Raw genomic sequence first — 118,979 nt, 5'->3', positions numbered from 1 at the left:
CTCAAAGGTATAAAAATACACACTGTCAACAAAATACTGCTAACAGTGTAATTGGGAAACGTATCTATATTTTATATAGTACATTGAATAATTGCAGCTTAAGCTACTGGGAAATTAGATGTTTTAGATGCTCCGTGATGCTTCAGACTTGGAAAAAAAAACGTCCAACAATTTCAATCACTAAAAAGGTGTAGTGAGCAGTTAAGTGCTCCCTGATCAGTTCACCAAGTGAATCATTTGTATGGATGAGGGACGTCTGATTTGTTCGAAGCTCATAATACATCTCACCATGTGTTGGTTTATGGATTGTCAGCCAGCAGGTAACTTGCTAACTCTGCATCTGGCAGTTTAAGAAGTTACCACAGGTGTGTTTGTGCCATGCTCTGGACTGGCCAACTCTGATTTGCACACAGTGGTAAAAACACAGCTGTATATATGTGTCTCTACCTCTGGCTGGCCGGGCTAACCTGGAGGAGGTATTTGTGGGTAATGAGAGGGAGGGTGACGGCTGTTTCACAAGCATGCCCAGTGTCTCTATTCAGGAAGTTCAACACCTGTTCTGTGCAGTTCATTGCCACAGTGAGAGCATGCAGACGACCTCCCTAAATGAACATGTCTTCAGAGACGTCACCTCACTGATCCGACCTACCTCCACATTAAGTCAATAAGGTCTTAACCTCTCCCATGCAGGTTATTAATAGACATAATTTGGACTTAATTACATGTTTATAATTCAGCAGTAATGATAGGAAGGGCTGAGCCTCTCTTTGAAGTCAGATCCCAGTTTTCTAGAAGATGGATCCGCAGCAGCCCTCCAGATCAAGCTGATAGCTTCATGTCAGCAGCCGCAGCCATCATCAAGAGAAACGTCTGTTAATTTGTTCTCTGCTCCTTCACTTTGTAAGATCATAGAGCAGCAAATATAGAAGAAACAAATATATTGCAAATAGCACTTTTATGTTCCTGTCTTTAGATTGTTGTTGCTCTTGGCATGCAGAGCGTTAAACTTACAAACCATGTTTGAACAATGCCTAGTATAGATAATTCTCATTTTTTGATTTTAGTTTTGCTGCATGTTTGGGAGGCTAAAATCCTCTCTATGTGTAAGACTGAGTAGTTTCATACACTTCAGGGAAGCTCAGAAGCTGTATTTCCACTGTCACCAGTTCATTTATAAACACAGATATACAATATGAGTGGCTGATTCGGAGGAACAATGTTCCCTTTATGTGTCCCCTCCTGTGATCATCTGTCAGCGCCCCCCCTCCCTCCCTCTCGTGTGGGTTTCCCAGCACTCAGACAGCTCCAGGTCAGTCTGTCAGGTACGTTTTACCTGCAGCTGAACTCTGCACCACCTCCACCTGTAGCCAGCAGCACCGGCAGTGCTCTCTTATCCACTAAACAAATGGTGAATTCCAGGTTCATGTCCTCAGGCTGTAATATTTCCACCACACATACACTTAATATGTTTTTACACGAAGCTCCTAATAGTGACAAGGGAGGATTTGCTGCCGTGCTGCAGCTCCTATCTAGGAAAGGATCAGGCTGCTGGTTGATTGTTTTTTTGCTTAAAAAGGACATTTACATTCTTTTACGAGTGATAAATTCACTCTGATGAAATTATTCTTCACTGTTTCACACAACTGAAAATCACTGGTCATAGAATTCAATGTAATTTAAGACAACTAAGCAAATTCATATTTCTGTAAAAATATATAAATTTCATTTTATAGTTTATATTTTTAACACTTAGTTTAGAAAAAAGTTAAATAATACTGTAAAGTTCTGTGAAACTTTTTTAACTCTTCTTTTAGCTGTCCATACATGGTGAATAATATGTAGTGATATAGAAATCTAATGCTAATTAAAAGAAGATCTCTGTTTAAAGGCCCTAAAATGTTTATGTTTTTTAAATGTAAATTTACAATGATTAAATTGTCTTGAGTAAATAAGTGTGAGGATACTCAAATAAGTTTATTTATAATATTTTTATTCATTTGGGATTGTCTGACAAGTGTTCACCAAATCAAATACTTTTGCACCTAAAAGTTTTTGAAGGCATTTTCCGTACATTAACATATCACAGACACCACAAGGTTGACACCACAGTAATCTAAGGGAACAATTTCTGCTTGGCTGGCTTTCAGAAATGTATAATCAGAAGAACAATACATCAAATCATTGGCAGACATTCCTTTGACTGGGATTCATGAATGCTCCTCATCTTCACCCAAACATCTTAACATGTCTGTTTACACAGTTTACAAGAGGGTCTGTACACGCCTGAACATTTTAGCTGCAGATCGTTTCAGTCTAGAATATATCTCACAGTATATATCTCAGAACTAGGTCATGTATATTTAAAGTTCAGACATGCATTCAGTACATTATCTGCATTATGCAAGAGTCAGATGACTGCTTCACATGATAGTAAATTAAAGTGCTCACTGATGGATTTTATACATTGATCTTCGAGGCCCTTCATTTCACATCTGGAATTAAGTGATGCAAGGGATAATAGAGCTGTTATCCTGGAAACTACACCAACCAGCGAGCTCATGTTCAATGCCTCTCAAACACAAGTCTGACCTTGAACTGTAACAAAAACTGCCTTTTTGTTACAACCAAGATGGCTGCCTCGGATGAGGGGATATCTGTTTGATCAGCGATGAAGACCGTAAACCTATTAAACAAAGTAGATGATATATTTTTTCTACAAGATGAGTAAAAAACTGCTCGCAGAAGTAGTTCAAGACATTTTTTTGTCACTGTAAGTTAATGCATGACACGTAATTCGTTCGTAGATTGATGAGTTTGAACAATTGACGTTGCTCCGCTGGTCGGTGGAGCCTCCTCCTCTGTTGCAAACAGGTGAACCCACATATTTGTGAGTAAAGTAGATATATGGTACAAAGACAAAGCTTGCTAGTGTCCACCATTTTCATAGCAAAACAACTGAACATTACTGACTTTCTTTACTGGTCAAGAAGAAATGGACTGGGTCAAGCTGACAATAAGGGCCCATCACAATGGATCACAAAACAAACTGCATCAGATGGTCTGATCCATTTCTAGACTGTGTAGCTTTCGAACTGGTCATTACAGTTTCATCATGAACTTTTCAACCCATGTTTAAATGAATGTTCAAATTTCAAATAACAAGTGACAGCCCAACTGTAAGTTTTCATTACACACTTTGTTGCTCTGATAGGTTGTAGGTCTGTTCCGTGACTCTTTGTTTCTTACCTCGGAAACCCGAAACCTGAATTGAGTATGACGTGGCAACCCACCGTGAGCTGCTGTTTTGAAGCCTTGAATTTGGCATTTTGTCCATCGCTATCTTGTTTGTGACCATATTTGGAAGAGCTGGGGGTGCAGCCTGACAGAAAACTCTTGGACACGGCACACCCGCCAACACTTGTGACCTGCATTCCATCGATGGTACTAGCTCTCACAGCTAGCTATCACACGGTATCGATGCCCCAATCTATACGGTGCTTTATCCACTATTTGACTGTAAATGGAACCGTAATTTACAAAATAGACATCATGCTGTATTGAAGAAGACTTCAAACTAGAGATTGAGACTATAAACTCAAATAACAGCAACCAGTAGTGCTGCTTTCTGCAGGTCATTCGAGAGAACAGGCACTTCCAATTTGGCTTCACTTTTCAGATACACAGTTTACGTCCATTTGTATGTAGCTAAAGTCTATGCTCTGGAGAGGCCTTTGACCTCAACCGTTTTATGCTTTTTTTATGACATCCAGAAACAAGAAGATTCCTTGGTTTTAATATCAAATAAATGGGCTGCATTTATGTATCATTTTCTCGTTTTGTGACCACTTAAAGGGTTTTACCATATAAGTTACATTCATCCATTCATACACCGCCTCTATACACAGCTCTTTCTCTATCACACACTAACAGTACAGGGATCAGTTCAGGGTTCAGTGTCTTGTGGTTTTGAACCATCGACCTTCCTGTTGGTGTACAACCTGCCCTACTTCCTGAACCACAGCCACCCATACAGAATAGTGCCCACCTCTGTACACAGAGTTTAACCGAACAGTCTTGGCACACACATAGGGACTCTTTCACGTGGAACCATTGTTACACACTGTAGGATTAAATTGCTCAGAACTGGCTGAGACCATAAAGTGTAGAGTTACAGTTGTGACACAGTTACCCAGTATGCCACACACAATGACAGGGTTCATTATATTTACTCAGACAGGGTGGCATGACAATGAAAGGAGACCAAGAGCAATTTTTGAACCCTCACAAATGATCAGCAGGGAGTTATCCATATTTAAAATGTAACACAAGGTGTAGAGATGGATACCATTTTTTACAAACTGTCCTTCCACAAACTCTGACCTTTAAAAGCAACATTTCACTATCATGTGATGAATCATCAGCATGGAATCCTGTAACTGTCTGCAAAGCCTCTAGATTTCTACCAACTACTCCTGCAGTTGCATGTTGCTTTTTCTAATTGACTCAGCCGGGGGAAGAACACCTAGATCATGTGACAGTTGGAGAAAAAGAAGATGCTCGTGCTTTGTAGGCTCCTTCCACAGACAATTAAACACATGGCTGTTTGGAGCAGAGCACACAAGCAGGTTTTACTAGTGAAGACAGGACCGCACTGGAATTCCTGAGGTGTGCACTAAGTAGGCAGTAAAAACACTCCATGTATCTATCCAGGACTCCCACACACAGTCGGCCTAGTGTAAAGTGGTCATGCATCCCGACTGATCTGTCACCAGATGCTTAGTGTGCCCCACAGCCGCTGACGGCCATGGCCCGGCTCTTTGTCTGTTTGACTGCTCCACAACAGAGCGAGTTCACATTCCCCACATCCACAGGCAGCACTCTGCACCGCTCTGTGGGAGAAGACTTTATGACGACCTGACACACATTTTGTCTCCTCAATTTGTCATCCAGTGAAAGGATGTTCATTAGCTGTGGATGGGAGCCATTTCCAGTCTGAAAAAGCAGAGGCAAGGAGCATTTGGCCTTTGTGGTGTGGTCAAGTGCAGCCAGAAACCGCACCGCTCAGCGCCAGGTCAGGCTACATTTAGCCGCACTACCTGTTCATTTAGAGGGTTTTGTCTGCCGCACTCTGGCAGTGGAGGTGTAAATCACAGGAAGACAGAGCCATCAGCACAGCCTGGAACTCCAGAAGAAAAACACTGTGTCTCTCAAGGTGAGACCCAATTCTTCATCACCATGAAGATTGTCCATTACTTGGTTTTGGGAAACTTATTGTTCCTAAAACCATTTGCATTCCAGAGCTGATTTGTTACTTGAGGCAATAACTCAAAAAAAGTCATCAAAAAGATGACAGACTGAGAGGAAAACAGTTAGATACACAGATAGAGAGGGAGAGAGAAGGATGTGTATGATGCTCAAAATGCAACTGTGGAATTCATAGAAGTGAAGGAGGAAAAAGGATCCTTCTGGTTTTCAACTTGAATCTTATTTTCACATATTCACATTCCAATTGTCTCCTTTAATACAAACGAGCTGCACCAAATTGCACAACATCAGAGGTATGAGTCACCTAAATGTGCCAGATTTTTTTCATTGAGTTTATTCCCTGGAACATCAGTGATAATGAGTTGTCTCAATGTCAAAGGGACAGAATATTCCTGGATCTGTACCCTCGTTTGGATCCGCCCAGAGACTTAATGGGTTCTTTCTTGGCCCATGTCCCATCCCACTACCAAGTTATGTGGGAATCTTCTTAGTAGTTTTTTTGCGTAATCCCACTGACAAAGAAAAAAACTAACCAACCAACAAACCTACTGACAGGGATGAACATGTAGCCTCCTTGGCAGAGGTAAAGACGGGAGAAGAAAAGTAAGATGATCAGCAAAAGTTTAAAACAAACCTTCACACTGAGTGAAAGAAAAATCTAGAGCAAACAGTTCATTTCTTAATCCCTGGTCACACTAGACAATGACTGATCAGTTCATCATTTATGTTAGACGATTGGTAAAGCTTGCAGAGCTAGTCACATTGGCTATTTGATCATGAGCAATCGAGTTTTGTCTCAACTGTCCACACCTCTTTTGAACAGGGCTTTACTACAGTGGACATGGTGTTTGTGTGAAAAATACAGATCTGTAGGATTCTTTCAAAGTTCAGCTGGTTTGTGACAGGTCCATTCAGACGTTCACCAAACATGACTCCAAACATTTGTGAGGCTTCAAAAAGTCTATCTGTTTTAAATGGGGGTGTGGTCGTAAACATCCATTACAATTAAGATTATACTCATTGAAGCAGTGCACACAATACTCACTTGTTGTTTTACCTCCAAACTAAGTGTTTTAGTTCAAAGGTTCACAAACGTTTCAGCCCCAACCTCCAAAACATTATCCCATATTATAATATTTGAGCCACAATTCAAGAAATTCAAAACAAAGACTAAAAGATTTTATTTTTAGTCAAGCCTTTGCTGAGCCACAAAGCTGAGTTTATGTTAACCATCTATATAATTAATTTTACTTGGACTAATACTTGAATGTGGGAGAAAATGTAAGAGTAATGTGTACCTACAGTAAAGCAAGTGCAGATGGATGTGTTGTCAGGATATATTGATACTGATAGGCATCAGAAATTTATTGTAAGAGCCACTGACAAAATGTGAAGCCATGAGAAACATCTGATACTCAAAGTAAACATGGGGTGAACATTGTGAACACATACGTTTTTAATGTTTTGTCTGTCTGAAACATGGAGGAGCCTCAGTGCTGATCTGCAAAATCTGACACGTTACACAGAAATTTCCGTATTATGATTCAAATGCACAAAAATGCATTCTGCGACTATGAGTAACCGTGCCTGCCATTGCTTGCTGGTTTTTGTTGTGCATGTACGCACTTGGGCAAAACCCAAGCAAGTGTGATTCACTTGTTATCCATTGGAGTCTGATGGAAGTCTTTTCACAGCCTAAATAAATCACCTTGAAACTGAGCTGATCTTGGCAGAGCCCAACAAGTAGCTTTGATTGAGGCCTTAAAGAAATGTTTGTGTGTCTGTGTGTGTGTGTGTGTGTGTGTGTGTGTGTGTGTGTGTGTGTGTGTGTGTGTGTGTGTGTGTGTGTGTGTGTGTGTGTGTGTGTGTGTGTGTGTGTGTGTGTGGTGTCACAGAAGCAGCACAGGAGCAGACTGCATGCCACACAGTGAGACAGCACTGGGATCAGTCATCGGAACCATTATCCTTTGTTGTAGCCAGACCCACCTACGTCAGGCGATGAAAGTTCAGGTTAAAGTGCACTCGGTGGAGAAAGGCTCCCTGCTCTCTGCCTTCTCAAATCCCCACGTTGATGTGGCTTGATAGGACGGAGATGTTTGCATCCATTCCATGACTGTGTGACTCACTGTGCAGGGATCCTAATGAAGAGCTTTTTAAAGTAATTACACAAGAGCTCAGGTTCATTCCCAGTTGCCGATTCCACTGCTTACACATTATTTGAAAGTAAATGAAAAGGTTGCATTGGTCTTTAAATACGTATGTTTCAATTCTATGTCTCAGAGAAAATGTATTGTGGATCATCATTTTTAAAGAAAAAAAGAATCGTGCCGCTCTATGTCCAAGAAGGAAGCAACATGGTTAACAGGAATGTTAACTATTAGCTACAGACATGTGGGCAGAGCCATGGATCGAATACACTCAATTTACACTCTCTCTCTCTCCATATATATATTCTCAGATCAAATTAACTGCTTTAGATTCAGCAGCTGGCGAGATAATTTATTTCATGATTTTAGAGAACTGTGGGATTGGTAACAAGGTCAATGACCTACTGATCTTATGTCTTCTAACCGTCTGGATTATACGACCCAGCTAATAAACTACACTTACTTCCTTGGTTTGCACTCTGCAGATCTGTTCCCTGAAATTATAGTCAATGTCATTTCATGCCTTTATCATTGTTCATTCACCCAAAGCTATTTATCGTTCTTATTTCCTGATTGTCAGTGTGGTTTTTGCTAAGTGCAATATTGTGTTAAGTCTCTACATTTCTTTAGGTGTAGCTTTTTAAAGTAATATTTCATTGCAGGGACAAAAAGCGGACGAGAACCTTGCACTTTCAAACACAATCTCTACGTCTATTTTATTTATGGACTATATTATTTATTCCCTTACAACAACAGGATCTAGATTCACAGGAGGCTTCAGATAATTCCCTCCAAGCCTCGCAGCCCAACCACAAACACAGGAGAGGCCACCCACAAAAATGTTTCTAATAACAGCTCCAATCTGCACTGATAAGCCCAACGCCAAGATAAATAAGAACACGCTCCTCTGCCAGCCTCCTAGTTTACACTGCAAATACTGCAGGAGTGTGCAAGGCAGTTGGTCAACACTTCCTCTTTTGAATCTGCACCACCGCAAATACAGGTTACAGGTTCTGATCTGCAGGGCTCGTCGAAGCGGCAGGTAAATATCCTGCCCTTGGAGTGTTTCATAAACCTGGTCCAGTGATTAGTTCAAACATCTCCTCTGAATAATGCTGTTCTTTACACTGATGAAGTATTTATTCAGTTTGAGAAAAGGGTTTCTTTTTTTAAAATTGCAGTCATCTATCAACACTCCAAAAGGAAAACTGATCCAGTAATGGCCGATTCAACTTTAAAATCGAAGTATTTCCAATTCTAAAACACCTGCCTGTTAGATCTCCTAAAACCGCTTTCTTCTTGAATTTTGAAGTGTTTGAACTGACTGTGCACGTGCTAACCTCCTAAATTCATTATCACCTATGATTTGTACTTGTTGAACGGATGAAACAGATCCTTGAACCCGTTTTGTTTATCAAACACAGAGCTTGGTAAAATATCTGCCACATCAGAGGGGGGAAAAAAACGTCTGGCCAGTCTGAGAGGGGAATTAACAGGAAACACAAAGTCGCGTGTCGAAAGACAACTGATGGAACGGAAGCAGAGCTGTGCTTTGTTGGCCGGTCAGGTGTCATCTCTCCCCTGACCCCTGGTTAAGCTTTAAGACAGCACACACCTTAACGTGGCCGATTAGAGAACATGTTCACACACACAGACACACACACACACCTGTTTCATTTGTTTGAAACATTGTTTGTTAAGACAGACAGCATTGGAAAAATAAAAAATAAATTTGTGTCATCATAAATTTAAAATAATAACATGTCTCTGTGAAGCTGAAAGACTCTTTGGATCATTTGGATGAAGTGTGTAGCCACACTGATGCAGTAGGTCCCCTGGTTTTGGCTTGATAAACAATAAATGTTTTCCAGACATTTATTGTGTCCTGAGGTTGAATCCGACAGACTTTAGAGAAAAGTGTCATCCATCAACAGGTCAAAATGTCTAATTGTCCACTTTTACTTACAAAGCATGTTAACATGCTAACATGTAGATCCTAACCAGATCAAGTGTAGCGTAAAATGTTTCAGAAGGTTTAGAGTTCTCTACAAGCAGAAGTTGTCATCTGAATATATTAAATCAATTTACTTCTTCATTGTTTCAGGTCCCATTATTGTCACTTTATATAACCTTATAGCTATGACCTTTAACAGAGAGAAGGATTTTAGACATCAGATGTATGATTAAATTTTTTTCCATTATTTTTAAGTTGGAAATATTTATCAAGCCTTTTTACCAGGTCCATTTTTTTGGAGAGGAGTTGTCTGCACATTCAGTCGCCCCAACGATGAAAACTGAAGGAATCCTAACTCAAAAACGAGCTTGGCCCCCTAGAAACAAGCTGAGCTACTCTCATAGGGTTGTGTATAGTTTTGTTTTTTTCAGATACCGAACTGATATGTTTTTCTTAAAAAAAAAGCACAAAAGGACAGTTGACGATAAAAAGCACTTTTTTTAATGCCAAGGCAAATTGGAAGTTGAACATATTAACCATTAACAGTTTAAAATATACTTAGATATATAAATAAGTGCAAACCTCTGGATAAATTTAAATAACAAAATCACATACAAAATAAAACCTAACCCAACTACAATAGTTTAGCACTAAATAACAGTTTCAGTGCGGAACACAGTAAAATACTCCAGCTCCAAACCCCCCATCGATTGTCTCCCCCAGCCGGGACCAGGGACGCCCACACTGCGTCGATGTGCTCGACATGGGGTCATGCAATCAGTCAAACACGGAGCGTCTCTCTGCTTTCAAATGTTTACCGTGTGTCGGAAAATGCTTCATCAAATTTCTCGTGTTTCTCTCTTCACAGGGTATTGTTTTCAAACATTTACTTCACATCTCAGTGACAGAATTCTTTCCCAGCCACACATTCAACTGTGTAGCTTTGGCATTTTGTTGTCGTGTCGACTGCAGTTTGAGGTAGCTACTGGCTGTAGGCTAATTGTACATGCTGCCAGAGCCATACAGAGAGTATCATGCTACCAGAGTTGAGTGTTTCCTTAACTAGGCATGTGCATTTATGTTGCCTGTACGCAGGAGCTATTTCAGCAAAGAGCTCAGACACCGAGATCTGTGCTGTTATTGAGTCCAGCACGTACCAGCCTTGGAGGAACCTGTGCCTGATTGGCATTGGATTTCCATACCCAGCCTTATTTCTGGTGTCTGCTGAAGAGAGTAGCCCCACTTGAATGTGAAATGCTACATAAAAAGTTAGAAAAAATGTAAATGGAATAAGAAAAAAAAACGTCCTCTAAAGTGAGCAATGATAGACAACTCTGCGTGGCAGCACTTCAATCGGATTTGTTGAGTGATAACCTAAAGAATAAATTGAATCAAACTGTTTATTTCAAACATAAGGCAGACGTGTTACACCATGATAAGTAGTTCCAAACCCTAGAGACGTAATATCAAGTAAGCACAAGCAGGAGCACAAGCTCCCAAGAAGAAGCCCTTCATCTTTTCTGTATGTAGAGATAATGATCTATAGAGTCTTCGCATCAACGCAACCATGAGTCCCGGGAATGCCCAGACTCTTCAACACAGCATCGGATGTAAGAATCAATATGAAGTTTCTCTACGGTCTGTAGCTCACTACCTGTTTATCCCCCATCACACAGCACAGTCACTTTCATGATGGGACCCCTACCTTTGTGTCACACAGCAACTCAAGCATACACCTGACTGGAGAACGCCGAATGAAAACAACTCCGCTGGACAGAATCACACATTTGATGAATTACATTTTGCTTTGCTCAAAGTATTTCATAGGAAAACAAATCCATCCATCTAGTTTCCTGACTTAAAGAAACAATCAACCGCTATAACAAAACACATCGACTGGGCTCTTTTAAATGTTAAATGGCAGTTACTAACATGGGGGGAAATGCAGAAATTTACTAGGTCTACCTGTTGAAATGAATGTCTGACACGCAGTTAAGCTGCAGATAAGTGTAAGAGAAAAAATAGGCTCACCCCATTGTGATCTCAATGAGCACACAACAAAATGAAGAGCTACAATATGATGATGTAATGTGTGAATTCTTTGTATTCATTAAGGTGTAAGGGCAGAAATCAGGATTATCAGTGTTAGGATGTCTTGTCTTGTGCTTTTTGTCGCTGACTACGATTACATGGACACCAATATTCCTACAGTCGACTTTATTCCACCAGTTTTAAAACCCCAACCCTGAATAGTTTAAAGTAGGATGTTACTATATATATATATATATATATATATATATATATATATATTGCAATAGCTGCAACTCTATATTTTTCCATTTTATTAACACCCAGGGGATGTGTGATAAAGCAGTTGGTAACTTTTGTATGTCGATGTTGCAAAATGCCGTGAAAACTCCAATAGGACATTATTATATGATTAAGATGTGTACATAATGTGACTTCAGTCATCTTAATTCATTATTGTTTACTAGGAGTATTACCTTAGTAAGTCCAGGTAATCAGTAGATGCTGTTTACATGGCAGCTTCCAATTCAGACTATTGGCTTAATCATGTTAATATCAGGATATCGGTATGCATGTGAACACAGTCACTGTTTTTTTTATATATGCTAAAAGGTTTTGCTTATTGTGACAAACCCACAGGATTCTCTCAGCTCTACACTGCTTTGTAGCCTCTTTTTACTCTGGTCTTCTGGCCAATACACCCACGACAACACTGTTTCCACCAGCAGCAGGCCACTGTTTTCAGTCAAATAACTCTGATAAACCCATCATCCACTTTGTTCTTACAATCAAAGAACTGGACTTATATTGGCTTATTGACTCCAAAATGAACAAGTGTTCGTCCTGTTCTGCCGGATAGCAAACATGTGAGTGCATTCACTGTACTAACTCTATAAATAAAGGAAAAATATGTCAACATTGCATTTATGTGGCCAATAGTTAATACTCCTTTAACTACAAGCTGCCACAAGTGGATATTGTAGCAAGACAACCAGGTGTAAACTGCATCACTTAACTGTAATAAAAAATGTTTATGAATTCAGTTTGCAGCATGTGTTTTCAAACCTGTTTAAGTACAAAGTAGTTTACAACATTATTGAGACAAAGTTCTAGCCTATCATGCAAGTTTGGATCCTATGCTGTAGGTTGGCTTTGGCCTCGTTCTGCTGTACCTGGGTCACAATAAAGCAACCCAACACATTTTCTACACTTTATACCAAAGTGAAGGAAGGTCTGTAGTCGCTAAAAGGTGGTAGACTTCCCAGACTCTGCTGACTGAGGGCGTGACAGAAACATATTTGTCTGAAAACTCAAAGTAGGAAAACTGTCACTCCGCGGCAGGGGAGGTCTGGGACAATAATTCAGGTCGGGAATTCGACTCATTTCCAGGCCACACTTCACGGAAAGGACCAGAACCATTTGGGTTATATCACTGCCCTCTGCCATCTTTTCACTGATGTCATCTTTGCCAAGTGCCATAAGAATCTCCATTTCTGTTGCTAAAACCACAACAGTGAAAATATGATATTTCCAAGCGCTTTTACTTTCAAAATGTAGATTGTCCTGATATTGTCTGGGTGAAAATCTGAGATGGTGAACCGTCATTGTGAAGTGAAATTAGTCTGTGGAAACACGTCGCTTCTTAATGATAGTCTGTTGTTTTGTTGCTCGAATTAAGTTTTTCTTCAATATAAAGTTATTCAGACAGTGGTAATGAGAAATCAAAATAGTTTTGTGTGACTAGAAAAATATCACTATGCATCAAGAACATTAAAGTCTAACAACTGGAAAACACACAAGACATTGTCTTTGTACTCCAAAGGCTCATGGGTCAGGTGCCACGGAGGAGACTCAGCAGTGCTCACAGAGAGAGGAGGAAGAGGAGGCACAGGAGGAAGAGGCCAGAAACGATCAGTGTTTCTGACGGAGAGGAAGACGTCGCACTTCTCCCCTTCTCTCGGTCTCTCTGCCCCCACATTCATTTATTCATTTTACTACATGTTACTAACTATGTGGCTTTTTCCTCCCATAGTCTCTCTATGGGTTGTTGCTGCTATCATTAATAATCGATAACATCTTTACACTCTTATTGTTTTCATTATAACTGGTCAGAGCTGATACCTGATGGTGCTCCTGGTCTCTCTCTCCTTTTTTTGTTTTATTTTCAATAAAAATATATCAATTATTTGAGGGATATAATTGTTGGTTCTAACTTTAATAAATCAAGTCATCAAAATGAACAGGATTCTATTTATTCTTTGACGGAAATCGACGGTCAGGCTCTGCTGCTTCTCATCGAGGACCACCTGGTCAGCACCATGAACCTGAAACTGGGACCTGCACTCAAACTTTGTACCCACAGCAACTCTCTGAAAGATGCATGAGCCTTTAACATTCCTACTCGGGACCAGGAAGAAGAAAACTGTTTTTCTGGCTGATTTCTGATTTCACCTGTGATCTGAAATCCTGGACCCTGAATACTGTTGCTGTGTTGTGTTGTTGTGATAGTAGCACACTAAACCATTCACACTGATGTATTTAACTCCAACACTGTGTTAATTGATCTGAGCCACGAATCCTGTATCTATATTCAGAAAGACATACACAGGTAGATGTTACTTTACTTGTTATATTTATTTACAGGATTGACCATATTTATAATATTTACGTCATTCAAATATTTCTGATATTTACATGTGTCCAAAGGGGGAACGGGTGAGGGGTTTGTTTTGAGGAGGAGGAAAAGGGTGAGGGAGGGGTGGGAGTGGGAGGCAGGGGCAAGGAGGGGAGGAGTGGGTGAGGTAAGAATGGGTGAAGGGAAAAGGTTGAGAGGTTTCAGGACAAACTACTATCTCCTCATCCCTCTCTTCTTTGTGCAATGATTGTCTGCTGGTTCAGGAGTGTGTCTTTGTTCTAGACCTTCACTGTCGCCAGCTGCTGCTCCTCTCTCCTCCACATCCTCTCTACACTCTCCAGCTCGTTCTCTGTCTCACTCAGCTTTTCAAAGAAGGCCAGGTAGGATTTGGTGGAAGCTTGTCTCTTCTTTGTTTCAGTCTTTATCAGCTCGTCCTTCTGTCTCACTACTTCCTCGAGCTTCGTCCGTTCACTTTTCAGTTGGTGAACTTGTTCTTTTAGAGACCTGTTTTCTTTGTTGACGGCCTCCACCTTTCTGCAGCTCAGTCCCTCAGTTGGAGTCATCTCCTGCTGCAGCTTCACCTCCAGCGTCTCTGCCCAACTCTTTATCAGATTCTTTTCTTTGGCAGTGAGCACGGCCAGGCAGTCGATGTAGGCGTTGATACGAGTTCTCCTTTTATTAGTTTCACTCATTATGAGCTGGTTCTTGTTTGTGAGCTCATCCTCCAGCCTCCTCTGTCCGACCTTCAGCAGGTTGACCTTCTCCTTCAGAGCCTGGTTCTCCTTCTCCACCTCCACCTCTCTGCTCCAGCTTGTCTCGGGCTGAGGTGGCTCCTGGTGCAGACTTGCATTCAGACTCTGACACTTGGCCTGACACTCAGTGAGCTCGACCAGGCAGTCGATGTAGGCTTTGCAGCGAGCACGCCGTTTCTTGGTCTCTTTTTTTATGAGACCATCTTTGTCTTTCAGCTGGTCCTGCAGCTGCCCCACCTGCTCCTTCAGAGACGAGTTTCCATCTTTAAGAGCCTTAATCTCACTCATGGCTCGGAGGAGTTCGGCTTTGAGGGTTGTCACAAGGTCTTGTTGCTGCATGGTTCACAATGGAGACAAGATCTACTTCTTGATGAAGCTAACTCAAGTTCAAACAGCTGATGCAGAGTTTTCTCTCGTCTGCTCAGTTGTTTGTTGTCTTCTTGTCGGTTGGTGGTTGTCGAGGATTCGTTCTCTCAAGAAGCGTCTGCTCTCGTCTGGATCTTGGAGGCAAATGACGTTTGTCTGCAGGCGACAACATGAAATAGTGTGTAAGATTTAGGTGAAATTGATCTATTGACAAACATTCAATATAAAACAATTGATACAGAGAGAGAGAGAGAGAGAGAGAGAGAGAGAGAGAGAGAGAGAGAGAGAGAGAGAGATTTACTAAAGAAACACAAGAACACTAGACGAGCCGTCAACAATATTCCCACATTTGTCTCGAAAACAAGTTGGTGCAACTCAAGGGGTTTTTCCCATTTGAATTAATACATTTCACAACAACCAGCACAGAAACCAGCACATTATCAACATTTAACAGCAGCAGGTAACAGCAGCAGCTTCAAACTTTACAGTAGCTTCATTTCAAACTTAAATTATGAGCCTGAATTGTATAGGTTAGCATGCTGGATAAATACAGACTTCAAGAGAGTGAGACATCACTTACCTCACACACGGTCAGAGTGGAATAACAAACTTTAACAGTATTTAAGGCAAAGTCAAAAAGACAACCGCCAATCAGAGGTCTCCTGTTGAAGATGTCCAATCAGATTCGTCCTGTTGTCACAGCCACAGTGGAGTTATTGATGGAATGTCACTGTCAATCAAAATCAACTTCAAATTCAAATCTCAGCATCTGGTTGCTATGGTGATGGAAACACCTACTCATTCATTTCAGTAAATACTTTCTTTTACACTAACTCATGAAGATATTTTGATGACTACATTTGATTAACATTTGAACTAATAATAATAATGTTATGAATACTGTTATTTAATACACTTTAATATGTTTAAAACTCTTGCTTCTGTCTTTGTGTGTGTAAATAATCCTTTATTAGCCCTTAGTCCCACAATTTGCCAGTTGCCATGAGGACGGTGTAACTTACTGTTCAGAAACCTAACGGCTGGGTAGATGTGGCTGGTCTTCTACAGCTGTATCCAAGCATACCAACAGGACTTTCAGCTGTGTTTACCAGAGAGATCGTCACTGTGCCAGAATGAGACCGATGATAGGCCTGGTCGCTTGTCACTCAAAGTGCAGTCAGCCAATCATAAATAATTAATGTGGTAGGCGAAAACAGGCTGTTCTGTCTGGAGGGCCAGAGAGAGGCAGAAGAGAGGACATGAAAATACACATTGCAGCAGTTTTTGGGACTTTAAACCACTGTTATCATCTCGGGGTACCAATACCTCAAATTAAGTCCCAGAAAGGTGTAAAATATGGGCCCTTTAATGTCATTCATCAGAAACACTAATTAATCTGCTGACTTGATTGACTGAAACAGTCAATAAACCAATTTACCATGCCCACTGAGTACTGAAAGCACCGGAGACTGACCAATACCCTGAGTAGCATTTTAAGTGTCAACACTCATAAAGCCTAAGGCATAGCTCAGAGTAAACAAGTTTTTTAGTGGGGAGATCATCCATCATAGCAACTGGAAAACTGGGTCAGGACAACCACTCCTGGTCGATCAAATGACACATCTGCACAGAATATTGAGAATAACATTTACATTTATGTTGCACATAAGTCCTCAGCCATTAAGTCAGATATGAGAGACTAAAACCATACCTGGTCAATACACTCTCATTTTTGAGTGGATCTGCTACAGGTCTTTTGACCTTTTAGATGAAATGATAAATCTTGGGCAGTTTGAAGGTGTTCAGAGAAATCAAACAACGATGTTGTTGCCATCACTCTAAAGTCATCTTTCGTACGTCCTGTAAACTAAGAGCTTTTGAAAAAGGAGCAGAGGGAATTACCACAGTGCCCCGGGGGCTAAGACAGAGCTGATAATAGCTGCACTGCACTCATCATGGCATGCAGTGAGTAATTAAAAAGCTACCTGTAGTTTCTTGCTGCCGTACAAAAGGAATGAACCACTCTGACGGTCAAGGTGAGGAGCTGTTAACCACTTACAGTTTTTTCTTTTTAAGAGATTAATACATTAAAATCTCCACTTTCATGAGTTGCAAAACATGTTAGGATATGACACTGGGCATATTAGTTGTGTTGATCACTAGTTAAACGTTTACATAAGTAAACAGATAAACAGTCTGATGTGTGTGTTTCTCAGCGCGTTTCAGATTTATTATGTCCTCAAGAGGTCAACCAAAATCAATTAGTATCCCTTTAAAGTTTGAATGATTTTAAAATGTATGGCTCCATCAGAAATGTCAACAAGTGGAGGATTTAAGGTTTAATGCTGAGATTTGACATAATCCAGTGAATGAGTGAAGGAAAGCAAGCATGACAGGGGTGCTGGCGGGAAGCAGGTGTGAACTGACTGGTGAATTGACCGTCTGATGCTGAGGTGAGATCTACTCTCCTGCATGGAGTATAGTGGCACACATCATGTGTTACTTGTATCGTTCACTAAGTGGCGCTGGACAACATACATCAAACAATAATTATGACTCTGCACATCAAGTGTAGACCACAACATGAAAACTTAATGCACATCAAATGATGATTGTCACACAAAGTCTACTTCCTGTTCCCAGAGGGTGGCAGTATAACTATGACTGAATATTTGTATGCAAATGTCTTCTGGTTTGGGGCACAATGTTATCAAACATCACAGTATTTAGTTGTATTGCTGTAATTTCCTGTTTCATGATGGAACATGAAATTCCTCCACGCTGCCTGGGCTGCACTGGGCAATGAAAACTCATTATTTTCAAAATAACGCATCATCAAGGTCTTGTGACCAAGTTAGAGGTGGAGCGGGTCAACCCACTACATCAAAGTATCATATGAAAATACGACATTTCCTGTTTTCACCAGGTTGAGTTATAGCTGTAACCGAATCTTAGCATGTTGATGTCTTTAGGCCGGAAATCTTAATAAAAATATATGTTGGGGGCAACAACTACCTGTGTCAAGGCAAAATCCTTGAAATTTGCCATATCACCACAGACTGTGGTCAGCTAGTCAACAATAACTCAGAAACATCACAGTTTAGCACTGCAGAGGTCATATGATTAGAATTTGCCAATTTGCTTTAATTGTCTAGGGGGAGTTTGTTAAAGTACAGCACCTGTAAATGGCAAAAACTGCATCAGCATTGCATAGATAATTCAAAATAGCTGACTTCCTGTTCGAGTCAGGGCCCGAGCACCGAACAGTAAGAGACAGTGGGAGGCCCTATTGAAATTGTAAGGATTATTAGGGCCCGAGCACCTCCGGGGGGAGGCCCTATTGTATTTCGAAGGATTTGTATTTCCCTTTTGGGGCTTTTTCACGGCCTAGACATGCTCAAATTGTTACCAAAGTTTGCAGGGAATTCAAAACCCCAAAAAGTTATTGTATTCTGGAGTAATTTGAAATGGGCGTGGAAAAATGGCTCAACAGCGCCATCTAAGGAAAAGCCCCTCAGTTAGCTTTCACCGATCTTCACAAAAATCGTAGCCCAGGTGTATCATGACCAGACAAACAAAAAAGGTCAGAGGTGCAATTGGAAAAAAGCAACAGGAAGCCCGCCATTTTGACTTTAGTGGCCATATTGCCCATTTTCCACATTTTTACTTTGATGTACTTGTCCCAGGGCTTTCATCTGATCAACTTCATATGGAGATGAGTGTCATCACAGCAAGATGGAGATGAAAACTACCTCAAAGATCGATTTTTCGTCACACGGTGTGACCGTGGCGTGGCCTCAAAGTTTGATTACATGCCATCAAAACACGAGGTTCTGTATCTTGGACATACGTGGTCCAATCGAGTCCAAACTAGACATGTAAGACAAGATACCCGGCCTGATGACATCTACACAGAAATTATGAATTGAAATCACAGCGCCCCCTGGTGGCAACAGGAAATGTCTTGTTTTTGGAACGTCTTACACTTGGAAGTATTCCTCCTCATCCACTGACCACAACCATGTCAAACTGTATCAAATGGGTTTCAAGACATTGATAATGTAGGCATAAGATTACTGTGACTTTTCTTCAAACGCCATAATAGTGGCGTGGCGTCAAAATTCATCAACTCGCCGTGACACACGAAATTGCTGTAACTTCCGTGTTCATGGGTCAGCCCCGGCACTACGATTGGCCGACATCTACAAAAATCGATAGGGACATGTGTCTTTTCATAACAAACAAATAAGTCTCTTGGATAGATATGCTAGACCAAACAGGAAGCCCGCCATTTTGACTTTAATGGCCATTTTGGCAGTGATCATGAAACTTCTGTCTCATGATCAGAGTCCAAGCCTGAACAGCTCTATGTGTCAATATTTCCTCAGTGTCATAGCGCCACCTACTGATTCGCCATGAAACAGGAAGTACTTTGTAAATCCACTCTGCATATCCAACCGGCTCCGAACTACTGACCTATGATCACAATCCTGACCTGAACACATCCATATATTAATATTCGTTCAGGGTCATAGCGCCACCTACTGATCAGTGTGAAAATTAAGTTGTTGTAACATTGTCCAATTGACACAAAATTGCTCATGCTACATCAGAGCCCCTACTTGAACAGATATATTAGTCTGTAGGTAATAATAGAGATGGTGCCACCTACTGGCAACAGGAAGTAAGCTTTGTTTTACAACTATCATTCGATTTACAAAAAACTTTCACCGTGTGATCTGCAATTGATAGCGTGGACCGTAATGAGCAATTAGCAGGCAAGGATCGACATCGCGTGACGGACGCAGGAAGTGAAGCGTTTATCCTTGCCGCAGTGCGCAAAATGCATGCAACGCAGAGACGTGCGCTTGGTCATTGATCACTCTCTCCACTAACCGCAACAGGCTTCGAAATGCGTGTGCTCGGGCCCGTCAGTGCTACAACGTAGCCCTAGTTATTAAAAAAAAATTTCAGGCAAATGAATTGGCTTTTTGAGGGCTTTAACATGCTCAACTTCCTACCAAACTTTGCAGAAAATTTGAAAGTGGTGAAAATGTACGTATTCTGGAGTAATTTTAAATGGGCGTGGCAAAATGGCTCATAATTTACATTTATTTTATTATTCTTTGTGCAGGTTCCAGTTTCAGTGTTGTTTGGTAACGCACAATGCACAAAGTTGTTGTCGTGCTCATGTTTCATGCATGAGATTCGGTGCAACTTTAGACCAACATTACAACAGTGATCTGCAAAGTTTCCAGAACATTGTTATGTTAGGGAGGAGGAGGAGGTTATAAGGTTAAATTTCAGGTTTCCCCAAAACCAAGTCACAAATGTACAAAAATGTCCCAGTTTCTTCTTCTGCTGTCTGTTGAAGGCAACGGTAAAAGTACAAAATCCACGTTACCACAACATTTACTCGCATGTGAAAGACGTGGCCACAATTCAATGTATTTGAAGTCGGCAAAATTAAATCCTCTATCACTGAAACATGCAATGTATTCTAGTCCACCAGCAGCACCACTGTAATGCATGATAATGATGAGATTTCATTGGGTTCAGTGTCTGAGACCTCGGGTTCAGGGTCACCGGCGTCCACTTCAGGGTCTGGGAGGTGGTGGTTGCATTCGTACATCTGACCTCCGTGCTCCTTGCTCTTTCTTTGCTCGATCGTCTTGAACTCGTCCTCAGAGAATCCAAAACCGACAAAAATCTTTGGCCACTCTTTGCAGAAGGCAGCTCCCACAAAAACCACGGGCTCCGTTTGAGTGAGTCCACTCGTCTTCTTCCTCAGGTTTGATGGAGCCCTTTGTTGTGTCTTCCTTGCAGAGCTTGAAGGCTCCACCAACACAACACGCTCACTTTCATCCAGCTTCTCCTGGATCGTTGTCTCTTCTTGTGCAGTTTGGTCCAATTCTATCTGTGGTTTCTTATCCACAGTGAACTTGGACGACACAGCTGAGCCTGGAGCTTCATCCTTGGCCTGAGGAACATCAGACTGTTTCAGTCCTAAGAATGACTTACTTCTTGATTCAATTGTGCTCTTCAACATGAGGGAAATCCTGGGGGACATCTTCTCTTCTTTTGCTATGACCTCCATCTGGTTATAATATGAATTCATGACCCGCAAGGCTGTTACCACCTCAAGATCCTGGCCGATAACCTTGAGGAGCTCACACAGGCTCTCCAGAGACTCAGCATCTTGCTTATTTATAAGTCCCTTGATGCAGCTGTGCATGACAGCCTAGCTCAGAATATATGTCTTATAGAGCTCCCCCATGAACTGAATGGTGCTCACTGAGCAACTGAGTGTTGTCTCCCTCTTCCCATTGAGGTCATTACTGCCAAAGATGCTGTTAAACTCTACATGGCAGTGCTCAACAAGCAGAGCTTGGAAGCTGACAACAACTGTTGGATCAGCTGTGGATGGGACTCGGACCTGAAAAGTAGAAAACCACAAAGAAATATTGTTTAGACAATTTCAACTCACATTCCTTGGGAAACATAGTGATATTTATATGATTATATATGTACAGTGTAAAAGGATTGCATGACTTACCACTGAGAGGCAGCAGCAAATTTTGGCAAAGAGTCCAGAGCAGTTAGGTCTGACCATCGCCTTCTCATAGGTGAGGTTCACCACCTCCTTCAGACTCTCCTCAGTGAACAGGTGCAGTGTCTTCAACTGTGTGATCGAATCCTGAAGAGTTTCAGGAGACAGCTCACTGAGGATACTTTCAACAAAGCTCAGCCTCTTGTGCTTGAGCTGCTCCTCACTCTCAGCTTCCTTAACCCTCTTGGTGGATGAAGATGCACACTGCATGAAAAGAAGAATTTGGGTAAGTTAGTGTCGCTGCAAATTTTGGTGGAATTTCAGGTTAACGGCTGTTCACAGGAATCTGCAGGCAGCACAGAAAACTGCCAGGTACTGCCGGGAATTGACGCGGGGTTCCAGTTTCTGGCAGTTTTACAAGCCTGAGAATGTTGGGAGGTGACCCCCCTGCTCCTAGGCCTAGGGGAGGCTTTCACGTGTAAATGACATTGCTGTGAGCTTTACAAATGCAAATCAGGATAGTTTCACTCAGTGGTGCAGAGGTAACACCTTTTTCTAAAAGGTACTAACTAAGGTACCAACTAAAATTTCTGGCATAAGTACACCAGGCTTAAAATAAATATAAAATCAGAAATTGTAGCTTATATAGATTTCCCTTATGTAAGTAAGTCTGCTATAATGAATTACATTGTATACCATGAGCAAAGGTCAATGCTATGAAACAAATTTGAAACAGTGCAATTTATTTCAACATTTGCCTGTCAAGCTCATCCAAGATAATATGTTGTAATGGAGAGAGTGGCACCACTGTACAGTTTTCTAAGAGAAGTCTTTCTGCTGACACCAAAACCCTGTGCTTCACGTAAAGCATATCAGCTGTGTCATCGCGTGTCAAAGTTCCAACCATTTGTCCTCCCAAAATACTGGCAAACTCAGCACCATATTCACATGTCCATGGCACACTAAGCTGTTGACTCTGCTGAAACCGTAATGAGCAATTAGCAGGTAAGGATTGACATCGCGTGACAGACGCAGGAAGTGAAGCGTTTGTCCTTGCCGCAGTGCGCAGTAGAGCAGCAGCCAATGAATAAACATTCAAGATAAAACACCTTGTAGGTTATAGCTTGAATTATGCACATTTTTATATTTACTTTGCAAAGACGGGGATGTAGAAGAAAATGACTATTGATGAATTCATGTTCCAGTGTTGTAAAGTCCTGTCTGACATGAGAACAAACCTACGTGTGTGTGCAGCATGTTTGTGTCTTTTTAAGTCTTTTAACTGGATTTTCTGGTGCATTATATTTTCTCACCAGTGACCAGACGAAACACTTGTGGTGTTTTGTCGTTCTAATGTGACAGGATGGGGTCCGAAAGATTTTTCCATTCTGTACTTCTAGGTAGCTTGTTTGGTTATGAAAATTATGAATACGGTTATTTCAACCAGTACTGTATATAAACCACAAATATTCTCCTGGGTTGACTGGACTTTAACAACATATTTTGTCACTGCACTATGATGTCTGAGAGAGAGGCAAAAGGGAATGGGAAAAATTTGTTGGCTGTGCAGCTTAACGAATCTGTGTATTTTACTAAACTAAAAATGAATCCAAAATGGCACCAGTCACCAACTGTGACTCAAGGTGAGGCCACTGAACTGCTTAATGTCTTTGTCGTGTTACTTCCACACAACCAGGACTAAATGAGTAAATTGATAAACTTTTATTTTTTGACAAACACTTCCCGTCCCTGTTCATTCTGCATAAAAACAAAACTATTGAAACTTCTCTTTACAAAAACAAGAAGGTGCAAACATGTGTCTGTACTCCAACCCAGCCTGCCCCTCCCCTTTGGATTAATATTACAAAATTAAAGGATTTTCAGGAGTTATATACAAGTGGAGGCACAGAGCCCATCCTTACCCAGGATGTCATAGGAGTGCGAGTTGGGGCACTGGAGGGGCATATAGGTTTGTTAAATCCAGATCTTTGAACTTCTTCCCAATCAATGACAGGGCTTTGTCCACCTGCTGCTATGTACCTGCAGAGAGAGACCACTCCGTTAGTTTAGGTGCAGTCCAAAACAAGTTTCTGTGACATGATCTGCTGTTTTTCTCCCACTGACAATCTGGTTTCCTGCCATCCCAACCCCTTCACATCAGACGACATGAGTTGAAGTGAAGACGTGGTCAGCCTCATTCACCCTCTATGTGACAGATCTGGAAGTCCTGGGTGTAAGGCAGGGTGGAGATGTAGATCTTTGCACCAGAGTTTTGCTTGATGAAACTCACGACTCTTCCCTGCTTGCCGATTAACCGCCCGACAAGTTGCTGGTGCAGGAAGACACGCAGATGAGATGTGACACATCAAAAGGACCATTCATTAATACAAAACAACAAGAACATAACAAACACCAAGAGCCAAGCCACAATACAGACTCTTCATAACCCTTGTGTTGTCCCTGCTTCCCCCGGCTGTTGGCCCCCTCACATAGCCCACCCCATATTAGGACGCACACGTAGGACAATAGACAAGTGAGCAGCCCTTGCAGATGTATTTGTTACACCCGCGGCACACGGTGTGAGTTTTACAGTCCTTTTTCCTGGGGCATATCTGACACCTCTTACTCGCCCCGAGCGGGGCTGCTGCTAGGGCTATGGAGGAGGCCTGACACTCGGGTCGAGCGTCGTAGTCAAGAGCTCTCTGTGCGGCGGCGGTGGCGGCTTTTACAGACTTCACAACCGCGCGGACGCGTCCGCTTGCCCGGCAATTGTCGCACGTGACGTTACGACCGTGCAGTCCCTCCGTTACATCGAGCACTACCCGCAACCCCTGGTTCCGTTCTGGGCGTCCGCCGCTCGGCTTTCTGGTGTACACTTGCATCTTCCAAGCGTAGCTGGATTTCGCATCGCAGGCCACCCACGACTTGATCCCGTATTTCGCCGGCTTGCTGGGCATGTACTGACGGAACGGACACCGGCCTAGGGAGAAAAACAGGAGGAGATGAGAGGAGATGAGATGAGGACGAGGACTAGCAGCCGCTATCTACATAACATAACATAACATAACATAACATAACATAACATAATAATAATATAAAAATAAAAAAAGACTAACCTCTGAACGGAACCAGTTGCTCGTCCACGGTCACTTCGGGCCCCGGGTTGTAGAGGAGCGGTAGCCGCGACACCCACGTGTCCCAGATCTCTCGCACGGCTGCCAATTTGTCCGTGGCTCGTCTCGTGCGTCTCGTCTTGCGGTCGTCGAAGCGCAGCAGTCTGGAGTACGTGTGGAAGAGTTTTAGGGGCATTGTGGCACGAAATACCGCCCGGCCACTCTCGGCGTCCCACAGGCTGGCGGCGGCCTCGCCCCGGGACCTGTACACGCCCGCTAAGATCAGCAGCCCTACGTAGGGGCGCAGGTCGGTCTCGTCCATCCCTTTCCATTCGTCGCCGTATTTTCGACGACCCTCCCGATTCGTCATCTCCAGGATGATGTTCTCTACCTTCAGCGTGATGAACAGGTGGAACGTCGAGGCTAGGTCACCGGTGCGGGACGTCGCGTGGATCGTGGGGCCCTGGGGGACCCGCTTTGAGCCGCAGCAGAGGAGGAGGAGGAGGAGGAGGAGGAGGAGGAGGAGCAGTGGCCCTCCTCTCGGCCGTACGCCCTCGAGGACCATGTTATTTCCCCGTTTCTTGACGGGAAGGTCTCTCTTTCCACGAGTCCGGTGGTGGTGGTGGTGGTGTCGCCGTGGTCGTGTCCTTCTTCTTCTTCTTCTTCTTCCAAGGATGAAGAATCTGCAGAAGCATCACCCACTGGGTCGTAGTCTTCGTCACCGTCGTCGTCTTCGTAGTCACCGGCGTCGTCTTCGTCGCCTTCGTCTCCGTCCTCTCTGTCTTCTTCTCGGTCTGCTTTTCTGTCTGCTTCTTGGTCTGCTTCTCCATCTCCGTCTCCGTCCTCTCTGTCTTCTTCTCGGTCTGCTTTTCTGTCTGCTTCTCGGTCTGCTTCTCCATCTCCTTGTCCGTCCGCTTCTCGGTCTGGCTCTTTCGCATCCTCTTCGGGTTCAGAGGACGGTTGCTGGGAGAATAGCTGTTGGAGAACCTGTTCTCTGGTGAAACGCTCCTGACGCGACATCGTGCCATGGTCCGTGAGAGAGTGGCACACTGAGACTTATATGTGGGTCTAATGTACCCCCCTTGATTTCAATTGGAATCAGGTGTGGGTCTAAATGACCCCACAGAGCACCACAGCGCCCTCTCTGGGGGTCTAAATGACCCCTCCCATGACAATCAAGAATGACAATCCATTGGTCTCAATTACCCCAGGAGAATTGGATAATGACACTCACGCACGCACACACACACACACACAGACACACACACACACTCTGGGTCAATCCGACCCAGGAACAACACAAGGGTTAAGAGAAAACAAATTCCCTATAAATTATTAGCATCTAGTAAGTTTAGTCTTGAGACAATATATTTCTTAAAAATAGCCTGATCTTTTCAGTGAATTCTCAGTCTGCAATTATATTATTATTATTATATTCAAAAATATGGGAAAGCTTTTTCTTCCAAGTCAATTTTATTAAGTGTCAGCATATATGGTTCAACCGTTGCACAATCGCTGGGAAAGAGGAAGTGAGCTTGTGTGTTTGGTGTAAAGGGATCATGTCACAATGAAGAGGTATGTTTTTTTTAATCCTGTCAGTTGTCCTGACTCACCTTTGGCACCTCGATCTCCCAGATGATGAGCTCAGAGCTCGAGGAGGCAGCGTGGTTGCTCTGGCTTTCCCCAGTACCCATAGTGCAGTCACTGTCAATTGAGTCCATACTATTCACATCAGAGCCTGGACACACACACATACATACACAGACAATAATCAGTAACCATCACCTTTACCAGCAATATTCTAATTCACAACAATGTTAATAGTTCAGGTTCAGGTGCACATTACATCCTACACTATTTGTTGCCGACACCCAGCCTTCCGACAAAAGTGGGTAACCGTTTTCCTACTAAGCGCCAAGTGAAACATTCTTGGAGGACCATAGGCCTCATGCATTTCGGGATACATAGAGTACATCATTCTAGCCTCTTTTATGTGATGGCTGGAACTGGTTCTATGGTCAGGCTGGTTTTATAAGTTAACATCAGTGATTTTTAAGTGTTTTTGCAACAGTCAGTTTTGTGTAGAATGGAGTCAAAGCAGTGGGTTGTCTAAAACACTTGCAAACTTAAGAGCACATGTCAGAATGGGGAAATCCTTGGGACATAAAAACAGTTTATAGAACTTCAAAAGAGTTGTCCTGAGCTTTGAACTTGTCGTTGCTTTTCAGCTCAGGGATTTTGTGTTGTAGGTTTTCAGGCACATCAACATTAAACAGCTCAACAAATATATTCAGTTCCTTTTGTTTACTTTTCAAAGTAAAACATCTCGCCAAATGCCTGAAGGGCTTTCACAAAGTCACCAGCATATTCAGATGTCATAGCAGACTTTTGTTTTTGAACAGGAGGAAAATACAGTGTTTTCCCACAACACACAATTTGACTCAGTGGAAACAAGGCCCCTTCAAAAATCCTCAGGTTTGAGGTTTCAGCTGAGGTTTCAGCTTCTTAGCTTTAAGCTCGTACACTGCAAAACTTGCCTGCACAACCTTGTCTCTTGTGTGGTCTTGAGAACACTCAAACTCTGATGTAGAGTATTTACTTTGTTCAAGTGACTTGTAACTCATCCAGTTTAGCTGTATGTTTCAAGCTGGAACGACATTTAAAATCAGTCTTTTTCATCACAGCGAGCACGTTGCTGCAAACTAGGCACACTGGCTTGTTTTTTTACTTCAACAAAATAAATGTTTTGTCCATTTCTTTGGGAAAGTCTGTACCTTGTTTTATTTTCTCGAGTCACCATGATTCCAGCAATGACACAAAACAGCTGCATAGGTTTCTTTCACCCTGACTGTGACCTTACAGACATGAAGCCTGAAGGCACGACCTTGGAGCGCATGTTACTCTACTATTTTACAATTATTATGGGTGCCAAGTGGCCGGCACCCCTTGGTAATGCATTGCAGGGCTTTGCCCTGCAATGCATTGACCTAGTGGTGGTGCCACTTAGCGCAATGCATTACATATTACTATTGCGTGGTGCTTATTATTATTATTGTCTATCATCACTATCAGGAGACAATTTTTGTATATCTGAGAGGCTTTTTGTACTTTTTGCCTAACAGGCTGTATATATAGCTCGAGGATGAATATTCTTCAACCCTGCTTTGGGGATATGTTAAGCATTTAAATAAAATTTTTGAGAGGCATTAGTGTGCTGGTGGAAAGATGAGTATTTACGTTGGATTTTACATCACTAGCAGCCTGGTTGCATTTAATAGGTAATCTGTTTTTTCCTCTCAGATCTCCAGTCAAAGTGCTCACTCATGTCCTTCTACAAAAAGACAAAGACACAAACATCACTAAGGCTACGTTGTAGCACTAATGGGGCTGAGCACAGGCATTTTGAAGCCTGTTGCGGTTAGTGGAGAGAGCGATCACTGACCAAGCGCACGTCTCCGCGTTGCATGCGTTTTGCGCACTGCGGCAGGGAGTAACGCTTCACTACCTGCGTCCGTCACGCGATGTCGATCCTTGCCTGATAATTGCTCATTACGGTCCACGCTATCAATTGCACATCACACTGTGAAAATTTTATGTAAATCGAATAATAGTTGTAAAACAAAGCTTACTTCCTGTTGCCAGTAGGTGGCGCCATCACTATTATTACATACAGACTAATAGATCTGTTCAAGTAGGGGCTCTGATGTAGCGTGAGCAATTTTGTGTCAATTGGACAATGTTACAACAACTTCATTTTCACACTGATCAGTAGGTGGCGCTATGACCCTGAACTAATATTAATATATGGAGCTGTTCAGGTCAGGATTGTGATCATAGGTCAGTAGTTCGGAGCCGGTTGGATATGCAGAGTGGATTTACAAAGTACTTCCTGTTTCATGGCGAATCAGTAGGTGGCGCTATGACACTGAGGAAATATTGACACATAGAGCTGTTCAGGCTTGGTCTCTGATCATGGGACAGAAGTTTGGTAGTGATAGGACAATGCACACTGGAGTTATGACAACATCGTCTCCTTTGGCGAAGGATGATCCTTCCTAACCCCTAACCGCAATGTTTACATGGTTTGAGGAAATGTCACAATTCTGACCATGGTCCAATGACTTGTCTCAGCTCATTTGAGCTGTATATTGTTAAGCAGCCAGGAGCAGTTCATCAAAGTATAAAACATGTCACTTCCTGTAGCCAGCAGGTGGCACTGTGATTTTAAGCCATGATTTCTGTGTAGATGTCATCAGGCCGGGATTCTTGTCTTACATGTCTAGTTTGGACTCGATTGGACAAAATATGTCCGAGATACAGAACCTCATGTTTTGATGGCGTGTCATCAAAATGCTGCGCCACGCCACGGTCACACCATGTGATGAAATCAAATATACTGAGGTGGTTCATATCTCCATCTTGTTGAGATGACATTCCCAGAAGTTGAAGTTGATCTGATGAAAGCCCTGGGACAAGTACTTCAAAGTAAAAATGTGGAATATGGCCAAAATGGCCACTAAAGCCAAAATGGCGGGCTTCCTGTTTGGTCTAGCATATCTATCCAAGAGACTTATTTGTTTGTTATGAAAAGACACATGTCCCTATAGATTTTTGTACATGTCGGCCAATCGTGGTGCCGGGGCTGCCCTTTAGGGGGCGCTAGTCAGTTATTTTGCCACGCCCATTCCTTAAAACCATCTGAATGTCTGCAGGGGAGGGGGGGGCTGTTGTTACACAAATGTAGTTTGAGGGAGATAGACCCATGAACACGGAAGTTACAGCAATTTCGTGTGTCACAGCGAGTCGATGAACTTTAACGCCACGCCACTATTATGGCGTTCGACGAAAAGTCCCAGTAATCTTATGCCTACATTATCAATGTCTTGAGACCCATTTGATACAGTTTGACATGGCTGCGGGCAGTGGGTGAGAAGGGAATACATCCAAGTGTAAGACATGCAAAAAACAAGACATTTCCTGTTTCCACCAGGGGGTGCTGTGATTTCAAGTCATAATTTCTGTGTAGATGTCATCAGGCCAGGACTCTTGTCTTACATGTCTAGTTTGGACTCGATTGGACCACGTATGTCCGAGATACAGAACCTCGTGTTTTGATGGCGTGTAATCAAACTTTGACGCCACGCCACGGTCACACCGTGTGACGAAAAATCGATCTTTGAGGTAGTTTTCATCTCCATCTTGCTGTGATGACACTCATCTCCATATGAAGTTGATCAGATGAAAGCCCTGGGACAAGTACATCAAAGTAAAAATGTGGAAAATGGCCTATATGGCCACTAAAGTAAAAATGGCGGGCTTCCTGTTGCTTTTTTCCAATTGCACCTCCGACCTTTTTTGTTTGTCTGGTCATGATACACCTGGGCTATGATTTTTGTGAAGATCGGTGAAAGCTAACTGAGGGGCTTTTCCTTAGATGGCGCTGTTGAGCCATTTTTCCACGCCCATTTCAAATTACTCCAGAATACAATTACTTTTTGGGGTTTTGAATTCCCTGCAGACTTTGGTAACAATTTGAGCATGTCTAGGCCCTGAAAAAGCCCCAAAAGGGAAATACAAATCCTTCGAAATACAAACTCCCACCGGAGGTGCTCGGGCCCTAATGATGCAAACTCCATAATGCAATACAAAGAATCCAAAAGTCAACTTCTTGGCAGATGTAGACGCTTTGTTCCTGAAGACTGAAACATATCATGGTGAGTCCAGCTTTGAGCTTTATAATCGCAGCTCTGGAGTGACCTGTGGCTGATTCCGCTGACCTGAGGATCAAAGCAGCTCAGTGTACCTGTGTGAGCATCACTTGTTGAGTACAAAGGCCCACGCTGTCAGCCCGACCCTCGGTGTGGCTGACCTGAGGCATCCGAGCCGACTCAGACGTGAACCCACCCAGCCTCAACAAACACACTGTTGGGTAACTTCAAACACAGCACTCATGAACTTCATTACCTCACATGAAAGACAAAGATTCATCTTCCCTTTGAGCCAGACACTCCGTTTGATGCAATGCACTGAACTATAACAGTGCAGGTTTGATTCTTGACAATCAGACCCAGGTCTGTCACATTACATTATGTTATGTGTTTGTACAGTATGACACAATTTCAGTAAGCTCACTATATTAATGACATATCATGGTCTTTCTGACGAGATTTCTTTGGCTCCTGCAGGGATGTTGCTTTTATAAAGCCATCTGATAAAGGTAATGTCCTCATTACACACCGCTGTGGATATAAATGGGGGAGCCCACTTCCTAATGTTTCTGTTACAGCAGCTCTTACGAAGCAGTTACTCTTCAGTGAACGTGGGAAGCAAAACATTTCAGAGTTGGGCGGGAGATCATTTTTCTCACTTAGCCAGAGGAGCAGTGCAGATCTGTGTGGAGCAGAATGGGAGTTTGAAAATGACCTGTCAAGCCACTAAAATCCAAAATAACACTTTTTGTTTGGACGTCATTGGAATGCACCTTTCCAAGTCTTTTAGCTTCAGGACGTGGCTCTCACAAACACATTAACATGACTGTATTCTGATAAAACAGAAGAAGGTTCCAAAGGCAATTGGCTCACAGTTTGATTTGCCAGCTTTCCCTCGATCCCTGTCTAATAGAACCTAAAGAAGAAAGATTTAGGCTATAGCAAAGCATAAAACATTAGCATAACATCAGTGAAAAGTATTTTTTGCTACTTCGGGTTGGTGGAACAAGCTGCAATTTACACACACAAATGACATATAAAGTTGTTGTGCAGCAAATATGTTAGTTTCAAGCAGAAACAGAGCAATGTGAGAAAGATGTCGGTGGAAATATCTTTAGTAGCTGAATGCTTCACTGTGTTTAGTGGCTGGTCACCAAAGCTGCCAGTCAGTCCGTCTGCTGCTGGAAACAAGTTTTGATTAGAGCTGCAAGACTGAATCAAAACAAATGGTTGCAGGATGCAAAAATTTAAACAATGAGCTGAATTCCACTGTTCTGCAGACCTCAGGGCAACTGCAGGTTCATTCACAGCAAGCAACTGACTTTCACATTACATTTAGTCATTTAAAGCTAGGGTTGGTAATCCTGGAAAGGTTAGGAAGAGCACGCTACACTTTTGAAAACATGCAACTGATAGATCCCAGCATCAAAGCTACGCCCCAAAAACACATGACTAAAAACTGCGAGGAGACAACTTTTCTGTGACTCACTCGCTGGTGTATCTCTGGCTGAACACTCTAGTCACGCGCAGTGGGAGCATGGGTCGTTTAGTGTTAGACAGGTACAGCGACCAATCATTTCAATTGGTACGAATAAATGATTGGTCATGTTTATTAAAGTCCTGGGAGGGCAAAAGACGTGAATATGATTTCAACAAATAAAATAAAATAAACAGTGTTTCAAAAACAATTTACCAAACCTGCATTAAATCCCTTCTGACATGAAGTGATTAGTGCAGCTTTAAAGAAAAATGAAAGGTAGCCACACGCATTCCACTGAAACAGTTCACTTCAGGATAATTTCTCTTGTTTATGTCTGTAAGAGTTCTGTAAGTAAAGTATCAGAATTAATTCTTCATATTTTTCTTCATCTTAATTTTTTCTCTGAGTTTTTTCTCTCCACAGTCGCCAAAATGCTGCTCATTGTGGGAACTGTTGGGTTTCTGTATACATTTTAAGGTCTTGACCTTATTATGTTATAATTTGGACCTTTTATTTTAGTTAGCACTTTGTATCCTTGTTTAGATACTTGCTATACAAATAAAGTTATTATTATTATTAATATCATTATTATTATTATTATTATTATTATTATTATTCATTCTAACTAGCAAAATAGTTTTTTATTTGTATTTATCTGAGTTGTGATTCATACTCTTTTGGCATACTTTACCAATGTATATGGGAGGTTTTTGTGGTACATACAGTTCATTTGAACAGCCCCGTTCATGTTGAAAACATGAAACTGAACCTAACAGTGATAAGCTACATGTCAGCCACATTCCCTGAAGGCCGGAAACAAGTATGTTAAGGAATGATGAAGTGAGCTTTCAAGTCTCTCGCCCTCTCTTTACTGTCAGTGCCGCAGGGAAAGTTAGTGCTTGGTATGTCAGGGAAAGTCTCTCCCTTCCTCTGGTCATATATCCATGTACATAATGTGTTGGCACTCATTCCTCTTGGTTACCAAAGCAGTTAACAGACAGGGATTTACATGTTTGACTCTTTTCAGCACGAACCACAAAGCCTCCACAATGTTTCATAGTTAAAGGTGCACTCAGTAATATTTTATTAGTTCCCTGCACATGATGACCATAATCATCAGCGAGATTTTGCAAGTGTTGCCGATTGTAATCACTCCTCTATTTCCTCAAATTATGGTCATTATAAAAGAATAAATTTAATTTTTTTTCAAATTGACCGCCAGTGTGTTGTAACTGGGAATGTTCCAGTCGCCCATGCCCACTCAGTTCACTTAATACTCTCGAACCAAAAGAAACATTTGTGTTACAAAGTGGAGGGTTTTGAAAAATATCTGTACCATTGTAGAGTTGGACTACAGAGTTGGATACAGTGCAGCCGTGCCTCCACTTTGTCCCAGTAGTGAAGCACGGGACTGCAAAAACAAAAAATCATCCCTGGTTCTCCCAAATATTCCAAAATGAGCTACACAAGGCTTTCTCTCTGTTATGAACCCAGTAGAATAGACACTGTAATGGTGTACAGCTTTCTCTGAACATCAATTAGGTGGATATGTAAGCAATACATGATGCAGCTGATGTTACCTGAGACAGACAGACAGACAGCTATGTCAGAACTTTTGCAGTTCTGACAAAAACCTCAAGCAGCTGCATGGATTGTTAGTCATGTTTGTCAGGATAAAAGGTGCAAGCTTCTGCAACTGTCTACACAGGAGGTCATAATGTGAGCAGCAGCAGTAGCTTCAGTGTCTGTCAGTGTTTACACATGCGTTCAGACAGCAGTGTTGCCAGATGTATGATTATTTTTTATGAAAATGATGTACATTATAATGTACATCATTATCCTGGCCCCTCTCTCCCCCTTCCCCGTACCTTCCCTCTCTTCCTCTGCCAGAGGTTTCTTCCACATTCACCAAAGTGCTTGCTCATTGTGGGAACTGTTGGGTTTCTCTATCATTTTTTCTTTCTCGACCTTACTATGTAAAGTGCCTTGAGATGGTGAATGCTGTGATTTAGTGCTCTACAAATAAAATTTTATTTGCCAAAATGTTGATATGTCAGCATTTTATTAAAAAAAGTGTATTGATTTGTTGGTGGTGTCAAAAACACGTCATAAAGATGGACAATGTGTCTCTACTTCCCCCCACTATGCAAATATGAAGGCAAAATATCCTTGATTTATCGATGACATTATCGGAGCATTTCTGAGCACTAGTGATCAGGGGGGGGGGGTGGTGTCAATATTCCAGAGAAACATCCGTCTGACCAACTGCAAATTAATCTTAGCTATCATCCTATCATCTGACCTTCATTTTAAAGCATCAAATAACAAATTGAAGCCAAACTTACCGGAAACATAAAACAATTTCATCCACTAACATGGAGCCACCAGGGGGCCATCCAGATGTTTTAACTTCACTCCTGGGGAGCTGTCCATCTTAATGTACTCTGAGATTACACATTGAAACCTTATTGTGATCTCTTTTATAACTTGCGTATGATGTTAAATTTCTCAAAATACAACAATTTTAGGCCTCTGGTGTGATATTTTGAACGTTTCCCATCTGGCAATGCTGTCAAGTTACCTGCAAGTTGGCACATCTCAGAAGTCACAAAGTTGCAAGCACTTAAAATGGAAGAAAATAGACCTGGCTTGATTTTCATCATGTTAAAGTGAGAACATGATATATATATATATGAGTGATTACGGGGCATGTGTAGACAACTGGATTAATGAAAATAAGTGCATATCTGATCCATCAGATTCATGTGGATGTTTTTCAATCTGTGCACCTTTCCACGTACACTGTATAATTAAGGAGAGCAGTGAGGAGTAATTATTATAAAAAAGGAGGATAGGAACAGGCCTATCCAAGAAAAATACACTGGCACTTCAAATAGTATTTCATCATGATTGCAGTTATGACAGAGAGGAGTTAATCAAAATGAAGCGCTGCTTGTCACATCAAGGAATATTCCAAAGCACATATTAACCTGGGAAGACTCAGATAAGTATGACTAATCGTGAGTGTGCTGACAATTACGAGGTATGCGGCGCAGTAAACAAAACCGGGATCTTGTGCAAACAGAAGCCGTTTGATTTCTGAGTTTGGTTTTATAGACAAACACGGGCCTCACACACTGGCACGGTGCGATAAAAGAGGTCTTGTGTGGCTCTATGATTAGACAGAGGTAGAACATCATATAATCAGCCAATGAGAGGCTTCATTAAACTTCAGACAAGCCCTGGTGTCACAGAGGATGTTCTCTGCTTTGGAAGAAACACATCACACCTATCCATGGAAAAGCTGACTCATGATTTCTGCATGATAACCATCAACTCATAACTTGGACTGACACCACTACAGTGTGTATGCGATTAAAGCGGGCATGGAATCAGTGGCGTGGCTGTGTGGTGAGGACGCCCCTGTGAGAAGATGGGGAATGTGTTTGCTCTCACGTGCTGGAATGGAAAAAGTGGACATGTATTTGATGTGCTGACGCTCAGACAGGTTACGCAAGTGTGTTGAGCAAGTGAACATTCTTTCAGCAGCACACCGTGGCTGCAGGATTAGTGCAGTGTGCTGCCCCCTGTTGTCAACCTGCAGCTCAATGGCGTTACCACAGAGAGTTAGTTAACCTGAGGGGGCCAGTTGCATTGAGGGGCCAAACTGGGGCAAACAAATGCAAAATGAAAAACAAGTATTAAAGGATATCAGTATATATCTGCAATTTGTAACTCCAGATAATCCACAGCCATCGACATATTGTGACATATTAAACCACTGGACACTAAAACCTCCACCCCTCCTATTTTGGAGCGAGAGCCCCCACCTGAAAGAAACTCTGTTTATTTTGCATTTCATCCAGTCAACTTTTTTGTAGTTTTAGTTTGTTTGCGTATCTTTGTCATTGTTTTGCACCTATTTACTTGCACCTATATCATTTCAAATCTAATTGAAGTCATTTTGGATCCTTATTTAGTTGTTTTGCAGCACTTTATGGCCACAGTGCATACCAGTGGTCGTTTTGTGTGTTTTAGTGGTTGTTTTGTTTCTCTTAATGCTCAGTTTGCATCAGATTTCTTGTCACATATCATCCTTTTGTAGATATTTTGCTTCTTTTTATGTTCATCATGCATCTCTGTTGTCATTTTGTGTCTCATTTTGGTCACTAAGGTTTACTACAGTTACCTGTCACCCTTACCTGACTTTGGACTTACATCCATGACTCAAGTGTTTCTGCTTTGTTACAATACAATCAGTGTCACAATACAAATACAAAGTGATGAATCATATTCATAAAGAGACACCATAATATTCATAATGAGATCATTTATTTTCAGGCTAAATGATTGTTTATCTGAGTTTCTTTTACCAGAAGTGAACAAACAAACTCCATCCACACAGACTTGACTTACTGAGAATAGAGAGCTAGTTTCAGCTGCAGTTGTTGGTGTGACATATGCAGTAAAGCAGGTTGTGATGTCACAGCACGGTACACCAGAGTTACGTAGTGCAGCACCAGGCGTCCAGAGTTTGTGTGACATCACAATGATTTCAAAGCTGTTACCCCTATTTTAAGATATAACTCTGGGTCTGGTTCTCGTGGTTTCTTCCAGTTGATGAGGGAGTTTTGTGGCAACCATACCCTTTTTCTCTCACTCTTGAACCAACAGCAGTCAGCACTGCACAATGGAAGCACCAGGAAATGAGCAAGAATAACAACATACTCCATCGAGCTCATGACTACCCACCGCACTGCACCTCCCAGCCACAGCAGGTGCTGTCAGCATGCAGCTATGATGCTGAGAAGTGTGGAGTTTTGAGCCTGAAGCAGATTGAAGTTTCTCCACAGCACAGTGCTGCTGCTCCGAGCCACGTCTCCATCTACGAGTCAGAGCTGAGCTCCACTGTCTTCACGTCTCCATTTACAATCAAAGCACAGGCCTGAATGCTCAACGTCAAGGTCACTTATCACTTTGTGTAATGCACTGCTTTCATTTCATTGCCTAAGATAAGTTTCTTTTCTCATTGGAGTTTTACTGATGTGGCTTTTGATAGCCATCATGATATCTTTGTAATAGAGCTGCCATGATTCTACAAGGAATCTGTCTTTTGCTTTGTCTTTTGCACCTTAAGGCGAGAAAAATCTTTCAGTTGACATTTATATTTCACGTATACATTCATGGTCACCTTGCGATTCTGCACTGAAACCCTCCAGTGAAATCAGACCAGATCAACTCTTTTTCAAAGGTTGGCAGCTCTATAAAGAGGGATAACCTCCTTGTACATTACATATTTGTTGTCAGATTTTACCACCTTTTTATTCTTGTTGTCATTGTGGAACCAACAACACAGGGTGGTATAGCTGAGGCAGTACCAGTTAACTTATACTGTGTATCAATGTAACCTCTGGATTGTCTGTCTGTCTGTGATACATCAGAAAATGCCTGGAGACATTTTCTGAAAATATCTTATAAGAAAACACATGTTTGCCCATAAGTTACAACTCACACACTCAGTATGACACAATGTTAAATAAATGTCTAGTAGGATAAAATGTCGGCACTTTTGTCAAAGGTCAACTTCACCGTGACATCACAGTGTTCTGCAGTCAGACGTTTCTAGCCACGATTCAACACCATATCTCAGAAACAGAAGAGGAGAGTGTGACCATGATTATAATAATGATTATTAACCTGAGGAGGGGTAATATTGTTTGTAATATTGTGAGAAATAATTTAGCATCTGGACATTTCTGGACATTCTCCTGCCGAGATTATAAAATCTGAAATTGTAAAGACAAAAGTCAGCAATTCAAAGACGCTGCATTTTAGTTAGAACAAAACCTGAAGACAGCAAATACTCCTCTGTGGTGTGAGAGAAAAACGACACTCATATGATTTAAGTATTCGTGGCTCTTCTGGTTTGAAACCTACCGTCCAAATACTGTGAAGTTGCCGCTGTTTGGTGGATGTGGTGAAGTGAACCCAGGGCGTTAGCAGAATAATGTTACTGGAGGCCTGCTTGTTCTCCTGTTACAGTGACGAGGTGGGACCCCCTCACATATATTTAGTCGTCTTGATAACCTTTGAAAGCTAAGACACCTAATCAGAGATCACACCCCAACATGCGTGGGATGCCCCCTCAATCACCGGATGTGTTTGGGCTTCAGCAGAGAGGGAGGGGGCCACCCAGTGCAGACCAGTGTCACCACTGTGCTGGCTGAGCAGTTTCCTGGGCAAGCTCTGTATCATAAAACACAGCAGGCCACACCATCCACTGACTCCTGTGATAAATACCCCTCACAATGCTTCTGTACTGTCTGTTGAGGTAAACTGGTAATGATCATTTAAATATGTTCAGTTTCATGATTTGGTTCCAGTCTGACTGGGACTGGGAATCTGGTAGATCACACAGGAAGGGCTGTGTTTGTTTGTAATAAAACAGAAAAACCTTGCATCAGCAGCAGAAGCTCAGAGCTGAGCAACACTGACACATGATCCTAAAAGGAGCTGCCATTGGCTCTGAGAAGTAAATGTCTTTTTTTTTTCTTATTAGTTTAGTTATGTTAAAGTTTTCTTTTTCTTTTTTTGAATTTTGGATTTTCATCATCCCAGCCCAGTATAACTCTAATGAGGAGGCAGTGCATGGAGACAAAACCAGAGCTAAAAGAAGAGTGAAAGTATCGCAGTGTTGCAAAAAAGACAAGGAAACACCAGGTATGATAGTATATAGGCTAAATATTTAGTTTGGTCCACTGATTACAGATGGACATAACAATAAAAGTAGCTTAAAAGTGGAGGCATTTTTTTGTTATTATTTTTCCATTTCAGTGATTTTCTGTCTTTTAGGGGCTTTCTCCATTAACCCCTAACCCTCACAGTTAATGTTGAACACCAAATAATGGATGACAAACCTAAAACATCAGTTTGAAGAAAATAACAAGAGGGGGCGGGGGCTCATTAAAAGGTGTAATGAATTGTCGCCAAATCTGAACCTAAGTGAAAACCATTGACATTTTGGAGCAGCCTTTCAGACAGCACTCTCCATCCTCAAAATCAAATACCGGAATGTTTTTTGAATCATGGCGTCCATCCCTCCACTAGAGGAATGTGTCCCGTAAGCTGCTGGTGGTGGAGCAGTAATTTATTAAGAAACTTCATTTACCCATTCATTTGTCACCCAGTAGCTTCTGCCCAAATATATCTGCGCTGATAGTGTCTCATCAAACCTCGTATCACTCCGACTGTGGTGTTTATTTACACGGTGACCTGGGAGTGATTCAATCGGCCTATACTTTCCATCTGTTGGGATGTATTAATAGGCTGAGGCGGTGAAGCGCACACACTTTCCGGGTGGGAATGTTGGAGGGTGTAACGCACACTAAATGTTCCTTGTGGAGCAGTGGAATCTGTGATAAATTAGGGTAAACACAATAAAGATAAGAGGTGCTCAGACTTACTGTGAGCAGGTTATTTTCAAAATAACATCTAAATTTAATTTGTTGCAACACTGAGGGGAAAAATAGTGAGTATTGTTTTTTTTACAGTGTGGTGTATTAAAGGGATAGTTCACGGAAAAATAAAATTCACACATTATCTACTTACCACTATGCCGATGGAGGAGTGAAGTGTTTGAGTCCACAAAACACTGACCTCTTCTTCAGACATAATAAAACAACAGAAAAAACCTAACATGCCTCCAAACTGCTCATGTGTTGTCATCCAAGTGTCCGCAAGCCCCGACATTTATATTCCACTGGAAACATGTTTTTTCTGTTGTTTTATTATGTCTGAAAAAGCGGTCGCAATTGACTTAAATTGTATTGGATTCTGCTGCAACACTGTTTACCCCTGAAACTCCAGAAGTGTTTGGTGGACTCAAACACTTCACCCACCCCTCCATCGGCCTAGTGGTGAGTAGATAATGAGTGAATTTTCATTTTTCGGTGAGCTATCCCTTTAGGTAATGACGCCCTGGTCTGCTGACACTCTGACACTCTGACCACTAGATGGAGATGTTTCCTTATTGTTCAGAACAGAGATGATAAGAACAGAACACCAGCAAGCAGCATTGATGTACATATGTACTTTTACTGAGCCAGTGGCAACAGTTTGATCATGATTTATTGATTGGTTTATGGATATACATGTCATGTTACAGCTGAAACAGTACGTGTTGTGTGAGGCCAGTCTGGAGTTACAACAGCTGACTGAGTTTATTGCTGCACACGACACAGGAATAAGATCGCATGATTTTCACCCTGAGATAATTACAACACAGAAACATAGAAAGATATGATATGTTCAGTAATACAGTAAGGAATATGACAGGTAACACTACAATGATCATCAGTAACACTACGGTGCTACTCTCAGTGCTGAAGAGCACTTACAACACTTACATTTCATCAGGTCACATATCAAAAATAATATTTTATTACTATTAAACTGATCGTCTACATTCTTCTAACCACATGAAAAGTGGGTGTTGATTGCTGAGGCTCAGCATTAACGAAAGTGAATCACAAGTATTACATCAATAATGACTGAAATCATGTAAATGGAGATCTCTAATGTTCCTTTAATCGCTGATCATTTGGTAATATTACTTTAAATTATATATATTTCATTTAAAGTAAATGGAACTTATTTTACTCCCATATTTAGCACCCACCTGCCCGCACAAACGCACGCAAACACACACACACACACACACACACACACACACACACACACACACACACACACACACACACACACACACACACACACACACACACACACACACACACACACACACACACACACACCTTTCCTTAGATAGATGAAAGTCAGAGACATCCAGTTTTGGGGCTACACTGTGACAAGTGCCCTTAACTTCTAGTGCTGCAGAGGGTTCCAGGAATCATTGTAATGAAAACTGAGATTTACAAAGGGAGGTCAAAGAGTGGGGGTTTATAGACACTAGAGCAGAGCACAAACCACCAACCCAGACATGCCAACAAACAACTCCAGCAGACCATAACAACACTGGTGCATTGTGGCATGAGCAAGAGTTGAGCTGAAAATGACTTTGGTTTATCAGGAAACATGATTGTCAGAGAATTTCTGCAGAAAAGCTGTTTTACAAGATACTTGAACAAGTTTGAATATGGGGAGGCATTATAAAAAGAGTGTGCACATACATTTTTTTTAGCACCATACGAAATTGTCTCTGTCATGTTGGTGTTACATAGTGCTGGTTGTGATGAACACGTATATCCTGGCTAGGAAGGAGGTGTGCGTCCCCTGCCTCAGCAGCTTCATCTCCACATCTATTAGAAAGTCTTTGGGCTCGCGCACCTTTCTCTGCAGGTAGACGGCGCCCATGAAGCTGTTTAGCTTCCTGGTGCTGAAATAGCCCTCCCCGTTGCCCTTGGTGACGCTGATGACAATTTGGTCGCCGGAGTAGGCGGGTGAGGGTCCAATTCGAAAGATCTGGGCTGGGATGATGATGTTGGTCTGGAAGCTGAGCTGGTAGTATGTGATCCGCACAGGAGTTTTCTGACAATCCAAGGAGTTGCTGGCACAGCTGGTCCGCTCGCAGCGTCTGAAAATGTGAGAGAAAGAGAGAGAGGAAGTGGGAAGAATGAAACAATAATTAGAGGCTTGGTATTGCCGGAACATTAAGACACGTGTTTGTAAGTGCATTTTATTGACAACTAGAGTTACCACCATGTGGTTCTATGCCTCCGTCAACCAGTGCATTTTCAGTGTACATACATTTTATTTCTAGGCTCATATGAGGTCACCATGGCCTTTGACCTTTGACCACTAAAATCTTATCAGTTCATCCTTGAGTCCAAGTGAAAACTGGTCTAAATTGGATCAAGATGTTCAAGAGGCCCAAAAATATATTTTGTGAGGCCACCCTGACTTTGACCTTCGACCTCTGACCTCTGACCATCCAAATCTAATCAGTTAATCTTCAAGGCATTTCTTAAAATAACACCAATTCCAATCAGATCTTTCTTGAGTCAGAGTGAATGTTTGTAGCAGATATAATGAAATTCCCTATTGGTTTTCCTGATGTATCACATAAACAAGAACATGAGGTTACCGTGACCTTGATCTTTGACCACCAAAATATAATCAGTTGGTCTCAGTTCAAAAGCTTCTATCTCCTCTTTGTGAGCCCTGCTACCTACTGACCCACATGTGCTGTTTGTTTTCTCATGATGCTGGGCTGATGTATATATATGAGGCTTTGTTTGAAATATGAAGCTAAATAACAAACTACAAAGCAAAACTCACTCAATGCATCTATTTGAAATCTACTAGTATATATGATACCATATCAGAGACTTCAGTCTGCAGTGTCGATCCATTCACTTCACTACAGTGTGAGTGATGATGATGTGTGTTTGGTTGAGATACCATGTTTCATAGTGGAAAAAAAAACACACACAACTAGAAACATATGTATGAAATATAATTAAATGGGCTTAAACAATTTGCATCATGACACGACAACTCCCATAACTGCAGCCAAATCATCTTGATCGCCCCCTGGTGTAAGGTACAGGCCATAAACACGCCTCATACATGTTAGCAGATGGGACATGGACTAAAAAGTCAGTAACCTACACATTGAAAAAAGTTTTTCCAAAGATTTTTTCCTGTCAGTTACGGTAGTTCTATCACACTGATGTTTTAATGGTTTTATTAGTTATTCTGTGTTATAAAACCAGGGTCAAGTGGGCATATTGACAGGACCTCTGCACAGTGTCTCCATACCATGACCACTACTATGCAGACTCTGGGATATTTTCACTTCATTTTCATACAGTGGGAGGAAGTGGAGCTGCGTCGTCCATCTTTACACACAGTCATTGATCACTGCTGCCTGCTGTGAGGACTCAGTGAAAACTTTGCTGATGCAGACAGGGAGCATCCTGCTGCGTGCAGGACTTTTCCAATCTGTCTTCCAATGCTCTGTGACTGCTTGTCCATTGCAGATCAGAATTTACAGCCTGGACTCCAACTTGATGCAGTGCACTTTGAAATCTGCAAAACTCACGCCAACATGTTTGGAAGCTGCTCTGATGAATTACATGAGTGGCAACTAAGGGCAGAGCAGGAGACGTTCTAATTCAGCCCCATGTCTCCATGGCTGCCAGGTCCACTTACTTCACGAGTGAAAGATGTCTCTCTGAACTTGGCCAGGCCACGTCACACCGAGGTTAATAAGGTGTCTCTTGATAACCCGGTGTGTGTGTGTGTGTGTGTGTGTGTGTGTGTGTGTGTGTGTGTGTGAGCGTACTGTTCCTGTCCACTGGAGCGCAGAGCGGGCAGCGCTGCAGACACAGCCCGAGGAAGCACCAGGCAGATCAAAGCCACCTGACTTCATCGCACCGCTCGATGGGAGTCATGTTCATTTACCAGCCAGCGTCTAAAGCTGCAACAGGTTCCCAGCTAACAAGCCCTTCTGCAGTATGCTGCACTGTAACCACGTGGATGTACAGTATTTCTAATTGGAAGTGAGTGGAAACCCAACGAAATAAAACACTCCACAGATTCACGATGGTGCTTGAAGTGGAGGAATGTCAAGTTTTTCAATGCACAGGATACTTAACAATAATAATAATAATAATAATACACCACGAACACAGACTATTCCTCCTCATGAAAATATTTAACTTAATCTTACTTCAGGGTCTGATCATAGACTGTGAATAAAGATGATTGACGTGTCTCCACTTCCTCCACAAATGAAGCCAAAACATCCCGTATAGGAATGCTGCCATCTTGGGCAGATGATGTCATTTGGAGCCAGAGTCTGGGCAGTAGCAAGGTCCCACTGATACAAACTCTCACCACTTCCTAGTCAGTCTTAAATGTCAATCATAACGTTTCGCCTTAATCAAAATCTTAAACTGCAGCCACCCACTAGGTGGCGATCAAGATGCTTTGGCTTCACATTTGTGGAGCCATCATGTCGTCAATATCTATATATGGTCTATGGCAGGGGTCTTCAATGTTTTTCAGGCCAAGGACCCCCAAGCTGATGGAGAGATGGAGCAGGGACCCCCTACTATATATATTGTATAAAATTGTGTTTTATATTAAACTGGGCCTAGTGCCATGTATAAACATAGCTACCCTGTTATTGTGCATTCAATACTAAGCTATTCGAATAATACACAGGTTCATATATTCATGTTTTTATTTTAAACATGTGCAAGGTATAGGAGCTGCAGTGTGTGCATTGCTGACTGAAAGATAATTTCTTCTGCCTCCATTTATCCGTTCGCTACAATATGTTGGATTCATGTTAATGTGTATTTAAAGACATTTAAATTTGTGGAAAAAAAATTGTTTGGGAAAAAAATAAAAAATAAAAAATATAAAAAATATAAAAAATTGACTTATCAACCAAAAATTTCGCGACCCCCTATTGAAGACCTCTGGTCTATGGGTCTGACTCGTTTCTGCAGTGACAACATAACTCAGATAGGAAACAGGCAACATTGATGCTTTTGAAGATGCTTAAAAGAGAAATGAGACTCACGTGTCTGAAACCTTCTTGTAATTCTGAGGACAGTTGAAGGAGAGACATCTGAAGCCTCCCTGCAGGTTGTAGCAGGTCTGTGCATGTGAACAGTTGTGGGTTCCAGTTGTACATTCATCAATGTCTGGAAATAAAGAAAGAGGATAAATAAAAACTACATCAGTTCTGTTTTTTTTAATTTATTTTTTTTATTCTGAAAGCCCCCCCCTTTTAAAAAAAAAAATTAAATCATATAATTGAGTGTAGCTCATGATGCACGTCATTTGTGCAAACAGGGAACTTTGTGTTTCACTTATGTGAGAAGAGGGGTGTTCAGTAACCTACAATCTTACCACCAGATGCCACTAAATCCTACACACAGTTGTTAAACAGTTCAGGTAAGTCGATATGTTTTTAATTGGGTCAGACCGAGGGGAGCTTTCCCCCTCCCTCCGGTGTCTGTGTTGAACTAAGCTAAGATAATAACCTCGTATCTGGCCTGTAGTATCACTTAAAGCCTACAGATATAGAGGGGCATCAATATCCTCATTTTACGGTAAGTATGAAACTTCTACTGGTAGCTGCTCTTCTCAAAATGTCAAACTTTTCCTCCAGAGCGTTAATGTTAATTGCTTGGATGAAATTATGGAACTTGAACTTTGCTTGAATATGAACAGATGCATCTCGTTTCCATTGAGACATCTGCTAATCGAGACTGTGTGATATGACTCTGTCGAACCAAAATTTTTGTTCTGACTCGACTTCCATCATTTTCAACCCAGAGTTGACAGATATAAAGTGCGGTTTCTTTACTTAATCCTCTGTTTCGTTTCACAAGCTTCAGGGCCATTTTTAAATGATTTTTCACAGACACAGGAAACATGAAAGGGCCTGAATACGGTCGGACTTCCTCTGGCAGCTACAATAATCAGCTACTTACTGCATTTTTACCAGAGTTCTATTTAGTTTTTATTCCCTATAGAAAAAGTTTGAAAGCTTCTACTAAAGAGAAAACACAAAATAGAGCAGGAATGACATATTGCAGGAGTTCATGAAATCACAAATGAATGCACTGCTGAGTTCAGCTGTACACATTGACATCAAGTTTACACTTTACATTTTTAATTTGATCAATTACGAGTTGCTTTTAAACCTAACTCTCCAGTTTCCAAGTTGTGGCAAAATACAACAAGTGTTTTATTACTGTTACCTCACAGCAAGAGGGTTCCCAGTTTGAATCCCAGTTTGGCTGGGCTCTTTCTCCAGGCCCACAGTCCAAAGAGATGCAGATTGGGATGAGGGTTAAATGGAGACTCTGAATTGACCGTAGATGTGAATGTGAGAGAGAATGGTTGTTTGTCTCTGTAAGTTGGCTCTACGATACTAATGCGACCTGTACTGGGTGTACCCGCCTCGCACCTTCAGTCAACTGGGATTGGATCCAGCAGCCCCCCCCCCCCCATGACCCTCAAAGGATAATGGATGGATGGTGCCATGGACATTGAATTATGGGAATTCAAACCTCTCAAGAAAGAGGTTCAGTTTTCTCAGTTTTATTCACTTATGTATATAAATGTTCATTGAAGCCTCACCTTTGCAGGTGCGTCCATTGGCCAACATGGTGTATCCATGAGGAGGACAGGAACACTGATAACTGCCAGCAACATTAACACACTGGAAGGAGCAGAGGTTCCCAATGCTCTGAGAGCACTCATCAATGTCTGTTAAAAAACACACACACACACACACACACACAGGTCAGATAGGTTCCCTGTGTGGAATCAAAGCCATGTTCAAATTAGCACTTTATGTGGGGTCTCTACACTTGTGTCCAGTCTGGGGGAAGAATGAAACAAGTGAGGCCCTGGTACCCCAGACTGAATAAAACTTGTGAATTCAATTCAATTTTATTTTATTTGTAAAGTGCCAAATCATAACATACATTATCTCAAAGCACTTTACATAGAAGGTCAAGACCTTAAAAACTAAAGAGAAACCCAACAATTCCCACAATGAGAAGCAGTTTGTCGACTGTGGAGAGAAAAACTCCCTCATTAACTGGAAGAAACCTCTAGAAGCAGACTCAATGTGGGTGGCCATCTGTCTCGACAGGTTGGGGTGAGAAGAGAAAAATGGGGAGGAGAGGAGAGGTGGGTGGAAAAGAGGAGAAAAGAGAGATAGAGGGAGGGGAGAGGAGAGGGGGAGAGAGAGGAGATAGAGACCAGGAACACTTGTGCAGCATCAGGTTTCAGCTCTGACAGACTAGTTGTTATAATGAAAACAATAAGACTGATAATTATGGATCTAAAGATGTTATTAATGATAGCAGCAACAATTCATATAATAATGATAATATAACAATAATGTTAGAACATTCATTAAAATAATGTGACAAGTGTTTTTAATATAAAAACTTGAAGCTGAACTTCATACAAGATGTCCTGTTTTCTCTAAATCTGAAGTGTACACAGTTATGGATGACACCAGACTACCAGCATATTTAGTTCACCCATAAATGAGCCAAAAGTACTTGCACATTGTTCCTCAATTTCTGATGCAGATTTTGCATCAATACTGGCCCACAGACTTCAGGGTGCCACAACTACATGATAATGCATTTTGAGTCATGGGCCAGTAGTGTCTTTCATAAACTGTCACTTAGATCAGTTGATTTGCAACACACAGTGTAGGCCAGAGGGGTCCCCCATTATAACATGATCATGATTTGTTATGGGGCAGTTTGCAAATATTAGTGTATACATATTTATATATTATATACAATTTTCAAATATCACAAATATTACTATATAAATAACTACACTACATGTTATCAACATTATAAGCTTCTGCCATTACAAAGTGCTCTCCGAGGTTATACAAGAATCAGAATCAGAATCCCTGTCACCATCAGCATCCTCTCTGAGGGGGGTGGGGGACGTGGGGGGACGGAGCACGTACTGGTTCTGGGGCTGAACTACCATCACTAACTGAGCTGCTGGCGAGCAGCACCGAGGAAGCAGCACAAGGTCGTTTCTGATGAAGTTTTTGTTTGGGGGGTTCGCTTCATGTTTGATAGGTGATATTTCTTCCCAGGGAGACAAACACGGACATGCCACGTCCTACTCTGCTTCTGATTGGCTTACTCAGATAGTGTTATCCTAACTAACCAATCACCACTCCTCATACCTAAACCAACCAAACCACCCAACAGCTTTCGCTGTCCTAGGAAAAAAAGGCTTGCAGGACACTACTGAATGATGCACACAATTTCCAACTGGCCACTGTAAGGCCGGTATTTAATAGATCCCACTTCAATCTGTTCTGGTCTGCACCAGCTGTGCCGTGTAACCTTGGCAGGAAATACCTTCACAGGTGTGTCCGTCCTCTTTCAGGTGGTAGCCTTGGCGACAGTAGCACTGATAAGAGCCGTAGATGTTGGTGCACTCCTGGCTACAGGGACTTTTGACGCATTCATTCACATCTAAGCACAGAAGAGAAAAGACATGATTAGAATTCTCCCTGAGAAGACAGATCTCTGATATCCCACAGACAAGGGTAGAGATGTCAGATAGTTTAGAGAACTCCCAGCCACAGGTTTCTATTGGTTTCTAATAAAGATTATGTACAGTACCTCATTTGATGGCAATTTTCTTAAACAGCAGGGCACTGCAGTTCTTTGCAAACATGAATCAAAAAGGAAGAAATTGTGCATTTGACTCTTAAGGAGTGGATTAGTGTACATTAGTTGAAATAGTATTTCCTTGCAGCAATGTGTGTGCGTTTGTGTGTGTGTGTGTTACTCTACGTATATCTTTGTGAGGACCATTTTAAGCATAGACCCTACAGAGTGAGCACAGTTTTGGAAAGTGAGGACATTTTGACCGGTCCTCACTTTGTTTTAGGGTTAGAATTAGGTTTAGACTTAGGGTTAGGCATTTAGTTTGGATGGTTATGGTTAGGGTAAGGGGCTAGGGAATGAATTATGTAAATGAGTGTCCTCACTAGAAGTACAAACTTAAAAATATAATATAAAAGATTGTCACGCATGAACATCTGAGTCATTTTGACATTGCAAAGATGATTGCCTGATGCCATCTGTTAATAAACTGCTTCAAGTGTCCGGAACAAATTAATCTGAAAAGCACTAATCAGCACCTAATCATGCTGCTCGAACAAACTTTCATAATAAACCGTGGGAAATGCAAAGCTTCACCTTTGGATCGTGAATAGACACATTCACACCTTGATTAAGATCCCTGGATTATAGCTGTGACAAGCGTAACCTAATGTGAATCATGCTCCTTGGTCAGCTGGGCTCCTTTAAGCCAGATGACTGACAGCACCTGCACCTGGACACCATTATGCACGCACTGTCCGACAAAATGACATTCCACCAGAAACCAGGTTTTACTGATAACAAAGACTTTCAAACGACTCATAAACACTTTCCATCATTATATGATCCCATAAAAGTCTATGCCAAGCCTGCTTTAGTTCGCCCCATGAGGAAACCTCCTCACCTAAGGTCAAGGAAAATACAACAGTCCATCTGAACAAGGTGGCATTTAAATCAATGTAAAACAAAAAAAGGAAGAAGAGAAAAACCAGCTTACCTTCACAGTTCTTGCCATCGAATGCTAGCGAGAAGCCAGCCGTGCATGAGCAGTGGTAGGAGCCTGGGGTGTTTTCACAGGTCTGGGCACACAGCCTGCCGTGATAGCGCCAGCATTCATTCACGTCTGTCAGTGCAGGAGTAAGAGCTATTAGACAGCAGGCAGACACCTCCAGGCCACTGAGGACTCTAAGCCACTTCTCATTCACACACAAACACAGTGATGTGCGTGGAGACTTTTTCACCTGGTAGCCAATTTTTCATATTCCTGGTGTAATTGTGTGGGGAATCCTTTACTTTGACACACAACTGAAACCTCCTCAAGGTTTGAATGGCCAAGCCCTTCTATTTTTTAATAATTCATAGAAAATTAAATTGTTTATTAATAAAATTATCTGCACATTCATCAATAATCAAAAAAATAATACCGGCGTATTAATGTGGTGCATTTTTCATGCAGTGTTGTAAAGCCATGAGTCTGCCACGTCCTCTCCACCCCTGTCAGCGCACTATATAATGGATGCTTCCTCTTCACGAATTTCTGCGCATCACTACCCACTTCCTTATGAAATGACCAGATCTGTTTGTACTAATGATGCCCCCTGAGCTAACAGGAGTGTTTCTTATGTTGGATCATGAACATTTTTCAACTTAACATTTGCCATTAGTGTGGTTAATGGAACAAAAACGACTTTGTATGTTGACCTAATTTATAATGTCATCATTCCAGTTTGTTTTTTCCTCGTGCACTATCTTGATGGACTTTCTTTTCCTCCTCCATGGTGATGGAGACCCACCCACAACTGAGTTTATAGCAATAGGAAATGTCAGTGAAGATTTTAGTATTAGGTAATTATTAATGAGTGAAGGCGGGGCAGACAAACCAGCTGTAAACACAACACTGACCTAATGTCACCGGCAACATTATCATTCATTCGGAGTCGATTTTCTTTCCACATGATGAATGTAACTCCATTACTCACTCTGCTTTTAGCTCCGTTTTGGTCATCACCAACTCAATTTGACAGGTTGCTGCTAAATGCACCACTTAGTTTACCAGTTCGTTGCTAATCTGATCTGTGTGCTGTTGTGAACAGGGAGTGTGAAGTGGGTTTATCAGAGCTTTTAGCAGTGCTGTCCAACGTGACTAGTAATTGTGTTGATGAGAGCAGAGACACTGACCCAAACAACAAAGCTGTGGTCCTTAAAACCAAAAACAATAATCTGAAAGCACCGAGGTGAGGAAAATGATTTCTCCAGTTAAATCATGAAGACTGTCTTTATGACTCATCTATTAACAATTCTATCACTTACTCCTCCTCGCTTTTTTGCTATTCAACTCACTGTGGGTGTAACACAATCAGATTTTGGCACGATATCAATAAGATAATCATGTTGTTGCTGTCGAACTTTAAATCTGTTCTCTCATTCACTGTCAGCTGTCATTAAAGTCATTAGCTACAACCCCCCCCCCCGACCACTTCCACACCTCATATCCAGAGCCCAGCTGAGTCCACTCATCATCATATTCAAATCACATATTGTATAAAAAGATGGACAATGCATTTCCACGGCCTCTAGTCACATAAATATTAAGCTAAAATATCCTGGATACGTGTGCCACCATCTAGTACTCTTGAAGTCATTTGGAGCCAGAGCTTGTGTAGTAGTGATCGTGGGCTTTAGCTATGGTACTGAAGTCTCGCCAATACACAGGCTTAACCAATCACGAGTTGGTCTTAGCTGTCAATCATTACATTTCACCTTGTTTATATAGCATCAACTAACTATGGTTGTGTACTAAATTACTTCTGCCTCACCCCCCTCAATCAAGGGGGGGTCTAATCACCTACGAGTCTTTAATATCTCATCACTTTGTCCTCTTGCTGTGCCTGGCAATAACAATTTGTTTAATTGTCAGCTGAAGTCTTTCCTGATTGAACTGCACATTTGGGTGATAATTCCTTTTGGGTCCGTCACTACAACTGTCTTCTGTCACAAAAGACAAACTGAAGTTATTTTATTGATTGTTAATGTAACAAATTTGGTCAGGCAGCTTTCATTTGGCCTGATGGTATTTTTCACTTACTTACAATTGTAGGACAATTGCTTTTTTGCAGGGCTGTAGTTCACCCGCTGCTCGGCTTATTACCAAGACAAAGAGGCATGGCCACCTCATCCCTGTGCTTGCCTCCCTACATTAACTCCCTGTTAGATTACACTTTTAGGCCTTAGATGGTCTCACTCCTAAATAGCTCTCAGATTGATTGACCTGCTATGTGCCCTCTTGCTCGCTGAGATCAATGGGGGAGCTCTGCTGGTTACTCCCAGGTCACAGCTTGTGACAAAGGGTGACCAGGATATTGCCATTAGAGCCCCAACACTATGGAGCTCTCTGCCTGCTAAATTTAGACACACTAAGTCCCAAGTTGTTAAAATGTTTGACATTAGCTTTTATTCACTCTAATTATTTCTATTGATTTCATCTTCTTCTCATTTTCTTCTGTTCGTTTAGATTTAGATTAACATTGTTACAGTGCTGTATGATAAAGTTTTTTATGATTATAATACTAATCATTATACCTATTCTAAATAATATTCTAAAGTCCTTATTCTCTTTTGTTTTTTGGGGGATCATTCTTTGTGAATGGAGTTTGCTCAGGTGACAAAAGGTGAAATAGTGAGACCTGTATGACAAATAGCTCCAGAAAAGCTAGGTTCAAAAGTGAACCTGGATTTTATATTTATTAATGGATACAATTCTAAAATACTTTCTTTATACATAATATTAAATATATTTTACCAATACTTGGAATGAAAGAGCACAGGATCAATAACACCCATTTTAACTGATATGATTTTCACGGCTAAATCTTACATTGTTATTACTCTGTTTACTGAAGTTTAACTGAGGAATTTGTTTTTTGCATCCAGAGCACTTTGGCTTCAAAAACTGTTTAGACGATTGAACCTCCAATCTGTTTTTCATCATTTCCCAGACATGACATTGGGATACGTACCAGTGCAGACTTTGTGGAGCGCATCATACTGGTAGCCCGTCTGACAGTCACAGCGGTAGCTGCCAGGGAGGTTGTGACAGATCTGGCCCACTCCACAGCGGTGCGTCCCCATCTGACACTCATCAGTGTCTAGACAGGCAGAGAAAGAGAGAAAGCACTTCAGCAATGGCCCACTCTGCAGCCATCTGGGTCTGTAGCCCAGGTAAACTCCCCTGCTCACTGCTCACCCTCTCTCTCTCTCTCTCACACACACTCCCTCTCTCAGAGCCATCTCAGTTTTTTACCTGACCTGTAAGTCTCTGCAACAGTTCACCAAAAACAAAAGATGTGTCAGACACGTTGCTTTAATTCTACCACTATTAAAAAACACATGTATAATTAAAGGTTCAGTGTGTAGAATTTAGTGACATCTATTGGATAATTTTTATGTTGCAGCTGAATACCCCTATCCTCACCCTCCCCTTCAGTTCTCATAAAAACTCAAAAGGTTTTTCTTTCTTAGTTCTATATCTATGATAATTGAATATCTTTGGTTTTAGAGGTCAGCTTTAGATGCCACCTTGGGACCTGGGAAATTGTAATGGGTTATTTGTTTGTAGTTTGTAATAATCAAGATCAATTATGTACTAAATGTGTTTGACTTGGTTAAAGAGATCTAAATCTAACCTATTAAATACCTTAGGACAGACCTTCTTTTTGTATTTGGTGTTGTGAGAAGTTATGCCAAGCAATATTAGGCTTTTCTTCATTACTGAGTCTCTAGGAAGAAATAACATAAAAATGATCGCTAAGGGCTCCAAAACACGAGCCCTAGCCAAGTAAACCTATGTGACACATTGTTCCAACTTAGCCTTGTCTGAGGAGAGGCCCAGTCTCTGACACTAAAAACCTCTGGACTAAACAAGTGGTTGATCAGTCTAAAAAAGACAAGAGTCTACAGTCACATGTTACCAGCTCTTTGAAGGCTGTACCCAGGCAGGGCAGTGTTTTGTGCTAAAAACTAACATCAGCATTCTAGTGGTATGGTCTGACCCAACTGAAAGAAACTTTTTTCCTGCGGTGTGATCGCATATAAAACCATCGACACACATATCCACAGCAGATGATGCAAACAGAGCAAATGTATACATGTCTAAGCAAGTTGACAATGTTCAGCAAAAAAGTTGCGTGATGCTGTGTTCAGTCTATCAGGGTTGAGAATCAGAAATGGAGGACAAACTTACAGTCTACATATGTACATGTGGTCACCTGGAGTCGGACAATACAACTTCTGAAGCCAACTTTATATAAACAGAACAAACTAGGAAAGGGCTTGGAGCAAAATCTGTGGAACCAGTTAGCCAGTTAGCTAAACTTAACTACTCAGTTTCCAAATAAATCAAAAAACAGTCCAGCATCTGAAATCGGACCAGTAACAAATGGCGAAATTTCACTGTTAAAGGAAAGCAAACATACATATATTTTTTAAATCTGTTTATCCTTTACCCTTAAGTTTAGCCCTTAGTTTCCCTCTTGTGGCATTTTGTTATTAAGTTATTTGATTATGTATATATTGAGCACTTCATAGCTAACACCAGGATGATATCAGGGTATTCACATCTTTTCCACAGTTGCCAGCATTGTGCGTTTATGAGAGTTTATGCAGAATCTCACCGACACACTTGGCTCCATCGGGGCTGGCGTGGTATCCGTGGCTGCACATGATGATCTTCTGCTGGCACGTGAAGGAGCCCACAGTGTTGATACAGTTAAAGCCGGAGCTGCACGGCTCACTCAGGCTCTTACACTCATTTATGTCTGCAGGAACAGAGAGAGAGTTAAACCTTACGACTGCTCAACATTATTACAGTTCCACAGGAGAGTGACTGAGGAGGTCTAATCCTGACTGACAGGTCTGAGTCTATTTCCTCAGAGTTACTTCAACAGGACGACTATGGAGTTGTGTATTTACTTGTTGGTGGCAATCATGCCTTCTCAGTGTGTAGTGGTTCCAATACTCTAGAAGGAGATTAAGAACGGTAGAAGTGTGGGTGAGAGTAGTCATGGGGATGATGGATAAAGAAACTAATCTCACTAAAAAAGCATTTGGACTTTTAAAGGCCCCATAAATTAAAAATTCATATTCTCGGATTTAATCCGGTGTAAAAATAAATAAAACAAACAAAAACAGAATTTCTGTCGCTTCTCTTCCTTTGACTCATTCTGCCCTTAGGGGCATTAAATCATTTTGCGTCTAACGGTAATGCTTTCTGGAATTTTGAACTCCCTCCATGTGACCACAAATTCTGCCAGTTAGCGACCGGAGCACACTTTCTGAGTCCTCTGTTAAATCTGCAGGAGTAAGCGAGCGCAGACTGTCATGGCCGTCATGACTTTACATGTTGAGCTGTTAGTTACCTGTCAACTCTGCCAGCGCTATCTACTACTGTAAACGTCAATCAATTTCCACTACAGTTCCCTCCACAGCGTTGTGTTCTTACAGGACACATGTAGATCAAGTAGAGCTCTGACGTCTGTTTCACAAGGTCATTAAATAACTAAAGAAGAACCACAAAGACAGGGAGGTTGAATTACAGTTAGTGATGTCCTTCAGCCTTTAAGCAGCACTAAGAGTCTCAGATACATCAAACTTTGATCTGGAAAAACAAGATGATTTACAGAACCTTTGTAGAAAGACTGATCAGTGCAATCTCCAGAGCAATACATGCAGGGAGTCATTCAGACTGATTCTATCTATACGTCAGACACATTATTTCCCCATTCCCAGATCATGTTTCTACAAACACTGCATGTCTTTTTAAGAACAGTGAGGTCTGAGTCTTTTGATATTTCTGTATAAAAAAGGATGAAAAAAGTGGGGGAAAAAAAGTTACTTCCTGGAGTCTGGTGACCAGGCAACTACTGAAATAATCCATCACATCCATCTGTTATTTTCACGTCCAAAATGTATAACATTAAAAAGGAAATCACAAAAGGCTGTAACAATTAATTTAATACAATTCAAATAACCTATTGTCTTTGCTGATAACGTGTCACTGAACTATTAAAGCATATAGAATCATTTTTTTAAATAATAACAATATATCAAGTCAATTTGACAACATGTACAAAGATAAAGAGAGTAAATCCTGGACCTAGACACATGGCTCCAGTCATGCTGCTCCATGTCTGCAGGCTGTTTCTGAAAAACAACCTCACAATAGAATGGAGGTGTTCAAAGAGGCGAAGCAGGACAAGGTGCACTGAATCTCCTCTGAAGATAATTTATTTTACTCCACTCTCTATTAGCTCTTTAATGGTCAAGTGTAATGAGTTTCTTTTAGCCAGAGGAGAGCAGCTCTGACAGTCTCTTACCAATGCAGTTTCCATGAGAGTCCTGTGTGAAGCCGCTGATGCACTTGTGTTTGGCATTACACAGGAAGGAGCCCACTGTGTTGTCACACACGAAGCCCGTACCACAGTTATGGGTCCGCAGCACACATTCATCAATGTCTAAAAGAAAGAATAAACATGGCTGAAAACACAGGAACCAAAACAATCCACATTCTCTTCCACTGTAAGAGTTTCACAGGAGCCCTCAGCTCACCAAGCTGCAGCCTCAGCTCCTGACTGTAGGTGGCACTGTGGCTCAAGCACAGAATGAACACACGCAGCATCCCAGAAATTCAAACTTTCACTCTGTCAGTGTTTAACTCCAGGAAAAATTCCCCTCCCATAAAAAGTATCACTTGTTCCAACTCTGCAAATAACAGAAGTTGAAGCAAACTTCTTAAGTGACAGTTATTGGATCTTATGAGCGATGGATATAGTTTAAATGGAAGATTCTTGCTTTTGTGCCGGGAGCCTATTTCTCTGGAGTTCATGTTATATTAGGTCCTGTGAGATTTGTCCCGAGGTGCAAAGGCAGAGGGGCATTAATTAGGAATCTCCTTTACCAATCATCATCAGAGAGACACATCGCAGCAGAGATCTCTCCTTTCTTTCGTGCAGCTAATTAGGTTCCTTTGCATGTTGGATGGTCGACTACATATTACCTTCATTATCCAGCTACATTGATTAGTCCTCCCTGGTGCCGAGAACTGAAGACACAAGTCAGAGAGTTGGAACGTACTTTCCTGCCTCTCTGAGAGATTATCTTGTCATGTGCTGAACCTGGAGCATCTGCTGAAACACTAACAGCGCCAGAAAAATATTGATCTTAATGAAGCTGAGGTTGTCATGGCTGCAGACATACAAGCGACACAGTATGGCAGGAATCGCAAAATTAAAACGAATGGAAATAGTGCGTATGATTCTCCATTTTCCTTCATTTCTACAGGCTATTTCACAGGTTTTTGTAGTTTTCTGTAACTCATGTTGATTATATTCATCTGAAAAATGGACTGAGAGTGAAATTGAGCCTCTTTGAAATCAACTCTGTTATCAATGATGCCACAGCTATTCATGATGTACTACACAGTGGTCATGTCCTCAGGGTTTGGTGAGTCATCAAGGGGCCTGTTCGGGACAAATTATTTGGGGTTTGCAGCGATACAATTAGAAAGAGCGACAGAGGGGACGTGATGATAAACGACCAGAACAGCCTGTGTCTGCGTACGTGAACATTTATTAAACACAGCCTCAGTGACTTGTGTACTGTTCGCTGCTTTATCCTCTATAAACATTTGATAATCTGGCAACTATGAGGGAGACACTCCAACACAACGCGCTTCGGCCAAATGTAAGTGTTGTGTGTAAGTGGTGTAATGAATTTGAAGGTTGTGACCACGACTTAATATAAATGAATATCATGGGTTTTAACTTTATGTACTGCAGCCAAGTACCACCAGGAACGTGTATAGGAGGAGGGTATATATTGGACTAATTTTGTTCACTTCCAACCTTCAGTGTCAATGAAAGAAGGAGCTTAATGCACCCGTCATATAGCTCATGGGAAATTAAAGAGTGTGGAGGTCGAGGATGGTGTGTAGGCATACAGCAAGTTTGTGTCACGTGTCAGACCTGAATTTAACTGTTGCCATTTCACCATTGCGCTCATTTTCTAGCCTTAATTAAGTGTTAAATCGAACCTTAAAAGTAAAATCCCTAAAGAGGATCAGACCTCGCTTTTGATGCAATCAGCATTTATCCAGCATCTGCCATTTAATAAACTGTATGTACATCCGGTAACTTCCTGTCTATTTGCTGCTTAAGTAAAAGATGGGAATAACACTCACATTTATTTAAATATTTAAAGAATGTTGGATCAACAAAACATCACATAACGTTTGAAAAAGAGAAAATCCACACACCTAAAGCTCTCGTCAAAGGATTTATTTGCAAGTGACATTTAAAGCACAAGGCTGTTCCTCAGAGTTCTGATAAAGAACAGGGTGGCCATTTTAATACCCAGAATCCACTGGTTAGAGTAACACCTGACACATATTTTTACTGATAACTAGACAGTTAATAGTTAGTATTTTTGACAGCTAGCTAGCCTGAACCTGTTATGGAATACCAACATGAGTTCTAAATGTTTATATATATATATATATATATACATGTGCGTGATGATAACTTATGATATGATTTGCTCAAAATGTATTATGGGTATTTTAGATGAAGACTCTGTTCTTCATCAGAAGTCTGAGGAAGAGTCTTGTGCTAAAAACATCAATGGTAAATAAATCCTTGAACGGGAGCTTTAGGTGTGTGAATTTTCTCTTTTTCAAATGTGATAGAGGTTTAGCTCAAAGTGTTTCAGGATTGCTTATTCAGCATGATTGTTTGTCATGTTCTTTCATGTTCTGTCTTGCTGTGTTACAGCTGGTTCGTGATGACTGTGGATCATCATATCATCATAAATGTGCCTTAAGAACATAAAACATCATTTTCTTTATTGAAACATCAGCAGTTTGTGAACAGACCAGTTGGCCTTTGGTTGTTTATCTGACTACTGAAGAATTCCACAACCTGCAGGAGGCCATTAAAGCACACTTGCTGTTACCAAGGTAACTATGGGTACAGCCAAATTAACCCTGATTGAGATTGAATGATTATTAAGGCATACCTTAACCATATTCAATTTGCTTTATTATGATTAATGAATAATACCTAACTAACCATGAGCAATTCATCCAAAAAGCAAGAATTAGAAGCAATGGCATTTAATGTAAGAAAAACAAACATCTTTCTTTATTATTTCTTGTTGTTTACTACTCAAAGAAAAACACAAACCTGTACTTCACCTCAAGGAAGACATCATCAGTATTTCCGCTGACTACGTTAGTGGCTCTGGAAATGACTGCTGGGTAAATTGCCTTAATGAAAAACGTCGGGAACAATAAACTCACCCTCGCAAACGCCGTTCCTCAGCTGGTAGCCTGCAGGACAAGTGACCTGCAGCTCGCATACAAATGAGCCCACTGTGTTCACGCAGCGCTCGCTGGGCCGACAGCTGTGGGTGTTGGTCACGCACTCGTCCACATCTGCAGGAGAAAACAAACGGTGACTGTGTGAAATGACGTGGGGTGTGTATGTATGTAATTCCCCCTCCTCTGCACGAATGACACACTGACGGAGCTCAATAAATCAACACCAGATGGACCTAAGCAAATACAGTTTTGGAAACTAACAAACAAAGTTGTTTCTCACATCTAGGAGTTGGAGGCTTAGCACAATTCTGTGTTTTGCCTCTGCCTGTGTGAAAAGTGCCTGTTGGCTTCAAATTTCAGCTGAAAACACAAAGTCATTCACGTTGCACAGTCATAAATCATGGGATAGAGGTTTTCAAATTCACAGCTCATATTTTTTCTATTGTTAAAAGGAGAAGAAAAGCACTTTAGAGTTAATCATATACAAGCTGTTTTCAGATAAGAAATCCGCACCGTTGGGTCCGGACTTGCCTCAGAGTTTTTCTTTCACACATGAACAGCGCAGCAGGAGATTCTCTCAGTCTCACTCTGGAGTATTCAGATGAGGGGTTGTGCAGCAGGCACAGGCAGGATCTGACGTATAAAATCTGCTGCAGTGATCACGTCTTCTTTTTAGAGCTCATTGACACCAGGACCAGCCCTAATCACAGAAAGCTCTACTGACATCTTCATCTGTGTCTTCTACACATGGCACTGCTTTTTCATCCTAAGATATTTGTATTCTATTTGTTTTTCAGTTTTGCCTCCGTCGTGCATCAGGATCTCCTGTTGTTTTCTCACAGGCTCATTCGGACATTCTCCCAAGTACTTACTACAGGGCCGGAGAAAGTCTGCAGGCTGTGACTCGGACATTTGTGTTCGCACAAACATCCCCTCCGGAGAATGTGAGGAGAGTGGGCAGGTCAGTAGGGGGCACAGAGACAATGCACAGGTATAGTTCTAGCTCACACAAAAAGGGCAGATATGTTTATGTTGATGCTAAAGATTAAAGCTGCACTAATCAATCATTTATATTAACAATGGACCAAGTGACTGTGTGCAATGTAAAAAAATGTAACTCGTAGTGATGGACCCACGGAGAATTACAACCTGTATCTGTCCTCTTCCTTGAAGCCCAGCAACTACACAGCACACTGACAATGTGAGCAAGTCATTGTTTGTTAGCATTTAGCATCTAACAGGCCAGATGTTTTGTTTAGGAGCTGGTAAAGGCCGAAACCCGAAACCGATGTACCCAAAAACTCAACAAGAAAATGAATTCTGATGTTGTTCAGTTTGTTAGGGATGGGTTATTGACAATAGTTTGTATTTGGCATACAAAGACTTATGAGGTCAGTGATTATATGTCAATGACTTGTTCCATGATTGTTCTGCTGCCTACTAGCCAATAATATTGATCAAAACTGATCTGAGGACCACAGCATTTAGCATCTATACCAATATTGATGTTCTCAGGTAAATGTTGAAGCTGTTCAATAAGTTCCAGCTGACTAACTAATTGGCAGCTAATCCTACAAGCTGATGATAGTGATTCATGTTTGGTCGTCGCTACAGTGAGCTCACGGAGACCTGTCTCGCTGTTTAAAGATTAAAAGAATTCAAAAGCTAGGGCTAATATGGATTGAGGGTTTTTGGTGTGTTGCATTGTGTAGTGCCAGAGTAAATATATGCAGAAAGAGAGTATATTAAAATGATTTAATTGTTCTCGAGCAAAAAAAAAAAAACTTTTCTTAGTATGCTTATTTGTGTCAGATAAAATACACATTTGTTTACTTTTTTATCAGTCAAACAGCAGCGTGGCTGTACACTCCCTGTTGATTCATGACACTTGTGGGCTCGGGCCGACACAGTGGATCCTCGGTCGTTCAGGCTCAACTTTATCAAACTGCTGCATTCTCTTATCATGCATCGCAGTGAATGGATGATTATCTGGACAAACTGATAGGAATGGACTGGGATTATTGTGCATCTCTGTGTGTGCATGTAAAATATATTCAGATCAGAGGATCACCTCAAACTACAGACCAACTTGTTCTGGGATCACACCAGTCACCAGGGTGACAGTCTAAACCATGCATACTCATTACTACTTAACTACAATATTCCATACAGCGTATTTACATCATACCATCAGTACTCAGTAGTTATACTACATTATTTTATGAGTAGTCAGTATTCATCGCTAACTTATTACATAGTTACATTAGTAGTCATTAATTCATTGTTACAATAGTGCTGAGTACTCCTACTGCACTACTACATTACTACATTAGTCGGTAACAGTTGTGACCATGCCCACAAAATCTGTCCACAGATAGAGCCAGACAGCTGCTAAATTTCTCAAAACTGCCTCAGTACCACATTTTGCAATGAAGGCACATGCGCACACACACATGCGCACACACACGCACACACACGTACACACAAACACACACACATGAGGTATGTGAGTGAAAACAAAACCTGCCATGCTATGCGGCTGGTAAATATGACCCAATCCACAGGGAACCAGACAAAAAGGTTTTGAACAAATCTGCATGAAGGAGTCAAGGCTTACAGACAAAAACAAGAAGTAGAGGGGAACATATTCTCCTGTGTTGCCTGCGGATCTGCTGGCAGTCCCTTGTTGAAATGCCTTCCTCTCCTCTCAGAGCTTTTACCACAGGGAATCTGAATGAACTGTGTGCCTTATGGGGAGAAGGAGGAGGAAAAATACTGATCTGACGTTCTCAGCATGTACCTGGTGTGTGAGTAAAACCCTGCAGCTTTTTTCCCGTGAGGTAATTCAGCTCAGAAAACTATACAGGCGTCACCCCTCAAAGTACAGAACTTATTTAATTATATAAAACCCTCTGTGGAGCTGCAGGAAAGACATTTGTCTTACTCACTAAAATTAAGACTTTTCCTTTTTGCCATTGTATCATTGTCTAGAGTCTACAGATGCTGTGAAGGCAGTGCACTGATGACACACTCTTGTTTTGGGGCCTGCCTTCTTAAATGTCCCAGAGAGACAGCGGTTGTCTTTGTTGTAGTGAGGATATTTTCAGGGGCACATCACACTGACTCCGCCCCGTCCTCTGGGCCCTGCGCTCCGTCAAGCCTCGGGATGGATGGGACTGCTTCCAGTGTTTGCATATTGCCAGTGGTGCAGAAAGTCGCCTTCGCCTTCCACCACAGGGTTCTGGGGTCTGGCATTACATTCAGTGCGTCATTCAAGGAAGAAAAAAAAAAAAAAAAGTATAGGAAAAAATGCCTATTGCCTTAAGGTCCCTACCTTCTCTGACTGGTCCCTGGGGACATCGACATTACACAGCTGTGAGGAGTGAAGCGATGCAATACAAAACAAAGAAACAAAGAGGAATACAAATGCTTAGCTGAACAGAGGAGGGAGATTGTGTTAAAGGTATTCTATCAAGAGACAGGAGGAGGCTGTGCACAGGGACGCGTCTAAGAGGCAGCACCATCAGACACTGAAGGAAACACAAACACTGTTGTTCTCACACACTGGACCCAGCAGACGACAAGGTTCTTTAAATAGTTCAAGCTGAGGTAGATGAAGTCAGACGTGGCTTATTAGCAGATCTGGTTTGCGACAGCAGGGTTAGGGTTACACAGATGCAGACCGGTGGGAGTCAAGTCCAGGCTGAGCAAGATGTCTCGTTCATCAACGACAAGGGATGACTTGTGTTCAGTTGACGTACAAAAGAATATATTTTTTTCAAGTTGTCAGGCTCTTTGATCCCTAAAAAAGATCTTGGGCTGTATCCTACCAGCACTTCAAAGCCTGATGTCAAGTGTAAATGAAGGAAGGGGCGGCATATAGCTCACCTAGAGCTGCACTCCAATGAGGCAAGGCCTCAACCTGCAGCGGCCCGGGTTCGATTCCGACCTGCGGCCATGTATGCTTGTCCTCCCCCACTGTCTCTCTATCCCCCTTTCACAAGCTTATCCATTAAAGGTGATAAAAAGCCCCCCAAAAATACATTTTTAAAAATGCATGGGGGAATAAGAAAATTATTTCAAGTACACATCCACATTTTCTGTATGCATGCAGAATGCACTGGCTAAAGGGAAATACAAACCAGAAGGTGTGGTGATTAATTGTTATCCTTCACTGCCAGTCGCATTAACCACTTATTACCTTTTAAACAATGGTTGTTGAGGCAATTCATACATTAAAAACAGAAATAAAATAAATAAAGAACATAACATTGAATGGTAGACTAACATATCCTCTAGGGTGGTCCTTCTGGATGTATGCCTGTCAGGTCACAGTCAGACTATAGGAAGCACATAGCTTTTATGTGTTTTTCTGAAGAAAAGAAAAATAGAGGCAGAATGTTGCACTTATCTTTTTGTTTAAGAAATACAAGCCAGTGTGTCTAGTTGGAGAGGATTTGCTCACCGTGATATAAAGGCCAATCTCAGATTCATTGCAGCTGGAAACATGTAGCTGCAATGGATGATTGAAAAAGACAAACGCTTTTAGATAATGTTAAAACTCTCCCATGGAGTTTGGGCCCAACAATTAGCTTCTGCAGGACGCATTCTGACAGAGACGGTGCTACACAAACAAGTCTAGTGTTGAGTGAGCTGATAGCTAAGAAGCTGAAACCTCATCCAGAAGGAACCAACAAAGGAAAAATTGTTCCAAAGTAAAAGACACTGAATCACTACGAATTGTTTTGGCTAAAACCAGCTGTGAGCAGCACCATCATCATCATCATCATCATCATCAATACCATCTGACATCAGTTGCCTCGCAGAAGTAAAGCAACTCCAAGCATCGCATTAGAGACGTTAGTGTTATATGCATTCAGTAATTTAATATGATCGTCAAAGCAAAAATGAAAATGGTCCTAGGTGGGAAAAAGGTTCCTAAACTTTGCCCCAGTTAGTAACATATGCATACAGATACTTATAGTTAGTAGATGTAGAAGAAATGAATAGAGCTAGATGGAAATCAAAGTGCGATGTGATTGTGATCTAAATGTGTCGCCTTGTGGAGAGACTGTGAAAAGCTCCTGCACCGCCATGGTCCAACCTCACAGGCGTTTTCACTTATGTGCCTGATTAGAGCTTTCAGTGGTCTGCAGTTCTCACTGGAGCTTCTCCAAAACAAGATCATCAATTCGACACACAATACACCACTTAACCACTTATACTGACACAATAGCACACATACCTACAGCAGTGTAAACAAGACAAGCTAACACGCACATATTTCACATGGCTCGTCATGGCTGAATCAAGTGGAAACTAATGCACTGTACCTTCTCTGCCAAAACTTAATAGTTAGGACAAAATGGAAGTTTGCAATTACTGCATATTCACAAATGTAGACATGCCAAAAAAATATAACGCCTTTTGTGTATCCAGAGGGAGAAGTGTGAAGTCTGATAATCTGCCTCAACGCTTCATTTCTACTTCACCCTACATAATTTACAGCCTGATTTGCTGGTCACAGAGTTTTGCAACTTGCTGACAAAAGCCTCCAATCAGCAGTGGTTAATCACTATGTGTGAACTCTTCAAAGACGTAATCAGGGAGGTCACGTCTAACCCTAACCCTACAACTCCAGCCAATCAGAGCGCAGGATGCGGTGAAGTTGGTGAAGGTACATGTAGTGGTGAGGTACCCCCTGATTATCTTTACACTGCACATGTCTATAATCAGCGAAATCAAGCAATAACCATGTTTGAGGGACAGGACAACACAAAGTCAGTGCAGCTTTTACTAACTGCATCAAGCTCGGGTCAGGTTCAGACAGGAAAAACTGAATTCCTGTTGGGTTCAGGTCTGGCTTGGTCATTTTTCTCTAAGGTAAGGACTGGTGTAGACGAGGAAGTGCGGCTAGAGTTATTTTCTGATCTTTACAACTGTGACATCCATTGAAGTGTTTTACCTCTCCTCCAGCTTAATTTCTGTGAGCAGGATGACACAGAGGAGCAGGAGGATCAAACCGATTCACTATGTCTCTTCTCTTCTGTGTTTTTGTGATAAAACGTAGTTTGGGGACGAGTTGAGGGTTTCTCCTGGTATAAGACAGTGTAGTGTGTGACTCCTGTTGTTGTGTGAACTGAGACTGCTGACTTTGAAATTCATTTTATGTGAGCTCGCGTTAAGACGGCCTTGGTTGAGTCTGAACACGGCAAGTGAATCCCTATCACAAAGAAGTGAGTTTACCACACCTAGGCCAATCCTGCTCTTCATCCCGGCTTGAGGCTCGGGGCTCCAGGCTACAGATTCTGCCCATTAGTGATCAGGGGATGTAGCCAAGATCCCATTGATACATGCACTCAAGCAATCAGGCCAGATTCAGCTGTTGATCATGACGTTTAACCACATTTTTATAGCATCAAACAACCAGTTAAATGTCAACCTAGCAAACCAAAACGAGCAGCACACCGAAATGGCAAATTGGAAAACTGAGGAGCTCACATAATTCTCAACTTCAACCCTTAAGAAAGCCTAATTAGCCATAAAAGCTAAAAACACCAACTCAAAACAAGTGTTTTCTTAACATTATTCAGAATTATTTCACAGCTGCTGTACAATTATATATGATTTCTGACTGATGGAATCAGTATATTATAGAGAGGGGTATCAGGTTTCTGTGAACACCAGGGCAGGGAAGTCATCAGTCGACAGCTGGAAAGATCCACTAGAGACCATCAGAGAAGTTATGATGTTCACTCGTGTCCAAACAAGTGTTCATTTTATGTTTCTATTCCAGTTCTCAATATCTCATAACATGATTTCTGCTAAATTCTATCGTGGAGGTGCCTATTCTTGCTTCATACAAAGAACAACTCAGTTGGCATTAAAGGAAATCATGAAATTTGTATGAAATATAATCTTGGACTCTTGAGGCTCCAGGGAAAATGAACACTGGTGCTCCATCACACGACATGAGGCACATGACCTTGAAAACCTATTTTCTCAGTCGTACTGAGAGTAATTGGATCCCACATGACTAAACTATATCATAGTTTTATTTTCCATTATTCCACTTGAGAGACTTCAGATTTTCAGCTTTTCCCTGTGCATTTCTTACTGCTTTAAAGCGGGTAGGACTCATTTAGAAAAAAGGTGATGTGTGCATGTGCGCACCATCAGGGGTTTATTACATTTACATCATAATTTGATCAGACTTAGTATGTTCTTTGATCACTGTTAAATAAAAATGAGATGAAACCACAGGTCATGAATATTTAACGTTATATACGAATGTTAACGATTTTATTGACCTTTCAGAGGCTTTAAACCATCGTTTAGTACATTAATAAGAAGATTAGGTTAATAAGGATCTGTGTGATTTAGCTCAACGGTGGACTGGATGAACACATTATGTGGTCACTTAACCAAGAAAGCCCCCCCCCAATAAAAAATTCAGCAGAATTTTCAAAACGGAGTGCTGTTCATGTGTGAAATGCAAAGTCCAGACCTAATTCTGCGGACATCCTCTGGAGTTCATGTCTGAAAAGTATTTTACAGAAGAAGAAAAAAAAAGTGCTTTCCCTTCGTCTGAAAATATCAGCGAAACAAGTCCAACAACAAATTTCCATCATTGTCTTGAAACATCTTAATGTGGAACTCCTCACTCCTCATTCTCATTGTTACTCCACTCTACACCTTTACTCCTGTATACCAATTACAGTATTGAAACTCTTGCTAGAGTGATTAAATCAGTTTTAGTTTTATTTTGACTTCTCTCTGTTTAGCTGCATGGGTCCATTACTCTGAAAACGATGAGGTCAATCAGCCTCTCGGTGGAGCAGAACAATATTTTCCCGCAAAACAATCCCAGTCATGTAAATCTTAAGAATGTGTTAGGTATATGACCACAGAGAGGTTAACGCAGCAGGCCCTCATTGAAACTGGTCCATAGTTACTACACTGCAATAACTGAAAACTGATCTCAATGCACCGCTCTGAGAAATCAAAACAAATCCAACCCTGCCTGCAAAGGTTTGTTTAGTCCTTAGAGTCAATAACATAAAGGGTACACGTGGCACGCACATGAATTCAAGCGATAGTGTGTGTGTGGTTGTGTGCGTGTTTTTGTGTTTCCTTGGGAAACTTGAGGATATCCATTCACAGCCGACACAACATTAGAGTGCTGATTAACTGTTGAGCCCACACATTTACTATTAAGCGCGCGCATAACCCCCCCACACACACACACACACACACACACACACGCTTCCATGGTTGCGATTGTGTGTTTATGAGAGCGCAGAGAGAAGCTGCTTTGCTTACCATGAAAACCTGTAAATTGAAATCTCACTCAGCGATCATATCGGAGTAATATCGTCAGTATTTCTGATAGAAGAGCATGATAATAAATTTGAGGTCACTCCACACCAAACAGCCTATAGGTGTTTATAGATCCACAGTGTTTCCAAAGTCTGTATATCTATCATAAGTCTTCCACAGTTTACTTCACAGTCTACTTACATCTCTGTCAAAGCTACAACCCCCCCCCACACACACACACACACACACACACACACACACACACACACACACACACACACACACATCTTGTAGCGCTATTTGCTCTGTTTGGTTCCAGTCTAAGCCAAACGTTGCCCACCCACAGTTAACATGTGGTAACACTTTAGGGGAGAAAGTGCTTCTTATGTTCACTGAACGAACTGATAGGAGGGGAAACACTAACTGTTATGTAATGCGTTTGCATCTAGAGGTATTATCCTGTCTGCTGACAGACAGATTAAATAAACGGAGCCAGAACCACACTTCCAGTGTGTATGTTCACTGGGTCTCAGTGACATGCGTTTTCACAGCAGGCCTTCAGCAGTAAGTAGCACATGATCTCATTAATATTACTGACTTTCTACCCCTCCACCTCTATAATGGAATCATATGCAGTCAACAGTGTGTGTGCTGGAAGCAGGGATTTGCTTGAGCAACACTTATTGAGCTGCTGTGTATTAAAGTCTATAGGTGAACCATATATTTAACTTGTTTTCCACAAAGCAAAGCTGCAAAAGTTTTCACCCTGTTGCAAATGAATGGATCAATTTACTAACTACTGCAGCAAATGCATTACTGGAAGACCATTCATGGAAAAGGTGGTAAGATGGTAACAATTACATTCTCCTCTGAGGAGACAGATATGCTGTGCAATGTTGACCATGAGTCAACAAGCACTTCCAACACGTTATTTCACGAGGACTGATCTTTAATTATCACATTTTTCCTTTTAACAACAATGCTGCCTCCTTGGATCTGTTATGTCTTTAAAGAGTTGTTTCTAATATGGGTAGATACAATAAACACTATAACATTATTCAACAGCAGCTCACACTATAGCCTCCAAAATGACCATAAAGTTGAATAAGTACCTCTCTGAAGCAACGACCATTACACTTGACTTAATGAAGGTAGGATTTATTGCAGCGATGATGCATTAGAGTGAAATTGTTTTGGTTAGATGTAGCTGATAAACTTCCAGCTGAGTGTATTATCACCCTATTAGGCTTTGAAGGCTAACATGTTTGCAAACAATGTCCCATTTACACATCCAGCAGACAGACAGCAACATTAGATTTTATTTGAAGTTCTCATTTTATGTGAATTCTCAGCTCCAGGGAGGAGGAGGGTTACCACAGACCTCGTAACATTCGTCCTGAGTGATCCATTCCCAAGTGGTTAGCGCCGAGTACAGGTGTGAACACTCCACAAACACGTCCTCCTGACACCCGATCACTCAGACTACATTCACCCACACAAATTATGCTTGTGACGATAAGTTTTCACAGGAAACACATTTAGGACAGATTTTAATGCTGTCCACTTGTGATCAGGGGCCTCATTTATAACCGTTGCGTACGCACAAAACGGGGCCTGAAAGATGCGTATACGCCACTTCTCACACGAACGTTGGGATTTATAAGACAAACTTGATGGGAGAATGTGCGCACTTCTACGATAACTCTGACCCATGCATACGGACATTTTGGAGATGGGAAAATGACGATGCAGATGTGAAGAGGATAACTGAAGCAGATTATTGATCCACTTCATCATTTACATTAAAACCAACAGCTTTAGTTGTGCCTGCGAGACATAAGTGTTCCATAAGAACCATCAATTGAAAAAGATATAAAACAACCTACAGCAAATTACCTTCAGAAACCATTAAACAGCGGAGTTGCAGAGCTGAGTCATTAATAGTTTAAAATAATATCTTCTAACACTGTGCGTGTATCATCAAGGACGAGTGTGTGTAAAATCACAATTATAAGTTAAGAGAGACTATTCACTTTCATACTTCTATTTCCAAATAATATCCCAGAGTGGAGGTTAGGATCCACTGATGTGTGAAGTAATCGGCCCGATTGCTCTGAATATAAAAATGCCGCCGTGACACATGTGCATAATGCTGCGTGATGGATGCACTGGCACTGATAGAGGAGTGTGCGAATGGAAGGATGAGGAGGAAACAAGTGTTGAGGGATCACATGTATTTTTTTCCCCCATGATGATGATTCTAGAGATCTGTGATCTTGGATCTTTGTGCTGAATTGAGTCCAGTATTACACAGACTGACCCGACGAGACCGAACCATCCCAGGACAGACACAAGTACTCACCACTCTGGTTTATCAGCCGACAGGTATGTGTGTGATGATTAACACTGTATAATATTAACCTTTCTATGTAGAGCCTCTTTTAATCATTTAAAAAAAAAAATTCTGTTAAATTTCATAGATTGAGGACCTCACAGTTGTCTCGTAATTTAAAAATCCTGCAGTTTTGGATGATTAAAATACGAACAATCGATAAAACAAGTTCCCTCACAGTCCGACAGTGTGAAGTGATTCTTTTTTTGCTTCCACCTTTGAATTAGGTCTTTTTTTTTTTCAGGCTCCGTTCTCTCTATCGTCCTCAATCTCACTCACTGGATTATCATCATCATCATCATCAGCAGCAGCAGCAGCAGCAGCAGCAGCAGCGTATCAGTGCATTTTCTTTATTAATGACATCACTGCTGTCCCATAAAATCGCTCTTCACCTCCACCTCAGTAACAAACACCACAATGTCAGTGTCAGAGAGTTTCACTTCCTCTTCTCATCGCTTGATGCCATGACTCACCGTGGAAACCCATTGGTCAGCAGGATAATGTAATATTCAAGAGGTGCTTTGCATTGACCATTTATGGTTGAATGTGGGCGTGTAGAGGGCGGGATATGAGGCAGATCATATCTCACTTAACCCTGTTTTTGGTACGCCATTTTCGGCTTTTGTGCTCACGTACACTTTTAGTATGAAAAAAAAAGATTGCGTGGCCATGAAATAATAATGTGTCGGAACAAGATAATAGGCCACACTGTCATGTTTGCAATTACTGGTCAATAAAAACATTTCCGTGCACGATGACTCACCGTGCAATGCGTGGTTAAATGACCAGTGTGCAGAGAGCGTGGCTGTGAGCACATGGTATTTTCCCACACTTAATATCTTCTGGTCATGACTTATTATCTCGTTCCCAGCATTATTATTTCATGGCCACGTAATATAGATTTTTACCCAAATGTCACCAGAGGGGCTCTGTAGAAAATGGCCATCACATAAGACCAAGGAAATAACACAAGATTGTTGAGTTTATTATCATAGAAAACTGGTAAACTAGCAAACATTCAACTTAAAATGAATGAAAGTAAAATTAACAAAATTGTTTCCAATGTTTATTATTAAAGTCATTTTTAATAAACAATGATTAATAAACTTGGTTTGTGTATACCTGGGGAAACAATATGCCATGTATAGAGGACCCAACAACAAATGTTTGCATCAGGACCCTAAAGAGGGTTAATCCGACAATGGTCTTTAACCAACTCAGCTAATCAGTTTCTTGAGGACAAACCTCAATGTTTCACTTGTAATGTAATATTGTGCACGTTTGTGTGGCTACGTTCACTAGCTTCTCCACTTCCGGTAGAGGACATTTAAGCGTAAAAAACGGTGGAAATGACCTCTTTTCCAGTCCAATTTGAATGTCGGGGCTTACGGACACTTGGATGACACCACACGTTGATTTATTATGTCTGAAGAAGAGGTCACTTTGGCTGAAACACTGTTCACCCCTGAGTTTCCTAAAGTGTTTTGTGGACTCGAACACTTCACCCACCCCTCCATCGGCATAGTGGTGAGTAAATAATGAGTGAATTTTCCTTTTTCTGTTAACTATCCCTTTAAGTCTGATTTGGAAGCACCAGGCAACACAGGTTCCAATCAAATTATAGTCATTAAAGGTGCAACAGGCCACAGTTGTGAGTGAATGCTGACCTCCTGTCAGAGGAGCCACCGTTGTGTTGAATGAAGGAAGGGAGCAAAGTACACAGGCACTATGTGGAGTGTTTTAAAGCCATTGCTGCTGTAGAGTAATTGGCTATGGCCAACATATGCTCCCGGCAACCGGCCTCCAGGAAGTGTGAGCTCAATCAGTCGATGCATTGTTGAGTATCATAAGACCTGCATTTTCCTTCTTCGTGAGTGACTGCATCCAATTAAAATGTGTCCCAATCTCTGGACAAACTGCTCCACTGCACGGCAGTTGTGCTGCCTTGGCTGTATGTGTTTGTTGTTGTTCATTTGTGCAAGTATTGTTGATGGTGTCAGCTTGTTTGTCCCCTTGTGCAAACCCAGCTTGAGGAAGACAGCTTAAGGGACACACATAGACAAGCTTTGTGAATTGCTCCAATTACCGCCAGGGGTAACATGACAAGAGGAGGCGGCAAACCTTACCTACACACATGCGTCCATCTGTCATCAGTGAGAAGCCTGGGAAGCAGGAGCAGCGAGCCTGGCCTGCCACTGCTGTACACTGCTGACTGCAGGGACCATTTTCTACAAGAGAGACGAAGAAATTATGAGCAGCATGACCACAGTCATCTTCGGATTGCACGCAGCTACGCCTCCAGGACAGTCTTTGCTTATAATGTCTTCACTTTCTAATCTTCATGCTGTTTCCCTGCTGTCCTGCTATTTCAGCGCCTCTCATGACCTATCGCATTCAACTCAACAGAATCAATTCTCGCTATTAAACAGCTCCGTGGTCCTGTCACAAAGAGGCATGGACCAGGGGCTGTTTCAACCACCATTTCTCACACATCCCTCACAAAAGCTCTGCAGCGGTGAAGTGCCTGAAGGCCGCTCCATACATTGATCAGGATATTCGTATGAGCAACAGTCAGAGACACTTTGAAGGAGCAAGGCTTTTGCACGATCCTGGTGTACACTCCAGGGGATTAAGGGTTTCTGGGCCTGATCCCCTCCTGACTTTATCACGATTCAGCTCATGAAGCTACAGCAGCGTAAACACAGCAGATTAACTATGGCTGGACAGTTTATCAGTGAAAGTTCATGCTGCAGTTGGTTTTACTGCAGGAGGGAGCATTCACCTCAGTCAGGCAGCACTCGGACACATGTCAGCCCAGTCTACTTGCTTTGCTTCAATAAAGGCGGCTGATGTGTTGAGCAGATGTATCCGGCCTACTGGGCTCTAGGCGAGTTAGAGTCTGGAGACACCAGTGACTGCTAGCACACTTGACTGCCTTAAATTAAAAAGCCCAAAACGCTGTCATCACCCATTACACATAAAGCTGTAACACACAGTTTTACCTAGAAGAGTGATCCACGAAGAAGGAACTCATAGCGGGAGGTGAATATCAGAAGCCAAAATCTACAAATCATATTTAATATTTTAAAGAGAACCTCCAACCTTGTTCACAGCTACCTTTATATAGGTAAAGTGATTTTGGCAGAATCTCTTAAAGCCTGAAAATGACGTCCCCGGGGCTTCATTGAATACAATACATCACTTATTATTTTCAATGAGGTCAATTAGCATGGCATCTGGAGTTCAGTTATTTTCAAAATTCAAAAAGTACAGTTCACAGTGGCTTCATTGATTCACACACTTTACTGTGCTGTAAAATTAAATGTATATGGATAAAATTGCTATTTTTGTTGAGGTCAGTGTGCTCCTGGGATCAGTCAAAGCTTTAGCTGTGGTTTTATAGCCTTCCCCTGGTCTATGACAGCCTGATCTCAGAGGTCTGGGGGAGTTTCTGACATGCAGGGTGCACTGTGGGACTTAACATACACATGAGTGTCCTGAACTATGTCCAATCCAACCAGTCAGCCACAGTCAGCCAAAGAACAGTTACGTTTCCGACACAGAATTAATAAAGAAAACAGTGGAAGACAACAAAGGGTCTGAATACTTTTGTTAATGAGAGATTTTGACTTTAAATACATTTGCTAAATATTCAACTTTTTGTCACAATTTCACTTTGTCATTATAACATGGGAACTTGAGCGCACATTGATGGCCACTGTATGTACTGCAGGAGCGACTGGTTGTTTCAAACAGCTTGAAGAGATGTTTATACCTGACATTACATGATGTGCATTATACCTGGGTATTTGATCTTACTCGCTGAGATCAGTAACCCACCAACTTAAGTGTCATTATCACACAATCACACTGAGTTATTATTTACATTATTCCTGTATTAAGAAGAGTAAATCAGTTTGAGAGTTGTACATATATATTTGTGTTTCTATATGGATTGTGTTATTAAGCTATACTATAAGTCTTTCCAAATTTGCCATGGTCATGTATGCGCAGGGTTTAATGAAGACCTAATCCAAAGTCACTGCCTCGTAGTTGTTGCCTCCATATTAATATATATATATATATATATATATATATATATGTTTACTCTAAATGCACACATTCCCTGCAAACTGAAAAGTGTATGCATTATAGTGTAATGTTGGTAATACCTGTACAGGGATTGAGGCGGACAGGGCTGCTGGTGGTGGTACTGGTCGTAGTGGTCTGTGTTGGGACCACAGCAGGACTGTCCTCTCTGACTCTGTTGTCCTCATCAGGACTCACTGCACAAACAAACACAATATCAGAAAACATAACAAACATGACCGTACATGAAGGACCACAAATTATGGAGGGATGTTAATGTTTCTGATCCATGAAACCAGTTTAAAAAAAAGAAATTACCCTAATTATATTTTCCCAAAAAGCAAGTCACATTTGACCTGAGCTGGATGCTTTTGTCGTTATTCTCTTTTATAGAGCACAGAGAGGTCTGGGAATAAATTATCTTTCATTTGTGGTTGCAGGGAATTTTGATGAGCAGGTTTAAATGGCTCTCGTTCAACTGCCATGAGAACGATGATGAACTCGGCTATTGGTTTAACCACAGCATAGTCATAGAGAAATTACCATATAGGATAAAGACTCATGTAGTTAAGCTTTTAATGGAAGTAAAATACTATAGAAACTCCTTCATCTCCTTTGAGTGAGTTCCAATCATCATCTACTTTAGTATCACTGATGAAACACAAGGTCAAGTAGGGGACAACATTAACTGCATTTGAAAAACTATGAAGATGACTATATACAGGCTAAAGCACTATGTGCAGTGGCCTTTCTAAACCTGCCTGTTTGGAGTGGGCTGTTTTCTTGTCCTGTGTTAATGCTATAGAGCTACTTCAGAATTATTCCTTGTCATTAGACAACCCCTTCCCTTACAGTTCTACAATATACCATCACTTTTATAGTTTGTGTGCTGGACGTTGGGTGCAGATCTTTTTATAAACAGTCTATAGTGCAGAGAAAAGTTAGGGAACTTTGTGTTCACCATACCTGGTTTATCTGCAATGAAGATTTATAGTCAATGTTTTTCCTAACTGAATTATCTTTATTACTGTTCATGAGTGTGGATTTTTATACATGTTTAAATTATTTACTGAACTGGTGTGGTTTTTTCATTAATTACATATTGGCTATTTTACAGGTCTGTTAAGCAATCGGCACAATGTTCAGACCCACTTTCAAATTGTTTCATAACAAAAGCTCTGTAATTCAGCTCAAAATAAAAGCATTACAGCAACAAAACACAAATAATGCCTTTACTTTGAAGACAACTTGTTAAGGAGGAAGTGATTCTGAAAATGTTGTTGCTATGACAGAGATCAGCACCAGTGACTCCCATGATTATCTGTGTCAGTCTGATATGGTGAAATAAAAATAATCTGATTATCCATATCATCTGCCGCAACAGATATTATTCTACTCAGGCTGCCAGTTGCCAACCACTGCTGTAGTTTATCAGAGGATGTGGAAGAAGACATGTTCAACTTGGTTAGCATGTTAACATGTTGCTACATTACAGAATCTGAACGTTGAAGAGACATTAAAACCATTGCAAACATATAAGTTTCTTCATATTCACACAAATAATTTGACAAATGGCTGGAAAATCACCACCAGAACTCTTCCATCGGCTCTGTTAAAAATGTCTGCTGAAGAAAACTCAGATAATGAAGATGACGCAGCTGAATGACCCTGTAGTGAAATGACGACAAACAACACTGTCGGTAAGTGCATGCACCTGTCTGTGCAAATGGGCCTTTTCAACATGTGGATAAAAAACCCTGAGTGAAAACACCAAAAATGCAATATCACAAAAAACCTTTTAGGCTTTACTCAGGTGAAAAAAGCCGGCGTTGTGGATAAAAGCTAAATGTGACAGAGTGCAATGGAAACCGATTCTAAATAAATGATGAGATACATGAAACATACCACAAGTGACCTAAACGTCATGCAAGCTGAAGGGATGAAAAGAAGTGATGGACAAACTCATCATGAAACTGATATTTCCGTTGTTTTTGTTTGTCTAAAGTTTGATTGATTTTGACCCTTTTAAGTATGTTACCTTACCATACCCTCTTCTTCCACAATGGTTTAAAGGATATAGTCTTGCTATCGCTGCATATAGCCATTGTAAGCATTAGCTACTTTTGTCAATCCAGTGATGCTGCTGGTTCAGCATTGAACCTTTGGCAGTCACTTTATGCCAGCACGTTCTGCATATTGGATATTCACCTTCTTCAATGATACCCTGGTCATTTTGTACATATCCCAAATGCTCCCACACTGCAGATTTATTTCAGTTTTTTTGCTGGATATAAGGCTGGTATCAGTTCCCTCACACTCAACAAGCGCATTGCACACACCAACAACATCACTCGCGAGATGCAGGACAACAAAGTTAGATATCATAGTTTTTATGGTTCTTACGGTTATGAAACCGTGATGTCATGAAACAGCGGTTATTGTAAAACCAGTTAAAATCCCAATATGTAGCAATAGCAAAACTTACTAATACCTTCTATAGTAGCACCAAACTGAAATAGTGTCAACAAGTATTTATTGAAACCAATGAACTAACTCCTATAGTCACGTAACAATAGTGATCAATGTAGTGTAAACCTGCATTCATTCGTTTTTTCCCATCATTCAGGAAATCCTCTTTAAAATATCACATTTTAATGGAAACTTAGAGACATTTTTTGAAGATAGCCTGTGGTACAAACTACAAGCTTCAAATTTGATGTGGTCGTACACCAGACAATGAGCGTTAAATAAAAGATGCTATAAAGTTGCATTATGAGAATTGGAGGATTCAGCAGTCTAGGAGGTTAAGGCATAAAAAGGTGTCTTCTGTGGGTATCCCAACTTTAATTAATGGAGTCCCCCTTTGATGGTCCATAATCGAAACCTCTTAAAAGTGGAGTCAAAACACACCTAGAGCTAAATTTGGTAAACTGTATAATGCTAATAAAAACAGGAGTTCAGTAGGTGTACTGCTCATTGCCAGGTTTTTGTTAACTTCAAATGCATGAATAATGAAAGCATAATGAGGGACCAATCGGATGGCGACAAGATAACTTTAGGGAACGGATGCATTTATGTCCCAGAAATCTGTTAAATACCGAAGTAAACCCCACTGGTTCACTGGGTTTTTCCAACTTAAAGTAAGAGTGTGCCAGGCTTATTCCACCAAATTCTGGAATGTATAGCAAGAACAGGTGATGTGAAAGTGGCATTTCACTCTGAAGGTGATTTACAGTACCTGGTGCGCAGGAGTGTCGGTCTTTCTGCAGGATGTAACCCTGGTGGCAGTCACAGAGGTAGGAACCCCACATGTTGGTGCATTTGTGCTGGCACAACTGGCCGGCGTACAGCTGACACTCATCCACATCCTCCTGCTCATTCACCACGTTGGCAGCTTCATCTGTGGCACTGATGGAATAGGCCTCTTTGGGGTACTTGCTGTCTGAGACTGGACGGAATGAGAGAAGGGGATTGGTCAGGTCTCAAATTGGAGACAACAGATGTGCAGGATAAATTATCCAGCCAATGTACCTCATGAAACTGACTTGAAGACACAAAACAACATCTGTTCCTCTTTAACATTTACATCTACAGTGTTTTAAGTGGCTCTTTTATCCAGAGTTTCAATACCCAAATTAGCATCATTACATGAAACCAGTAACACTTGTTACTGGGTAAGGGTCAAACCATAATGCATTTATAGAGCTCTTGTGACCACAGCACGTTAATGTGAGAGTGAAGTACTGGGAAAATAAATACACAAGATGGTAAGTGTTTTTAAAAAGCTATCAGATTGAGAAGAGAGGGAATGGTATGACGTATGTACTGAGTGAAAAAAACTTTTGTGTTTACTGCTTATATTAGTGCACATATCACACCATCTCTATCACACTTTTAATGTGAGCTGACCAGGCACCGAACCCTTTATTCACCTGGAACATTGCATTACCTCACACTTCTTTAAAGCATTGCCAAGCTTGGCCACCGGAACTAGACACAATAAGCTTGACAAACTTTGAATTCCCCCTAATGCCATAACAATCTCCATGGGTTTCTTAAACTTGAGCCACAGTAAAGCAATACACCATACCTACATAGTTAAATGACCTTCAATCACGTTTTTAAATAGTCAAAGGAAGATTTGTGAGGGACAGATTAAATATGTTTTATTAGCTCTAACCCAGGTCGCAAAAAACAGCATTGCAAGCTTCCAGAACTGACCTTAAGCTAACTGTATTATGTAGGGTCACTGGCTATATTAGAATAATTACTGTTCAGGACTGAATCAACCACTGTCTTGGAGCCAAGGTGAAAGTATATTAGATTTGAAAGCAACAGTAGCTGCTCTTAACTGCTCTTTGTTTGGTTCAGGGAAGAATACACCTGCTATCAGAACCAATGAGGAACCAGAAGTGCACGCTTATCTGGGTATGTTTTTATATGATAAGTATTCAAATATTGTAGGTTTCACTTTGATTATATTTGAATAACAATAGGGCTTAGAGGCTCTACACTGCAGTACACAAACAATGCTGCTCCTTTATTTTCATGTCCTCTAAACAGCTGGTGAGGGTGTAGCTTTAGTGCATGTACAGTACTGAAGACTCTACTTTACTGCTTTGTTTTATATATATCACAGCAAAGTGAAGCCACAAAATGTAAATGATGGGAAATCACACTGAAAAACTGCTCGCACTGCAAGACAGCAGGGACTAATTGCTGTCATGCCATGAATCCAACTGGAATTCCAACTGTCAGATCATAGATTATTTGTGCAATTAGTCAGGTGTCATGACTCCCCTCTAAAACGATTTAGCATTTTACTAAAAGGGGAATGTTCAAAATGAAAAGAGCGGAGGTTGAGATTTCCTGATTCGCAGTCTCTAGTGTGAGTCAAGCACCACAAGCACTTGGTCCTACATTTCCCATCACGCCAATGGATCAAGTCTTTCATTCAACCTTTCCTGACTGGTATGCACGAACCTGACATCCCTGGTTTATAGAGTTTCTCTGACACATTTTGGCTTTGTAAGCCCAGACCTCAAGACCTTGTTACTTGTGTCATTTCCTCAGACTTTACGAAGCTCCTTGCAGAGCCACAGAAGGAACTATACTAACAGTGAAGTGACATCGTAACCACGACTATTAAACTGATTTTCATGAGTAACATTGGAGGAGTATCCCTTTAATGTCAAACATAAGTAAAAACCAAATGGCAAAAATAAACCACCCTTTTTTGTTGGTTTGCCTAATCAAGACTATCGAAAAAAAACACACAGCACCGTGCATGAACATGTCCATGCTTCACATACACAGTCAAAAAGTCAGGGCAAAAAGTTTACTGAAACAATAATGGTCCCACTGGTCTGTTTTAAGATTTCTCACAGTCATGACCTGGAGTTTAAATTCAGAGGAGCAGGGCGATTAAATGTTTTCTGTTTTAATTAAAAGGCAGTGAATCATAGGACTAAAAACATATCCCCCATGGAAATAATTACAATGCATCCTCATCCATTTTCTCATCCATAAAACACTCAAGGTAAAGGCATACTTCATGCATCTTGAGTATGTGTGTGTGTGTGTGTGTGTGTGTGTGTGTGTGTGTGTGTGTGTGTGTGTGTGTGTGTGTGTGTGTGTGTGTGTGTGTGTGTGTGTGTGCCTGAGCGCTTGAACAGTTCTTTTGCAGCTCCTAAACCTTTCACAGCTTTCAGCAGGTTAAACGATTCCCACTTCAGAATGACATCATTCAAATTTCCCATTTTAAAGCTGAAGGAAATGAGCTGCTGTCGATGGTTAGAGCTGAGTCGATTAAAAGGCAGGATTAGGAGGAATTCCTCTGATGTTGTGAACGAAATAACAGCAGGGAGGCAGCGTGGAGACTGACCTCACCTTACCATCATACCCACATTCAACTATTCCCAATAAAGCACAACCACGAGGGCTGACTCATAATGAACTGCCGATCCATGCTGTGCTTCCACTCCAAGACATAAACTGGAAAGATGAACAAAGGTTTCTCAAATCACATATCAGTGATTTGGGGATGATACATGTGCTTCTCTGGGGGAGACTGATACTCAGAGAAAAGCACTAACTGACTAACAGACTTATAAATGTGTTGTCATACCATACCAATCCATAATAATAAGTGTTTTTTTCACCCATCCCCGCTGTTGTTATTGATCAAAATCATCCCTTCTCATGGAGCTTAAAGCTGCAAACAAGATATATGCATCAAATGCACCCAACAAAAGCACAAGTATTCAAACCACTGTTCTGTAGATGTACAAACAAATGGATATTGGAATAATTTGCATGAAGCATGTTTATCCTCAACCTCATTTTCTTAAGAATTCATGGATGCAAATGTGGCCGGCATTATGTACGTGATGGATCAGAGACAGAGGAAAACTTTGCTGGCACAAGTAGAGAGATGACAGCCTGAGCAGCCATCTGTTCCTGATTCATCCCAGCTTGCATATATCTTTCCCCATTACTCCGAATGGCAACATGACTCCTGACCGATCAACCAAGAGCATCTGTCTCTTGGAAGATCAAACCCAGCCCCCGCTCCACCTCTGACATGCACTTCAACGAGGACAAAACAGCATGGCTCAACCTAAGACAGTTCCTGTGCGGTGCAAAGTCTGTTGAAGCCACAACAACCACAGTGACAACAAAAGTAGTTTGCAGACATGCTGAGGAGGCAAGTTAAAACTAGTGCTGAAGAAGTTCTCATTATATGTGTGTGTGTGTGTGTGTGTGTGTGTGTTGGGGGGGGGGGGGGGTATATGTGGACACATGCACATATAAGCCTTTAGGGGCCCCAGAAGGAGGTGTGTTAAATCCATAGCTTGTCACCAGCTTCTAACCAACTTGTCACCAGCTTGCAATTATGACGTCATTTGGAGCCACAGCCCCAATCAGTAGTGATTTTGGTTTCAATTCATGGTATACAGGTGCTGCAGCCCCTTTTCTATTACACACTATTCATATACTGTTAATCAGGGGCAATTTGAGGTTCAGTATCTTGCCCAAGAACACTTCAGAATGCACACTGGAGGTGCCAGGGATCGAAAACACTGGTCTTCTGGTTAGTGGCCAACCCTCTCTACCTCCTGAGCACAGCTGCCCATAGAATTACATAAAATGACGCACACCATCTTTGAGAACAAAGTATTAAATGTGTACTTTGACTTTTTGGTCAATGTCCCTTCCGCTAACATTGAGGAGGTGGTGTTTACGACCTGTTCTGCACCCAGCCACCAGGAAGAAATCAAGATCAAACTTGGCTTCACTTTTGGGAGCTGTCATGTCGTCCTTCTTTACATACAGTCTATAGGGAAATGTGATAAATGTCCTCAGGTGACGTCACCTGAGTCAGCGTTGATTGGGTCTGAAGACTACAAGGTTGCAGTTAGAATGAAGTGACACCTCTTTATCTTGCTCGAGTCTATTGGCTCCAGTCGTTTTTATAGTGTAACATACCCAGATGCATTTTACAAGGAGAAAGAATATGTGGTTTACATTGCTTTACATTGATGCTTTTCTGTTTGTATTTGTTTATCGTGAATTGTGAGACTGTTATTGGAGTTCAGAGACATGTGTATTTGTCCCAGTTCCAGTCTACATACTAACTCCAAGTAGGTTTTGTGTCTGTAGGATATTCACAAAGAATCCCTGTCTGCAATGGAGCTGTTCACAGCTGCAAAGTATCACACATTGGGCCAATTGTGGTGAAGCAGCTTGAGGAAGATCCTTGAACACAAAGTATTAAATCTCTTCCTTTATCTCACTCTGAAGAATGTTTGACCTTCTTTTTGTTTGACATCAACTCAAAAGGTGTCAGTCAGGTTTTGGCCAGACTTTGACAACATCACGAAATGGAGGTAGCTGCAAGTTCCCCTTGTTCTCTGCCAACGGTAAAACCACACTGCATGATGGGAAAAGGCTGGCTTTCCATGAACTAAGAGCTCACTGGCTCAGATATGTGTGTGTCCTTTGGGTATATGATGGATTGAATGGATGTTGCATGGTTAAGGACTTTGATTAGTCGAGAGAGGCTAAATAATCTACATACAGAACTTAACTGTGCTTAATTCTTGAAAACATTTTGGTAACAATTTGGAAATGAGGATTATTTTGTACAAAGCGTACAAATGAAAGTGAGTTCTTCTGGCTCTTTTAGTCACAACACATGATTTTCATGGGCAGATAAAGTTTTTCCAGATTTTATAGAAAAGCTGATTTTGAAATTGTTTTCTTCTTTTGAGCACTTTAAAAATCCTCTTATTAATGCATGTTAAAATGTGACCTTTTTTGGGAACACCTCCATCTAGTTGTGAAGATCATGTGATGTGATATAAAGCTTCAATACATCTTCTAAGTTTTGTAAACTCTATTTCTGTTAGGTCAGCAAATGTTCTTTTTCTAAGAACAGCTCTGACTACAAAAAGATGAACTGAGTTTTATAGTTTTCACACAGTTAATCCTGACAGTACCTATGAATGTGATGATTTTGTTTTACATGTCAAAAGCTCAGTGTCGAGACAAATTGCCGTGCGGTGGATAACAGGTACCTTTTTTTGGCATAGGAGTTGGTCTGGGTTTCTGCTTTCTCTTCAGCGGCATCTGGCTGGGACCTTCTTCTTCCTCGCAGCAGGTGAGAAAGACGTGACCACACGGGTAGCTCAGGTACTGGTGAGCATCACAGCCCCTTCCTTCGCCGCGCACTCGTAAGCCAAGGGCACAGCAGCTGCAGCACACCTGGACATCCAGACGCAGCAGCAGAGCCTATTAGGAGTGTGTCAGTAACGTGCCCGTCACATCTCTAATCACCACCTCTCTTTATGGCCCTCCACTTTTAGCCCTGATTAGCAAACAGCTGAGGAGGGGGACAGGTAACTGCCAAACAGGCAAGTGGGCAAATTCAACCCTGTGAACACACTGCAAAGGATTTCAGTTTCAAGTTGAACCACATGTCATGCAAAGCAAAGCAGGCTTCCCCCTTTTTTAACTTTCCTTAAAACACAATGACCTGGCACAGTGGTTTGGCTCGGCCGCCCCAACACATGAACAGTTGGCTCGAGGGCTAAACCACCAGGTCTCTGCTCGGAGAAACAATGAATGCTTTTTGAGCCATCTCTGACCAAAGGCGTGACTCCAGTTTCCACATGGAAGTATTCACAGGTCTGAAGGGCACAATGAGAAACAGGAGATTTTTTGGCAGTTCTTTGCCAAGAGTTTGAGCTGTTTGCCAATAAACACAAATAAGCTGTCTAACCTGCTGGTATCTGAAACTGAAATCTCACTGGCCGAAACACCAAAACATTCAGGGATATTTATAATTAGTTTAAAGGCTAAAATACAGAGACAGTCAGTTTTTACTGAAGCCATTTTTCAGACATGAACATTCTCCAATTGTAGGGACTTTCTTAGGAGTTTGCCTTTCACACAGCAGGAGAATCTCCACTCAGAGGCATTCACAACAACACAGAAATCTCCAGAGCATTCAGGCGAGGGCTGGTGCAGCAGACAGAGGAAGGACGTAACGTTTTAATTCTGTTGCAGACATCACATGCTTTCGATTACAGCCCAGATTTTACGGTCCTTATCACAAAAAGCTCTTCTGACATCTTTCTCTGTGTGCTCGACATGCGCGGCTCTGCTTTTGCATCCCGTGTTAGAAAGGACATCAACATTCGCTCTGGGTGAATCCTGCTGAGGATGTCCTGTTTTCTCACATTGGCTCATTGAGACTTTGTCCAGAGACATTGTCCATTGTCCCTCTACAAGGGGGCTGGCCAGAGAAGGTCCAGAAAGTCCATGTATAAAAGCAGGTCATGTTACTGTGGCAGTTCTACAGGATTCACAGCACTCGACCACAGATGATGATTTACTCTTTTGTTGTTTTGAACAGTCTGAAACAGTGAGTCACACTCAACCTGACTCACAAAAACAGCTCATCGTCTATTCAAGAGGTAAAAGTAACAACCTGTAATCAGCTCAGTGTTTTCTACAAACCTTAGAGGGTAGACAATGTGGGCATTATCATCCCTGATGTCTCAGTCATCTTCCTCCCACACTCTTCGCTGCGTGCCATCTAATTATAGCACTACTCTGTGGCAGACACCCTAACTGTTGTAAAACAGCACAGTGATGTACCTGGAAGGAGTCGCCTGAGCACTGATCCTCCTGATCCACTTCACACGTGTCCCCTCGTCTGGCTGAAGTCATACCTGTGTCACACTGGCTCTCCTTCACTGAGCTGAGACAGCAGTGATTCTGTACAACACTGACACACACGCACACGCACACACACACACACACACAAACACACACACAGAAACACACACATTAACATTCCGACATGCACATTTTCATAGACTTTACTGAATAAAAATCGTGTGAGACAAAATAATGTTCACAAAATAGGAGAAGAGTTGAGGGTTCCTTAATCCTGCAAATAGACTGGTTGAGTTTAACTCAGAAACCACCAGGTCAGAACCTGGTTTAATGTTGCAGTGAATCAGAAATTCGACGAATCAAATGAACCTTTACAGTCACTGTACATGTGCTGTATCAAGCCACATACGAGGAACAAAATATTAAATTTAAATATAAGTAAGGTTTTGTAGGACCTCTCTCTCTACTTTTGAAAATTATTATAACTATTCCTACTATTATTATGGTGTTATTATTAATGACAAGATTATGACTATAAGAGTCTCTACTATCATCATTATAACCAGTCTGATGGTTCTTATATAAAATCCAAACAAATGTTGTTAGGCTACATTCATAGCACTAAGTGTACGTTAGAAAACAGCATTTTATAACTAAATGATCACTGTGCATATGCATATCATGTGCCCGATCATATGCACTAGGCATGTGAGTGAGTGCCTGTCTTAACACGAATTGGGTGAACAATAGCTCATATTTTAAGCATGTACGCAGTTGCATTATTATAAAATGTAGAATTTAACAGCTGTTCGCAAAGACAACAGGGTCAGCAACATTTGTTATTGATTAATCATGTTGTGTTTTACACTGGTAGCTGAGGCAGATATTGGTTGTTTTCTTCCGGAGGGGGATCACGTGATAGGAGACTGACGAATCAGAGAAGGCTAACCCTAACCCGAAAAGACCCAATCAGCAAGCTGCTGTGAGTGTCTACATCATTGTTTCCAAAACATCTCTGTTTTCCGCCCATCCAGACTAAAAGCATTGTTTTCAAACTTCTCTGTTTTAGCCGCTCTTAAAATGGAGAAGTGTGGACTCCAGGCGTTTCTGTAGTTGATGTGCTTTTCAAATGAAAACGTAGTAATGCGGATGTAGCCTTAGTGTCTCTCTTCACCCTGACACTCGGGGCCAACCTGGCTGTGTGAGTGGCATGTGTGCAACAGGGATTATCTTGCTTTTCATTTAGACGCCAATGTTATCAGGTTACAGCGGCCACACTGCTCTCACGGGAGCAGCGCTGGTCTTCTTGAGATTTGAGGTCTTCTCTATTGTCTCTGAACATGTCTCCCGCATTTGTTAAGGTCTTGACCTTTTCTCTCTAAAGAGCCTTGAGATGTAGAGTGTCGGGATTTGGCACCATGTACAGAAAATGCAGAGCAAGAAGAATGTTAAAAATCAAAGCAGATGTAGAGATATCCTGACTGGGCCACACAGTGTCCATATGACACCCAAATAACTTAACTGACTAAATAAACCTTACACCTCAAAACTGTATGTGCTTTCTTTCTCTGTAAAACTAAGCGGGATTCTGCTCAGACTTTACAAGTACAAGGACTAATCTGCAGGCCCCTTCAAAATAATCTCATGTTAAACTGTATTTCACTGGAAAAGTAACTGGGGCCTAGCACTTATGCTAACACCTGGGATGGTGGACGTTTCATCCTACCAATTCAATTATTTATTTCCTCAAAGCAGCTTCCAAGGGTGTCTGTATAGCTCAAACTGTTTGACACCTAAGGCCACGTCACTTACCTGCATACAGAGTGCTTGTCATTGGTCAGCAGAGGCATGAGGTTGCAGTGGAGGTTTTCAGCGAACCATCTCTGACCAGCAGCGCAGCAGCTCTGCAGCAGCTCCTCAGCAGGAGCACCTGGACCTGCAGCACAGAGACATGAAGGTATGCATACATCAGCACACACAAGACTGATGGAATAAAAACAGTTGTGCAGTAAATCCTCCATGTCTGCTCTGCTACAGTGTATGGAACAGACGGAGGCCTGAGCAGTGCAGAGAGTGCAGTGAGCAGTCCGACAGAAACATATGGTAGACTGCACCAGGCTGTAAAGGCGCCTGTAAGACTTCCACAGCTGAGTGAGGAGCTGCAGCCCTGTCACCAGAGTACAGTAGCCCATTTTATGATTGGAAACTTTTTTACTCAGGTCTCAGTTTCTTCTATAAATAGTTCACACAAGTTAAATGTGAGTCCTCAGTGTGACAGTCAGTGTTTAACTTCAGGTGCCGAGCAGATGAATCACCTCCAAGGTTTGGACAAACATGAAACTCTCCAGGATGAATCATCTGAATGAACTGAAAACGCCTGCACTGCATATACTCGTGAATTTTTAATAAAATGTATCAGAAGTTATAATTTCTCAGGAAGGATGACTTTATTTAGTGATTCAATTATTGTATCTTGACGGTTATAAGAGGGATGCAGGCCAGCAAACTAAAAATACATAGATAATGCCACTATGAGATTAGATTGTAAGACCTGATGAATTGCGTATATTTATGTATGGGTATATGTGGTGTAGCTATTAAAGCAACTCTAGGTAGTTTTAATACCTTAAAATAATAGCTTCAAAATCAGTGTGATGGTACACAAATTAATAATAGGCATTTCTGTCATTGCCAAAGCGCCCCCTGGACCCCTAGAACTGGGACTATGTAACTCTGGTGTACCATGCTGGAACATTATGACCTGCTTTATGACACACATCACACGCAAACAACCAGAGCCGCTGCTACCTGCCAGCTATAAGAGACAACTCGCTCACCATTCTCAATGAAGACATCCTGAAATAAGGAAGAGTAAAAGGAAAGGTGGCAGAGTAAGAGAGCTGGCGAGCACTAAAAGAGGACAAAGGATGCAGGACAGATGTAGACCTGTCGTTGTTGGACAAGAAACTTTTACTTATTATTATGGGCCATAACATGATCCTATAGTTTGGTTTGGTTTTGACATAATGCTTTTCATTTATTTTATTCACTCAAACACAGTTGATGATGCATCACCGTGAAGGTTCGACTGAATGGTTGATGAAGCTGGCATATGAAAGCTTTATGAACGGCTCTGTGAATTCAATCAACTGTCATTATTAAAAGGCCTTTTCAGTCGTTCAGTGAAATGATTACCAAAATAAAATTGTAGCAATGGCTTCTCTTCAAAACCATATCCAATTTGCCATCTACTTATTAAGAGGAAAAATGGCATCATTTCAATGTCATCAACGCAAAGAAACGAGCATAAAACGTTTTAAGCCGGGATCCCATTAAATCTCCAGGAATGAATGAATGCATTTCATATTTCTAAATCTCACATTTCTGCAGATGCTTTTCAGGAAAATCCTTGTTGCTTCCAATTATGCAATTTGAAGCAAACCTTGCCTACGTCAAGTGCTGATGTGGCAGCCGTCATATAGCAATCACTGACATTCTTCACTTCTCTGCAGGTCCCACAGACCAAAACGCCCCCCCCACCACTGCTCAGTGTGTAACAGCCTGGCTGGCTGCTTCGCATGGAGCTCAGTTGGTGGATGAGCAGTGTGAGGAAGCTGCTGCTGCCTGGCACTACTGAGAGCCACACGCTCGTCAGCTTCCCCATCACCTCCACGTCAGACCCAAAGCCGTCTCACCCTGCTGCCTTTATCCACACACACACACACACACACACACACACACACACACACACACACACACACACACACACACACACACACACACACACACACACACACACACACACACACACACACACACACACACACAGCAAAATTACCTCTGTGCCCTTTGAAGAAAAGCCACAAAGAGCTTTTGTTTTTCATCTCAATAAACCATTGCTGGCTTATATACACAACAGAACATTTACATATTGTTCAAACTAGTGCAGTGTTTGTTCTAAACATGCCTGTTCTCATGTCCTGTGTTAATGCTCTGGAGCTACTACAGCATCATTCCTTCTCATTCTTTGTCTTCTTCAAACGGTTTTACAATATACTGTCACTTTGTATTGTTTGTGTGCTGCTGTCACTTTGTATTGTTTGTGTGCTGCTGTCACTTTGTATTGTTTGTGTGCTGGACGTTGTGTGCAGAGCCAACAGTCTATGGTGCAGAGTGAAGTTTGACTTCATCCTACCTGGTTTATATCCAATGAAGGTTTTATAGTGAATGTATTTCATAAAATGAAAATGGATTTGCTTTTTTACTGATCACATGTGGGGTTCAAGTTTGAACTATTTACTCAACTGCTGTTAGGTATAAATCATGGCTTGTCAGCTAATTCAGAGGTCTGTGAAGCAACTGACACAATGTTCAGACCCAAGTTCACAACTTTTTAAAATAAAGCTCTTTATTTCAGTTCAATATGAAGCATTGCAAAAACAAAATGAACGTTGTGCTTCTACTTTGAAGAAAACCTGCAAAAAAGGATGTGATTCTATAAATGTTGTTGTCATGATGGGGATTATCCCCGACATACTCCCCTGAATGTCTGTCAGTCTGAAATTAAAAACAAAAATAATCAAATTTATTAAAAAAATAAATCAGCCGGCGATTTAGACTCCTGGTTTGACCCAATTTCTGCAGTTTAACCAAGGACTTAGAAAAATGTTCAACTAGGTCCACAGACTGACCAATCAAGCAAGCTGCCCCCCCCCCACACACACATACACACCGAGTGCTACAGCGCGCTGGTCACTTTGCATTAATATTGAACGCATCATTGCATGTCCAAATCACCAAATTGACACTGCACTTTCTCAGGCAATTTACAATAGACAATTAGATGAACGGTTCACAATGTGTGTTCAACAGACAGACAGACGCTTGTGGAATTAGGTAGATTCACACTGCTCTGAAATGAAGCTATCTATGAAACTCTCTGCCATGACTCTTTTAAAGCTAAGTACATAATCCTTTATTATAACATAATATTATCGAATTATTATTGTAGAACTCATGTGCTTTGCTGGTAATGTAATTTAAAACATTTTCGAAAACATTGATGTCAGACACTGACATCAATGTTTTTCTGTTGATGAGTCACACAACATCTCAACTTTACAAAAACTTAAATTTCACAGCCTCTGAAGCACATTCAATAAATAAAACATTTGCTAACTTAAACATTTGGCTTTTACTGTGAATCATTGTCCTTTCCCTAAACATTGTGAACAAAAAATTTGAATCTTATTCATATCTATATTCATCGTTGTTTTCTTCAATCAAACTCTGCTGAAAAGGTATATACACTCATGTTGCATCCAGTCTTAATGGGTTGATGCTGTGTCAGCTTCCTGAAATTGGCCCCATAGTCCGAACTATCCCAAAACAATCTTTTCACACAGTAAACAAAGTGAACCGTGGTTTGTTTGATCCAGACCCAGACCACCTATTTTGGCGAGACCAATTTTGTTCCATTGGTCCGATACGCGGTCCCAGGCACCTTTCACACCTGTTGTTTTAGCTTGAACGACACCGAAACATTCAGACCCAACAAGGTAGGTGTGAGAGATCCTGAGAAGCAGAAGCATTATCCGTGTCTGAATTTGTACGGAGGAAAAGGAAACTGTGGGGCTTTATTTCAAGTCACAACTGCACAGGGTTTTTCACATGGAGCCTGAAAGAGAAAGTTAGAGGTGGTATATTTTCTCACTGTTGTGTAAAGTATGTCCCATGGGTGATTGCCAAAGGCCAAACATGCGGTTCAGCCGTAGTGTCCGACGGAGCCGAACACTGAGGAGTAGCCTGCTGATTACCTGAGAAACAATGGAAACACGCAGATACATTTATATTCCAGAAACCTCACTTCTGTCAATAGCTATTGTTGAAAGAGTCAACACTGTGTCTGGGATGGCAGCACTGCCTCCCTTCTAAATTGGGCTGTTGTGCAGCAGACAGACCAAACACAAGACACATCCTCCCACTTAAAGAACTCCCATGGGGTTTGTCTGGACTGATTAGCCTGGCCTCACTCCCCCTGCCCATCATTACTCTGCTAAACACAGACATGTCTCACACCACACTGAGACACATGGCCGGCACATCTGCGCCTCATGGGAGTGCATGACAAAGCACCAACTGCAGCATGACAACATAATGTTTGCAGCGAGTAATGTCTCTGTAGTGTAGATGCTCTAGGTACAAGTTAGGTGATAATAAACTGATTCATTTTGCTGATTTATCACATTGATAAGAGCTGTCCAAATATATTTTCCAATTAGTGTTGACTATGATGGACAATGTTCTGAACTTACATGAAGTAAAAGAAGGTAAAAACTGCAGTGACCTTTGCAAAATGCATTTACAATATGTTTCACTTAAAGACAATGGTGTATTCCATTGTGCTTCTGCCATTAAAATAAATGGACTGGATAAGCCTTTAAGTTGTGCAAAACTAAATTTCTTTATATTTTAACTATGGATCAAATGACAGTGTGTTGAAGGAGCTGGTTGTCCAGCCTGTAAACAGCAGTAGATTATTATACAACATTATCACATTATATAGTTGATAAGTTGGTTTAATTATCAGTTGCCATTTTCCATATCCAGTTCCAAGTCCCGTAAACACTTGCCTTTAAGCTCAGTTTTTGGTATCCTCCAACTCCTGAAAAAATATCTTTTGGCCAGTGAAACCAAAAATACAGGACTTAAAGTCACTCAAATGTGTGGTGGGTTTAAGTAACATGTTTTACGTAACATGTAGTCCATATTAATTACAACATTCTTAAAGATCGTTCTCTGATCTTATCTGTGTCTTATCACTGCACAGTTTCAGGTGTTAAATAATCCTGTGGACTTTCCATCTTGTTAAATATAAAGTTCTGGGGGAAAGGGAAACTCAATACTGGCAGCTTCAGTCCATTCATTTCAGAATTGTAATGACCATCCAACCGTACTCAGGGTAAAATGCATGGAATTTAAGTACAATTTCGAGAAAGAGGTATAAAGTGAGGTGAGAATTCTAAGGATACCAGCTGAATAGAGACAAAACAACACGGCCTCCATTGTAATTGAGAAGAAAAACTCCCCAAGTTCCTCACAGACGAACAACATGATGGATTCGGCCTTTCCTGGCCCTCAATGTTTTCTGTTTCGATGTGTTTATTTGTGCAGCCAGTATGAATGGAGTGATGAGACACTCGGGGCATTCAGGAAATAATATGAGCAGGCCAGAGCGGGTAATGGTTTAGAACAATGCAAGGATGCTAACTTTCTCAACTCCCACCGCTCTGAATCTATCACAAGCTTTTCTCACCCAGAAACACACAGTGACGGCCATTCATCAATATGCCTCCTAACAAAATAAACCAGACAGAGTGGAAGTCACTTTCTCTCGTCGCAGCAGATTGGCAGGAACAGCATTCAATATTCAGAGGAGCATTAAGTCACTGAAATACAAAAATCTAGTAAAGGATGAAGAACTCTTTCAGTGTACAGTGACTTCGACCTGTTCACTCCAGCATGACCACAACAGAATGAGTTCTGGAGATGTGACAAATATCTTCAATTCTATTGAGATATGAGCATAACATAGGAAAATGTGGATTACATCAGTTGTGATTCAGTTTCTCTGTGTCTCTCATCTTTGTCTATATATGTTTGGTTGTATCCATTATCTTTGCTTTGTTTTGTCTCTGTTCATTAACATACTGGCTCAAGTCCAAATGGCATTTGTTGTACTAAATCCAAACTTTCACATGAATGTGTTTTGCACAGAATGGTCTGAGCTATGCGTTGATGGAATTGAAAACAAAGCCCCCCTCCCCTCCCTCGTGGAATCTTTTTCGCTCAGCCCATTACAGATGTTGGAAGCACCAGCAGCGTGGCCAGACTCGATGACTTTCTGCTTTTTATTTAGTATGTAATTTGGGTGGTTTCCATCAAGAATCAAATTCCAATAAACCAGCCTTTATTGTTATGAGTCATTGTGATTGAGACCATTGGTTAGCATCAAAAACAAATATATTATTAATTTAAATTAACCACAATGAAACTATTTTTATTGTTCTAAATGTTACTCTATTAAAGCTTTGTGGTAAAGCACTTTCCTTTATGACAATTAAAAAGGTAATTCTATATCAATAAGGAGAGTTTAAGGTGCTGATTGATTTACTTTGAGTCAGTCCAATATGAAAAAGAAGTAAGCAAGTAAAGTAAGCTACAGTGGTGCAGAACTAAGCTGTAATTCTTTAATTAATAATAAAGTAATAAGATAGTTATTAGTTACTAAAGTAACTAATATACTCCTAATATGCATGCTATATGCACCTACTTAAAGGTGTACCTTAATATGGTGTGTTTCCATATTTTTATATTGGATCAAATCATGAGTAATGCACTAGTTAGCCTTTAGCTATAAACCATGCTCATGTTAATCCTCATACCAAAGGCTGTAAGAAGAAAAGGCTGCTGCAGCTGCACACACGGGCAGCATTTCACTCACTAAGTTTTAATTTGCAGTTTCCTGTCAGTAAATAAACTTTTCCAGCCACAGATCAAACCCGACAAAGCCATTTCATTTTTCCCAACAGGCCCCTTTTTTAATTTTGCCTGGAAAGACAGGTGTATTTTTACATAAAAGATTGCTCTTCCTGCTGCTGTAAAAATAGCCGCAGTGTTAAAATAATAGCAGGGTACTGTGGTCTCTGGTGGACTTGCAGTATCTCTATAAAGTCATCTGGTGAACAGCAGCCTGTTTTCAGATCAGCCCGAGCATTGTTGAATTTCCCAAACCCTTACGAGGTTTTAACATGACCACATCGATATGTGAGCATCATCTCCATTTCGTCTCTGCCCTCCTTCTCCCCCTTCCCCCCAGGGTCTCATCTGTAAAGCAGATGGGAACATAATGGACTGAAGGCTTGGAATGACTGTCCTCACCCTGATTAAGGGTAAAGGGTTGACCAAATAGAAAAAGAAAGCTCTGTACAGTACAGCACTTCATCTGTCGCCGCATAGCCAGTAAATTAATGATATACAGTATTTTGCACTCACGATTTTCCCTTTTGTTTGTGACACAACAGGGCTACCAGCTTTGTTGTTGCTCTTCACAGTTATACCTCTTTGTTTAGCAATGCCAGGCTCCTGTAATGCCCAGTCAGCCCAGCTCATACACCAGTCAGACCAGCTCATATCTGGCAATCTGTCAGCTCCAGAAACCTGTCAGCAGCAACCTGTCTACAGAGACACCCCTGGGCCCAGCTCATGCTGTCTTATGAGACACCTCTGCCACGGCTTTCCTCCCAAATATGACACAGCGGCGCAAAAACTAAATCTTGTCAATGTTCCAAATTAGGACTGAGACTTTTTAAAAACTTTTTAATAAGCATGCAAGATTAATAAGGTCTTAATCTGATTTAGCTTTATAATAACATGAAATACTACCATGCCTATATAAAATCAAATTTGTATTTATATAGCCTCATAGGGCTTTACAATCTGTACAAGGTACAACATCCTCTGCCTGTCACTCTTTACAAGAAAAAATTCCAAAAAACATTTAACAGGGGAAAAAAGCAGAACTGTTGGGTTTGTTACACCATTTTTACACCACATTAAGAGTAATGAGTCATTTCCCATATTCTGTGACACCCTCTCTCTTCATACTTCATTATGTTTAAAGTTGTCAGCATGAGGCAAATTGATCGTGGTAAGAGTCCACCAACAGCAGAAACAGTTTGGATGAGATCTGAGCTGTGGCCCAGACACCAGAGTTTAACAGAGCTACACTCCTGGCAACAAAATCCAAGAGACTCCTCTGCCAGAGTTGAAAAAGTGAAATGAACCCTTTTTTGAACACTTTTCCAACAGAAAGAAGAAGAATCGATCAACAGTCAATAGACACATATCCTGGCATGCCCTTGAACTCATATTATTACTAATATAAAGCGGTTAATATTGCGTACTGGGAAAGAGAGAAGATACATGAGAATGATTTCTATGACGGGAAACTGGTTACAAAATAGGATTATCAATTGAGAAAAGCAGGAAATTGCATGAAGGTCCCAGACGTCCCAATATTCCCCTTGTCTCACCGAGAGTAAGATGTGAAAATCAGTATCAATCCAAGTTGGCTTAGCTTAGCATAAAGACTGGAAGAAGCTTGTATGTGAACCTTCCAACAAACCTCCTTTCCAGTGTGGATCTCTCTTCGCTGCAGCACCGGCACCTTTTAGCTTTTGTTTAGCCTTTGCTTTATTTCACTCCTGCAGATGCAGTTCATTACTCTCATCAATATAAACAGCCCCTTTTTACACTGTCATTCGATAATGCTTATTATAACAAGCATTGATCAGAACCATTTTAAATAAATCTATTCTTAATCAAAATTCCCTTAACTACAGCCTAATCGAGAAGGATTGGATGTAATGAGAAAGACTGGGAGAAACTGAGGGATCATCTCATTTGTCCAGTGCTGAACGCTGTCACTCCACAGCTGCTCCCGAACTGCACCGGTATCGTTTTACTCAATTTCAAATCACATACAGTTTGCCCGACATCCATACAAAACATTCTACAGCTATATTAATGCACCAGTGGGTAGGATTCTGGGGGATCTATCAGCAGACATGTTGCATAATACCCTTAATGATGTATTCATTTGTGTATAATCAGCTGAATTAAGAATAATTATTCATTGTGTTTTTGTTACAGTAGCTTGAGCCCTTTATATCGAGTGTGTCCTCTTCCATGGAGACTGCCATGTTGAACCACCATGTTTGTATGTAGCCCAGAATGGGGAAAAAAAAGGATCTGGTTCTACAGAGGGACATTTCTATGTTACCCGACTCTACCACCGTAGAATACCCTTTGCTCTTTGAAGAGGAGAGTGATGGGAGGGGAATTAAATTGGTTGCAATATACACCTTCACCTCTAGATTTTACGGTTCACAATTCAGGACATATGGTTCGAGGCACTTTTGAATTCCTTCAGTCCTTCGTCTCTTCTAAATTCTGTATTAGAAATGAGAAATGTAAATAGTTGAGTAAGTCTCCAGCACAGTAATTGTAATATTCTCACATATTTATCCTAAGAGCTATAGCTAGTTTGCTCCCAGCCACTATAAAGCTGTTTCCAATGTTTTTGTCATGGTCTTTATGCATTAGACTTTGGGTTGGTAGACCAAGGGTTGTTTCACCCAAAATGATAGCGAAACCTACTGTGCTATCTCACAAACCTCCAGTGGTTCAAGTGTTTTACTTCATGCAGACCAAAATATTTCCAATGAAAATTGTTCACTTCTTTTCTTGCACTATTCAGAGTAACAAAAACATTGTTTCTGGAGATGTTGTTGAGGTTTTATAAATTCAAACAAAATTCCTCTGACCTCCATTGTATTCTGGTAAAGGCAGAAATGTCACTGAAAGAACTAAATGGGCACATAAAACCAAAGCTATATGCATACCACATACCAATAGATAAAAGAGAGAAAGGATTTACTTGTTTGAATTTTTGTGAAGTGACCCTAGTTGCAATATGATACATGAGATAGTTTAGTAAAGGCACAAAATGTCTCACTTTGTCTCCACTTCAGTTCAAACTGCTCTGGCAGCAGAATTCTCTTGGCTTTAAACCTCGACTTCCAACTCTTTCACATGATCCACTCATAAGACTGTTATTACAAGAGGCCTTGTTGCCTTGATTAGATGCAAAAATAACATTCTTTTGTTTCCCTAATTACATCCACTGCTCTTCAAGAAGAAACAAAGACTTTTTTTTTAAAAACACGACAGCATATCCAAGTGTTTGTTGACTTGACTCAAGCTTAACTCCTTCAAGCACAGATACAAATGTTGTTTTTTGCATGATTAGCTATTTGATGCTCCACTTTACTGTGAAAGCAGCGTGACTGGGGTCATAAGAAAAAGCAGACAGCCCGCGCTCATGACCCAGCTATCTCTGCACAGTCGCAGATAAGAGGAACAACCTCTGTGACAGATGAGGGACCCACTCTACATCATCATCCGCTTTTATTTGGAGGATTTGCTCCCTGCCAACGAGCCCCATGAGCAAAATGGCTCTGACATCGGCTGAGAACAAAGCAGGAGATGAGCGCTGAGAGGCTTCCACAGATCCAGTTAAGATATGTAAAAGAAAGCTATCAAGCGGAGCTATATGCAAGAAATATAACAGAAGATGAACATCAATCATCCATTATTAGACCATATCTATGCTCGTAGATTTTAATGCAGACATCTTAAGAGACATTTTTTCCATTGTTGGGAATAACAAAAACAATAAAAAAAAAACTGTCTCTGATTTTTACACACAGACAGATAGTGAGTTTCATTCCATTCAAAAATGGGGAAAAATGCCAAAGGCAGTGGAAATAAAGGAAGTACACGTTCTTTTATGTGCCAAATTCTGCTCAGAGACAACAATACAGTGACACAAATGGGATCGGTCCAAGTTAGGATCAGTGCGTATTTCTAGGCCACTATGTAAACACTGGCGTACGCCTCTGGCTTGTGCACTGTGCATTAAAACACCAACATGTGAAGTCATCTGAGGTTCATATTTCCAGGTAGTCAACTGTGCAGTCTGTGTGTTTAGCTCCCTTCTCAGAGAATGCAGTATAGTTTTTGTGATTGGAGTGATACAGAAGGCAGACCTTCATACCAACAGAATTACCTAGGGACAGGTATGCAAGAAGTGTTGAGGCATGAGGGGTCAAACTAACTTCCCTTAAGGTCCAAGGTAATAATGAAACCCTCCCATGTAGCACACGTTACACTGCTTTCACACCCAGTTAGAGAAAATATATCAGGCCACTTTAATGTTATATCACAGGACTGGAGAGGGAGAGGGTGCAGGCTCACCTGAGGGCCATCCATCTCGGGCTGATAATCAGAAAGAGCTTCCTCTGACATCACAAATAACTGGGATGTGTCCCATTGCTCTGCCTATGAGTTACTGACACCCTGTCTCGGTCAAGTTGATACTGTTGGCAGCACTATTACACATCCTGATGGTTTGGGCCTGCTGCTGAGTCTGGTTGAAGGTTTTCCTCCTGATGTTTTCACTTCAATAGCCTGATTTGGCAAAAATCAATCTACCAAGGTGAATCCTGCAGCAGCTCAAATAGAATCCACTGAACAGTATGCTGAAGCCAAGAAGTGGCGAGTAGGAAAATAAACCAGACACAGCTGAAACTTACGTTCCACAAGTAAGAAAATCCATCAATGTAATGCAAAATGACAAAAAAGCTAAACCTACAACCTTGGTATGTCCTATGGTTCCCCACCTCATTTAGTCAATATAAGGATGAAGAATTAGAACTCACGTCGCACAGTGAGAGTGCACAGCAAGTAATAATATTTAAATAACAGGTAAGAAGTTGATTGTTAAACGATGACATTTGCAAAAACAGTGTGGGTGACATTGCGTAACATGCAATAAACCAATAAATTGGCATCTCCCATTTCCTTTAAAACCCAGGTGTGCTTCCACCTTGGTGACTTGTTATTAGAGGGGCAGTTTTGCCAGGCAGTAAGAGAAAGCTTATCTCAAACACGTATTTTGTGCTTAACATGTTTGGATGCCTCGTGCACCTGCCTCTGTAGGCACATGAAGACATGTTACTCTCTTCATAATACGCCCATAACATGGCCGCTGGAAAATAACAACAGTTTCTGTCTTAAACTAAATTGGCAGATAACTGCCCCATTACCCTGAAGACCTCTAAAATATAAAACTCACTCCCTGTTTGCACCAGAGGTTTATTCCAAGAAAAACTAACTTGCAACAAGTGTTTTGAATAGATAATAAAAAAGCTTTCCTTCTACACGTGTTGAATCAACACTGTTTTACATGAACTAACATAAAAGAGAAAAACTGACTTGGAGTTGTACAAAACTATCACAGATGAGAAGACAATTCAAATATTGCACCCGTCTCGAAACTTCTCCCTCACAACCTCCTGTACTAATTAAATTGCCCTTCTGAGATAGTCATTATAAATAATCACAATGAGAATGCTCCTAATCTATATCGGTAATGGAGGAAACATTTGGGTGATAGAGTTGGAGTTGGCTAACATTGCACACAGCAGAGCCAAGGACAAAGTACAAATGGCTTTAGCGACTTTAAATCCTCTGTTTGCTTGTTCTTGTAATGTAAAAATAGCCCTTTGAAAGATTTTTAAAGGTGACCTGGATGGGATCATTTAAATCTTATATAATTAGAAACTGGAAGCAGAAGCATTCAGAGCAGATGCCAGGGCTGTGCTGGGACAGGAGAGCATTATAGACATGATGAGTTTGTCTTGATGACATGGAGCTGGGCCAGAAACTCTCTGTGTCTCTCTAAGACCAACTGCAGGGAAATCTCTGCCACCTCGTCCTGTCCCGACGATGGATCTGTGAGCTAAATGACACCAGACACTGCTGAGCTGATGGAGCAGCTGGTAAACAGCCATGCTGAGGTCATTTAGTGTAAGAAATACCACGTCTGTCCCAATGAACAACATTTGCTGTGTTTGGCACTAAAAGGGAAATTATGGTTTATCAGAAATTAGGTTTTTATATCTGACCATCATTTCTATCTGTAATAAAAGCAATGCACTAACCAAGTTAATGGGTGGCAACCTGATATGAGACGACTTTGCTACATTTCACAGCAGGGCAAGAAACAAGTGACAGCTACAGGTTCGTCAAAACATAGCAAAAGTCTATCTATAGTCAAATGTCAACACAGTTTACACTACAACATCCATACTACAATAGTACATTTACCATTTGTCTACACTTTGAACAAACCAGATATGTCTTAATTCTTCAGCTTTCAATCAGAAGCAAGATGGCTGCTTCCCTGGCTCCAACTTCATACTTAGCACACAGAGACAAGAGAAGACATTAAAATACTCCCTCAGCACTACGGTGAGCCGCTATCACAAGATGAAGACAAAGGCTTGCTGCTCGGCAAGTTAGTAAAAGTAATGAAGTTTGATGCTGAACTTTCAAGATTTCTGCTAGGCTTGTTGATAAACAGCAGTAAATGCTAACATCAGCTATGTGCGGATAGCAAAACGTACAAATAGTTACGTTAACTTTGGCCTTCTGTGCATTTTATGGTGCACACTGTGCCATCAAAACTCCAGTTGAAGTTCAGTGGTCACTTTCAGTTTTACCTTGAAATTAAATAATTGCTTACATGTGTTGCCCCACTAGTCCTTTTGATGGCAAGGTTAATGCAAAAACACAGTAGCCTGATGCACACTGATCCTAATAGGGTGTCAACCCAGTGTTTAAATTATCAGACGTAATACTTGTAATTATCTTTCAGATTTGTAAAATGTGATAATTATGATTTTAACAAAGCAAATAAATTACAAGATTTTTGAGAGACAGTGATTTTTAAAACTGCAACAAATTGCTCTTTCTGATTGTCAATATCCCCCAAAACTCAGTGACGCAAAAATTAAACTGAGATTCACTGTATTCTGTCTCACACAGTTAAAGGAAAATGCATTATCTAAAATCACTGTTGTTCTTCGCTCCAGGAAACCCACAAACTATAAATTAAGGTGACTCAGATAGTTCCTTAATGACCTTGGAAATTAGTAGTAGAAAGTAGTGAAATCCCCAAAACATTGATGTGCCTTATCAAAGCTTCATTTGTTTGTTGAAAAATGCTTCAACACGAATCTTATTGTGGATATTACCATCATTATTATTCTGTCAAAGGCTTCTGTGATACAGAATCACAGCCTGGCAGCAATGCAGAGATAGTCCTTATGTTCAATCAGAGAAGTCAAAGGTGGGACGTCATGGCTGTCAATCAATGCATGAATGCACTTCTGGCTAGCAAGCTCCAGATTCCTGGATAAGACGTGTTGGTCTTAAAATGAGGTGTGGTCAGGCCAATTGTAGGTGCAGACGGTCTGCTAGTACCTGAAGTGTAAGACACAATCCACCAAGGTACGAGAACACCGAGCTTTTAAAGTGAATGGGAGATGGTACCCCAGAGTCCTGCACATGTCCATTATTGCAAACCTGCATCTGCATATGACGCACCCCCACCTGAACTGTCACCTGTGATTAAACACATGCTACATACACAGTCACTCATATCAAATGGAGTACGGCCTCCTTGTACTCCCGTTTTTGTGATTGTGTTAATTGTGGCAGCACCTGTGCTCCTGCAGCTGTCAATGTGTTTCCTCAGTGAATACATGCTGAGGCAGCTTGTTTATCAGAAGCTAATACTATTTGGCACTTTAAAAGAGCAGCACAGCATCTGACAACATCTTCACCACTTCCTAATGTAATCGATTTTGACGTCCAACTAATTTCGCTGTCGGCAGTGACAGTTATTTGGGCGGACGATTTTACCTGTGCCTGCGCCGTAAATATTTTTTACCCGTTACACAACGATATCCGACCAGGTATAGGACACTATGGCACTCTGATTGATTCCTTGCATGTTAGATCTAAGTTTTGATCCATGTCTGATCCTGTTGAAGTGACTTTTTTTTTTCACTGTTAAACTACAAAATTGAAAAAAATGCACTTGTGCCATGCGCTTTAGACCAAGCAATTAACTGTGAGTGGCAGACCCTGTATATCTAAAATGAAAAAGTGGGCAATGATATGAAGCATAAGTAAAACCCACTGCAGTGGATTAGTGCTCTGTATGTGCTTTGAATCCTTTAATGTACATGACAAGTGCTTCAACATGATACATGTGTATGTGATGTGATATAAGCCAAGAAATCCAGTCACTTGACCCAGCGTCATATGTGCTGCAGCATTTCATCATTATACACACAGCTCACTTTGGCCTGTTTGTATGATAAGTCCTTTGAAGCTGTAAATCATTTCACTAATCCAGACATGCAGACACATGCTTTTTAAGCGTTGTGTACGTGCTCCCCTGCTTGGATTGGCTCCAGATTTCTGATCAAAGTCTCGTTTTTCCAGCTCAGTGTTTGCTATTGTACAGTATATCCCAGAGGAAGCAGTGATTATAGATGAACACATGGAAACTTTTGTCCTGCGTTTACTGAACACATGCAGACGACTTAAACACAGGTCTGCCAGTCTGCTCGATGTTGATGGACTTGAAAGGGACACTGTATAAATGATCATTTGAAAATGTTTTCTTTTTTTCGATGTCTCTTTGAGGTGTAACAACATAGTCGGCCATTAGCTGGCAGTCCACATTGTGTAGGGCAGATTCCCCCGACCATCCTATCTGTCAGATCCTGAAAGTGTGACAGGCACTTCGATTGCACTTTTCCTCAGGGACTTTGTGGGACCTTGAATCAGACAGTTTCCAGAGACACACAGAATCCAGATAGCATGCAGTGCTGTGTGGTTATGCCTCAAATTCTTTACGTCCATTACAGTTAGTTTTGCACATACAGTACTATAGGTAATTTTAAAGGTTAACCCTAACCCTTTCTCAGCTACAGCGTTCATATTTGTGCTGTAGATAAATCACTTGTTTTATGTTCTCCTTATAGAAAAATATTTATTTATATTTTAACATTTTTGGTTTCTTTTGCTTTCATGATGGTTCCCCTGAGTTTTGAATAAATTCAAAGGGATACCATTCCAGTGTTTGTTCTCATAGACCTAACTCTAAAGTTGGTCTAACCCAGCCCTTCAATATGGTTTCATTGAGTGGACTACTGAAGTTAGCTTTTCATTAGCTGAGGGGTTCACATATTTTTCCAAACGACACTGTAAATGTTTGTCTGATGTGTTCAATATGCACAAGAACAATGAACAACTACTTGCGTGTCTCACTGTTGTAGCTACCACATGTACAACTTGTTCTTTTGGTTTGACTGATGTGTTTTTTCAAAGGTCCGCAGAAAACAATTGACCATAACTGTCCCATCGTGACTATGAAACTCACTATGAAAAATTTAACTATAAACATTAAAGCTTGGTCATACATCTGTCTTGTTTCCTTGTCCTAACAAATACTGAGTTCTTGGCATAACTCTGCAGCCACATACATTAGATCCAGTAAGCAGCTTGTATGCACCTTCATTTGAATGTAGATGCATTCACTGTCCTTATACCCGTTCATGTGTATAATATATCCAACACATAAAAAGCAACAAAAATAACGTTTGCCAATTAAAGACATTAACAAAACAACCCCTATAATGTTCCTTCTGACAATTGATAACATGTATCAATGTAATTCCATTTACAAAAGGAAGGTAAAACATTGTATCGTTATCATTCTGTAACACTGAGGTAAGTCTATCTAGGGGTGGGCGATATATCTACTATACTTGATGTATCGCGGCTTGTACCACTTGTACCAACGAGTATACATTTTCATGTGAATGTTTTAAGCTGTCAGCATGATATTCTCTTTGAGATTTGCTTCTGTCTTCTCATGGCCCTCTCACAGCAGAGTATCAGTAGAGGAGGGAAGAGACTCATATATATATATATATATATATATATATCGTGTATCGCGATATAACCTAAAAATATTGCGATATTTGTTTTAGGTCATATTGCCCAGCCCTACGTCTATATAGTTCTTTTGTCTGAAGGTGACATATTGTAAACATTGACAAAAAGAAATTAAAACGGTTCACTTATGTTTTCTTGTCCAGTACCCATCTGGCAGGTGTACTCTTATTATTTGATGTGTCAGGTATAACAGTGTAGTGGTTTGTGTCACAGTTACAGTAGATTCTGATATAAAAACACACAATATCCCTTTCAAAACAATGAATGCATCAAAAATGTAATGAGTGACACAGAGAACAGCATTTATTTTTTATCCATTTTGGGTGAACGGTAAATGTCTATAAACATGTCTTGAGCAGAGAGATGTAACAGATGGAAATCTGGGCCCCACACAGGCCTCAGACAGCTGTTGCCATCATGGCTGATTTATTGTGACAGTAACTTCAGGACTGACTCACCTAAGTCCAGGGACAGAGACTGTGAAGCAGCCACCTGACAGATAAATCATCCTCTTTAGATTGAGCAGCCACTCTATCACCCTGACAGACTGTTTAAGGATATCTGACCGGATGAGTGCCATTTATTATAACACCCTGTGGGCAGGGGAGGTTCTACACTGCAAAAAGTTACTTTCTACAAAACCAGTAAAATATTGTAGAATCTATACAAAGTGGTGCGGAGCATCATAATGTAGATTCATGGGAGGGTTGACTCGCAGCATCTGAGATTCCACAATTTCCAGACAAAATCGAATAAAATATAACCTGCAGTAATCTGACACTTTCAAGGCAAATTCATGGTTTTGAAGTCTGCCAGTCCACTGCGGTCCGCTATAGTCCTCGTGACTTAAAGCTTGTAATCCATCCATGTCTGATGGATACGCACTGACCCCTATGCGGACGTCTGTGTGCTGACAGAAATTTGTGACTGCGCTGACTACGCATCGACTGTGGATGCTGCAGGAGCGAAATATCCACCTACTGGAATGGAATGTGGGATCAGGTAAGCATGCCTGGAACACCAGTATGACTGGAACCATGGTTATGTTTGTGTGACCGGAATGAGAACGCAACTCTCAGCGGACACGGAAAGTTGAATATTTAGTCAACCCTTCATACTGCAACAGCCGATTTCACCAGCTAAAGGGCAAAACTACCCGAGAGTGACGTGGGTGACATGGCTTTCATAATACTGCCATACAAGCCAGTAGTCAGTCAGATTCACCTTAACCTCAGTGTACCCTCAGGGTCGGCCTGTATCATTGATCACGAGGCCAAAACACTTGATGACGCTCAGGTGCACAACTGAAGTTATGTCCCTGTCATCCGCTGGTGGCCACTAACACCTGCTAAATATCTACTGGTAGTTGGTAACCTAAACAGTTATTCAACATTTGTCCTATATTCTAAAGATATATAAATATCGCTTTAGGTTCCACCAGCCCATTCTCTTTTCATCCAATCCCAACCTGACACGCTCTCCTTGAGCCAATCACACATAAGCTGCTTTAGTGTAAATGTTCTCTCTTTCTCCAGTCATTCAGCTGTCAGTTCGTCTCTGCCCTTACTGAGTGACCCACCTCCACCCCTTCACCACCTCTACTTAGAATACCGGGTCATCTGCTTCAGTCATCCAGAAGCCCATCATAGACGTCCCAACTCCACACTCCATCCCTCATCAGAACCAGGGAGGGTCTCAGGGAGGGTCTACACCAAAGACTATTTCTATTACAATAAATTATTTTTCATTCTATTTTTACTCTTTCTCATTAGTTTCTCCTTAAATCCCTCCTGATTGAAATGAGAAAGAGGCCAAAAGACACCTAAAATAGATCACCAAATTTTCATCCGCCCTCCCCAAATATATCAGTGCCAGGATACTTTGACCAACGTGCACATGTCTCATTGTGTCCTGTGGTGCTGTGAATTTACCTGCTGCAACTGATGCTGTCATCAATGATATATCCCTGTTTGGGCTAGTGTTTGTCTTAAACCTACACTGTCACTTTTACAGTTTGACCCATTCCATCCCAATGTAAACATGTAATTCCTGAGTACGCTGACATTTAACAATGACTTACACACAGGTGGTGCAACACGCTGCTGATCTCTCCCGTACTCTCCCTTTAGGATTTTATCATCCTAAACTTAACTATATTGAATCTCCCCCTTTTTTTTTACTGTAAAACATGTGTGACCTTTGCTGTGCATGACTCCTCACACCTTGTTTCCTTAATTTGACACACTCAAAGTAAGCAAAAGGAGGGCTTCCTCTAATGATTAGGTAATTAATCTGCTGATTATTTTTTCAACCCTTCAATTAATTGCTTGGTCTATACACCATATGAAAATATGAAAAATGCAGGTGAATGCCAATGAAAAAGCTCAAGATTCCCTCATCAGATGTCTTATACTGTGTAAGAAACAGTCTAAAACCCCAAATTATCTAATTAACTATGATATAAGGTACTTTTCCAATTAAAGAAGCTACAACTGTAACACGTTAAGCTGTTTGGATTAAAAAATGACTATTAATCAATTATCAGACTACTTGCTGATTAATTTCCCTATAACCCTAACCCTATTAACCAGTTTGAACCTAGCAGGCAGAGAAAGCACGATTTTTCTAACTGTCGCAGTCTACGTTCTAGTTCTATCTAAGCAACCATTAATAAGCAATGATTCCATTTTTCAACATCCTAAAACAATAAAAGTATGGTATAATGCCCGAAGGGAAAAAGACACAAAATATATTTCAGTGCGACTTTATAAAAACTTCAAAAAGAGTCACTGAGTAAAATATAAGCAGGTAATTGTAGCTGTTACCTGTGAGACACACTTTGCCTATTGTCTCCTGAAAGATAAACCCGAGGCCAGCTTCAGGAAAACATTGGGAGGTTTGTATTAAGATGTTTAAGAGTTGACAAATCCTGCATAAAGCTTTGCCAGTGCTGCTCCGAGATGATGAGCCAGCACTGTGACAAACTGACAGACAACTCCCTCTGAACTCTTCCTCCTGCATATGCTCCACAACACAAAGCAATGTGTCATATTGGGGATGAAGCTTTGGGATCAGGTCTTGATCCTCCAGCGGCTGAACAGAGGTTTCTCCTCATGTATCAATGTGCTAACGGCCTCATAATAAATCAAAGCGGGCGGGCACACAGTGATTATGTAATTACATTATCTCATTAAAGGATTAATTGATTAAGACCAGCCTCCTAATAGATTAAGAAGTCCTAATAGATCATTTATCATCCACATAATGTGTTGAGCGTGTATGTCCCACATGATTTTACTGGAGGGCCGGACACACAGAGTAAAACAACAGCTGTACAATCTGTGATTCAATACAACAGTGCTGCATTAGGTCCTGCATTTACAATGGTTCAGATACATTATAAGATGCCTTTTGTAAACTGTGTTGTTAGAAGTTGATTGAACTCTATGATCAAGGTCATTCAAAACCAAGATAAGCCCTTTACATTCTGGCAACATGATGCTATGAGAATGATGAATGAGCTACTAGCAGGTCCTGTACTGACAGCTGACAGCTATCACTTATTCTGAAAGAAAACATAATGAATCACGATGATTTTCAGACAAGCTCTGGAGTTTAAAGAAGCATCAGAGGGTGACTGTGGGACAGGAGGTAAAGCGGGTCATCCTCAAACAGTGTGATCCCAGTCTCCCCCTATTCTACATGTCAAAGTGTCCTTGGGCAAGATACTGAACCCCATATTGCCCCTGACAGCTGTGCAGTGTGAGTGATGTGTGGTAGAGAAAGTGCTGCACAACGATGCATTGTATGAATTTGTGTGAATGGGTAAATGGTAAAAACTGTTCTGTAAAGAGCTTTGAGAGCTCATCAAGACTAGAAATATATAAATACAGACCGTTTACCATTTTATTTCCCGTGATTTGAGATGGATATCAGAGATAACAGTGCCCTCCATAAGTGCAAGTCACCCTGGAATGAGTTCTGACACTCATTTTAGCCATCAGATGCCTCCATGGGCTGCATGTCGAAGTCACTGCTGCGGGTACTGATGACAGTATTAGTGAGGAGTCCAAATTAAAGGGCTGACCTACAATAATTGAATTCCTGGTATTAGTAGAATGCTGGCATGCACCTTTCTCTTTCCTTTCTTTGCTTCAAGTCTCTCCTTCTGCAACAATAAGATGTCGCAAAAGTCAAGGGTCTGGAATTAACTGCTTGACAGTGGACATGCCTGGCACTTGGTGCTGATACGATCACCGTAATTACAACATCCAATCATAGTTCCCCACTTCAGACACACAACATAGCTAGCTGTCATGTTAACATGCCATGATAGCTGTCCAAGTAATCCTAAAGGAAAAGAGCACTGATGATAAAGAACCAGATAAGGACAGGCCAGCTGCAGCAGCTCCTCTGTGTCAGGCAGGACCTGTGTTTGCATTATCGTGATCTGATTGGCTGGTACCTGTGCTGCCACCTTAACAGTTGAACTTTTAAAGCAACCGAACGACGATGAGGTTCGGAATTGTGAGACATCACCACATTCAAAGTGAAACTGCAGCTTTCCAATTGAAGCCTTCAAGGCGTGTGTTTGTGTTCTCTTGCAGAAGTAAACAATTTACATCCAATTTTTGTCTTAATCTCTCTCTGCTCCCCCGACAAATATTTGTTTGTAATTTAAACTGAAGCCCCAACATGTGAGCATTGCTGAAGCCTTAGCCTTAGTAACTAGAGTGTACAGTGTAACTATGTATTGCATATAGAGGCCCCCGGGGCACCAACATCTGGATCTGCTAATGCCTCATGTTGCACACAGTCATTTCTTATGCATCCGCAATGGATCAAATAACTAATAGCTATTCCATTTAAAGAGCAATGGCCTGTTTTTCCTATTTAGAACAATCGTTAGTATATTGACATTTTCAGCGTAATAAACACTCCTTTTGCTTCACTCTACAATCAGTGTGTAGAACTCTCTCACACGTTCTGCTGTGTACTTCCGGCTAATGACAGATTTTACATGAGCTGATTTAAAGAATCTAATTCTCATACATCTGTACAGGTGAATTGTGCTTTTCCAATTTCTTTTAAATAAATAGAAGAAATGAGTATTTATCATGAACAGTGACAAATCCCCCCCCCCCCCCAACCCATGTGACTTTGAAGATGAAAAACCCTCTATAAATCCAAGAAGCAGATATCACAGCACCACTCACGATGTTTGACACTGAGGGGCAGTAAAATACAATAAAATATAGATTCTAAATCTTTCAAATGAAAATCTTTCAATCTAAGACCCACCTCTGAAATAAAACTAGCTGAAGGCTGGAGGCCAGACAGAATTTACTGCTGAATCCTAACTCAAGCCTGTCTCCTCTGGGAGAGCTGAGGCAATGTGCAGTAAAAACAGTGGCGAGGCCTTGTTCGCTGGGTGAGCGATGGTGGTGACTGCTGTGAGAGGATGTTCACTGCCGGGGCTTACTATTTATGTTCCCGCTCAGATACCTAGAGACTGGCGAGTGTCACCACTCCTTCCATACGCTCATGACATATGGCCTGGCCTGGTGTTTGCAACAGGACAGAGAGGGGAGAATTGGTCCTCATTCACCAGCCGTTCTTAAGAGGAAACTTCTTCATAAACCCCACTTACGCAGTTTTTAAGAAGATTCTGACATTCACCAATGTTTTCTTATCTGGGATTTGTTGTTATGTAAGAACAGAATCTACTCAGTCTGAGGAACACTCTTACGCACACTTGACAACTGAGATGCTTGTAGAAAATATTTTTTTTTACTTTTAATTCTACAGTTGAATTATAAGATTTAAATTACCATATTATTTTATTATTTTTGTCTTAAAAAAGACGGACAAGTTGGAAATGTTTCAGAGGAGAACACACGCAGAATATTTGGTCTATACTGCAAAATAAATCACTTTTAAATCACATGTTGAAGAGGAGAATAATTAGTCACAAAAATAGTCACCCATCTCTAGGTTTTACACACTGGTGTTTACATATTAAATGTGTCACATGTTGTATAGTTTGACTGATTCAGCTTTTAGTTAAAAGGTTCCATCCAAGTGAAGCCTGTTAATTCTGAAAACCAAGTTTATTTCTGTTCTGGGATGAGAGATGGCTCAGGAGATGCAACCGCACCACTCCGAGCGGGGCCTGAATCCGAATATTATTCAAAAGATTTTGTCTGAACCAGCATGTCCAGTCCTGATGTGTCCGTCAGGCTCAGGTCGAGTATCCACAGGTGCTCAGCTGAGGGTTCACCTGCAGGGCTGTGTTTCCAGTGAGTCGCTACATACAGATACCTCTGTGCACCTTCCTTCTCTCTTTCCTTCCCCTCTCTCTTCTGTGTTTTTGACTAAATCTCAAATCAAACTATTTTTTTCTTCAATTACGTCACTTTCTCCTAAAAAAGCTTTCACTGAATGTGTAACTGTATCCCATGTAACGTTTTTGTGGTAATTTATGTTCACTGCTGACAATACAAATTATAACAACTTTTTTTACAGTTTGAGTCCGGTGCAGCGCTGTCTTTAGATTTTCATTCATCTCAAACTTTAGAGCAACACGATTTGCTCAATATTATAACACATATGCGAAGCTTTCAGCAGTTTAAGAACGTGACATGAATGTGACGTAGAGATTTATTAGAAAACTTCTTAAGAACATTAAGAATTCTTGCTAGACTGAATCGCAGTCTAAAGCAATGCATAAAAGAAAAAGGTTTAATAGTTTCAAAAAGGGTGAAAACCCTCCATACTCTACCTGCCTTTTATCAAAGGACAGAATCTGATGAACATGGAAAAACTTTACACAGAACCACAGATTTGACCCAAATTGATGCAGCTGTCAAAAAATATTTCCAAGTAACTCTCTCTGCACTTCTGAGCCTCCAGCGTGGGCGGATCTCAGACTGCTCCTTCCCGGAGCCTCTGAAACTTTAACACTGCAGTCTTCAAAATGCAACATTATCATAAAACACGCTGGGAAAAGTTGCTAATTTAAGAAGGTCTGTGCACTGACATTAAAGTTAGTGAGAGTTCACCCGCACAGCATTACTGAAAATAACAAGTTCAGAAAGATGGCACTGACCCAGTATCCAATCTAACAGCATGAATGTGGAAAATCACAGTATGCGGTGTCATGATTAGTGTCATTTTTTGCAGCTTTTCCAGGCTTTGAAATACGAAATGAGGAAATCGTGTATCTATTTTAGTCAAATCCCATCAAGTGTCTTTGGGTACGAATGTAGCTCACTTTTTATTTTCTTGCACTTGATCATGAACTGTGTATCTGTGAATCAGCTGAGGGGGAGAGACAAATATAGTAACTATTTGCTAACCCTTTATGGGTTGTCATGCTAGAGCTGTTTATCTGACTGCCATCTAGTGGCCAAATTAACAATTAATACATGTTTGAACGAGTTTGAGCGATCTGTTATTCTTACTTTTGAATCACTGTCTGACACCATTTGTTATGTTTTTCTTGATATGTCCATAATCTACCTTTATTTAAATATATCCAAAACCTTCTGATACATCATGGTTTTACACATGGGTTGATATGCAATATGTGCCCTTGTTTGAACCAGTTAAAATCTCAATATCGCACCACTTACATTTGTGTTGTAATGTGAGTGTACACAAGCAGAATAACAAAATATTACTCAAAATACTAAAAAACTATAGCTTACAGAGTAAAAACACAGGTGGATACACTTCACTACTACACACACTAGAATTGGACAATAAAACACTAAGCATTTCTGTACTGCAATTTCAATACTGTAAACTGGCCAGGTCATTTATCAATTTATTGCTTTACAACCAATAAAAAGATGTTGTTGTGCTCCATGATGCCTCTGGGATATTATATTTTTGTGCATTTTACCCGAGGCCGTTAAACAATGGACAGCATCATGACATGTTTTCTTCCACAACTGAAGAAGCAGAGGCAGGTACAGCAGTGTAGAAGTAGGTCGGAAATAATTGTTTCCATCAGCCTCCATCACATCTTTTATTTTTGATATGTCCATATTTCAAACTCAGCCAGGTGTAACAACTACTTTTGGAAATTTCTGGCAACGTTACTTAAGATTTAACTCGAAAACTGAGCGTGCATGGATGAGTCAATCATAATCATACCATCATATCCTAAATAACTGATTCAAAATGAATAAATGAAAAGAAAAGCCTGTTTGAACTGAGTGTGAACTGAGCTTGATGCTCCTGGTGTGAAAGCATCTTTACACTTACCTTCATCAGGTATGTGGAGTAAAACAGGTCGATCACTCTTCCCCTCCTCCTCTTCCTCCTCCTTCACCTCCTTCACCTCCTCTCTGTCTTCACTGTGAAGGTCAAACAGCCTTTGACCTGGCTCTCTGCTCGCATAGAGACTGACCCCAACCGGCAGCTGCGTAGTGGTGGATGTGAGATAACGGACCATAGGGGTTGTATGGTCTACAGGCCCCCTGGGGGAGATGGTGCCGGGCTTGGGTGTAATCTTCTTGTGCCTGTTGGTCGAGTCGCTGCTCTCGGACTCTAGTGCTGAGTTTGTCTTGTAGGGCACATTCTTTCCTCCAGCATCAGTTACACTCTGAAAAGTTATCTTTTCTTTTTCTTCTCCTTCTTCTTCTTCTTCTTCTTTTTCTTCTTCTGCTGCTTTCGCCCCTTCCTCACTGTCTGGTGCGACTGTACCCTGGAATTCGTTCTGACCATTTGAACTTCCCCGGGGACGGATTGGGCTCTCTGGACTTTTGACTGTGTACATTGGAAATTTCACTTCATCTGATCGTCTCTGTTGATTGGATTGAATCTCGGTAGCTCTGACTGGATGACTATCATTGATGTGACCGTTTGAACCTTTGGGCATAACCCTATCTAATGCATTTTGGCGATGCGTCTGAGTCTCAGAGCGTCTCTGATTATGTATTGGACTCTCTGAACTCATATCAGTGTACTCTGGGTGTTTTTTAACCTCAAATCTATGGTTCAGTGGAAATTCGTCACTCCCAAAACTCCTGTGTGCATGCGATAGATTCTCTGATTCTGTCTGTGTATTCTGATCCCTGAATGAGACACTCTGCGCACTTGTCAGACCCTGTGAGGGCTGCCAAGAAGTAGTGGTGTCCTCGTACATATGTGGCCTGACAGTGCTCTGCGGTTCTCTCAGGGGATCATCTGTCACTTCCTCTTTGTATGCAGGATGGTCATGGACTCCATATCGCTCTCTCAGCTCCAGCTTGTTTGGTCTGTCAAAACTCGGAATGGCAGAGGGTCTGTCAGGCGTGTCAGAGCCTCCAGACTTAGATATGACCTTGTCTGAGAAGAACGACTGGGTGGGGAAGACCAGAGATTGAGGGAAGGCCTGTGGAAGGTCTGTAGGACCATAATCATAGTCTTCTGGCTCCTCCTTATCAAATGGTGATGGTTTGAAGAGAGGAAGATTTCCATTAGGCAGAAGGTGGTAGGGTGTTGAGAGCTGATCGGTATGGCCTTGTTGGTCGTACTTGTAGGGGTAACCGTCACGCCTGCTGGCTGTGTCCTCCTCTGTGGTCGCAGCTGACATGGGTTTATGGTCTTCCTTTGGATCACAGTCAGGCACAGGGTAGCAGATCAGCTCCCCCCCTTCATTGGGGCAGTGGCAGACCCGGCAGGGGTCAACGTGGAAGGAGTGTCCAGCCTCGTACTTTTGCCCGCTATGGGCACACCCGATGCGTTCGCACTGCATGCAGCCATCTGCAGGCTCTGAAACATCGATGCAGTTTGGTGGCATGTCAGGACAGCTGATGAAGTGGCACATGATCCGGCCTCCTCCCGCAGGGCAGGAGCACTCTGTGCTGCCGTAGTCCACAAAGTAAGAATCTCCCTCTGGCACTTTGCCATTCTTGAATCCAGCATTGATACAATCATAGTATTGGTAACCCTCGCATGTGCATCCTTTCTGTAAGCATGAAGCGCAACAGCTGCCACTCTCCAGCGCTTCTTCAATACAGTTGTCCAGCTGGGGACAGTCCACGCCAGTGCAGTCACGCTGACACAAGCAGACACTCAGGTAGAGAAAAAGCAACGCACACCTCAGAAGTGCTACTTCAGCTCTTATGAGACAGGCCATGGCACCTGGTGCACGAACAACAATCAAAGGAGATCGGGTATTATCCAAGGCCTTCAGTCCGTCTTCAAGGATTCTGGCACATTCTGCTCGTCTGAATCACCTCAACTGCAAGAAATAGGAGACAGGGAGAGACAGACAGGCAGACGGAGGCTTAGTTCTCAAAATGAAAGCAGACCAACATCTGGCTCCATAGTTGAACACAAGAGTGTCCAATGCAAACAGCCTCATAGTTATCCTAACATTAAGACTACATCTCCTCATTAACATCCACTGCAGTACTGTTTAGCATCATTATGGAGACTGCCATCATGAAACCTGGAACCGGCTCAAGTTTTAAATTTCTACCACATCCACGCATATCTCCATAAAACCTCTGTAACAATCCAGTGTGTCCAGTTTAGATACTGAACATGAAGGGGATGCTTTGTAATGCTTCAGCAGTTGAGCTTTGCTGGGAACTAAATACACTTTATGGAAGCAATTAGTGGAGCACGGACCAAAGGGCACGGTCTGCTTTGACTACTGTTCCCTGCTGTAAATGATGTGTTTGATAAGCGTTGCCGTTTCAGACTCAATGGAATTGGATTCACACAGTTCCGTTCTGGATTGTGTTCATAAGATCAGTTCACCACCAGAAAGTAAAAATCAAAGAGGATTATTCATTAATTATGTCCCTTTGGACAGATCTAATGTAACATCCACCAGGTCGATCATATATAACACATGCTGACTTCCCTGCAGGTCCCCTCCGCAAGTAAACACACACCCCCACATCAAACTCTAGCTGAGCAGATATTCATGGAGTATCTGAGAAGTGAGGGATTTGACGCCACTTTGTTATGACCACTCCTGTCAGACGTCAGTAAACCTGCCTTAAAAACCTCGGAAATAGCCGACATGCAGTATATGAAAAACTGACAGCAATTCAGTAAATCATTCAAACTTAAATATAAACCATACACATTAACAGTAATAAAGCAAATTCAGTTTAATTTTATGAAAAATGTAGACTAGGGAATCTGTGGGGGGAAAAACTGTTTGATCATGGAAGCTTCATTGCAGATAAACCAGGTACACAAAGTTTTCTAACTTCACTCATGCATCATAGACTGTTTATAAAAGCTCCACACATAACATCCACCAAAACAATTAAAAAGTATACGTGTATGTATCGTGTCATTACTGTTGTTTAGAAGTGTTTAATTTGAAAATACTTTTTGGTCATGTTTCCATTCTCATAAACATGAAACTGTATATAATCTCTGCAAATTTATACAGCTTTAATCATTTGCCCTACTGATAATAATGTCCACAGCAAATTTCTTAGCCTCATCCACATGTTGGAGAATGAAGGTGAAAAAAACTGTGTTAGACCGCAAAAATCTTCACAAGCTCTACAACAGTCTTTTGTTGTGGAGTTGATCATTCTAATAAGAGAGACTGGTTTTGATATGTCAGAGCCAAAGAGTCTGAACCACAAAATGTAGTGAATGAAGAAGGATAGTTGGAATAGTTCACCTTTCTTCGCTCTAAACCTTTAATTCTCAGAGTTGGAGCTGCTGTGACAGCCTGCCTGAGGGGACAACCGGCCCCTGCCTGCCCCCAAGGTCTGCTCACGTTTCCAACCTGAGAAGTGAACATCTCCACACTGCTCTCAGGGAAAGTGACATGCATCATTACTGCACCACACATAATAAAAGTTGGCAAGGTGTGGCTGGAACAGAATGCAAACGGAGAAGTATTGAGCCGCCTGGTGTTTCCCAGAGAAGTGAGGAATGGGGGGATTCCTCTCTTACTTTCTCCACACACACACACACACACACACACACACACACACACAGACAAAGCTGAGGTCTAAACAGTCCCTGATGTAAGGCAGCTCTGCCAACATGCACAGAAAGGAGAGGATTTGTTTAATGAAAACAAACTGTGGCAGAACAACTTTTCTGAGAGGAAACGTGTCTACACAAAAGACTCAGTGTGGAACACAGGCAGGGACACACATCCACACATGCAGGGAGAGAGAGGAGATGACATTCTGTTGTGTGCTGTAGACAAGCTGGAGGCAACAACACAAATATTACAATAACTTTGAATACGTTTTTTTTAAAGGTTTTTTTTCTAGCTTTTGTCAGAAATGTGTGCAAACAGGGGCATTTACAACTTTCCTGTTGTGCACAAAAGTTCTGCAACCTGTCACCTCCTCCACCTGATCACTGGAAACACTTCTCCTCTTCACCTCTGAGCACAGGGCTGAGCAGCCAAAGTTTGAAAAAGTAACTCAAAGTAAAAATGACTCATACAGTTCTCACCACAGCACCCACGAGTTCATGTTTTCAAGCAGGCGAACACGGTGTCCGGTGAACAACAGAGACCCAGCTGCGGGCACTGTAGCGGTGTGTGTTACCTTGTGCTGCGCGCAGTGCCGGGCTGGAGAGCCGCCTGCTGTCCGTCCTCGGAGCGATGTCAGTGGGAACCTTGTGAGCATCGCAGCGCTGCTGGCAGCGGTACCGGCGGAAGAGGAGGTCCGAGCTAAGGTTTCCCTGCTGGAGACTCCGGAGGAGATCCAATCATGATCCATGATGAAGGACAGGCTGCACCGCAGGGCCGGCCCACGCCTCACACTCCACAAGATCTGAAGAACTTTAAAACTGAAATACAAATCTTAGGTTTCAAAAAAAGATATGTAAGTGTGAGACTTGTAAGTGCCAATGAAGACCAAAGATGTGGTTGAAAACAGCATTTACAGCTCGTGCACAATCTGAGTGAGGCAAAAATAAGACAGAATATACTTTTTTTAAATTACAATTAGTGCTGCACAAGAGGATTTCCAACTCTGGACCGTTATTTAAACCGTGGGAGACACAGCCATAGTGACAGATTTAACCGATTTTTAATCTTGTAATCTCCAGAACACACACACTTGATGATTTTGAACGTCCGAACACACACTTGCCGTTTGTAGGAAACAATTTCACAGTGGCGATTCCAGAGACTTGAAATCTCACAGAATCTCACGTGATTCTTCTTCTTCTTCTTTAGTTTTTTTTTAGGATCTGGTTTGTGACGCTTCCTGGTAAACTGGCTCTCATTTGCTATTCTGTCAGAGATGATTCGAGTTCGGAGAGGCTCCGACTCAATGGGATTATTTGGGCAGATAACTGGCACAGTCAGGAACGCCCCCGCGATTGTCGGAAGGGTCAAATCGGGTCTTAAATCTGCCCGATTATCCTCTAGTGTGCAGCAGCATTAATTGACTACAAGAGCAGTCTACTCAAGTGGCTTATGGTGCATTCACACCAGACGTAAAGTGAATTTTTGAGGCATTGAGATCAAACACAAAGTCAATGCAAAGGCACAAATAGATAGAAATTCTGCATCAGTCATGCCAGGTGGCGCAGACGGCTTCACTCACTTAAATTAAGATATTTGAATTTAAGCAAAATAGTCACGTAATGCGTTGTCTTACCGGAGACAGATCCTGGCACAGACCCGAGCTGTGATCAAACCGACCACTGGTTTCAGCCTGGAAACAACAGTCATCCAGATACAGCTGCTAGATAAGATGATGAAATTCCCTGAGCTGTGTGCAGCTCCGGATGGTACTAGACTAAGAAGGCAGTGAACTTCCAAGAGTCTCTGCAACAGTTTGGCCTCTAAGAAATTGATACAATGTGTCAACCATGAGTTCAAATTGTGTATTCAATTTCAAATTTTGCATAAAGCCAAGCTAGCTGTTCAGCCTGTTTCCAGTGGTTATGCTTATCTATATTCAATTTAGTTTTTTTCCATTAAATTCCGCACACCCCACTGTGGTCAACTACCTTAAACTCACATAGGGTTTATATCAGTATACAGTCATGTCGCCAGAGTCATGGTGCTACTGCTCTCTCTTATATTTCCTTTAGAGCCATGTCGTCAGCCCCCAGGGTAAACTCATGCTGCTGTCCGCTGCTGTAGTTTTAAGGATCTTGCATGTACCTCGTAAATGGAAGGCCGTGACCTTGGCTAAACAACAGCCTTGTGCTCACATCATTAGTCATGCTGCTGTCTGCCTCTGCCAGTTGCAGCCCATGCGTGACACAAGGCCATAGGCTATCTCTACAGCCCACAAAGACTAAAGCTCAACTACAGGCCTGCTTTTAATTACCCGTTTGATCCCACACTGAACACTACTCTCTGGAGGGCTGAGGATCCATGACATTTAAGTGAGCATGTCTCTGCATTCTCATGTAGTGAAGAAATAATTCATCCTCAGTTATTTTAATATGTTTCCACCTTTTGGAGGGATCTTGACCCCGTAACCACAAATGGCAGAGTGACTTTACGACTTCAGAACAACCCTGTGTCTCACTTTCACAACACCCTCCCTGAAGTGGACCCTTTGGAGGGCATCGTAAATCTGGCACAATGCAGCTCCTTCAGAAGACGTCTGAGTTCAAAGAGTTTGGGGAGGGTGACTGCTGTTTGGGATAAACTGTAGCATGCTCGAGGTTTAAATGGACTCACTCATCATGTTGGAGATCCAGACTGACCTGACCCACCCAGCAGCCTGCAGAAAGGTCCTAATGAGAAGCTGCATGGGCCTGGGGTGAAGTGGTGGTCGGTGCTGTGATAAACATATCAGCCCTGATCGCAGATAAGACCACAGCCAGGGGAGTGGGCCAGCTTTCGGCCAGAGATGAGAGATGAGGTAAAACAATAGAGAGGACTCGGATTCAGAGTGTTCAGGGCTGGGTCAGTGGAAGGACATGTCAGAACTTGCTTGTAGGCCTACGTGTTTTATTTAATCGACTCTACTGAGGGCCAGCTGCCTTACAAAAATAGTATTTGCTGTCACAGCACGGCTCCCAGGAGTTAACTGCAATTTTAGTTTGAAATCGCACTGATGATACAGTGTGAGATAATACCATCAGAGAGGGGTTGCCATGGCGTAGTGAACAAATTTGGGTTTTGCATGTGCATAACAAGATCAGACTCAGCCCCACTATAAAATACAGGGTGAGACTCGACAACACATGGGTGAGATTTGTGGAATCCCAGTGCGATCTCCGGGGAAAGCCGTCACACAGCAGACAAGGCTTTGAAATAGCCGGGGAGGCCTCAGGGAGTCAGGCTTCATGTGTGGGATCACCAGGGAGCATCTGGCTAAAGACTCACTGCTGTCCCTCTTGTACGGTTCACTGAAGACAGGCTCGGAATGGGGTCTCAAAAATGAATGTATCATTACTGTATCAGTTTCACATATCTGTAGAATGATCGCTTAGGGCGGGTGTCAGTTCAGAATACGTATAAGAAAAGTTAAGCATGGAACAAGCTGAAGATAACTTGTGTTCCCAGTTTTGGCCCAAAGTTTAGACCGCTATCACCATCCTCACCAGCTCCAGCTGGAACTGGAGGAAAGTGAGATCATGTTAGTGTATGTGCAAGATGTACTTGAAGTTAATCACATCTTTGTCATTCGAGGAGCTGAGGTAAACGTTATCTCCTAAATCAAAAGTTCTGGAAGTACACAAGCTGTATCCTGGCTGCAGTCTCCAGACTATGATCACAGTTAACAGAAAACAACATGGCACGGCCGACAGAAGTATCAGTTTCATTGTTTAATGAGCTTGTCACAGTGTTGGCAGAGGAATTGTGGGTTAAGAAAATTCAGAAGGTATTTTCTAGGTGGTTAATACATCATATCATAAATTTCTTATATTGAAAACATATTGATCACCTTTTAATGCATATGTATAGATGCTGAGTCTGATGGAACTTTAATGTTTATTCTTGCTAAGCTTGTTCTTGGTTTTGGAAACTGTAGAAACTAGAATGTCACTCAGTAAAGGTGATACCTCCACTAAGGCCCAGCAGTACCCCTAAGTTTCTATCTATCTAGTTTTCTATTTAAATTCTCTACATCCAGATTTATTTAGAAGTGCACACACTCATAAGCATCAATCCCCTAAATATATTGGATATTTTTCATAAAGAGCCATGAATAATTCCTTTGGGAATTAAGGAGAATTTCAAAAACCTATCTTATAATGTTGAAATGTAAAGAAAGTATAATAACAAAACTTTTCCTGGATCTGCTGCTTTGTCTGGATCCATGCCAACATTTGACGGGTTCTTCCTCGGCCCATGCTCACAAACAAACCAACAAACACACAAACAAATAACACCCAGTAGAGCGCATATGACTCAACAGTCCCCTGATGAAAACCCATTTAAATTTGCTGGATCCAGATTTTGAAAAATGAATAAAAAAAATCCTGGATCCATTCCTTTGTTGAAATCTTTGCCAAAATTGAATGCATTCTTTCTTGACCCATGTCTCATCCGTCCACCAATGTATGAGGTAATCTGTTTGGTAGTTTTTGTACAATCCTGTTCACAAATCAAACAACAAACTAACAAATGGAAGTGAGTGGAAACATAACCTCCTTGGCAGAGGTCATAATTTTGATTTCTTTTTTTTGCCACTTGGGGGCGATGGAAACAAGTTTAGAACCTTAACACACGTTTAGTTGAAATAATGAAGAAACAGTTGCATATTCACACATCCAGCAAACACAGAGCAACATTATGATTCATTATAGTCATGTATCTGCTCACCTGACAAATGTATTGTAATATTCACTCTATTTTACCTTTTGGTTTAAATAAAGGAAAATATCTGACTCTTTAGCTGCTAAATGCTCGGCTTTGTTCACCACCTGTCTGTCTGCTGTTTGCAAAAAATAGTCTGACACTAAGATAAAATCCAGATGCTTTCCAATACACTCTCATTTAGTCCACACCTCATAAATGCTTCTCCATACACCACATCACAACTCTGATTGCAACCCCTCTTGGTTTTAA

General features: G+C 41.4%; 1 protein-coding gene and 1 long non-coding RNA gene across 3 annotated transcripts; one reads left to right on the top strand and one right to left on the bottom strand.

The window, feature by feature from the left end:
- The first annotated feature begins 19,471 nt into the window (after window positions 1–19,471).
- On the top strand, window positions 19,472–22,266 carry LOC117761553. The gene is made up of 3 exons (XR_004613848.1): window positions 19,472–19,481; window positions 20,435–20,442; window positions 22,100–22,266. It is a non-coding gene; the product is annotated as an uncharacterized LOC117761553 (long non-coding RNA).
- An 8,292-nt stretch (window positions 22,267–30,558) lies between these two features.
- Window positions 30,559–114,685, bottom strand: fbln2 (fibulin 2). Of its 2 annotated transcripts, XR_004613874.1 has the most exons (19): window positions 114,538–114,685; window positions 110,273–112,235; window positions 85,313–85,436; window positions 83,480–83,609; window positions 81,895–82,081; window positions 76,554–76,763; window positions 73,399–73,512; window positions 71,353–71,454; window positions 58,495–58,629; window positions 55,517–55,654; window positions 53,816–53,959; window positions 52,163–52,291; window positions 49,144–49,269; window positions 47,895–48,011; window positions 46,123–46,251; window positions 44,552–44,675; window positions 40,997–41,590; window positions 39,038–39,043; window positions 30,559–30,573 (listed from the first exon to the last, which is right to left on the bottom strand). XR_004613874.1 is itself a non-coding variant. In XM_034585902.1 (17 exons), exons 2-17 carry the CDS (start codon window positions 112,128–112,130, stop codon window positions 41,230–41,232), a joined length of 4,128 nt encoding a protein of 1,375 aa, XP_034441793.1. In that variant the 5' UTR covers window positions 112,131–112,235; window positions 114,538–114,685; the 3' UTR covers window positions 40,756–41,229. The 2 variants fall into 2 exon arrangements, 1 of the variants encoding a protein (XP_034441793.1); XM_034585902.1 differs by lacking the exons at window positions 30,559–30,573; window positions 39,038–39,043 and having other exon boundaries at window positions 40,756–41,590.
- Between the last annotated feature and the right edge of the window lie 4,294 nt (window positions 114,686–118,979).

This window comes from Hippoglossus hippoglossus, chromosome 5 (assembly GCF_009819705.1).
Source record: "Hippoglossus hippoglossus isolate fHipHip1 chromosome 5, fHipHip1.pri, whole genome shotgun sequence".
NCBI lineage: Eukaryota > Metazoa > Chordata > Actinopteri > Pleuronectiformes > Pleuronectidae > Hippoglossus > Hippoglossus hippoglossus.
This window is presented reverse-complemented; position numbering and strand designations above follow the sequence as displayed.

Excerpts from the sequence above, each read along its gene's own strand:
- fbln2 (XM_034585902.1), bottom strand. The coding sequence starts at position 112,130 with ATGGCCTGTCTCATAAGAGCTGAAGTAGCACTTCTGAGGTGTGCGTTG. Across the intron at positions 53,960-55,516 it reads CTCTCATGGAAACTGCATTG|ACATAAATGAGTGTAAGAGC; the intron begins GTAAGAGACTGT and ends CTGTTCCTGCAG. Across the intron at positions 48,012-49,143 it reads CGATGGCAAGAACTGTGAAG|ATGTGAATGAATGCGTCAAA; the intron begins GTAAGCTGGTTT and ends TTCTGTGCTTAG.